At 38.6% G+C, this 111,867-nt stretch overlaps 1 protein-coding gene and 1 pseudogene across 3 annotated transcripts; both read left to right on the forward strand.

Annotated features, from left to right (window-relative positions):
- Positions 1–1,508: 1,508 nt before the first annotated feature.
- On the forward strand, positions 1,509–88,221 carry PRKG2 (protein kinase cGMP-dependent 2). Of its 2 annotated transcripts, XM_084882756.1 has the most exons (19): positions 1,509–1,903; positions 12,882–13,355; positions 29,275–29,441; positions 33,598–33,711; positions 35,109–35,214; positions 38,642–38,705; positions 47,716–47,793; positions 49,247–49,341; positions 52,113–52,181; positions 54,024–54,122; positions 55,470–55,623; positions 57,493–57,629; positions 60,988–61,077; positions 63,581–63,722; positions 71,177–71,340; positions 74,935–75,057; positions 79,671–79,733; positions 85,560–85,626; positions 87,431–88,221. In XM_084882756.1, the coding sequence occupies exons 2-19, from the start codon at positions 12,895–12,897 to the stop codon at positions 87,524–87,526; spliced, it is 2,289 nt and encodes a 762-aa protein (XP_084738882.1). In that variant the 5' UTR covers positions 1,509–1,903; positions 12,882–12,894; the 3' UTR covers positions 87,527–88,221. The 2 variants fall into 2 exon arrangements, with proteins under 2 accessions (XP_084738882.1, XP_084738883.1); XM_084882757.1 differs by lacking the exons at positions 1,509–1,903; positions 12,882–13,355; positions 29,275–29,441; ... (5 more) ...; positions 52,113–52,181; positions 54,024–54,122 and having other exon boundaries at positions 55,502–55,600.
- Positions 88,222–105,024: 16,803 nt separating this feature from the next.
- LOC311617478 (pre-B-cell leukemia transcription factor 2-like) lies at positions 105,025–107,467 on the forward strand (annotated as a pseudogene). Its single transcript has one exon. The product of its transcript is annotated as a pre-B-cell leukemia transcription factor 2-like (transcript).
- Positions 107,468–111,867: the final 4,400 nt, after the last annotated feature.

The following is a 111,867-nucleotide window of genomic DNA, read 5'->3' on the forward strand; positions in this document are numbered from 1 at the left end:
AGGAACAGTAAGAAAATACATATTCCATGGCTGACCCAGTACATACATATTTAACTAAAATGAAAGATTTATAGAGCATGCTCTTACTCTATGTGAAATGTACTCTGGTATTTTTATTTCACTTCATTAAAAAAAAAAAAAAGGAGCTTTGACCCAATATGTCAAATTTGGGGACCCATTCATTAGTAACCCACAGGTCTTTCTACCTCCTCCTCTCCAAAGAAACTGGACTAAATGAAATGGATGGACTTTGAAAAATCTCTGATTTTATCTTCTTTGCTGTTAAATTGTATATAAACATCTAGTTCGCTGACTTAAAAAGTCCATTGTCATAGTGACTTAACAATGACTTAACTAGTTTCCTGTGGACTTCTTCCCAGTTCCCATCTGTTCTGGTTGGGCTATTTTGAAGGCTTGTATAAAATGGCAAATGTTTATGAAAAGTACCTTGTTTCCTCCCCCCCCCCCCCCCCCCCCCCCCAGTTAGCACAAAAACAAACAGGACCACGTTCTTCCTCCTCTGAAATTTAATGAGCCAATTTGACATGTTTACGCAGGCCTCCTTTCTATATGTTTTTGTATGTACCAGTGCCAAGGGGAGTTACCTTAGCCCCACTGCCACCACGTGGCTTAACACCCAGGAGAGTTGGGTTCTAACATTCTCCCGCACAGGGGAGAATAGACCCTCACTGTACTCCCCTTTCCTCCGCACCAAACTGCCCTTGTCCTCCTGGATGTGCCAGTGACATTCCTGGGGAGGGAGGAGGAGGGGGTGCAAGAGGAAAGGGAGAAAGCCACACGAAGGTCTCACAGCTCCAGAGCACAGCAAATAATGCGGTGGAGTAGACATATATTTAGAAAACCTTAGTGCAAGCCTCTGGAAAAAAACATGTAATCAAAAGGCGACGCGGTGAGAGCTTGGGTGATCAAGAAAACTCCCTGCCAAAAACAAACAAAACAAAACAAAAAGGAAAGAAGGTATTCAGAAGGAAGGTACCATTGCATCACGTGAACTGGCGACCTGGATCAAGGTATGGCTTCAGAGTCAGGGAAGAGCGCCTTGCCCAGCTGCTGCTCCGGGGTCACATTATCTTGCAGAAGGGCGCTGGGGTGACAGAGGAGGGCACACCCCACACCCAGGATGGGATGTGTGTGACTGTTTGCGCTCTGGGAGGGCGAGGTGGGAGAGCTGCCTGCAGGGAAACCAGGCTGGAGGGGTGGGGTGGGAGGGAGGGGGGGTGCGGAAAGAGGTACACCTCCCAGAACTTTCCTCTCCCCTGGTCCCACACACTGGAAATAGAAATAATAACAACGGGGGGGGGGGGGGCGGGGGATGCTTACAACCGCGGTGGTGTTATCTCTGTACTCAAGTTGCCTCGCTCTGGAAGGGATAGGGTATAAAGTGCAGATTGCGGCGATCGCAGCCGGCCAGGCTCCGGAGGAGTGAAGGTCCAGGCTGGTGTGTGGGTACGCGTGCCTGCGTGCGTGCGTGCGAGTGACCCCACTTTCAGGGAGGCGGGCTCCCTGCTCTTCCACGGCCCAAGCCCAAAGCCCGGGCTGACCCCTGCCCCCTCCTTTTTCCCCCCTCCACTCCTCCCTCTTTCCCTTCCCTCCCTCCTGAGCCGGACTCCTCTGCACCGGCCCCCGCGGAGGCGCCTGGCGGCAGCACCGACGCCGCCGCAGCAGCTCCTGCCCGCAGCGCGCCCGCCCGCCCGCCCGCTGCCCCAGCTCCGAGGGGCCCCAGCGGCGGTGCCCGCAGCCCCGGGCCCGCGGGGCGCGTCCTGCCCCGGGATCGGGCGCGGGAGGCTGTCGGGGAGGGCGGCGTGGGAGAGGACACCGCCGAGACGCAGGGGCGGCCGCTCGGGGGACCAGCTGCGCACCTGGAAAGTTACCCGGCTGCCTGGTGAGGTTCGCGGGGTGGGGGTCCCGGGTTCGGAGGGGGGGAGGGGGCGCCGGGAGGGACCGGGTCGGGGACGCGCGCGGGTGGCTGCTGTGGGCGCCCCGCGCCTCCCTTCCACACCCAGCAGGTCTCGTACCCGTGCAGTTGGCGTGGGGACGCGTGCAGGCTCGGGGTGGCAGCCTTTGGCGCTGCGTTAGCTAAGGGTGGCAGCCTTTGGTGAGCTTCTGGAGGCAGGGAAGGCTGCTTCGTTTCAAGCAGCTCGGCTGGGGCGGGAGGGGAGAGCCCAGCCCTTGGGGGTTTCTCAGGTTTCTAGCAGTCAGCCCGGAGCAGCCCTGGCGTCCTGCCCTGGGCTGGGGGCTTGCGCTGCTGTCAAGGCGTGCGCTCCAGGCTGGGCGCAGCTTCTTGGAGCTCTGGGTAGCTGCTGGAGGACAGCACTCAGGCCAGGACTTTAGGAGTCCTTGCAAACTTGTGTGGGTGTCCTGGGGCACTCCCAGCACCATGAGGCGCTTTCACATTTCTTGCTCTGTATTTCCAGGTGATGAAGAAACAAGAGCAAACACATAAAGACAATAATAAACCAGCCACTTGGGAATGAGAGAGGACACAACAAGGGGCTTGATTTTGAAACACACACACACACACACACACACACACACACACGTACATGTGAGAATAGAAACAACGCAGGCAGCATTAACAGATAGGAAGGTCTGACAAATTTCTTGGTTTCCGTATTTTCATCTTGTCCCTGAAATTCCCAGAGATTTTTTTAAAGAGAACAACATACGCCTGCCCCTCTCCCACAGTTCCTTAGAGATTATTGTCTCTTTTTTGCAAGTTTCTTCTTTGCTAGGTGATCATCCCACATATATACAGCATCTGTTGCCTAATTTCCTACAGGAGGAGCTCATATGACTGGAGAGTTCTCTTTGGGGAACTGGAGGCCATCCTCTCCTTTGGAACATTGTGCACCTAAGAATAAAAGTCATAAAAAAGATAGTGCAAAGAGATCTTTCTCTTTTATGGGAAATACTCCACAGTTCTGAAGTCCTTACAAGTGAAGCTAATTCACCTCAGAGTGAAGGCATTTGCTGCCTGATGATTGCCCAACTCTTTTGAACCATATTGCCTTGCTTCCAGTTATTTTCAACCCCTGTGCCGCGAGGATATTTAAAACATGCAATATTTTTTTTAAAACAGTGTGTTTAGTCAGTTTTTTTTTTAAAACAGTGTGTTTACCTCTTTCCCATTAGATTGTAAAATTAAAAAAAAAAAACGACAACAGCAAACACAACAATAGCCATTTTTTTTTTTGCGAATGAATCACAATTATACTTATTTTTTGTCAGATCAGTAAAATATATAATACATTTTTGGGTGTGCTGCAGAATTTTAGTAATTAGTTTATGTTTGCCTTGGGATGAAAAAAGGTTGAGAATTGCTGATCTAGACCATTTTCCTATTAATTATCCCCTTTCCCCCTGTGTTTTCATTTTCTCTATCTTCACTGGTTCATTATTGTGGCCTTACAAAGAACTCTCGTTTTCACTGTCCGAAAAATTCCTACTCTGAGCACCTTCCCATGGTCCTTTGTCCTAACTCTTTCATGAAGGCTAAATTCATTGTTTTCCCCTCTTATCTCATTTTTTTTTTTTTTACATGTCTGTGGGGTATGAATTGCAGCCTGCTCACCTCTTGAAAATGTTATCCTCATTGGCTCCATGATACTACTTCCTAGATCTCTTAATTGTACAACCATACTTTCTCCATCTTTGTTGTTTCTCCTCCTTGTCCTATTTATCTATTGATAATTGTCTAAGTATGTGTCCATAACGATAGAAGTGTTCCTTTCTTCTCTCCCTGAGTCATCTCATTTTTTAATGGGACTTAAATTCTTACCTCTGTGAAGAGACCTCTTGCCTTGACCTTTCTTCTTGGTTACTATCTGTTAGACATTTTCACCCTCATGACTCAGACATAGGAAGATTCATTACTTTTTATAAATCATGCTCATTCCCTGGACTTTGGTCCATGTCACAGTACCTAGCCCATACATTGTACTCTATTCATTTTTTTAAATGAATGAATGAGTTCATAGTACTACCTTCCTCCGAGCCTTGTTAGTACTTGTTAAAACATTGGAATCATCTTTGACTCCTTATTGAATTACCACATTTAGAGATTCTGCCCCTGCAGTATTCCTCCCACCATTTTCATTCTTTCCTATTAATCCCTCCAGATCCTCTCTCACTTTTACCAAAATAATAGCTTCTCTCCCCCGCCCCCCCATCTGTAGTTTCTCTTTCAAACTTCATTTAGACCTAGACATTCTTCCTCTCCTTGTTGCCAATCTCCTGGGCACTTTCATCTACTTCTTCAGTCTCTACTTCGGTCTCACTTATTGCTACATATTTTCACTTCCCTTCTTCTCACTTTCTAGTCCTTATTTTCTTACTGTCTACTGAACTCCTCCATCCTGAAATTTCCACAGGTCCTTTAAACTGAGGGTGTCCAAAATTAAACTTACCCTTTATTTTTTTATTTTATTTTTAAAATGTATTTTATTGATTTTTTACTGAGAGGGATAGAGAGTTAGAAACATCGATGAGAGAGAATCATCAATCAGCTGCCTCTTGCATACCTCCCAGTAGGGGGATATGCCCACAACCAAGGTACATGCCCTTGACCGGAATCAAACCTGGGACCTTTCAGTTCACAGGCTGATGCTCTATCCACTGAGCCAAACCAGTTTCGGCTAAACTTACCCTTTAAAGTCTGCCCCTCACTTGAGTTAATGATATCACCTCTTACCCATTTGCCACAATGTAAACTTCCAAATCTTTATTGTTTCTTCTTATCACTCCTCAGATTCTATAAGCTACAATCTCCTGACCTACATATATAGAATTACACTTCTCCGTGTTTGCCCGTTTATCTGATACTGTATCACCAAAAAGTAGCTGAATAGCATGGCACCAAATTTGGCAGTGAGAATATAGGCTATGTGGCAGCTATAACATCCACTGTGAACATTCTGCTGGGGAAAGGGGCACTTCAAAAAGATAGTCAGCCTCTGGAGTAGCTGGAACTGGTTCAATGAGAAGCTAGTATGACTGCCTAACAAGAGAACATTTACTCTCCAAATCAGATGCCGTGGACAGAGAAAACATGCAGTAGATTCTAACCTGAGTCCCAGGTCAGTGGTCACAAGATCAGATAGACAGATGTTTTAATTGTGGCAGTGATAACGGAATTGCGTTATTTCACATAAGGAAATCTGTGCAGTTTGCTTTAGGGAGGAGAAGCAGGGGTTTATATATTCAATGATGGTTAATTATTTTCTAAAAGAACTCTGGTGAAACCAAGTTAAGGATAACACCAAATGTATGTTTTGTATGTTCTTAGGAGACTGTCTATAAAAGCCTGTATTATCACTCCTCTGCTTCCAGGCTACACTGCCCGTATCATGAAAAATAATCTATTCTACTTTTCATGATTTAGTGAAGGGAAGGAAATTTCAAAGTTATCTGTAGCCATAGCTTTTTACCAATGTCTTATGATAATGTTTTTTTCTCTTCTGGCCACCATGGAGATGATTCATTTTTTCTTTAGTTCAAAAAGTACCAAGCATTAGAATAAGATTGGAACTCTGGCCATAATCTGGTCCCATCACCTCCTACTTGGATTGGTGCAATAGCCTTTTACATTTTCTTCCTCTAAACTCTTTTCACTCCATTCCATATTTGTTGCCAAGAAAGTTATTTTTCTAAAGGCCAAATCTGAATATATCACTTGAAATAAACTTGACCTACAATAAAATCCTTATACCATAACATGGGATATGATGACATTTTTCAGTATCTTTTTCAGCTTTATTTCTTTTCTCTCTCTATGCCTGGTGTATTTCTGCCTTTTCCTGATTATGCTATTAACTTCCTTGCATTCACTCCTTAGTACGTGTGTGTGTGTGTGTGTATGTGTTTGTATGTATTTAATAATAGCCTTTAATTTTTAGAGCAGTTTTAAATTTATAGAAAAATTATGTAAAAAGTACAGAGAGTTCTCATATACTCCCCGTGTGCTGCCCTTTCCCCTATTCTTTTTTTTTTTTTTTTTAACATATTTTATTGATTTTTTTTACAGAGAGGAAAGGAGAGAGATAGAGAATTAGAAACATCGATGAGAGAGAATCATCGATCAGCTGCCTCTTGCACACCTCTTACTGGGGATGTGCCTGCAACCCAGGTACATGCCCTTGATTGGAATCGAACCTGGGACCTTTCAGTCCGCAGGCCGACGCTCTATCCACTGAGCCAAACCGGTTTCGGCTCCCCTATTCTTAACATCTTGTGGTACATTTGTTATAATCGATGAACCAATATTAATATATTATTATTCACTAAAGTACATATTTTACCACAGGATTCATTCTTTATGCTGTATATTCTATAGGTTTGGAAAAATGTATGAAGACATGTATCCACCATGACCACATCACACAGAATAGAGGCACTGCCCTACAATTGCCCTGTGCTCACCCATTCATTCCTTCCGTCCTCTCCCCAGGTTCTTGGCAACTGCTGCTCTTTTTACTGTCTTCAAGAATTTTCATTTCCAGAATGTCATATAGTTGTAATCATGCAGTACATAGGTTTCTCAGGTTGACTTCTTTCACTTAGTAATAGTCATGCAAAGTTCCTCCATGTCTTTTTATGGCTTGATAGTTATTGCTTTGCATACTGGATAGTATTTATTATTGTCTGGATCTACCAGTTTGCTTATCCATCTATCCATCTGAAGGACATATTGGTTGCTTCTAAGTTGTGGCGATGATGAAAAAGCTGCTATAAACATCCATGTACAGATTTTGGTGTGTTTTCATATCAGTTGCATAAATACCAAAGAACATGGTTGCTGGATTATATGATTATTTAACTTGGTGGGAATCTGCCAACTGTTTTCCCAAGTGGCTGTGTCATTTCACATTCCTATTAGCAATGAATAAGAATTCCTGCTGCTCCACAGCCTCTCAATTGTTAGGTGTTGTCAGTGTTCCTAATAGGTGTGTAGTGGTATCTCACTGTTGTTTTAATTTGAGATTATCTAACTACGTATGATGTTCAGTATCTTTTCATATCCTTATTTACCACATGTGTATCTTCTATGGCAGTGGTTCTCAACCTTTCTAATGCTGCGGCCCTTTAATACAGTTCCTCATGTTGTGGTGACCCCCAACCATAAAATTATTTTTGTTGCTACTTTGTAACTGTAATTTTGCTACTGTTATGAATTGTAATGTAAATATCTGTGTTTTCTGATGGTCTTAGGCTCTACAGCAGTGGTTCTCAACCTGTGGGTGGCCAGGGTTACCTGCTAGTGGGTTTTTTTTTTTAATTCACATTACAGTTCATTTACAGTAGCAAAATAATTTATCTTAGTAGAAAATCATATTGCAGGCTCGATCCCCAGTAGGGGGCATGTAGGAGGCAGCCAATCAATGATTCTCTCTCATCATTGATGTTTCTATCTCTCTCGCCCTCTCCCTTCCTCTCTAAATCAATAAAAACATATTTAAAAAATAAAAACTAAAAACAATATTAAAGCCAAGATTACTTAGATTTTCTTCTGTGTTTTATAGTTTTGTGTTTTATATTTAGGTCTTTGATCCATTTTGAGCTAATTTTTGTGAGAGATTTAAGGTCTGTGTCGAGAATCCTTTTTTTTTTTTTTTTTTACATGTAGGATGTCTAATAGTTTCAATACAACTTGATAAAAGAACTATCTTTTCTCTATTGAATTGCCTTTGTCAAAGGTCAGTTGACTGCATTTGTTTGAGTCCATTTTCAGGGTTCTCTATTTTGTTCCATTGTTCTATTTGTCTATTATTTCATCAATACCTCTGTCTTGATTATTGCAGCTTTATAGTAAGTCATGAAATCAGGTAGTACCAGCACTCTGACTTTGTTCTTTTATAATATTGCCTTGGCTTAGTACATATTTTTGAACAATATGATTTTCTACTAAGATGAATTATTTTGTTGGATAAATGATGTTATAATAATAATAGTAATATTTAATATTTATTAAACACATACTATATGTCAGGCACTGTGCTAAATTCTTATTATGGCTTATCTAAGTTAACCCTCTAACCGCTCTAAATAATACACTGAGTGGCCATATTATTATGATATCTGAATGCATAATAATCTGGCCATTGAGTGTATATATATTTATTAGAGGTCCAGTGCATGAATTCGTGTATGTGTGGGGTTTGGCCAACCTGGCCAGGGGGAGGGGACATGGGCGGTTGGCCAGCCTGCCTGCTGGTCAAACTCCTGGTTGAGGGGACAATTTTCATATTAGCCTTTTATTAGATAAGATTTACACTGAGTAGCCAGATTATTATACATTCAGAGATCATAATAATATGGTCATTCAGTGTATGCAACAATATTTTATCTGTCTATTGATCAATCTATGTGTTTTTCTCTCTCTTCTATTATTGACACTCAACCCTAAAATCATGCCCAAGGTCATATAAATATTAAGTGCAAGTGTTTGGATTGGGACTCTGGCTCTATAACCTTAGCCAGCATTATACCATGTCTCATATTTACAGATATGCAAAAATGTGTGTGTGTATTTTTATATCAGACTCCAGATGGGTAGAGCGAGAAATAGATCAAAGTCAAGATGTTGGTTTCAAGCTGCTTTAGGACAGGAGGAAAAACAGACAACAAATCCTGATTCCTCCCACATTGGCTGCCAGGTGTCAATCTGCCTGCAGGAAACTCACAAGAAAGTGTTGCTTTTTCCCTGAGTCTTTTCTAGTTACCTTTTATGCATGACATTTCCTAAATAGTAAAGTAATTTAATAATAGTGGAAAATTTTGTATAGTTTTCCTCTCTTCCTGCTAAATGCCACTTCTCATTTTGTTCCTCTCTCTTGTCCCAGACTGCAGAATACCGCTTTCACAGTGAACCATGTCTTTTTGTGTTGCCTTCAAAGATAATTAGGTGGTTCCCTTTGGAATAAAAGGCCCCACGAAGGCATTGCAAAGGAGGAATACCCTTGGACCTGCAACCTGGGCTAGGCAATTCCTGAAGCTTTCTGGTCTCCATCTTTTGGTGGGCTTCCCTTAACAGAGAAGGTTACTCAGGTATTTGCTTCAGAATGACTTCTTTTTCCTTTTTTAGAGAATTTTATTTGGAGTGAAAATGTAGAGCCCATCCCAATGATTTATTTTCTTAATGCAAAATATAATTCAGGCCGAGTAAGATTCCTCAAGAGAATAATTTGTATCTTTAAAGACCTCCTGTCTTGCCGAGACCGGTTTGGCTCAATGGATAGAGCCTCGGCTTGGGGACTGAAGGGTCCCGGGTTCGATTCCGGTCAAGGGCATGTACCTTGGTTGCGGGCATATCCCCGGTAGGGGGTGTGCAAGAGGCGGCTGGTCGATGACTCTCTCTCATTGATGTTTCTAACTCTCTATCTCTCTCCCTTCCTCTCTGTACAAAATCAATATAATATATTAAAAAAAAAAAAATAAAGACCTCCTATCTGAAAGATCTCTAGTTTACTAGACTATTGTCCCACCCAGTGGTGATCCTTTCTGGGCATTTCCTTAAAGGAGACACTAGGTGCCTTGTCTCTTCACTTAGCAGAAGAGCTGCCTAGTGCTTATTACATGTCAGATATTACTCCTCATGCCTTACTAACATACTCTTCAGAGTAACCCATACGAGATGGATATAACTATATGCATTTTCTAGATTAGAACACCAATAATTCTATCTAAGTAATTCATAGAAGGTTGCATAGCTGGAGAAGGCAAATTGTTTTCCTCTCCTGGATAGCCACCCTTCATTGCTCATCTTAGATCCTGGTCTTTATCTCCAAGCTCATTTCTTATTAGTTTAGGTGCTGCCTTCTGATTAGAATGACTCTAATAACCTATAGTTGCTAGATTGATGGAGCAACATCCTGTGGTTCATTTCTCTTGGTGGCTAGCAATACATATTTGAGAAGTAGCTTATCTGTCTTAGTGACTGATACAGGAAACAGAGTGAATCCAATTAGTTTTTATGAAGCCAGACACCTAAAGCCTTGGCTTGAGGGACAAAAAAAAAAAATTGAAATGGGTGAATTCACTAAGAAATCAGACAGAGTACTGAGCCATTTGGTAACTTACATATCCTAAATTAGTGATTTGAAAGATGAGTTGCTCTCATTTCACCCCTCTTTGGAATTGTAAATAACTTGAAAGATTTATACAGCTTTCAAACTTATTCCATTAAGACCAAATTATAGTTGATGTTTTGGGAGAATTTAACATCTTCTACTTAATCCTACTCCAGGTTTATAAAATTATTGTAGGATTGGACAGAATGTTTTGAATGCCATTAGCAAAAATAATTCTAAGTCTTTTCATATTTAGAATTATAGAATTGTTTTCAGTGTCAAATTCAAAGGCAAATTCATGGAACTATGCCCCTGATATAGTACATGACAGGTCTTAGGTAACAAAAAATTAGTTGTTAGTTTACTGTTAGATTTAAGAGTTTTTGTGTTCACTTCTGTTTTTGTTTCCTTTTTAAAGGGCAATTCCTTTTCCCCCAACTATTATACCTTCCTTCCTGTAAGGTTTGAGGTGCAGGAAATGAGTCAGAGACCACCAAGACATATTAAAGGAGGTGTATTCCCCAGTAATGAGCAGGACTCATTATGGAGGTAGAGAAATCAGAATTAAAGGAGGGGAGAGAGGAGAGAGGAGGGACCCAACCCAGCTGACTCCATAGGCAGAGAGAGAACAGCAGCACATGGAAGGAAGGGGTCAGGGGAGCCTTTTGAGGGGAGGAACAGGAAAGGGTGGGACCCAGGGAGGAACAGGAAGGGGTGGGCTCTAGGGCACTTAGGCATGCGCTGATTGGTGGTTCAATGTCTCTGGGATGTCTCTGTGGCAGATTCCAGTAATGTCATAACTCCACCCACCAGTTGGGGGGAGGGAGGATCTCACACTTCCATCCCACCTTGGTTTAGTAATGCTTGTCCATGTATCAGAAATGTGCATAGAGAAGAAGGCTCATAGCTGCATGCTAAAAACGTGCACACATTAATTTTGGATGCCTTTGGGAGCACCCTTCTCATGCCTGTTAGTCAGGATCTCATTCAAGGTTATTCTTAGTTCCCAGTCTGATGTCTTCTGAATTGCTTCTTCAGGAGACAAGGTTATCCAGGGCTACTTCTTTGAATTCTAGTAGTATCCTCTCTGAATTCTCATCTCCTCAACCTTTTTATGTATTCTGAATTACTAAGAACAGTAAATGCTGCCAAGTCAACAGATATTTAAAGGTTGCAATGTATATAGGCAATTCTCTGGAGACTAATATTCATTAATGACTGCTTGGAACTTGACTTCTATGAAGAATATTTAAGTACCACAAGATTACTTTTATAAGTACTTTTATTTTCTGTCTGTACCATCCATCGTAGGCAACCTACACTGGCCATTGGCTGCATCTGTTTGAAGCTTTAGAGGCTGTTTTACATCTTTATGTCTCTGTCTTTATTGTTGTGGCGGTCGTGATTATTCTAGTCAAGCCAGGGAAGTCAGTGTAAGAATTTCATTTCTCTCTGAATTTGAAATTTGGAGGGAGACGGGGGCAAGAATGTGTGGGTTATATAACTTCAAAATTTCATCTATTCTGATTAGATGATGAGAGGAAATTAAACTCAGTTTATAAGTGTTATAATGCTGCTTTGGTTATGGCTATCAAAAACTGCACCTGTGGAAGTGTGAAGTTTAAGTAGGTAGCCTAAAATGACTTAAAGGTATCCTAATTAATCAAAGCAGTATTTTCCCAATCTTACCCTTTAGAGTTCTTTTTGAGTTTGCTCTCTTGTGCTTATTATCTGCAGATGATTTATTTTCTGTTTTCACTGAATTGACTCAATAAGCCTGTTACCCAATTTAGCCTCCACTTAAGCAATGATATCAATGAGATCCCAACTTTGTGGTGCCCATCATCTGTATTTCTAATAATGTTAAAATAAGTGCATAGTTATTGACCTACAAAATATTTCTGAACCAACTAGCTTCATTCCTCATACTTCTGATCTGTTTTTCACTCACTGGATATGGGGCCACTTTGGGGCCTACACTGAGGATATTCTTAACAGGAAAAAAGGAGCCTTATACCATAGGTCATCATTTATAGACAACCTTGGCTTCAGAATAAAAAGTAAAGGATGTAGGATAATCTCCGAACCTCTCTTTTACCTTCTAGTAATCACAATCCAGAAGGTTTTGTTTCTCGTCCTCCTCCTTCTCTTCCTCCTCCTCCTCCTCTTGCTCCTCCTCCTACTCTTCTTCCTCCTCCTCCTCATCCTCCTCTTCATCCTCTTGTTCTTCTTCATGCAAAACTTAACAGGTACCCAGGGCAGGAGGAAAGTGCTAATAAAACCACATCAGCTCTGCCTCTTCCTGCCCTGGAATTCAGATGTGTTATCTTCTAAATGCAGGAAGGGTTCCTTAGTGTAGCCTCACAGGGAGCTGTGAGACTTGTGACATTTCCAAGCCCCTGCTGCTGTAGCTGCTCTTGTGTGTTTTATCTTTGCCATGCTTACATCCAAATCGCAGCTCTGTTGTGATGCTTTTGTGACAGCTGTCTGGAGAGAATGACCAAAGAGAACAGCAGGTAACAGAGGCCATTTGTGCAAAAGGCTCAGGTGTGATACTTGTGCCAGCAAAGGGACAGAGTACAATAAAACCAAATGCCCACTCCTCCTCCTGGAGGGATAAAAGGAATGGATCAATGACTTTCCGTCTGGAAGCATGGAGGGAATTTAGTGTTTATCAAACAACGATGACATCTATGCTTCTATTTATGAAACAGATGGGAATAAGAGGGAGTGGTGAGGGGGCTGTTAGGACGTGAAACTCCACTGGGTAACTCCCAATTCTGTGCCCTCTCTCAGGTCCTTGAGCAAAATGGGAAATGGTTCGGTGAAACCCAAACATCCCAAGCATCCAGATGGCCACTCCGGGAACCTCACCTACAATGCCCTGCGGAGCAAGGTGACAGAGCTGGAGAGAGAGCTGAGGAGGAAGGATGCTGAGATCCAGGAGCGGGAGTACCATTTGAAGGAACTGCGGGAGCAGCTGTCGAAGCAGACCGTGGCCATTGCGGAGCTCACGGAGGAGCTGCAGAACAAGTGCATCCAGCTGAACAAGCTGCACGATGTGGTGCACATCCAGGGTGGCAGCCTGCTTCAGGCCTCTCCAGAACCGGTGCCTCTGGAGGTGCACCGGAAGTCCTCGGGGCTGGTCTCTCTCCACAGCAGGAGGGGAGCAAAGGCTGGGGTGTCTGCCGAACCAACAACCCGAACCTATGACCTCAACAAACCCCCTGAATTTTCCTTTGAGAAAGCAAGAGTCAGAAAGGACTCCAGGTAAGAAGTTCCCACACTCCTGTGACTCAGATAGCCTTAATATTATGAAACACTAGAGTGTTATTCATTAAGCCTTGTCAGTGGTAAAAGAGCATTATTGCCCTTTCAGATTTGGGGATAAACATACTTCTAAAATGGTCTTGCTTTGCAATAGGGTCTCTCTTAAAGGAGGACTTTTCTTTAAAGAGTTGTGCTTGGACGTTGATTCGTGATATGTACAACCGAAAAACTGAGTTTATGGAACTCATTTCCACTATCTTGACAACCCTATGGGAGTGAAAAGGCAGTTCTCTCTTTCTATAGGAGTGGAACTTAAAAATGTACACAAATTACAATGCATTATGAATATGTATAGCAAACCCATTAACTAGCACTTAGTATGCAAATTTTGTGAAAATGGAATAAGCTGGAGCTTCAGAACTGGATGAATTCATTCATTCACCCGTAGTTCAGATTGAGCACTATGCTACTTTCATGCAGCCACTGTTAGATGCTAAATAGACATCAGTGAATAAATAGACACAGAGCTTTTCTCAGCAATAGATAGTATACATGGAAACAAGTAAACGCTGTCTAATGATTAATTGGGATAAGTGATATGAAGGTTATAGTCGGTGGTATCTGGGGTTCAAGGAAGAGAAGGGTAAAGGGGCAACAGAATTGGGATTGCCCTGGAGGCCTGGCTGAGGAGGTGACCTTTAACTGAGACCCGAAGGAGGAAAAGGAATATGATTGAGGTGGGAAGGATGTTTCAGGCATTGGGAACAATAAAAGCTAGAATTAATTATAAAGATAAGTTTTTTTTTTTAAAGGAACATGTAACTATGTACCACATCATTCTTGTATGTGTATTTTGTATGTGTATACATGTGTGTGTGTGTGTGTGTGTGTGTGTGTGTGTGTGTGTGTATACATTTCTTTTCTGGTTCAAGTTTGAGTTTCCTAACCAGGAAAGATTAACTAGAAACATCATGAATTAGGGTCTTCTTTCTGAATTATTTTTAAGTGAGTATTTATTAGTTGAAATTAGATCTTTTGCCTTGATAATGTCTTGGCTGAGCCTGGATCCCTCTTGAAAAATGCAAGATTTGTGATATTAAAACAAATTTTAATTTATTCACTGAAACAAGTAATATAAATCAAGATAAACCATCTGACTTAAATGAATAAATGATTAATTTTGACAACAGATATAAAGGCATGTTAAATTCATCAATTTGTTGACTCTACTTGACACATAGTGAATGACTGATAAAGTATTTTCTAATAAAACAAATCAAGCTGGAGTATTAGTTATATTATTCTGTGGCTGAAAGAAATCTGATAGTTCAGCAGAGTGTTTTTAAGCCAAGATTTTTAATTATAGTTAGTTTAGAAAGGTCTTATTTATTTCCTTTAATAATTACTTATTTTTAATGGTGCAAATTCAGAAATTATAAATTTTACAAACTTATGCTTGTTTTTCAAAAATTGAATATCATCCGGTATTCCCTTCTGATATGTCAGAGATATATGCACATTTGACAATATTAAATATTATTATTATTACTACATATATATATATATATATATACATATATATATATATATATAGTAGTACAGAAGCACAATATATAATTTACCCACACACAAAGAAATCTTTCAAATAGCAATGAGCTTGTGTATATGGGAAAAGTGTGGGAGAATTTGAAGTAATTTGTCTTCTTTCACCCTCTCCCTATATATACCACCAGATTTCTCCTCTTGAACAAAGATTATGCTCAATTATTTTGTTCCAAAGACTAATGTCCTTCTTGAAGCAAAACATCATTCTCCTGGTGTTAGGAAACTGAGCAATCTGGGATAAATATATTTCTTTGTTATAACCAGGCAAAGAAAATTAGCAATTATATACAGTCTTTTCCTGGGCCAAACCACCTGTCTAGTGAGTGGGATACAGAAGAGCGAAGACATTATACCTCTTAAATAAGGTTTAGCAATGATTCTCCTCATCATCAAAGCAAGCCAAGTGGGTATAAATCTATGTTGAGGTCATGATGAAGAAACAGGCTCATTGATTCCTTAATGATTAAGTCCTCAGGAAACCAAACTAGGTAATTCATGCCCTAATATTCCATAAGTGCTTTTATAGGGTCTTGTGGTTCTAAATTGGAAATTAATTAGACTATGAGAGCCACTCTTTTTTGTTGTTGAGTGCTTTGTATCTCATGTGTGAAGTTTGTGCCTCAGTTTTTCTTACAAAATCTCTCTCTCTCTTTACCTCTGTAATAACTGACTATACACAGGTGACATCATCAAATTTTCCATTTTTTTTAAAGTGCTCAATATTGAAATTCATTTTCCATTTTCAAACAGTTTCAGTTTTAGAGAAAAGCCATTAGTAAACTTTAGATATTTTTATATATCTTATATACATCCTATGAACTATTGTGTAAGAAACAATTTTCTAGAAGTTAGATCATTTAAAAAGATGGGCGCATCATTCACTGATAAAGGGATGATGTCAGTATCCATTGGTTTTGCTACGTGTCCCAGCAGTGCTGTTAGATAATAGAGTATTTAAGATATCCATCAAAATAGTTCCTTCATTTATTGTTAGGTTCACATGCTTTATTTGTTCAACTTTTATAAACTTTCTGGCTGAATTTATGACAAAATTCATTTCTATTAATATGTGTTCACTACATTTTAAAACTATATACATTTTTATTGATTTTAGAGAGGAAGGGAGAGGGGAGAGAGATAGCAACATCAATGATGAGAGAGAATCATTGATCGGCTGCCTCCTGCATGCCCAGCAGCCCGGGGGATAGAGCCTGAAACCCGGGCATGCGCCCTGACTGGGAACCATGTCTTCCTAGTTCATAATTTGATGCTCAGTCTCTGAGCCATGGCTGCCTGAGCTCCACTACATTTTGCATAAAGTCTCTTCTCCCATCTGCATCTGAAAGCTAGAGAGGCTTTCCAGTCTTTTTCTCAACAAGGATGTCTCTGACGAATACTTAACAGTGAGCAAGAGAGGGGAGACTCAGCCCTCCTGTAACCCACAGGAGTAGGGAGATAGGAAGTACTGACAGAAACCAGACAATAACCTTTGGGGAAATGGTAGATTTGCAATTTGAGAATTCAAATTCAATAATTCACCAGAAACCCTACAACCCATGACATGGCATTCTGTAAGACTGCTGAGCCCCTGATCAAATGTATTATAAATGGCCAGTCAATCTCACCAAGTGCCAGGCAGCCTCTCACGCCAGCTGTGTTGTCCTCTACCCATCCAGTGTACCTGTAGGTCCCGAAGGGCTCACTCAAACTGTATACATGGTTACTTCTCCTTGCTTTCTTTCTATCGAGGAACTTGTGTCCTCTACTGTCTCTTGCAAAATCCAAGGATCAAGTTTTTAAGAGCAGGTTCTAGAATTATTCAGTGTTGTCCAATAGAACTTTGGAAGTGCTGGAAATGTTCTGTAACCTCTATTGTCCAGTATGGAAGCCAATGGCTAAATGTGGCTGTTGAGCACTGGAAGTATGTGGCCAGTGTCACTGAGGAATTCAATTTTTAATTTTAATTTATTTAAAGATTACCAGTAAATAGCCTCATGTGTCTGATGGCTACTGTATTGGATATTGCAGTTTTATATTATGTGTTTTTGTTTGTTTGTTTGTTTGTTTGTTTTGTGTATATGTGTGGATTGTTTGTTTTACCATAACCACTATCCCCTGAGATCAAAACAATGATTTAGTGAAGTTTGGGAAAAGTTTACAGACAAAATAAGACCTATGTTTGGTTTTAGGACAAATCACAGAAAATGAGTGCTTGCCTGTCAGACTGAGGTGGGCACAAAGTGGAATCACTCTTAAGCTGCATTAAACCTTCAGTGTAGTATGATAGGAGTTTGTAGTGCTTTGGCATTGTTCCCGCTGACCATGGCAGATCTTCCAAAGGGTGCAACTATGTGGGCATGAGGCCCATTTCTATGACAGGTACTCCGCCCGCCTTCCCGAAGTATCATAAACCATGATGAGTCAGAGCACTACAATCTACCAGTGTGATCCCTGGTTGAAATTTATTGTGAACATAGGGGACTTCAGAGATAGAACCTTAGAGATTATTTCAGGCTACCCCACTTACGGGAGAGGGATGAAGCAGGTACAGGGGAATTGCAGAGCTAAGATTAGAATCCGAGATTTTGACTTTGAAACCAGTTCTTCCCCTTTACAATTCCGATGTTTTTAGACTGCCCACGAAGCTCTAAGGCCTGAAGTCAGGCCAGTCTGGGCACTAATCTGCTTTATTTTGACATGCTCTATGGATTGGTAGGAAGAATGATCATGCCTCCTGGCTTCTTCCAAGCAGAGCTGACCAAAGCTTACCTTAACCCTAACCCCAACCCTAACCCTAACAGTGCATCAATATTTGCCAAGTGTTGGGTCCTCAAAGCTCAGGATATTGTGAACAGAACACAGAGAATGGGTTTAATCCATCTGATAGCACACACTGGGATACATACGGAGGGTCTGAGGACTATCAATGGCAGAGGAAGGGGAGAAAGTTCAGATAGCATTTCTGTTCATGTCTGAGTCTGCCTTGAGGCCAAGAGAAGCCTGTTTCCAGCGGTCAGCCATTTTACTGAAATGACATTTTCTGTTTATGTAGACATCATTTAGCAAGCTCCACCACCAGCAGAGCAAAATTAGGAGCTTGTGCTGGAACACAGGCAAATTAATCAGAGACATCTGGCAAGTTGCTGGTCTGCCTTTCCCCTAAGAACGCTTGAATTATCATTTGAAACTATTGTTCTTTGGGAAAGGAAAGATAAAAGGAAGATTTGCCATCTGACTTCAGACACTGACTCTGTTTCAGAAGGGCAATGCTGTCCCTGTGTTGCTGCCACCCCAGGAACAGAATAGGTAAGAGCAGAAAATGCCAGTGAGTCATCTTTTTAAATAAGTCACAGAAGCAGAGTGTGTTTGTTACTATTTGTGCTTCCTTTCTGAAGTGGTGCTGAGCATTTGAATGTGCATTATAGAAATGTAGCTCCTTAATGGAAAAGGAGTGTTATGGAAAATGGTAGTAGTTATAATAATAATATTTACTTATCACTAGTTCTGTGCCAGGCACCACTCTGAACACTTCATAAATATTGGATCATAACCATCCTTACAACAAACCTATAAGGTAGATATTATTATCAACCCCATTTTATATGTGAGAAACTGAGGCATGCAGAATTGATTAACTTGCCTTAGGTGACACTTTGATATTTTGATATTTTTAATGTTGGAACCAGAATTAAAGCCTGCTATCTAAAGTCTCTTCTAACAACTCCTGTATACCACTTTTCCAAGATGAAAAGTAGAGAAATCTTTACATTTTAGCTGGAAAGTCTTGGAAAAATTAAATATATAATTGGAAATAGATACATTTGAAATTTTTTTATGGTATGATTACAAACATCTTCCTGCTGTTGTTATTTCTCCCTGAAAATTATGCTTCCAGAAAGTGCTGCCCTGGTATAAGTTTGCAATAGGGAAAACTTTCGCTGGGGGCTAGAGAGAAATAAACTTTTCTCCCCCCATGATATGGTGACTTAGATGTGGCTATCTGAGAGGTTCTAGATATAGATTTTACATAGTTAGATTAGTGAAAACTTTAAAAGTGCATAGACAAACACTTAATTATCAGTTGGACAGTTAAAAAATTCATACGTATGCTTATTGATGCTATTACCTTAACCTGAGTCTTCAGCAAAGCAAAGAAATGAAGATACATAAGGGAGGAAGAAGAGAAAAGTTCAATTGTGTGGTGATTCCATAGCCAGAAGCTGTGGGTGAAGGTAGCTGAGTGTCTGAGGGAAGTGGTCAGCGTGTTTGAAAATGGAAAGTTATGTTTCATAGCAATAATGTGTATGTAGACATCAAGGTCAGAACTATTGTAGCTAGCTACTTTGGAATGTGGTGAGAAAATCAAGTTCGGGGTTAACTGCTAGATGTCTGTTGTTTTCATTACATCATCTCATGGAGGCTGGGAACTGGCTCATTGTCTAATGAGGAGGGTGTTGCTTTTCTGTTGTACCAAAGGTGAAATGAAAGCTTACAGTCAAACAGCTTGCTCATGGTCATGCTGTGGTAGTTTCTTTTTCTTTTTTTTAAAAAAAATATATTTCTTTATTGATTTCGAAGAGGAAGGGAGAAGGAGAGAAAGACAGAAACATTAATGATGAGAGAGAATCATTGATCAGCTGCCTTCTGCACACCTACTGGGGATCAAGCCCGCAACCCAGGCATGTGCCCTTAGCCGGAATCGAACCCAGGACCCTTTAGTCTTCAGGTTGATGCTCTATCCACTTAGCCAAGCCGGATAGGGCTGTGGTAGTTTCCAATCTGAGTAGGCTGATGTCAAAGTGTGTTCTTTACCATAGTGTACACACTTTTATGGGTGGTGCTGCCTACAGTGTGACTAGCTCCCCCTTGGAGTTGGGCAGAGAGGTAGGGAGCAAGGAGAAGTTGAATAACCTGCCTGAAATTCAGTGGCAGCTGCCTTGACATCTTGAAGTGAAATAGGCTTTGTCTAGATTTTCTAAGTCCTCTCACTTCCCGCCCTGTCTTTTCTTCTTTCTCACTAGGACCCAAAGGCCCCTGGGCTCCCCTCATTCTGCACTCTCACCCTAGCCCCCTCTCAACCTCTCAAGTTATCTTCTGCTTGGTTTATAGCCATCCTTTGCTCCTCACTTTATCCTCAAATCTTTCAGCCTGCCAGTTGTCAGGTGTTAGGAAAATGTTTAATTTTTAAGCCTCAGAGAACCCTGGGGATTCGAAGACCTGTTGTTTTGAGAAACCAATAGTCTACATGCTCACAAGCATTTCATGCCAGTTCCCTGCTAGATTCCAGGAAAGAGTGCCGTCGAAACGGTGTAGTTCAGAAGACAGTGGCCTTTTCCTCTTTGCTTGTCCAATCAGAAGGAAGCATTGTCACTGACCTTTGCCTCCTAGTAAGTGGTGCAGTGTTTACAGGGGAGCCTCCCTTTTCTTTTCTGGAAGCCTAGGCAGCTCAGCTCATGTCCCCTGACTTTTATAGGTTTTAACCTGCAATACAATTTTCAAGAAGGGGGAAAAGATCTGAAGCCAGGAATAATGCTTTTCAGTTTTTAGATTCTGAAAGTGCCTCCTATGTGAAAGATACACTTCTTGAAATTTTTATCCTTTGGCCAAAGCTATTTCCTTTCTTTAAAGTCTCATCTATATAATAAAAGCCTAAGTGACCGTTAGGGCAGAACAACCAGAATGACTGGTCACTATGATGCACACTGACCACCAGGGAGCAGACGCTGAACTCAGGAGATGCCCCCTGGTGGTCAGTGCGCTCCCAAAGGGACAACACTGCTCAGCCAGAAGCCTGGCTCACAGTTGGCGAGCGCAGTGGCTGGGCTGTGGCAGGAGCCTCTTCCATCTCCACAGCATCACTATGGAGCTGTGAGCCCAGCGGTAAGGAGTAGGGAGCAGGTGGGCAGTAAGGAGTGAGGTATATCTGACTGCTGGCTTAGGCCCGATCCCAGTGGTGATCTCTCGAGGGGTCCCAGACTGTGAGAAGGCACAGGCCGAGCTGAGAGACCCCCTCTCCCAACTCCAGTGCATGAATTTTGTGCACCAGGCCTCTAGTTTTAAAATAATTTGTCTCCTCTCCTTTAAGCTGACTCCCCCCTTAGAAGTATTTGTTGTAGAACTTTCAGCATAGTTTTACTTGTCAGTTTTTTTGAGATCTACAACTGGGAATTATACATTTTATATATAATACATTCGAAAGTGTGAATGATAACTCCAAATTCCTTTTAATCCTTCTTGGAATATTTGTTTATCATGCCAAACTAATTTTAATTGGTAAATTTCAAGGATCAGTTTTGTTGGTCCTTTGGGGGTTTATAGATCAAGCTCAGGGAAACAAGAAAGAAAGATCTGCATAGCTTCCAGTTATTTCTCTTCAGATGAGACCCAGGTTAAGGCAATAGTATTTACAGTTCTTCAGAATAGAAATTCAGAAAAACCCAAGCATATTAGTTTTCCATTGCTCCATAACAAGTTACTACAAATTTAGCAGCTTACAATGATACATACTTGTTATCTCAGCATTCCCATGGGTCAAGAGTCTACGTATGGCTATTTAGGTAATCTGCTCAGGATTTCACTAGACTGCACTGAAGGTGTCAATTAACTGTGTTCCTTTCTAGAGCTTTCTAGAAGAGATTGTTCTCTAAGTTCACCTGATTGTTGGCAAAATTCAGTTCTTTGTGGTTGTAGGACTAAGGTCACCAGTTTCTTGCTGATTGTCAGCTGGGGCTACCCTTGGCTCCTAATGGCTGCTCAGTTTCCTACTCTGGTCCCTCTTGCAGGCCCTCTCACAATATGGTGCTTACTTCTTCACGGCCAGCTAGAGAATCTCTTTACAGTTGGCTAAGATGAAGTTTTATATAGCATACACTGAGTGAGCCTCCCAATATAATTTCTATATTCTGTTGATGAGAAGCAAGTCACATATTCCATCCCCACTCAAGGGAGGGAATGTTAGAAGAGCATGACCCAGAGGAGCTTTCTGAGAGTTCTGTACACTATGCCCTGTGGCTTCTCTGATGTGAGATTTCTGGCTAAGATTCTTGGTCATGCCATACATAAAAAGACCAGAGGCTTAAACACATATGTTTATAGCAGTGTCATTTACAATAACCACAAGGTGAAAGAATGGATGAACAAAATACAGTATATACATACAGTGAGATATTATTTAGCCTTAAAAAGGAAGGAAATTCCTTTCTGTTTCATGCTACAACATTAATAAGCTTTGAAGACATTATGCTAAGTGAAACAAGCCAGACTCAAAAAGACAAATATTGCACTTTTCCACTTACATGAGATACCCGGAACAGTCAAATATATAGACATATGAAGTAGAATGGAGGTTTCTAGGGGCTGGTAGGCAGAGGGGGGCAGGGAGTTATCATTTAACGGGTACAGACTTTTAGTTTGGGAAGATGAAGAAGTTTTGGAGATGGATGAGGGCAATGGTTGCAAAATGAGAAGATACTCAATGCCACTGGACCATGCACTTAAAAATGATTAAAATGATACAGTTTCTGGTATGTATATTTTACCACAATTAAAATAAAAGCCCAGAGTCCTGGGGCTGACTGGATGCACACCTCCAAGTGGGAGGAGAGAGAGGACAGTAATATTTTTCTCTTTTCTGTATTTATTAGTAATCTTCAAAGAAGAATGAGATATGACAGTCTTGTGACAAACATTGATTATTGTTAATTAATCTGTTATTCCTAATTACTTAATGGTAATTGATTTCTTGATGAGTCTTCAGTAGAGGTATGTTCCTTCCCAGTGCTGTGGAAATACAGAGAGAAAGGACAGCTTCAAACTCCCTCGTATTTTATTGTTTACAAAAAAAATTCTTTTTAAAAAATATATATTTTATTGATTTTTTACAACGAGGAAAGGAGAGGGATAGAGAGTTAAAAACATCGATCAGCTGTCTTCTGTACACCTCCTACTGAGGATGTGCCCGAAACCAAGGTACATGACCTTGACTGGAATTGAGCCAGGGACTCTTCAGTCCACAGGCCGACACTCTATCCACTGAGCCAAACCAGTCAGGGCAACAGCTGTAATTCTTAACCTCAAGTGGACACTATGGGCACCTGACCAGTATTAAAAAAAAAATACTGATTTTTGGGTCCAGCCCCCAGGGAGTCTGATTAATTTAGGTTGAGGTCAGGGCCCTGGACATCAGGATTTATAGAAGCCCTCTTGATGAGTCTAATGTACAGAGACCATTGAGAAGCATTTTGTTAGAGGAACAGGTTTTCCTGCGGTTGAATCCAGAAATATCCAGTTTGAGGGTTGGAGAGCAATATTCCTCACAGACATTTAAGGAAACTATTTGCCATTTCTGTCTAATTACCATACAGCACAATGATGGTTATGCATATCATTGTGTGTGTCAGATTAACTTCCTCGTATGTTTTGATGGCTTTCAGCATTTTATTATTAAACTCTGCTCATCGAAGCTCATGGGAATAGGATCATCTGCATACGTTTATGAAAGGGGAAGAGAAATGTTTGTTGTAAGCACGAAGGAACAGTAAACATGATTAAATTACAACCACACTTAATTAACGGGCAATAGGGCAAGAGAGTTGACAGGAGAATGTCATGCTCATTTTCTGATTACCCAGGGAATGACCTCATCTTTCTCATGCTAGTTTCTCAAATTATAAACTTGTGCATTCATTAGGTGTGTGTTTTTCTTGTTTGTTTACCACTCAACACGTTTTTTTTGGGAGAAGGAAATAGATGCTTATCCTGTTTATTATCTGTGCCTTGTTTCCTAGGTGACCGACAGTTCCACCTCCACTCTTGTCTCTGTACCCATGATTTTTAAACTAGGAGAAAAAATGTGCAGGTCCTTTAGCATTCATTTTGTTGAGTTCCTATTCCATGTCAGACAATTCTAGATTTTTGGTAATAAGAGGTGAAGAAAGCATTGTTATGCTCTTGAAGATCACAGGTTGTTGTTTTTTTTTTGGGGGGGGGGTAGGGGGATTAAAATTTATTGCAGTCTTGTGTGATGAATCTTCCAAGGTGTACAAAGGAAGGAGGAAGCTTCCTTGGTTTAGTCAGATCAGAGAAACCTCCATCGAAGAGATGACCTTGAGCTGGATTTTGAAGGAGGAATGGATGGCAGGGAGTCCAAGTAGCCTGGCACAGTTGTGAACCTGGGGTACCTTGGGCATGGAGGGGCGCTGGCTGGGCAGTGGGCTAGACTGTCAGGAGTTTTACCAACACTGTGAAGGAGTCTCCATAAATAAAGGCAGATGTCAAGAATAGGTTATTTTTCTTTTTTGTTAATCCTCACTAAGGATATTTTCCCACTGATGTTTAGCAAGAGTGGAAGAGAGAGGGAAAGTCAGAGAGAATCATCAATGAGAGTGAAACACATGGTTGCCTCTTGCACGAGCCCAGACCAGAGCCTGGCCCAGGGAGGAGCCTGCAACCAAGGTATGTGCCCCTGACTGAAATCAAACCCAGGACCCTTTGGTCCACAGGCTGGCGCTCTATCCACTGAACCAAACCGACTAGGGCAAGAATCGAATTTTTAGAGCTGTTCTAACTGGAAGGTTTTTAAATTGCTGGTAACTTGCTGACCTAAACAGGAATAGCTGTCCTTTATGTAACATATTTTACATACCAGGTGCCATTCTTAGTGCTTTATATTGTTCACTAATCTAATTCTCATAGAAATCCAGTGACTCATGAACTGTTGTTATCATTTTACAGCTGAGAAAACTCAAGATTAAGTGATTTGCACAGGGTCCCGCCATTAGTAATGGCAGAATGAGGAATCAGACTCTAGTAGTTCAGTTCCAGATGTTGTGCGCTTGACAAGTATGATTTACAATATGATTTCTGGGACATATGTAATAAAGCTATGAAATGTCACACAAGTCAAGTTGCCTTGGCCTCTGTGCTCACAAGAAATCCCAGATAGATAAGAGGTGTTGGACCCTGCTTTGCACTAAGCCTTATGCAAAGAAGTCTGCAAGCTGCATGCCATGACCCAACAAAAGCAAACAGTGAGAACATAGGCCTCTAACACACAGGGCCTGAGAAGGAAGATTGAGGGCCCAGCATAACAAGACCTGTCAGTGGACTTTGATAAATTAAACTTCCTGAAGCAATTTAGAGGACAAGAATTTATTGCTTCAAAGAATGTCGATTATGTACATTGTGGGTATAAAAGGATTGTAAAAGGATTACCTGTGCTTCCAGTAATGGGCACACATTGGAGATCCAGTCCTATTGGAGGAACTTTGAACTGAGCAGAGGGGCTTGACAGTTTGTTTCTCCATGGTTTCAGAACTTTTCCCATCCCACAGGAAAGTACTACTACCACCACCAACTATTATCACTGCCATTTATTAATTATTTACCGGCACCTTACCTTAGTTAATGTGCATAGTATTTCTATAATTATGATCACCATGCTCTATTCACATTGGAGAAATCTGAGATTCAGAAAGGTTAAGTGAGCCCTAGCTGGTTTTTCTCAGTGGATAGAGTCAAAATGTTTAGCAATTTGCTTATAAAGCTGAAGGGTCTCAGGTTTGATTTTATTCCAGTCAAGGGCATGTACCTCGGTTGCAGGCATGATCTTGACCCAGTCCGGGTGCCAGTTCGCCAGTCAATGTGTCTCTCTCACCTTAGTGTTTCTCTCTTTGTCTCTCTTCCTCCCATCCACTTTCTAAAAATCAAAAGAAAAATATCCTTTGGTAAGAATTAACAACCACAAAAAAGGAAGTTAAGTGACCTGACCAATATTACAGCGAAGAAGTGTGGGACAGCCAGCTGGGTTTCAACCTGGAACTTTCTGACTCCAAAGCCATACACATATTTTATTTTTTAGTGAAAGTTTTATTGAAGAACACAAATCATAAAGTGAATGTACCCATGTAGCCACCGACAGGTCAGGAAATAGAACATTGCCAGCTGTCAAAAGCCCATTTTGCTCCTTCTCAATCCTACCCATTATCTCCACAAGGCGAGTCACTATCTGTGCCAGTGTGATCAGAGATTACCTTTTGCCTATTTTAGAATCCTATTTTAATGGAACTAGGAAGTATGTGCTCTACAGAGTTTGGCTTCCGTTGTTTATGAGATTCACTTACATTTTGTACATAAGCAGTGGTTCATTAATTATCATCGTTATGTAGTGTATGTTTCATAACTATATCACAATTTATTAATTTACTATTGATGGGCATTTGGTTGTTTATCAGGTTTAGCAATTTTGAATAAGGCTGCCATGACCATTTTTGCAAAATGTCTTTTGGTACATTATTATGATTTATGATGGATATATACCTAGGGTGGAAATGGTGAGTGGTATACTTTATCTGAGTTCACATTTAATGTAAATTGGCAAATCGTTTTTCAAAAATGGCCAAACAAATATATACTATCACCAGCAATGTATGAGTATTAAGTTACTCTACATTCTTGCTGTCATTTGGCATTGTCAATCTTTCTCATTTTAGCCATTCTGGTGGGTATATTGTGGTATCTTATTTTGGCTTTGCTTTGCTTTTCCTTAATAATTAACAAGGGTGAGCACTTTTTAAAGTATATATTTTCTACTGATGTGTGCTTTTCCCCATATATATGTATATTTGGGTTTCTGAACTTTTTGTTCAGTTCCAAAAGTATTTTTGTCCAAACTTATGCTAAGAATATGTTCTTTTATTTTGATTAATAATTTTTGATATCTACTACTTTATATCTTCCAATTTTGTTATTGTTTTTCAAATTGTTATGACTGTTCTTGGGCATCCTTATAACTGTAAGAATTCTAGAATCAGCTTGTCAATTTTTATAAATTTAAAAAATATTGATTAGGCTATCATTGAACCTGATCAATTTGAATAGATTCATATCATAAAAAATTTAGCCTTCTCATTCATAATTGGAGCAGATTTTATTAATTAGATTAGAATTTAGTTAGATTTTATTAATATGTTCTACTTTCCTGTATAGAGATCTTACATATTTTGGTAGCTATAATATGATATAATTGATGTCTTTAGTACTTTATAAAATGATAGCCATTTCTAAAATTTCATTTTTAATTGTTTGATGCTGAGATATAGAAACACGATTGAATTTGCTTATTGACTTTGTATTTAGTGAGATGCTTAAAAATCACTTGAACAACACAGGTTAGGGGCACTGACTCCCCTACACAGTAATAAAACAGGATATAAAGTGTGACTCCCCCAAAACTTAACTACTAGGAGACTGGTGTTGATTGGAAGCCTTCCTGATAAGATAAACATATTTGGCATATGCATTACATCTGTATTATTGCTATAAAGTAAGCTAGAGAAAAGAAAATGTTATTAAGAAAAACCATAAGGAAGAGAAAATACATTTTAATGTTTATGGGGGGAAATCTGCATGTAAATGGACCCATACAGTTCAAACCCATGTTGTTCACAGGCCAACTCTACTTCCATGGTATGTTAATGGAAGTTAAGCACCCCCTCCAAAAAAGAAAAGAAAAGTAAGAAACATAAATAAAAAAGTCACTGAGCTTTGGGAAACATTAAACAGACTTGCTTACTGCAAGAGTTATTTGAACCTTTAAAGTCATGCATTATGAAATCCAAAATTTGTTTAAACTCAGCATACATTTGCTTATAAAGGACCAGTACTTCTTGGAACATATTTTGGGAAAGTGGGATATGTGAGCGTTGAGGAAACATTTGCTGAAATGGTACCCTGGCATGAAAGGCCCATGAAAGCTGGGGCTATGTGGGTATTTTCTCAGTGTTTATTAATTTAATGAATTGTTGGTTTTAGTGGATGAAGGAAGAATTAGATCAGGGTGAAGTCAGTTTTTTGGCAGGATTAATCTGATATCATGGTATAAGATGGACTGTAGGGGAATGAGGGTAAGAACTAAAATACCCAAAAAAGAAGTTTTTAAAGTTGTCCAGACCTAAGATTTATTTTTTTTTGTACTGTGGTGACATTCTTAAAAATAGAAACAAAAGTTGATAAAAGGGGTGTTTGTAAAGATAATTGACAAGATTTGGTGATAGATTAGAATAGATGAAGGAAGAAAGAACTTCTCAAGGTACTCAAGAGTTTGGATGGTTGATGATGGAGTAACTGTGGGGATAAAGCTATTTCTTATGTGTTTCCTTCAGGTAGCCTGCTGAGCTGATGGATGTAGTCATGAAGGAAGTGTCTAATTCCCTGACAATTTACCTTGTGTTTGAGAACTTTCAGTGTAGAAAATGATTACAAGTTTTTAAACAGTAAAATTAGTGATGGGAGAGAGTTTGAATGAAAAATACTTTTAAAAACCCCTCCCCTATTTAAGGTTGAGTGAGAACAAATGTTTTGTACAAAGATTCTGACTTAGTCCACAAGCCAACATTTTTTTTTTTGCTAGTTCATAAATTCTATGGTATCTATATATACATATAAAGTATGCTAATTAAAATATTTTAAATTTTGGTAATGATGGATAATTTATTTGTAGCTACTCTTTTCTAAAAGAAAGAGCATCCTAGGGTTATCGACTAGTGGGCCTTGGATTTTGGATATGAAAAGGCTGTGAGATTTAAAATGTAAGTTGTCTAGTCTAGACATGCTAAGAGGCAAAACTTAGGCAAACCCAGACTACTACCACCACCCTTTATGTCTGCTCAAACCTAACAAGTCCCAAGGGAGCTGACTTCTCCAGCTCACAAGAGGCAGTGGATGGGATGAAGTCAGCACAGACTTCAGACCCACAGACTTAGATTTAAAGCCTAAAAGGAATAAGTTGCTTCTTACCTCTTAGTCTACTTATTCATAAAATAGGTATAGTAATTATCTCACAGGATAGTAGTAAGGATTAAATAAGATGTAAAATAACTAGTACAAGAGGCAGTATGCATACGTATGCACAGTTCATCAATGAATGAACTACGTCATTGTATTTTAGATATACCATCTATCTACCAACCAGATTTACTTTCCATCCCAAAAGTCATGTGTCCATTAGTAGTGCATCTAGTGATCTGGAAAGATGCTACATTTGTGATGAAGATAATTAGGAGCGATAATAAATTTGATGTAATCACGATTACCAGAAAAATATTCAAAAACTATTCTTTACATGAAAAAATGTAAAAGATTTTCCATGTAAAGAATAGTAGTTATAAGGGTCAGGTGTTGGTGGGGCTAGAAAACAAATTTGTCCTGCTGGAAAAGTTTTAAGTACTTAGATAGTTATATCATTCAATTCAAAATGAAATGAATCTAAACAGTGGTTTTCCTTCATTGTAACTAACACCTCTTTTCCATTATACAGTGAGAAGAAGCTCATTACAGATGCTCTCAATAAAAATCAGTTTTTGAAGAGACTGGATCCTCAGCAGATCAAAGACATGGTGGAATGCATGTATGGAAGAAACTACCAGCAGGGGAGTTACATTATTAAGCAAGGAGAACCAGGAAACCACATCTTTGTGTTGGCAGGTGGGTTTCACAGATTTTTCCAGTTATTGTATAATAAATATTTTGCCTATTGTCTTTTGATTTTTGCAAACATTTATAAAAATACAAAAACAGTTTGCCGTGTTTGAAGGAAATGTAACAGATTGAGATCATGAAATAGTAACATTGTTGATCTATTGTGCTGATGATAAGAATATTTGCTGAATGCTTTCTATATGTCAAGCATCCTGTTGAGCACTGAGCAGAGAAACCTCATTCATCTTCTCATCAGTTCTGTTACTGGTTACTGATGTTGCCCGTATCTCCACGTTACTAATGTTGACTCTGTCACAGAGAGGTTAAGTAACTGATCCAAGGCCACACAGTTCCTAAGTGGTGGAGGTAGGATGCAAACTTAGGTGATCTGATTCAAGACCATATTTTACTCACAGTGTCACTCATTCAATAACTACAAAAAGCTGTTTCCATTAAAATACTATTGTTGACATTTTTTAGGTGTACCAGGAAAACACACAATTATTTTGTCAACAAATCAAATGGAATGCCTTGAAATTACAACTGGTAGTTTTAGAGCCATTTAATGGTTTCTTTCATATTTGGTTACTTGAACATTAAAGGGTTTATTTCTCAAATGCATATTAAATGTGTGTCTTATAGTGGTATACAAAAACGTCTTTTAGATATAGAAGCAAGAAATTATTGGAGTAGGGTTTATGGATATTAAACACTCTGTCAAATTCTGAATTGCCCTAACTTCTTCAGTTTTAGGGGGGAAGCTAAATTGGTTTACCCAGACAGAATGGTAACCTAGGATGTGCCCGTGGCCTTCTATTTTTCATTACAGTTCATGGCAATCCAAGCAATGCTCTTAAAATTTTCTTATTTTAAATTATTTTTATTATAAGCTCACTTAAACTTATATGAACATAATATAAGGTTATACAAACACAATATAAGCACATTTACACACATTTCAACAAAAATACCAGAATAAAAGTATAGGCTGAATATTAGCTAAAATTACAGACAAAATAAAATTGAGTTAATAGTAATGTGATGGATGATGTTTAGTTGACTAAGTCACTTTTCACAGTCTCTAAGTTTGGCATGTTCTAATGAACAAGTGCTAACTCAGTGATCTTGCTACTTTTTTGGCTATGCTTTTATAATTATTTACTTAGGGTCTTAAGTGTGGAGCAGATGTTGCCTATCCAAACAAATTAATAAACATGTATTATTCTATTTATAGTATGTGAAAGATTGGTTTCATATACTTTAATTCTTTAAACAACTCAGTCTCATAACTATTGATTTATTATTTGCCATCTATAATTTTGTAGGTAACCTTAAAATTCTACAGTCACTCCCAAGTCATTATTTTACCCAAGAAGTAAATTATAGTCTTAATTTATTCAGCCTTCATGTTTTGGGGGAGAGGTGATCCAGAGCAATTTTTCCCTCTTTCCATTTTTTTTCTTGGCCATTTTGCTTCTACTTTAGCAACACTAAAACATTCTGGAGAGAAAAATCAGGTCATTAAGTCAATAAGTATTTATGGAACCTGCTAGAAAAGGATGAGAAACTCCTGGCTGCCCATCTTGCTCCTTGCCAATAACTCTGATGAAAGGCTCGGGGAGAGAAGTGTTGGAACAGAAGGCAGCATCCATACAGCCATTCAAACCATGGAAATGAAAATGAAACAGTTTCTTCTTTGAATTAATTATGTGCTATCTAAGGACTGAATTGCCTGATTCAATTGATTGAGCAAATTAATTTGTTAATTAAAAATCTGCCCTTTATAAGTTACAGCATGAATAGCAAATAATAAATGATGTTTAGCTTAAACTTCTGATAGTCCATATATTGTCAGTATTGCTCAAGTCCAATGAGACATAACCTTAGTATAAAAATGAAATGTGTTAAAGTCCATGATACCAATTTGGCAGTACCATTAAGTGGTTTCAGTGGAATGGAATTTAGTTGTAATGAGAACTTATTAAATTTTTTATATCTAATTTATAGGCTTTGGAGCCTAAGCAGAGTTTGTTAGTAGAATATATGTTCTATCAGAGTCAGTTTATTTTCTGTTTTGTCCACTCTGTCTCTGGCACCTGGACCAGTTCCTGGTAGTACATAAGTGCCAACATAAGATTTGTTGAATGAGTAGATGAACAGAGACCACCAGATCTACTTAAGTGATGAATTAGGACAAGGGAATTCTTCAAGTAGAATAACCCCGTGAAGAATATAGGTTCTTTTGCATATTATTTTAGTTATGTTAGGTTTTATGTGCATTTCTTCAAAGGGAAAGGAGCGTAGAATTTCCAGGGTTAAAAAAAAATGGTAAGGAGGTACCTGAAGTGCTGCCTCTCCCTTCCTCCAACCTTTGTCTAAATAAAGATGAGTTTCACACACTTTTCTTCTACACTTTTTCTTTATAAGACGTCATTTTTAGAGTCATTTTCGTTTTATCACAAAATTGAGAGGAGATATTTCCCATATGTCCTCTGCCCCCACACATCCATAGTCTCCCCTATTATCCATATTACTAACCAGAGTGGTACATATTTTTAAAAATTATTTTTACTTTTTCCCCCAAGAATGGACCTATATTGACATATTTTAATCACCCAAGTTCATAGTTTACCTTAAGATTCATTCTTGTTGTTGTTCATTCTATGTGTTTAGATAAATGTATAATGGCATGTATTGTTCATTATAATATTGTAGAGAATATTTTCATCGCCTTAAGGATCTTCTGTTCTCTGCTCATTCATCTCCCCTCACTCAGCCCTGACATCCACTTATCTTCTCATTTTCTCCATAATTTTTCCTTTTCCAGAATGTAATACAGTTGGAATTGGTGGCTTTCACCTGGTAATATGCATTTAAGATTCCTCCATATTTTTTCGTGGCTTAATAGCTCATTTTGTTTTAGCACTGAATAACACACTATTGTCTGAATGCACCACAGTTCAGTCATTCATTCACCCGTGGAAGGGTATCTGGGTTGCTTCCAAGTTTTGGCAATTAAGAATAAAGGTGCCACGAAAATCTGTGTGCAGGTTTTTGTGTGGTCATAAGTTTTCAGTTCTTTTGGGTAAAAATATCAAGGAGCATGATTGTTGGATTGCATGGTAAAAGTATATCTAGATTTGTTAAGAAACCACCCACCTGTCTTCTGAAGGGGCTTAACCCTTTTGCATTCTTACCAACGATGAATGAGAGTTCCTGTTGCTCCACATCCTTGTCAGCATTTGGTGTTGTCATTTTTCTGGAATTTGGCCATTCTAATAGGTATGTAATGACACCTCATTGTTGTTTTAATTTACATTTCCCTGATAACACTTGATGTGGATCAGCTGTTCATATGCTTGTGTGCAATCTATACACCTTCTTTGGAGAGTGTCAAGGTCTTTGGCCCATTTTATGTGTTTTCTTAATGCTGAATTTTAAGTTCTTTCATATTTTTTACAATAGTCCTTTATAAGATGTGTCTTTTGCAAAAAAATATTCTTTTTTCAGCTTGTGATCTTTTTTCAAGCACTCTTCTTAGTGACTTCCATTTATTAATTCATTTCACTGAATGAGGGGCTAGACAACTCCTGAGGCATAGTAAAGTAACTTACTGAAGGACACAGCCGATGACTAGTCAGAGCCAGGTAGTCTGACTCTGGGGCCAGTGTACTTCTCACTTATGATAGTGTGGACAGCTGTGGTGTGTTTCCAAGACATACAGTAATTTGTGTTTCTTGTACAAGAGAAATTGCTTCATAGATTAGAGTGAATTTAAATAAAACACTTGCCATCCACTGCTTCAGAGAAAGAACATTGCAACAATGATAATATTCACAATAGCTAACACTCATATGGCATTTACTATATGCTAGCCTACCTACGTTAAGTTGTTTATATCTCAACAAGTATATGAAGTAAATATTATTTTTCCCATTATGGACAAGGAACCTCAAGGAAAGAGAGTAACTCTCTCAAGGTGAACAGTTAATGGTATGTGGCAGAGCTGGTTTCAGTCTACATTCTTAACCATTTTATTAAAATGAGAATCATAGATATAATAACTGTATGCTTTATGTACTTTATTTTGTTTTAATTTTTGGAATCCAGGCAGATTTTTATTACTTCTGGGTTTTGTTTTTGTTTTAATTCTGCTTGATAGAGGGCCGAGTAGAGGTGTTTCAAGGGGAGAAATTGATATCATGTATCCCTATGTGGACCACGTTCGGGGAACTAGCCATTCTATACAACTGTACAAGGACTGCCTCCGTGAAAGGTAATAATAGTTGGAATGCTGTAGTTTTGAATTGTTACACAATGTTAAAGTTAATCTGGTTGAGTCACTATTGCATCTGGTTTAGTCTTTTGCCTTCCATTGTGACCAATATGCTCTTATTAATAGAACTGCTATGCTCTTAAGAACATTTCTTTTGAAGCACTTGTCTCAATAGCTCATATTTAAAAGAACTTTCCCAGTAGGTACCTGTATGTAAAATATGAACACAGCTTTCAATATTTGCCACTTCACATTTTTTTTTTGCCTTGTAGACATCTGCCTTTGGCTCCTCCAGAATGTTTAATTTCAATTTTCTATGAGATTCTGACCATATTATAAACCAGAAAATTTAATTAAACTAATGAAAATGTGTGTGTGCGTGTGTGTGTGTGTGTGTGTGTGTGTGTGTGTGTATCAAAAAGGATGTCAATTAATTAATGAAACTTTCCATGAATGGAGATTATTTTAATTGCTTCTCTTTAAAGTTCTTGTTTTGAATGTATTCAATCTTGAGTTTTCTTCTGAATTACTTGGATGTGATGTTTCTCAGTGCTTGAGACTGGTTTACATGTCTCAACATTGCTGCAGTATTTGATAAAAATTCAGATTCAGGGCTTCGTTCCAAAAATGAATCAGAATTTCTCGCAATTCAGGCTTAGAATGTCAAGATGATTTTAAAGTTTAGGAAATCAGAGCTTTGGGGTTTGATCTATTTTGTAGACTCTCATTACTTGTTTTTAAAAAGATTTTGCAACCATAATTTCATATAGAATTTTTAGAGCTGGTATTTCTGTTCCTCTTTCTTTTTAGATTTTATTCTTGCTTTTAATGTCTTTCCTGTAAAAAAAAAAGTCTCAAAAACTATCTTCCATAATATCTTTAAAAATTATTTGTATACATTTTATGTAATAGTAACCATAGCAATCCTTAAAATATATTGGACTTTACCAACAATGTCTGAACACCATAAAAAGACATCAAAACACACTCCTACACCCGGAGATTTTAAACTTTCAATTAACTCATTGAAGTAGCTATAGACTGGCTGGCTTCTCTTCTATCACAACGCAAATCTGAAATACATCCTGATGATGCAGTGCTTAATTGGAAATTGCAAACTAATTTTAATATCATCCTAAGCAAAACACAATTAGAAAGGAAATCTTTTGCTACTCATTTCCAAACCTGGTTCACAAGAAAGCCAAAAATGATTTTAAAAAATTGCCCACTATTTATATCCCTGTCGCCTTCCATTTGCATGTTGAAATAATGCATTTTTTCAAGAAATACCATTTTATGAGAATATATAAAATATTTATTGATTAACATTTTGTAATGTTTCCTTAATATGGGGCTAAATGAATTTTTTATTACTTTCTTGATTTTTTTTTCTAAAGCTATTACCAATGTTAAAACTTGGGCACTAGATCGAGAGGTATTCCAGAATATAATGAGAAGGACAGCTCAAGCTAGAGATGAACAGTACAGAAACTTCCTCAGAAGGTAAGGCTAACAGGTGGAAAGAGCCAAAGACGGTGTCGCCATTTTGCGGGTCTGTTGATTTTACCACAATAATTATTTCACTGTAGATTCTCTTACTACTGTTTTCCACATGATGCAGCCAGAAGTATTCCTGTGCAGTAAAGGCCACTCTGTATATTTAATTCCCATTAAGCTCATGTGCTGACTTTTGATTTATTTCTCCTACTAATTTGCCCTTGTATATATATTGCCATTGTATATTGTATAGAAAACTGTGCAGAAAAATCCTAAAATATTCACCTGGGTTGCTCAGTTGATTTTGAAAGATATTCTATAATTTAGAAGAAAATAACAAATGATAATCTTTCTAATAATGGCATTGCTTAGAATAATCTTGAAATTAATATATTTTACTATTATTACTTGATTTACTAGAGACATTTAACAATACATTTTTTTTTTTTTTATTTCAGAGAGGAAGGGAGAGGGAGAGAAAGATAGAAACATCAGGGATGAGAGAGAATCATTGATCAGTTGCCTCCTACATGCCCCTACTGGAGATCAAGCCGGAAACCCTGGCTTGTGCCCTGGCCAAGAATCAAACCATGACCTCCTGGTTCATAGGTCTGACACTCAACCATTGAGCCATGCAGGCTGGGCTACTAGAGACTTTTTTTTTCTTCTCATTTGCATAGCCACACCATCTTCCAGATTACTATATTTGTAGCAAATTAACATGCCAAAATGTTACAATGCTTGCCATGATGGGATAGATCCTTGAAACACACTCATTTTGTGAGCTGTTCTATATGCCAAACTATTTGGATAGGTAAATTTATAGAGAAAGAAATCCTTCTGAGTCAGAAAAAAGTCACTTATACATTAAAATATGTTTTTGAAAGTGTAAGTCCCTCATTTAAACTATTTTTGTGTCTTTTGTGGGAGTTTTGACAGCCTCTGAATCTGCAATGCATACTGTAATGAATTGTTACCTGTGATAATTGGTCATTATAATAAAATGTCTGGTAGTTCCCCCAAAAAAGAAATACCAAGTTCTTTTTAAGTATGGTGCTTTTGCCTTATATAACTGGCCTGCAGAGTCAATGATTTTAGGGCTCTCCAGTGCCTCAAGTATAGTGAGAACTCAGTAAATATTGAATGAATGCATTGCTGATCAGTAGAACATTGCAGGCATTAAGGTTTCTTTTATAGAATCTTGCTGATTTACTCTCCCAGAGTCAATAATGACCCCTGGAAGAGAGCCGCAATAAGGACAAGTAGGTACCTTATCTTTAGGCCAGCCAATGCCTTAGTGTAGGTGACCTCAAAATTCAACAACTGACCGACACAGGTTAGCACTTTAAGTAATGAACCACACTTATGCAAGGGCAAAAAAAGGGGAGAATAAATAGATAAACCAGTGCTTGTGGGTTGCACTTGAATATCTAAGATAAAACCTGAACCAGTAGGCATAGCAGTTCATTCACTTGGAGTCTAGCAAGTTCTGGCCTAGTGAAAGGAGCATTGAGAATTTATTAGTACTTATTCCTTCCTTTTCTATTTTTTTCCTTCCTTCCTTCTGTTGTCTTATTAATGCATTCATTAAGCAAATACTTTTTGCTGAGCCCTAAACATGGTGGATTCAGTGGTGATCAAGGTAAACTTGATCTTTGCCTTTATTGAGGGGAGACAGACAACAGATTTCCTCACCTCTCACCAATGGTATTGGCTTTTAGGAGAGAATTTTCACTAACGCTGTAGATCCCAGTGTGGAGCAGAAGTAGAATTTTCACTATGGACATGAGTTAATCGATGTCATGTTTTTGTTACCCTTTTACCTTTTAATCAATAAGGAGACATTAGATAAATACGTTTATTTCATAATACACAGCAATCTCTTTTTTATTTATATATCTTAATTATGAAGTATAGGATGTATATAAAAGATACAAAGTATATATGTAATTTATAAAAAAAAATAACAAAATGAGCACCATAGCACCTTCTGACCCAAGAAGTACAAAGTTAGTCATGTTATTCTCATGTGCGCCACCATGTCATTTCTAGCTTCTCACACCCCCCTCTCCTTGGTGTAGTATATGTTCTGAAGTTTAGTACTAATCATCCCCTTGGCAGTCTTTATTAGTTTTCCTATAGATGATTTAGCCTATTTTTGAACTTCATAAAAATGATATTATTTTTGCAACTCAATTTTTTACTCAATACTTTTTAAAGATATAATTTTATTAATTTCAGAGAGAAAGGGAAAGGGAGAGAGAGACAGAAACATCAATGATGAGGGAGAAACACTGATTATCTGCCTCCTGCATGCCTCAAACTGGGTATCAAGCCCACAACCTGGGCATGTGCCCTGACCAGGAATCATCAACGCTCAACCACTGAGCCACGCAAGCTGGGTTACTCAATATTTTTTTCTAAGATTCATCCATTTGATTAGCTCAATTATTTCTCTTATAATAGAGTTTTGATATCTATTTCCACTGCAGTACACTGGTCTCTCCCATTGGGGGGTGTTCCAGTGTTTGGCAATTACAAATGATTTGATGCAAACATTCTTATACGTTCTCCTGGCTATGTGCCTCTCCCTGAACATGTGCAGGGTCAGTCTAGAGCTCTTTTTGGAAAAAAATCAGATCTAATCATGTACTTTTGAGTAGCATCATTTTTTTCTTAGGCGTGTCAAATTTTATATGGTAAGAAAGACATATTTATCTTGTAGAAATTTTATCAACAGTCCTGAGTAAAAATGGGTAAAGTAGAGAAGAAATTTCTCTAATAGAGCAATTTAATCATTTCAATTAGTTAACCACACTAGTGGATTTTCTTACTTTTTTCCCAAATAAGTTTCTGTATTCTATTTCACTTCCTGTATATTATTATTATTTGTAAAAATGTTTCTATTACATGCCTCTGGCTATCATGAATTTTAAGACAATATTATATAACTAATTAGAGATAATTTTCATGCTAATTCCAACCCCTTACCCCCTGGATTCAGTCTCTAGTAATTGCAAACATTTGGATTAAAATCTGATCCTCCTCTGGAAGCAGAGCTTCTCACGCATGCTAATAAAAGAGACTGAGATATGGAGAAACACACATTTTCAGAAGTGATTCACTTTGAAAACCAACAACACATGTAAAATATTGGTCTCCCCCACCCCTTCACCAGACAATATTTGATTTACCCCTTTATGGTATCTTATTTTTATTTGCCTGTGATAAATCTCTGTGATTATATGTATTTTATGTAATTTTAAAATATTTGAAATTTAGTTGTTTATCTGTGACATATTTGAAAGTTTACTTTGGAAAAATTAAGGTGCATTTTTAGATACAGGTAAAGATTTTTGATCTACATATAGGTGTAAATTTCTAATTTAATTTAGAAAGATGAAGAAATTAATGTCTCTTTTTAATTTTGAAGTGTATCCTTACTGAAGAACTTACCCGAAGACAAGTTAACCAAGATCATTGATTGCTTGGAAGTGGTAAGAAACTTTAAAGCAAAAAAATACATTTTATTAAGAGATTGTATAATGTAGTCCTTATTCGCACTATAAATTAATAAAAAGGAAAAGATGGTGGATGGGCAGTCTACAGTGACCAGGGGCCATTTTCTATTGTGAAAAACCATGAGGCCCATTCTCACTGAATTCTGGGTCTGGGATAGCTTTAGGTGACTCTTCTGAAATGTATAAAACATTGGACTTGAATGTGTAAAGCATATTTTAATCTTTTTAGTATATTTTATAAAACTAATCTGCATTACTCAATCAGTTAACTGCCACGTGTTCAAAATGGTGTCAAACCCAGAGATGTCACTAACAAGTCTGCTTTTAAAATTGGATGACCAGAATTGATAAGGGAGGTTTGTGGCTATAGATGTCCATGGCTTGTGGGAAGGTCCTCTGCTTGCATCTATAGACGCTTATGGCGTACAAAGGGTCAAGAGGCATTTGATTTTTAGCAGTTCACTTCACAGCCCGTTCAGAGTTTTCATGGTATAAAGGAGTTGGTGGTGCCAATTAGGAGGTAGTGCAGAGAAAGAGGGTACTGGGGTGTTTGGTGATAGCTCCTGGGTCAGACCACGAAACACTCCATGCTTGCACACTTTAAGCCAGGAAAATACTTTAGGAAAAAACTGCACTTATGAAGCACTTTATCTATGATATTTTAACATCTGGGGGCGGGCGGGGGGGGGAACATGGCATGTTGGAATTTGTTCAAACACTCATATTAAGCCTCACCCAGATGGTTGGTTCTAGTCCAAGACTAGCCAAGTCTTCGTGTGACTAATGCTTTTGTGACATGTACCTTGGAATCTAATGGTATGCATTATGTGAAAAAGTCTTCAGATTTCAGATGAAAATTCAAAGCAAATAATCTTTCCTTAACTGGGGAAGGAGAGTGGGGGTCAATTTCATTGAAACCAAAATGGTGTACTAGGAATTTAAAAGAAGGTAAGGAATAATTAAGGAGTTACACGCAGACTCTAAGCCAGTGGTTCTCAACCTTTCTAATGCCTCGACCCTTTAATACAGTTCCTCATGTTGTGGTGACCCCCAGCCATAAACTATTTTTGTTGCTACTTCTTAAGTGTAATTTTGCTACTGTTAATGAATCATAATGTAAATATCTGTGTTTTTCAATGGTCTTAGGCTCTACGGTTCCACAGGTTATAAACCACTAGCAGGTCGCCTAAGACCATCAGAAAACAGATAATTACATTATAATTTATTAACAGTAGCAAAATTACAGTGAAGAAGCAGCAATGAAAATAGTTTTATGATTGGGGGTCACCACAACATGAGGAACTGTATTAAAGGGTCGAGACATTAGAAAGGTTGAGAACCACTGCTCTAAGTGATTATAAAGCTGTTTTCAGTTGGAGACACAAACAAAACACAACCTGCAAGCCTGATTGTTGACAGATTCATGCCTCTGTCAATTGCAATACACAATGTAAACTAATATCTGCCGAGAAGGGAGCACTGATCATTGCATCCTTAAATGTAAGTGACACCAGTAATGTTTCCATTTGCAATTCATGGACCCCATCCAGCAGTTTATCAAGGACAGGCCATGATGACACAGTGCCCGGCCTTGTGTCCTCAGGGCGTTCAGTTATGAAGTCATTTTCGAGAGGACTGCTTGCCTTGTATCTTTTGGGATTTTCCAGTGTAACATAACCCAATCACAGATGTTACAAATTAATAATTCATCCTAATTTCTGAGAGTGTTGTGATGGTTTTTTTTTTTTTTTTTTTTTTTTTTTTTTAAGCTAGGGAGGCCCTATATATTTTTTGTTAACCCAGAAAAATCTGGTTTTAATATAATCCTAATAGAGTCGATTCACCAGAGGGGAATTCCATGCTGACAGCAAATATTAAAATTTAGCATCATTAAAAATAAATGGCAAATTAGACATATTTATAGCAGCCACAGGCAATAGTATAGAAATATATAGATGAGGGGCTCAAGTCCAGTCTTAATTAACCCACAGTTCGAGTTTGAACGGCTCATCTTTTGAAACACCCTAGAAAAGCTTTATTATTCTGTGTCAGCATTTGCAGACAGCAGCGTAGTTTATAAAGAGCTCTTTATTCATACCTGGCAAGCCAATGGGATCCTGTAGCATGTGAAAATTCCCAAATGCGAAAAGTGATTAACAAGGGGGCAGTGGGATCTATGTGGCTCTAAGAAAAGTACATTATTTTCCAGCACAGCCAACATAGGCGACAGCCGATCACTAAGGCATTGGTGTGATGACAGAGCACCCGCTGAGCTCTACGACCAGCTGTCCCACAAACAGTCCATAACCTTTGAGAGAGACAGGCTGACTCTGGCGTGCTGTTTAGGGGTTGATTTGGGAGTTTTTTACAGGGACCAGGAAGGAGCATCAGGACTTCCTGTCACCGAGCAGTTGATCTGATGTGTTTGTTGAGGCTTGGTTGAACTCCTGAACCAAATGGCCCCTGTTTTGTAATTCCAACAGCATCTTCTTGCGTCAGCTTAAATCACCCAGAACGTTCAGCCCCAGAGGTAGACAACACCTTTCAGCTTCTGATGGGAAAAGGAGAGTGGGAATAGTATCAGAATACTCACTGGTGTGCTCTAAGCATTAATTCACGGACATAGTAAAACACGATACAGATTCAGAAAGCAGTGTGACTGTTAATGGTAATAAAAGTGATAATGCACCTTCTGTGCCTCGCGGTTGTGCAGCACGGAAGATAAGAGCGGGATGAGCTTCTGCTCCCACACATGGTGATCAATCCAGAGAGCACGGGATGTGACCGTGGTTGATGGAAAAGTCAGCTATCACTTTGTTACAGACCTTTGGTATTTGATCCAGTGACCTTCTGTACTGTGACTCTGACATGCCATCTTTCAGGAAACTGGAGGTGTGGTGAGGGGTGGGGTGGGCTGGGGTATGAAGAATGTCCTAGTCCTTACTCAGATCACCCACGGCACTGCTTAAAAGACAGACCCCAAGGTACCAACTCAAACTTAATGAGTCAAAAATTCTGATGGAGTAAGGGCTCAGAAATCCACATTTCAACTATGCAAGTTTTATGCTTGTTTACTAGTATTAAGGTTTGAGAAGCACTAGCTTAGAATTATGAATAGAATACATGTATTTAGAGTTTGCCACAATCTGCCTCTTCAAGAATTTTCCTTTTTGTTTTCTAATCATTAAAAAAACAAACAAAAAACTCTTGTCTTCCTTATAGTTCCCGTTAGCACATGCATAAGCCAGAAGTTTTTCTCACTTTAATGATTACACCCAGAGCCATAAAAAAAAGTTGAGAAACTGGGTTTTGCCACAGTTTATGATCCAGTTAGTTAAGGGTGGGGCATCTAGGTGTTGTAGTAAGTTTACTAGTCCAAGGTCCTGAGATTAGGCTTTGTCATTAGCAGCTGTCAGTTCATCGTGGTGGGCTTCAGGGTCTTCTCATCTACAAAAGTAAGGTGGTGGGGACCACAAATCTACAGGCTCTGTCAGTCTTTTAATTACAGAATTCTATTCAATTGACTTACCCAAGTCAGAGGGATTTCTTTTGGTTTTCATTTTTTAGGCTCTGGTCCCCTGGAAGTAAGCAACCAGGTACTAATTTAGGATTGGTAGGGTCCACTGATCATGGTGTATTTGCTTTAAAATATCTCAGGTGTTTTAACTAGTGTCCTTGTGCAAATGAGAAATTGCTGGTAACAACCCAAACAACTGCATACAGTTTCTTAAGCAACCGACTTGGGTGCATAGTCACATGGTGCATGGAGGGTATGTGTGTGTGTGTGTGTTGTATGTGTGGGTGTGTGTCCTACATCTGGTTGTATATAATCAATTCTACACCCTAGTTTCTAGCCACACCCTAAAGATTCTAAGGAAATCATAGGCTTGCTTTTTTGTCATTGTCCTTTATCACCTTGGAGTTTTCTTCTGGTTTTATTTATTTATTTACAGGAGCTTAGGCATTTTGCTAGACTGTCATGAATGAGCTTTTTTTTTTTTTTTTTTTTTTTTTTTTTTACAGGGAAAAATATTTTTATCTTTTGCTGTTTATATAGTTTTCTTCTGACTTTGACCTCTCTGTCTGCCCTTGAATTATTTCCTTATTTTTTTCTCTTGTCATGCACTAAATAGGTACTCTCTGGATTTCTAGCATCTTCTTTTAAAGCATATTTTCTAGACTATGGGACACAGTAGGTCATAAAACCAATTTAGAAGAACATGTTTCATATCAGAGTAATGATTATAAATGCTGTTTTGAATAATATGTTTCAAGTTCATACAAATGTGTGTGTTCATGTAATTTCTTACTGTAGGTCAGAGTGAAAAAACGTTTGAAAACCATTGGTCCATAGGACAAGGTCTATGGCTTTTTGGTCCTTTATGGACCCCTTTCCAATGTAACCACAGGACAGTAACCACACTGTTTGCATTTCTCTTTTGGGTCTTGGTGACCACCCTGGCTAGACTGGCTGCTTTCCCGGCTTGACAAACACTGGCCAGTCTGGCATCATAGCCAGTACTTACTACCATACTAGTATATTTTTGGTCTGACCTACATCCACTACCTTTTCTGATCTATGAAGTTACTGTCATCACACTGGGAGGTATTATTTATCTTCCTCCCCTGGTTTTGGGTGACAAAGAACCAACCCCTGGGGAAAACACAAGAACAACAATGCTCTTTCTCAGTGATTCCTTTCCAGCTGCTCCCTTTTAACTAATGAGGCTGAAAGGAATTAAGTGGTGGATCCTCACATACCCAAACGTCTTATCATAATTGAAGAACAGCCCAACAGCACTTCAGAGATTCTCCTCGGTCCTCTGCTCTGTGTGGGTAAGAAGCCCGCCACATCGACCAGGACCCCAATAGGTTTAGTCAAGAGCACTGAACATCAACTATGTAATGAAGGTGTCGGGCTGCAGTGCTGGGTCCCTCCCTTAACCGCCAAGGGTCATAATCCTCTCCTCTCAACTGTGAAATCTAGCTCGAACGAAGAAGCTAGAATGAGAAAGATTAAAGAATTGGAGTAAGCAAACTGTGATGCCAAAAACTCAAAATACTATTTTTCCAACTAAACTAGAAGTTTGTTACTTGCGTACATAGCAGTCTAAGGATGATAATCTCTGTTGGAGCCAGAGAGAATTCAGGAACCCAAGCTGGTCTCTGCCAAGCTCTCTCCATGCCATGCCATTATGATTGAGGGGAAAGGATGAAGTCACATGCCTGGAATGGTTCTTGGGATTTAGAGAGGGGGCACAGTCACTTCTGTGAGGATGCTTTTAGCCACGGGTTAATCACATGCCCACAGCTGGGCAGTACAGTTCACTGTGAAAGATTTTGAGGATCAGCTCAGGGCCTTTTTCACAGGAATTAACAGTCATCAGGTGCCTGGCATGTACCCACTGTGCCACCAGGTGCTGTAGATACAACGTCTCACCTAGTTCTCAGACAGCATTAAGTGTGGTAAGTAATGGAATCTTAATTTTACAGAAAAGTAAACAGATCCAGAAGAATTAAGTAACAGCTCAACAAACCATTATCTTCCTCCTTAATATGGCAAACTTTGAGTTTTCACTACTCAGTTTCATTACTGAAGTTTCAGATGCTTTTAACACTTCATAATGAAAATATTGTCTTTAATTGGCTTATTGTGGTAGACAGGATGTACCCCAAACATGTCTAGACCTAGATCCTTGGAGCTTGGGAACATGTTATGATTCATGGTGAAAGGGATTTTGCTGTTGTAACTAAAGTTCTGGACCTTTAAATAGGAAGATTACCCTGGATTATCTAGATGGGCCAGGTATCCTTACATGAGCCCTTAAAAGCTGAGAACTTTCTCTGGCCAGAGTCAGAGAGGTGCAGCAGAAGTGGAAGTCAGGTTGCAGGTAGAAGAATCCCACGTGCTGTTGCTGGCTCTGAATTGTAGAGATTTTGTGCAAGGACTGGATGGAGAGAGGCCTCTGGGATGGCAGCCAGCATGGATGTGGGGACCTTATCCTGAAACCACAAGGAACTGAATTCTGCCAACAACCTGATTAAGCTTGAAAGCAGACTTTCCCCCAGGAGCCTCTAGAAAGGAATACAGCTCTGCTGACACCATGGTTCAGTCCTTTAAAAAAAAATGTATATTTATTGTTGAAAGTATTACCGATGGTTCATGGGCCTTGGATGGAGGAGGTATGCATCACTTCTGTGCAGATGCTTTTAGGCAGGGATTAATCACATGACCATAACTGGGAGGTTGAGAAGCAGCTTACTGTGGAAGACTTATTGATAACTCCCCTCCTCCCCACTCCCGACCCCTCCCTAAGCCTTTATCCCACTATTATCTGTGTCCATTGGTTATGCGTATATGCATGTAAGTTCTTTGATTGATCTCTTCCTGTCACCCCTTACCCTCTGAGGATGCTCAGTCTGTTACATGCTTCCATGTCACTGGACCTATTTTGTTTGTCAGTTTATTTTGTTCATTAGATTTCACATATAAGTGAGATCATGTGAGAAGCTTCTACACAGCAAAAGAAATTAATATCAAAATGAAAAGGGAACCCACTGTATGGGAGAACACATTTGCCAATGATGTATTTGATAAGGGCTTAATATCCAAAATATAGGCAGTACTCATACAACTCAAAAAAAGGAAAATAAACAACCCAATCAAAAAAATTTACAGAAGACCCAAAAAGACACTTCTCCAAAGAGGGCATACAATTGGCCAGCTCAACTTCACTAATCATCAAAGAAATGCAAATTAAAACAACAGTAAGGTACCACCTCACACTGCCAGAATGGCTATCATCAACAAATCAACAAAGGACAATTGCTGAGGAGGATGCAGAGAAAAAGGAACCCTCTTGCACTGCTGGTAGGAATGCAGACTGCTGTAGCCACTGTGGAGAACAGTGGGGAGTTTCCTCAAAAAATTAAAAATGGAACTGCCATTTGACCCACTTCTAGGAATATATCCTAAGAAGCCTGAAACACCAATCAGAAAGAGTATATGCACCCTATGTTCATAGAAGCACTATTTGCAATAGCTAAGATATGGAAACAGCCCAAGAGCCCATCAGTAGATGAGTGGATTAAAAAGCTGTGATACAATTACACCATGGAATACTATGCAGCAGTAACAAAAAAGAAGAATCCTTTACCTTTAGAGATAGCATGGAGAAACCTGGAGAGTATCATGCTAAGTGAAATAAGTCAATCGAGTTCAGTTTTGAGAGACACAATGCAGAGAAACCCAGTTGAACCACACTGTGCCTGAATCCTCTGACACAATAAATGGGTGTTGTTTGGTTGTTTCAGCAGCGATAGAAAACTAAGGTGTTTCTCTTTTCCAAATCTTTGAAGGTAAATGTTCTTATTTGAACTTTATGGATTGATGGAAATGAAATGCACAGCAGAGGTGGGATTTGAATCTGTTTGACTTCAAATACTGGCCCCCCCCCCCCCAAGATGTTATTCTTCCTCCTATGAGAGGTTGAAATATATTGTAAAATGTACATCCACACTAATAAAAGAAAAATATGCAAATTGACCATACCTTTGTGATGCCCACCAGCCAATCAGGGGTGAGCATGCAAATTAATCCAACAAAGATGTTGGGTTAATTTGCATATGCAGGCACCAAGTGGCCAGCGCGTGGTGGGATGCTTGCATCGTCACCATAGCAACAACACAGTTGTTCCGCACCACCCCAGCAGCTCCTGGCCTCTGGGCAGCGAAGGAGGTGGAAAAGCGGTTCCAGGCCAGAGTGAAGGCAGAAAGGTGGCTCCTGCCAGAGCAAAGGCATTGCCAGTAACCAGGGGAAGGAAGGCCCTTTCTTGCATGAATCTTCATGCATTGGGCCTCTAGTAGTAAATAAAAAGGAATGTTTATGGGTAGTAGGAGTGATATTGATTCTGTAACTGTAAATAGGTTTTAAGAGTAAATGACCAAGAAAGATATTGAAATACAGTAGATACAATAGTTTTGTTTGAATTTTAAATGAGAGACAGCTCTTATGTGGTTAATTATGCCTTTTTAAAAAATTAAACAAGCCCATTTATGCTTGTATAAATGATTAAGTGATCCATTTTAGTTCTCTGACTTTGAAACAAATCACATTAAAGCTAAGTATGGGTGGACAGTTTAATCCATCTTTAATCTTCTCTAAGAGACTAAATTGCTCTTTTTGTCTGGCAGGTGGATGAATTACTTTTCTCTGCCCAAGAACTCTTTGATTATATGCACATACAGGAGGGAAACAAAGATATAAGGGACAGTTAGATATTTCATGAGGATAACCTTCTTTGGAGAACAGAATTTACATGCAAAAAATTCTAATGTTGGTCTTTTATAATGATAAATCTGTGGAAAGAATTCATATGAAAGAGCTACATAATATGCATATAGAATTTTCCCAGCCTTTGCTCTTCAAAGAATTAGAAATGGAGATTGATAGTCCTAATATCCATTGGGAATAATATTTTCAATTTATTAGGTAATCATTTGTTCTTTTTCTAAATGCTAGACTGAGTTTCAGACTGTTGCAGATCACTAAACAGTGTATATTTAGATGACTTGGGTGAAAGCCACCTGTGTATCAGTGATTATTGTTCTGCTCTCATTTCTCTCCTAGTCTGCAGGCTCTGTGCCTGAAATTCAGTCCTCCTGGTGATTGTTTTCTGTGAAAGATAAGCATACATGCAAATAATATAGTGAAAATCTCCTTCTCCACAGTTTATTACTGCAATCTTTTTTAAAAAAAGATTTAGTTACAATAACAAAAATAAACAAAGAAACAGGTGTTTCTTAATTCTTAAATGCTCATTTGAATTTCTAATCAACCCTAATTACTATCTTGAATTGGAATAATTCTAATCACAACCAAAGCATATTATTCTCATTCTAAAGCCATTAGGAGTTCTATTTCATTTATGTCTTCATTGATACATCTCCCCTGGATCTAACCTGTGCTTTCCTCTCACCCCAATAGGAATACTATGACAAAGGAGATCACATTATTCGAGAAGGCGAGGAAGGAAGTACCTTTTTCATTTTAGCCAAAGGAACGGTAAATATTAATTATAGCTTACTTAAAGTAAATGAAAAAAGTCCCTTTAAATCAGTTTGCCACAAATGCAGCTCTGCCCTGCATTGCAATATAAGAAGCTATCTACTTTGAATGGGTAAAGGTGTTTTTCTGCTCAGTCCTGGGGGGCTCCATCCAAGTCCTGGGTTTGGGGGTACAGGAACTTGTGATTGTGATGTGTTCCAGCTAAGAGTAACTACCTGGTGACCTTGACACGGCACTTGATATTTTTGGACCTCATTTCATTGTGTATAAAATGAATGGATTTTTTCTAAGGTTCCTTCCAGCTATTGATGTGTGATTTTCCATCAGCTGAAGGGCCAAGAACAGGGCTGGAACAGTTTCCCTGACAAGCAGCAGGTAGTGAACTTAGCAATTGAGGAAGCTATGGTCAGAACTCAAGCTATAGAACAGTTTGGCTCAGGGCTTCATTCATACATAATAGTTTCAGTTCAATTTAGATGCTGATGAAAATTATATATAGTCTTTTGCTTTACCTATATATTGAGTGACTAACATATTACCAGTTGCTCCTATGTTGACTCTTTTCAATGGTCCTCACAGAAGGAAAGAAGAAAATCTTGAGGACCTGTTTCTATAAACTGTTGGATTTTTACAATTACTCTTTCTTTCATAGGAAAGGTTCATCATTAGATTCAGGAACTGCCCTTTGTAAATTGGTTTGTGATTGAACTTTGAACTGGGCCCCCGTGGAAAAAAAAAATAACAAAATTGTTTTAAACCTCAGAAACTCTTCAAAACTCAGAACCAATTTTGTCATTTCTCCCCAACTTGAACCCCATGCTTGGAAAGAATTCTGGCTAATAAACATTTCATTAAAAAAAAAAGTTTTTTAATTCGTGGTGATTTAGATAAATGCTCATTTGAATTTCTAACCAACCCTAATTACCATCTGGAATTGGAATAATTCTAATCACAACCAAAGCATATTGTTTTTTTAGACTCTGCCTTGGGGGTTCTTAAACTTGTCGGGACTACAGAACACAATGACAAATGAAAGATTACAGACTCTTCCCCACATCACATTTTTGTCCAGTTTTAGAGGTTCACAGTATTTAGCAAGTCTGTTATAAATACTTGATTAAGAACTCCTGATTCTCAGCCCTATTCTTGAGTAAATTGTCAACTCTATTTGGCATTTGAAACAACGTTCCCATGGAACCATTATTATTTGCTTTGATATCTTTAGGAAGGAGTCACTAGATTCACTTTGGCAGGTGGGGTTTGAATGGAGACTCTTGCTCTAACAGGGGGTGAAGGAGTGTTATCATGTTAAATCATGGGATTTCTCAGTCCACAAAAACTTCCTTGTTCTGTCAAGTTTATAGAGAACTGGATGGTCTGGTTGAGTAAATATGTCTTCAGATTATCCTTTCTTTCTTTTCTCTCTTTTTCATTGTTTGGCATAATTTAGGTAAAAGTCACCCAGAGTACAGAGGGCCATGATCAGCCACAAGTGATAAAAACACTGCAGAAAGGAGAATATTTTGGAGAAAAAGCTCTTATCAGGTGAATCCATGAATTTGTATACCATACTATAATAATTCTTTGATTGTTTCGTATGTGCAACTACATGTCAAATTGAGCTACCAAAATAATGGCAGCCAATGTCCAGGAATTAAAAATTTTAAAACACTTTTTTGTCCAGGAAATAGGTTAGAAAGTTATGTTTGCTAGTGAAAACAAGGCTTTCCATTAGAATTTGTAATTTAAAAAGGACTCAGAGAAAGCGATTAAAGAAGTCAAAATTATAATTTTCTTTTAATAACAAGTTTTATATTTCCTGGGTTTGAAATATTGCTGTTTCTCTCTTTTAAAAAATTAGACAATGACTTTACATATTTTGTGTACTTTTTTTTTATTGATTAAGGTATTACATATGTGTCCTTATTCCCCTTTGATTTTCCTCCCCCCGCCCATTTTGTGTGCTTTTTAATCATCATGACAAAAGCTCTATATTTGTAAGAATTTTTATCAGCTTATTTTGCAAGTTTTAGAAACAACATCAAATAGAGTATTTGGAATTTCTACCTAAACCTGAGGCCTTTGAAATATAAATTCATTGGGTCGATCTAATTTATGGAAGAAATGTTTGTAAAGGTTAATCAAGTGGGTCAGGGGATACTTTGTACTTCCTGGAACCCAGAAAACAACTTCAAGTCTGAAGAACTGCATTTCTGTAAATGTGAATCCCATATAATAAAAGCCTAGCGACTGGATTGCATAACAACCAGAATGACCAAACAGTCACTGTAAAGTGCACTGACCACCATGACACAGACGCGCAATGCAGGAGCTTCCCCCTGGTGATCAGTGCACTCCCACAATGGGAACACTGCTTGACTGACCAGGATGATGGCTGCTCGCTCGGCTGACCAGGATGAGCAGTGCTCCCACAGGCCATGCCCCCCACCAGTGCGCGAATCTCATGCATCAGGCATCTAGTGTTTCAATAATAGGGAAATAGTTCATTTCGTTTATTTGTGACAGAATAGAATGCTCTCATGCAAATAATTATGTAATGTCACAATCCAAGATTTAAATCTCTTAGTTCTTAAGATTCTTATTCTTCTCACACCTCAAACCAGAACAATTATATTTTGAAAGTGCAGAGAACTTCATAAATGTACTAGAGTCAAAAGGAAATATGCTGCTTTTGTTTTGCTGGACCTGAAATAATTTATGCTGAATGTTGCCACTATCCAATTACAGTGTTTTTCCATGAGAAACATGGGACTTTATATTTAATATAAACCTCCAACTCCCCAACGCATTTGAAACTATAAAGCTAAAATCAATGAGGAGAGTTGGATACAATTTTTTTTTTGTTTACATTTTTATGCTGTCCCTTCTTAGGGCCACTGACTGTGACACAACATTCCTTACATTGTGTGTATTTCCATAACTCAACACTAAGTAGTCCTAGGAGGTCTTTCAGAATTTTATGTGCAAAAATTAAGCCATGGCACTTACACAGTTACTGTGAGAGAATCGTGTATTTACAAACATCTGATACTTACAAAGAGTTTGCAGAGAGTTTCTAGTCAAACGATGACACTGACAAGTGAAATAGATGCCATACCTCTTCTTTTTTTTGAACTCACAAATCAAGTAGTTGGCCCACATCCAGAGTCTACATATCTCCAGATATGTACATGCAAGTTGAGTACCAACTCTCCAGCTCCCAATCCAAAAGCTAAATGAGCTGCTTTCACTGATGTCTTCTAGCAAGGACCCTGTAAACTTGGAAGGGACTATGGGTCATGTCAGAAAATCTCTTGATGTGAGCTATCCAGGTAGTGGGTTTCTTTGGAATGTACAGTAGAAATGGGATGCCACGCTTCTGTCCCACCATTAAAGGAAGATGAAAGAACTATGCTTCATGTGATGCCCCTTTTAATGAAGTCGCTTAGAGCAGTCTCAGTATACTTGCTACTCCAGGCTACTTTAATGATTTGCAGAGCACTGGGTGCCATATGGGTGTGCCTTGTCTTCCCTGTCTTTAGCTTATAACTAATAGAGGGAGGGAACTAATCAAATAAAAGTCTCTAAATACGTAACCCAATGCTTGACCCATTGATCTTCATTAGGTAGCTAAATTTACCCTCATTAGATTACATGCCGGTAATTCATTGTATTTAAGCTATCAATTATAAGATGCACCGTTATATATTATACACTTCTAAGAAAGAAAGACCTTGCTGTTAATTACAGTATGACTCATCATTAATTGTAAGACATACTCCAGTTTTAGAGATATTAATGGAAGGTGAACATAATAGATTCTATAAGATGAAAAAGTATTTTGGTATTATTTAATTCATTGGACAATTGCATTAAAACACTTCCTTTGGGTTTTATTATTGGTTTGTTTTATGTTAATTACTTAAATGTTTTTCCAATACATTTCTCCAATCAGTCAATTTTGGTTTCGCCTGTATATTTGCAGCAGTTCCCATCTGATCAGAGAAGAGTTTTTTATTTGGCAGACATGAGAGCAAAGTAATATTCTATACCTAGTTGTTGTCACTGATTCCTCTGTGCACCCCCTGTAGTTATTGTTTTGTCACCTGAATTTCTTGTATACGTAACCTCTACTGGAATATATTTCTAACCTTTTTTTTTTTTTTTTAAAGTATAGAGTATAGCTGATGATGTTAAAAAATAAAAAAAGCATAGTCTTTGGAAGGTTTAAGTAATGGTGTTTTATACAAAGTGACAGATTCTCTAATAAAAACAGGCTTTTAATTTCTAACTGCCTTTCCTGTTTTTGTCTGTAGTGAAGATGTCAGATCGGCGAACATTGTTGCTGAGGAAAATGATGTCGCATGCCTGGTTATAGATCGAGAGTGAGTATACTGGTTGGAGAAGGCAGGCTACTGTCACCTTTGAAGACGTGGCCTTCTGTTACTTCAAGGGCCTGTCTGTCTTCTCTTTTATCATCCCTTGGAAATGCTGGCCAATCTTCAGCTACAAGTACATTCTATTAAAATTCATGGGAAGGAATGTGCCTTCTGATCTGAATCTGTCTGTGGCGGTGGCAGATGCTGGAAGACCAAATATTTTGTGTGCAAAGTTTTTACATAAATATCAGCAATAGATTTAAATTCTGCATCTTCCAGAGAAATAAGTTCATTAGTGCTCATGGAATTTTCTCCACATCACATAGTAAACAACTTCATAATCTATTTCTATAACGCTCTAAAGAGCTAAAAATATTTTAAGCAAAATGTATCTCAGACAGAATATAAAATATTCATTAGCTATATATGCATTTCCAGATAAGTTTCTTTAACAATTGTAGTAATTTGCAAGTGATGTGTGTCAATATTAATCTCTAAATGTCTTAGGTTATTTTTCAGAAGGAGTCTCATTTTATGTCCTTAATTCCCTTCAAATCATATTTGAATCTGGCCCCTTGTGCCTCATTAATCAGTTGAAGATTTATTATTTAGTTATAATAAAGGAAATTCAAACATACCAAAGCTAGGTCATTCTGTAAGAAAAGTCACAGTGTAGTCAAAGAAATAGAGAATACTCATATGCAATATCAACAAAAATAGTAAAATAACAAGAGGTATCACAAGGGAATATGTTGTAATTGATTGCTAATCAAATACAACATTTATTGAACATAAAATGTTAGAGATTTAGAACTGGAAAGAACTTTGAGACATTTTAAAAAACAGACAAAATGGTATTATGAACCTCATAATACAAGTTCAACAATGATTTATTAATGCTTTATTTATACCTCTTCACCACCCTTCCCTGCTTCCTCCATACTGTTTTCAAGCAAATTACACACATACTGTTATTTTACCTGTAAATTTAGTAGCATCTCTAAGAACTAAATATTATTTATCAATATAATGCATGACCACAATAACATTAGCATGCCTAAACTGTTAACAATACTAATTTTTATTATTTTTAATTGACATATCATTGGCATATTAAGATTACATTAGTTTCAGATATACAACATAATTTTCAATATGTCTATATTGCATAATGACATATACTGCAATATAGACATATATTAACATCCACATATAGAACAGTTTCACCCTTACAGATAGGAAAGGTGAGTCCCAGATCAGTTGAAGAATTACCCCAACAGTGCCATCTGTGATGGAGTTGGGACTCCTGCCCACATCTCCCCATTTCTTTCAGCCTTCTTTACACCATGCCCAAAACTACACAAAGTGGAAAACTACAAACATATTTTCTCTTCTCAAGGATAAGTTCTTTGCTTTAAAAACTCAAAGGATCTTCTATACAACTTCTAATAATTATTCTTCATATTATGGTGACACTACCCTACGTTAATTACTGAAAAACAATTTACAAAACCTTGAATAACCACAGAAACAGTCTTTTTAAAAAATATATTTTATTGATTTTTTTACAGAGAGGAAGGGAGAGGGATAATTAGAAACATCGATGAGAGAGAAACATCGATCAGCTGCTTCTTGCACACCCCCCTACTGGGGATGTGCCCACAACCAAGATACATGCCCTTGACCAGAATCGAACCGGGTACCTTTCAGTCTGCAGGCTGATGCTCTATCCACTGAGCCAAACCAGTTTCGGCAGAAACAGTTTTTTATGAGCTTAAGAAGAATGTCAAGTTGCAATGGTAACTAGCAACACAGGTTTTAATTCAATTTAACTTAATTTTCATTTAGAACATTCAACCAAACAGTTGGGACTTTTGAAGAACTTCAAAAATACCTTGAAGGGTATGTGGCAAACCTGAACCGTGATGATGAAAAAAGACATGCGAAGTAAGTGGAGGACTATTTTCCTAAGCAGGATATGGCTATAGCAGTTAAAGGGACAAAAGGGTGTGTTTGCTATTGTAGTAACTTTTAGTGTGCCTTCACTAGAAAATTTGGGGGGATTCTTTTAAGTTGTCTTCCACAAAGAGGATACCACTTACCAATGGTATGATTATTTTAATCTATAAGTTGCTTCTTATTTGGGATGATGAGTAGTAGTGATGGGGAGAAATTTCCTGATGGGGGCCTTGGAAAAAAGATTCTTTACATTATCTGGTGACTTAACTCAAAGGTCTTAATTCAGAATCAATGCCTCTGTTGCCCATTGAGATGAAGCAGGAATACCAAAGCAACCAGCCCTTTGTGATTGCAGGTTAAAAACTAACAGAATACTCAGAATTAGTTCAAAATACAAGGGAGCTATTGCCTCGGGGTGTGTGTGTGTGTGTGTGTGTGTGTGTGTGTGTGTGCAGGAAGGAATAGGGTAGGGCTCTAAATGTGGCAATACTGGTGGGGAATTTTCTGTTTATTAGGAAAATCTACTTTGTAAAACTACATTTATTTGAAAACTTTTAGCTAAAACATTTTGTGGAATGAATACTTAAGTACATATTCACCAGATAGTAAAATTGAAGCAGAGGGTCAACAGTTGTAGAAAACTGACATTTGAGTTAAATCAGAGCATTCAGTCAGGGCCTCATAAGGTTTTGTATATTTTTTGTTTGTTTATTTGTTTTGGGGCAAGAGATGTATTTGCAACTTTTATGCCAAAGACCTTTTATAGTAACAATAATTTATGAATATTTAATCAAGAGCAGTAAACCTTAAATAAAAGAAAAAAAATGAGTATTCCAAGTCAAAATAGATATAAAGTAGGAAACACACTTTCTATGTTTTACAAAGTAGTTATTCTTGTTCAGTCATAGAAAGCTTTCAGATCTGACAAAAATAGCAAAACATGTAGTGATTCTCAGTGTGACATTCTCTGGTGTGTATGCAACAAAGAAAATGGCTCTCGGGTTTTATTTCCTCTGACACTTCTCTTTTTAACAGCTTCATTGACATACATTTTAAATACCACACAATTCACTCATTTTTACCTCTCATTGATCCAGTTTGATAGTTGTCTATTTTTTATTGTGTTTATGTGTGTTAGTTTTTGTTTGCATATTCTGTTGTCTCCCCTCACCCCCCTGTGATAGAATCTGATCCCTATAGAAGTTGGAATAGCCTTTGTGGCACCTGTAGGCAGGAATGACTCAGACATGAGACTGTGTGGTAGTGCAAGTTCAGTGTGGCAGGACCCCTGCTGGCCCAAGGCGGTGTGTGTAACATGTCACTTCTCTTGTGCAGGCGATCCATGTCTCACCGGAACCTGTCCAAAACGCTCTCTCTGGAAATGATTCAGCTGAAGGAGAAGGTGGCCCGATTTTCCTCATCGTCCCCCTTCCAGAACCTTGAGATTATCGCAACACTGGGCGTTGGTGGGTTCGGAAGAGTTGAGCTTGTAAGGGGTTTACGTTTCAAGCATCTGAGAGAAAAGCCTTTGACTTTTTGTTCTGTTTTATATTCCAGTGTATCTTGGAGGAATGATTAAATTGTTACTGCTCTCTTACCTATTGCTTTGAATTGAGAAAGTACACTTTTCAGTCTGTATGTTGTATAGTAGCAGGTCCATGCTAGTAAGTAACTTAAGAGCCGCTATTTCAAGCTTCCTACATCACATCCTTTTGTGAATTTTTTTTGATGATGGTAGTTATTGGAGAATGTACCAAGTAAGCATTTCCAAAGGTTATAAAACCTTAAAAAGTATATTTCCTAACAGGAAAATGTGTGTGTGTATACACTCATGATACATGTACTGTGTATACACTAAAGAAAAGACGAATGTCTCCTGAGTAAGTGCCAGAGAAACAAATTCATGGTTATAGTTCTGCCCCTTAAACAACTTCACTACCATGTCTGTCTTTGGCCTTTATTATTTTATTTTTTGTTTGCTCAAACTTTTTTATCAGAAAAAAAAGAAAAGAAGAATTGCAAGGGGGTGCTTGAAGAGCAGCCTTCTGTAGTGTTGATCAGGATGGCTGGGAACCCATGACCTGATTTTGGCTGCATCTTCCACATCACCACCTCTCCACGCTTCCAAGCAGTAGCAGAGTGGTACTGTCATGTCACGTGCTCTGAGGAAACTGTAGAATGGAGATCTGAGGCCGTATTAGATGCATATGGCTGTGAACTCTTGGCAATTACCAAGCCCTTCTCTGCCCAGCAGCTTTTTAACCATTCTCTGTACATTAGCCTCCAGGAACTATGCTGACACATCCGTCTGCTGGATAGCCCTGGGCACGAGCAGATCTGCAGTGCTGCCAGGAGACTGGATAGCACACTTCACACCCAGTCAGTACTTCACCTCTGATGGGTGAGGAGAGAGAAACAATCTCCTAATAGACCAAAGAATATTTGTAGCGTTCCTCTGCCATATGGAGTGAGGAGGGCCATTCCCATCTGCAGTGATAATGTTCGCCAAAGACCTTGGCAAGGGGATTGCATTAACAGCCCTGAGATCCGTCTTTCCTATAGTTAGATAATTATAATTGAAACAATATTTCCACTATTGATTTTAAATCATAGGCAGTACTAATGGCAAATGCCAGAACAATATGGGTAGCAACTATTTCTTTACAATTTTATTACATGTCAAATAGAGTCAGTCTGTTTATGGAGTTTTAAGCTCATCTAAAAAAATACCTATTAAATTTTTTAATATTTCCTTTTGAGGGAAAATGCTATTTGTCCATGTAGAGCAGTGCTCTGCACTAGAGCTCAGTGTGCTGATGGAGATGTTCTGTATCTGTGCTGCCCCGTAGGGCAGCCACTAGCTACGGTGGCTGCTGAGCTTTTACAATGGGCTAGTGCAACCGAGGAACTGAATTTTGATTTTTAATGAATTAACCTCATGTTACCAGAGGTTGTTAAATTGGACAGTGCAAATTAGATCTTGATTCAATATGTTTTGTTTTGAAAAAAAATCAAAGAACACTTCTCATGAAAGATTTTCATGAAAAGACTTCTAAACATTAAAAATTCAAAATTGAATAGATTTCTAAACATTAAATCTAACTGCAGTTTTTCTTTTCTTGTTTCAATACAAACATTTTAGAGCCATGTTCCAGCTATGTGAACTCTTGTGGAAATTACAACGAAGGGGAAGTGTGTACCCCTGAATAAACTCAGTTCCCAGAGGGCTAAGTGGCTACAACTGCCATGCTGTTTTTTCATAGACTGAGAATTTTAACTCTCCTTACTTAACATGTTTTATGTAGATGTTGTCAATCTTTCCTAATAAGTATTGAGCGATCTTTCTCTTCTTATGAAGGTTAAAGTGAAAAATGAGGATGTTGCTTTTGCTATGAAGTGCATAAGGAAGAAGCACATAGTGGATACTAAGCAGCAGGAGCATGTGTACTCTGAGAAGAAGATCCTGGAGGAGCTATGTTCCCCCTTCGTTGTGAAGTAAGTTGGCATTCGGCTCCCAGAACAGAGGGTGGAAGGCCCTTTCCGTGAGTGTTTCTGTGTAGGAGGGTGGACAGAGGAGAAAGCGAAGGCCCCACTCTGAATTCTACATCCCAGTCTCAACAACAATACATAAAATGTTTCAAGTTTGAGATCTGGAGTCAAACACCCGGGTTCTTTTATTCTTGAGTAAGTGTCAGGAAAATGTGGTGTGGTGTGTGTGTGTGTGTGTGTGTGTGTGTGTGTGTGTGTGTGTGAAATTAAGTGAAATGATTTGAATTGATTATTTAGGCCAGACCTACTTCAGAATTTGCTTCCCTCAGGGAGCGTGCTGCTGTTGAATTTCTGCTAGAAGTGGCATTTGTCTAGGCTGCCAAGGAGCAACAGACCGTGGCTCTCAGGATGCCTAGATGCCGAAAGTTCCACCTCCTGATAGTTACTGTTTTATCAGTAGCTATCACCAGAGCTTGAAAGAGAAATGTGTTATTCTAGGCCATGGCCATTTTTACTTGTGAAATCATGGGTTATTGGTATAAGCCAGTTTGTCTTTTCATGTATGGCTTTAGTGTAGCTTTGGTGATTTCTGGGTGATATAAAGTGCCCCTTCAAGAATAGAATTTATACTTTTTGATCAAATGCCTTGCAAGAATCTTCCTGCCAATCCATATCCCCTCCTTTTATTTCAGTATTAAAAAAGAAAAATGACACCAAGCAATGCCGGTAATAGGGTCATCCAATTATATTTATATTAACTATTGGGTCGGCAACTAAGTAAGTGCGGATTTTTTAAAGAAAATCGAAGACAATTTTTTCATGGAACTAAATAACTTTATTCTGTAATGTATTGCCCATTTTGATCAATGACCTTTTGCCATCTTTCAGGCAGCATCATAATCCCACGTTCAAAAAACTTCTGGTTTTTATTAGCAAAAAACTTAATCAGGTACGATTTGACATCATCATCATTATTGAAATTTTTACCATTCAAGGAGTTTTGTAAAGATCGAAACAAAAAGTAATCAGATGGTGCAAGGTCAGGACTATATGGTGGATGTGGCAAAACATCCCAACCAAGCTCCATTAATTTTTGCCGAGTGACCAAAGATGTGTGTGGCCTTGCATTGTCATGATGGAATACAACACCTTTTCGATTTGTCAATTCGGGCCGCTTTTCTTCAACTGCATTGTTTAATTTCGTTAGTTGTTCAATGTAGACATCAGAATTGATCGTTCGGTTGGGTGGTAAGAGTTCAAAGTAGACAATTCCTTTGTAATCCCACCAAACTGATAACAAAACCTTCTTTTGATGAATATCAGCTTTTGATGTTGTTTGAGTTGGTTCACCTGGCCTGCTCCACGATCTTTTCCGCTTGATATTGTTGTAAACAACCCATTTTTCATCGCCAGTTATCAGTCGTTTTAAAAATGGATTATTTTCATTACGTTTCTTTAGCAAATCGCAGCTGCTAATGCGTTGCGTTAACTGTGATTCTTTCAGTTTGTGAGGAACCCATGTATCGAGTTTTTGAACATAGCCAAGTTGTTTTAAGTGATTTTCAATGCATGTATGTGATACATGAAGCTTCTCTGCAATCTCACGTGTTGTACTGTGACAGTCTGAATTGATTATTGCTTTGATTAGGGCGTCATCAACTTCAACTGGACAACCAGAGCGTTTTTCATCTTTGAGTGAAAAATCACCAGAACGAAATTTGGCAAACCAATTTTGACACTGCCGTTCTTTTAAGGCTTCGTCACCATAAACAGCACATAACTTTTTATGAGCTTGCGATGCGTTTTTCCCTTTGCGGAAATAAAAAAGCAAAATATGACTAAAATGTTCCTTTTGATTTTCCATTTTTCAACGAACGCCAAACGAAAACTACAAAACAGATCAAAAAACTTTTTTTACTGATTAACAGCTGAATAGCCAACTATCAAATAACAAAATGTGTTTTACATTTGTACTACGTCTGCAAACCTAAAAATTCAACTGAAGCCATATATGTGTGAAACCCGCAATTACTTAGTTGCCGACCCAATATCTTCCCAAAATGCATCCCCCTTTTTTTCTTAACCAATAATTGATTAATAAACTATGATGAACAGCTATATTGCATAGAGTAGGTTTTATTATTTACTCATTTCCAGCTCTTTATGAAGTTCTTGGCATGCAGTAGGATAGTAATGTTATTAAGAATAAATATTAATGACATTTATTGAAAATTAACATGTCAGGCACTCTTCAAAGCAATATATATTTAATATACATATGAAATGAAACATTTAAAAAGTTATATTTTTATATACAATATATAGACATAAATATATATTGAATTAATATGTGATCAATAATATCTAATCAATATATAATCAAATAAATACATATTCATTTGATCATCATAATAGAACAATGAGATACATGTTATGATTGTCCTTATTGAAGAAGAATAAGAAAAGTGAGATTGCATAGCTATTAAATGGCTGATTAGGGATTCAAGCCTAGGCAGCTGGTTGCAGAGCCCACACTGAACCCCTGTACCAGATTGTTTTTGCTGTCTATGCTGTACTATCTGCTGTAGCCTGGGCATGATGCTAGGGAGAAAAGGGGGTCTTTTGATTAAGACCCAGAAACTACTTTCACTAATATGGAAATACAGTTACCTGCTTGGGTCTCACATCAGGATTGAGGCTGTCATTCCCTCACATTCTGAGGACTGTGGCTCAGCTCCTCTCTGGCAATTGCTCTAGGCAAAGAGAACCCTCTTGCCCATGATCATACTCTTTTTCCAGGTATAGCCTGTGTCTGCGATGGCAGATCTTGAAGCTAGAACTTTTGTTTATTTCTTCCTTCCTGAAGGTACTGTTCCCAAGTATACTCCCACTAAACTTGCAAACCTCTATCTCAGAGACTATTTCCCAAGACCAACTAGAGGATGTAAGACATGAGTATGAATGAGTTTTATGCAATACAGATCTTAAAGAAGGAATATGCAGAGGTCTTCGGGTGAGGAAGAAGAAGCCATATTTTGTAGGTGGGATAATGAGCTGCTTTATGAGTAAGATGGCCTCTGAGCTTGACCTTGAGGAATGGATAATACCTTTACAGTGAAATTGAGATTAAGAAGTTGTCTGTATTGAGATTAAGAAGAGGACAGTCTACGTAAAGGGGCCAACATGAGCAAAAACAAGGCAGCAGGAAAGACTTCGGAGTACTCAAGTAGAAAGCCAGGGTAGCTGTAGGACACTTGGAAGGAGAAGAGGACCATTGTTCAAACTGTTACTGATTTTACCCTTAAGCAACTTGAGAAAGATTTAAAACCAGATTTCTAATAACCATGTTTTTATGTCTTCACAGATTGTATCGTACTTTCAAGGACAATAAGTATGTATACATGCTTTTGGAAGCCTGCTTAGGTGGCGAGCTATGGAGTTTATTAAGGGACAGGTAATGAACAAAGATTTTATAAATAGTAACTCTTGTCTACTCAAAAAATGCTCTAAAGGATGTTACATTCATGATCATTTAAAGAGACATGAAGAAATTAGTTATATAATTCTAAGAAAATAGTATCACTTGTTAAAATAAGGTACTAATAGTGATATTTTCTCAGTCAATATTATAATCGTGTCATAGGAACCCTGTAAAGTTGTTATTGTCATTCCCACGTTAGAGATGAAATTGTCCCAGGCTTGGGGACAGTGTGAACTATCCCTAGTGACATGTTTAGTATGAGACAGAGTAGATACAAGCCCAGAGGCTTCTGACTGCGAATCTCTAGAATGGAAATAAAGGAAGGAAGGCAGTGGTGAAGCTTTTTCAGAAAAACAGAGTCAGATATCTGCAAAGAGCAGCTTTATAAAAGGGATAGTTTTCATATAGTCAAAACCACCATTTTTTTTTTCTGAGCCTCGCCTGATTTTCTAGACAATGCAGACTTTCCTAACCAAAAGAGTAGAAAGTGTAAACTTTGCCTCCAATGAGTTCTGTGTTTATTGGGGAACATAGTATATAAAATTTAAAAATATTTTGTTGTGTGTGAAAACTAAATATGACAAAGAAGTTGGCAGTTTCTAATCGAAGGCAAGTTCGGTATGATAGACAGTAAGCTTAGAGAAGAGGAGAGAGAGAAAAACATGATGGTAAAAGAAGGACTTGAACCAAATTCTGAAGATCACCAAATGTGGAAAGGCAGAGAGGAAAGGTGATTAATGTAAGATACAGCAGGGGCATTGGGATAGGATTGGATCTCTTTCTGGATGGTGAACAGCAGACTTTGAGTAAAAAACAAGGGCAGCAGCAGAGGAGATGGGTGGTAGGTTTTTACTATGTTAGGTTTGAGGAGGGAGGGTTTAATGCCAGGCATTTTGAGAATTACCTGGCCAGTGGTTCTCAACCCTGACTACACATTACAGTCATATGGGGATCGTTTTCAGAGTAAAATGCTGGGCCCTAACACCAAAGACTAGGATTCAGTTCATATGGGATAGGGTTCAATAAGGCTAAGCATCACCCCTAGGTAATAGACCATTTGAGCACCTGAGTAGAAGAACATGTTGTATTAGGAATATATTGTTGGATGGATCTGAATGTGGAGAATCTGGTAGTATGAGGAGGCTTGCAAAATGCCTGCAAAAGCATTTGCATCTTCCACCCTTGTTTTAACAGGCAATTGATTTAGAAAATCTAAATCTATTTTTTTAAAAAAAGGGAATTTCTACCTCCTATTAGGCACTGCACCTGATCTTCAAAACAACACTGTTAAGTAAGTAGTAAACCCATTTTATAGGATAGGGACCTGAGGATCAGAACAGCTAAACAACTTGCATAAGGACACAGTGAGTGGAAACAGCAGGAGTCAAAGACAGTCTCCTTCACCCCAAAGACACATCCTTCTATTAACCATGCAGCAAATCACCACCACATTTTAACAATTCAGTATGTAAACATACACACACAGTGCTGGCAGTGGGCAGCTCAAATATCATCAAGGTGCCCCAAATAGGAAGAAGTTGTGGTTACATGCTTTACAAACAGAAAATGAACATGATCAACTGAGTCATTTTTTTTAGTCAAGCAATCAATTACAGACGTCTGGTTCAAGTTGACAGTTGCATTTTCTCCAGTGTTGCATTTCTCCTTAAATGTAAAACAAACAAACAAAAAAAAACACCTTTTGAAAATTTTTAATTTTATATGTTCATATGTAATTACCAGAAACAATTATTTGGATATGGATGTTTTTGATTTTAGTGAAGCAGTCCTTATTTGCATTTATTATAGTATCATCCTACATTTCTTTATGATCAGCAGTCTAATTCATTGGCAGTGAAAGTACTTTTTAAAACGTATTTTATTGATTTTTTACACAGAGGGAGGGAGAGGGATAGAGAGTTAGAAACATTGATGATAGAGAACCATCCATTAGCTTCCTCCTGCACACTCCCTACTGGGGATGTACCTGCAACCAAGATACATGCCCTTGACCTGAATTGAACTTGGGACTCCAGTCCAACAGAGCTGATGCTCAATCTATTGAGCCAAACAGGTTAGGGTGTGAAAGTACTTTTGTTTTGTTAATCCTCTCCTGAGGACATTTTCCCACTGATTCTCAAAGAGAGTAGAAAGGAGAGAGAGAGATAGAGACATCAGTTAGTTGCCTCCCACATTGATTGGTTGCCTCCCACAAGTTCCCCAATTATGGCCTGGGATGGAGACTGCAACCAAGGCATGTGCCCTTGACCAGAATGGTACCTGGGACCCTTCATTCTACAGGCCAATGCTCTATCCACTGATCCAAACCAGCTAAGGCAGTGTAAAGTACTTTTCAGTTTTGCTGTCCTACAAAGCATTTATGTTGCATCAATTTACCAAAACAGTAATCGATGCCTAGAACAGACAACAGAGATGTATTTCGGGATCATTAAGAAGGAATATGATTTCATTGCAGAGGCAGCTTTGATGAACCCACCTCCAAGTTCTGTGTGGCTTGTGTGACTGAAGCATTTGATTACCTGCATCGACTAGGTATTATCTACAGAGACCTGAAGCCAGAAAACTTAATTCTGGATGCCGAGGGCTATCTGAAATTGGTAAGACAAATTATCTGACTTACAGTATCATGCTAGTATTTTCAAACACAGAGTTGTGCGATAATTGCAATTTCCCTTTAATGTTAATACACCTGTTGTTTTCACTTTGGTGGATTGGACCTTTGAAACCTTGGGAGCAGTGTTACAAGCACACTCTTTATGGCCTAGGAATTAATGTTTCAATCTATATATATATAAATATTTTAATTTTTTCTTTGTTGATTAAGGTATTACATATATGCCCTTATCCCCCCATTGTCCCCACCCCCAAACCCCCACTCATGTCCGCTCTCCCCTGGTGTCTGTGTCCATTGGTTAGGCTTATATGTGTGCATACAAGTACTTTGTTTGATCTCTCCCACTTACCCCCACCCTTGACTCCTCCTAGGGATTCACATTACAGAATGCCTTTAAAATTGGATTTTGTTAGTATTTTTAAAAAATAATTATATCTAACTTTTAATAGATTCTTGCTATATACAGGGTGTGGCTATAAAAGATAAGGAAAGAAAATAGACAGGATCCTGTCCTAGGATATCCACTGACTGTATAGGGAGAAAAGATACTACAAGTATGAATATGGGTAGTTTTTTGTTTGTTTTGTTTTTTAATCTTTCTAAATGATTTTAAAGTACACCCAGGGTTGAGGATCACGGCATTATATGATGGCTCCTTGGGGACAGAGACTTTTCTTGCTATCCATCTTTGTAATCCTCTAATGCCTATCATAAATTCCTTTGCATGTCACATTAAAGAAGAAAATGCTACAGTCACATAAACTGTTTGCAGTAAGAAACTATATTAAAACTGGGCATTCATAATTTAAGAGAAGTCAAGGCACTTTGTGCCTTAGGAGGTGACCTTGTCAAGATGAGAGACCCAGGCTGAGTTTTCCTGAGTCCATTTTGTCAGTTCCACAAGGACATGAAATCATTTCTGAAGTTAGCACTTACAGAATATTAAAAGTTTCTCACATCAGAACTCTTACATATGGGCACTATTATTTAATGAGTAGTGACTATGTATAAAGCTACTGTGTGCCAAACATTTTGCAATTAATATATTTAACACTTGATGGCATAGGTTTTCTCATCTACATATTGCAGTGTATAATTTAGTCTTAGGGATTACATTTGTTATCTGTAATTGCTAAGCAATTTCTCTCTCTAGTAAAGGAGTAAAACAAAAGTTCTTTCATGTGAAATCTGGCTGCCTTCCAAAAAACATTTTGATCCATTCAAGGTTTATCTTATCCATGAAAGACAGCTTTGAGAATTGGTGAGGTTCTCAATCATTCCTCTTCCTCACAATGCCTTCATTGGCTATGTCTCTCACAGCTCTTTAGGGTAATCCTTTGGGATATTCTAGAAGTAAAACTACCATGAGGGATGCAGATATCTGTTCAATTCATTTTTTTTCCATAGCTCTTTTTATTTTTTTGGGGGGGATATTTTTTTTTTATATACTTCTTTATTGATTTTAGAGAGGAAAGGAGAAGGAAAGAGAGAGAGAGAAAAAATCAATGATGAGAGAGAATCATTGATCAGCTGCCTCCTGCACACCCCCTACTGGCATTAAAGCCTGCAACCCAGGCATGTGCCCTTGGTCAGAATCAAACCTGGGACCCTTCAGTTCGCAGGTTGACGCTCTATCCACTGAGCCAAGCCAGCTAGGGGGCCATAGCTATTTTAAAAATATTAGATAGCATTGCAGTATTTGCAGTCATAAAGATCAATAAATATCTCTCATGGTGGCCATTGTTATCCATTCTGCTAACTCATTTGCCAACCAGCTAAATGTAGATTAATAACTAAAGCCTTTAGAGATTAAAAAGTATATGTTGGACATTTCCAACATATATATCAAACTAGATTTCCAGCTATATATCACACTAGATATCCTGAAATCCTCTCACTACAAAATGTCTAAAATTACTGGGTGAAATATGAAAAGCAGTACTACATGCATGGCTGTTCATGAGACAGCACCGGGGTTCTCCTGAGGCTGGGAGCCAAGCTTGAACAGTGGCATAAGATAGAGCTCAAACATTGAAGCTGCTATCTTGTGGGCCCCCACCAATCCTAGGTGGCCTGGAGGTTTGATTTTATTAGCTTCACCCTCTGGGAACAGGAGACCAAGCTTTGTGCCTGAGCAGTGTGAGGAGTTGAAACAGAACTTTGCACAGAGTCGAGAATCATACAAATTACACCCTCAGGGGAATAAAAAACAAGAAAAAAAAATCTGATGTATAAAGACACAATCAATGCAAGAAAACATACTTTTCTTGTTATTGGGCCTTTGGTAGAGGAATAGAAGAATCTTTTCTAAGAAATCTTGGCCACATGGCTGTTGGGTGCCTAGTCTTCAAGGATAGAAAAACCCAAGCAAGAATAAGTGAAACTTGATCCATGTTGGTAGCATGCCCAAGTTTCCAAGAATCAATGTATATTCTTCCTAGAAGAATATACTGTCAGCTCAGGACACAAAGAACTTTTAGAGATAAATTTCTAGAGAACATGAGTTCACATCTACACTAATAAAAGAGACACATGCAAATTAACCATCACTCAGTGGGGCCCCCAATCACCCTGCTGTTTGTCCCACAGATCATCCCTGATCGCCAGCCAGGCCTAGGGACCCTACCTGTGCATGAATTTTGTGCACCGGGCCTCTAGTTCAATGATAAAAGCTTATTAAATCAAGCTTTTCCAACCAAAGTGTTTAACATATGTTGGTTCTTTTCCCTTAAATATCTTCTATCTCATCATCAATTCACTTATTATGGGAATGTTCCCTTTGAAACCTGTTCTGGTGTCACCACAGATACCCATGACCTTCCTAAATTTTAATTTTCTCTTTAATAAGAGGATAATAGTTCCTAGCTCACAAAATTGTAACACTGTTTTTTAAGAGTATAAATATATTATTTAAACTGATGTTAATAGCAATCTTTTTATTCATATTTTCTTCACCAAACATGTGTTGAACATCTGCTGTGTTACAGGCTCTGTAGGGGGTACAAAACGAGTAAGATATAATGCCTCTTCTCAAGGAAGAAGCTGGTCACGCAACCAGAGGATGCTGCCCTAAGGGTGTGATTGTGGGATATAAACAGTGTTAAAGAACCTCATGGGAGAAAGAAATTGGTTCTATAAATATTGCTCAAAGATGTGGTGGTATATCAGATGAGCCTCCGATTCCTCTCTCTCCCCGCCCCCCCAGTTTGTTCATGTGCATGCCAAGTTTCTCTTCATCTTGCCCACATTCTACTAAACACTCCAAGTATTTCAGATGAGTCACCATGCCCCCACACCGATTCCTGAAGGATTCACCTATCCCATCTCTTAGCCTCCCTCGCTCTCACTTCCATCCAGGGGAAGCCATCCACTGTTACCTGTTGGCGGGCGGGATGAACAGATTCCATTATACCCTTGTCTAGACTTGGGCAAAGTAAGTGCCCTCAAAATGCCACATAAATATATATATTTTGGAATGTTATGTCTCCATCAATCAAATATATTTTTTTGGAATGCTATGTCTCCATGAATCATCGGGCTTTATTAGACTGGTCATTTTGATTCCATTTTTTTTAAAGTGACCAGGAGAACCAATATCTGACAAATTTACTGACCCAGAGAGAAACTTCTGGGAAGAAGCTAATACTGGACACCAGCTCCAGGAAGCCACATGCTAATTTTTCTATTTCGGAAGGATGCAGTCATCATTGTAGATTTAGAAACATCTTAATACCTAGTTTCTTAAAATCTTTGGCGACTTCATGTTTTTCCAGCATACTATAAACTACCTTTAATAATGGGGATTTAATAGAGACAAGAAAAACACCTGTGTGCAGCTTCTCCGGACATTCTTCCTGAGAGCTCAGTTTTGCTAGTAGAATTTTTCAAAGGGGTATGGTTTTTCTTGTCTTCTGGAATGATTCCTTTAAAACATTAGCCCTGCCTTTCACACCCCTTCTCTTAATACTGTAATGGCCTCCTAGGGAAAATAACCTAAAGCTCTTCCTGTGGCTTACCAGTTTACTACGTATGGCCCAGCCACACTTGTCTTATCTGTCCTCAAACTTGCCATGGGTGTTCCCAAAGGCTAGGGGCTGTGCGCTAGCTCTTCCTCTGGCAGAATCACTCTTGCTCAGATTTTCACTGAGCTCTTTCCTAGTTCTCTCATATTCCTGCTCCAGTCTACTCAAAGCTACCTCCTCAGAGAAGTATTTCCTGATCACCCTATTTAAAGTACAATCCAGATTGCTTTCTGTAGCTAACACTGCTATAGGTTTCTTCATAGCATATGTCACTACTATCTGATGTTATTATGTATGGTGTTACATTTTTATGTTTGTTCTCTTTCTCTTCAATGTATGCTCAAGGTGGACTGGGGCCTTGTGTATATACTGACGCTTGCTACATAGTGGTATTCAATAAATGTTTGTTGAATGAATAAAGTAGAGATCTTACATTTCTGTTGCCCAGAAGGGGGAGGTTTAAATAAAAAGACTGAAGCTTTGTGGTGGTATCTTTGGTTGTACAAGCAGAGGTAGTGTGAATTTTTACGATCAACCGAAGGACTTGTATGAGTGCATATAAACAACCAATGGATATAAGACATGGGGAGGGCGGAGGCAGGTGAAGGCATATGTGGGGGGTTGGGGAGGCTGGGAGGACGTCAAGGGGGGAAGGAGACATATATACTACTATTTGCAATGCTTCAAACAATAAAAAAATAAAAACAAAACAAAACAACAACAAAAAAGAAACTATACAGAACTGGACATCAGAAGATCTGGGCATATTAGGCAAATCCAATATAAATAGGTCTGCATGTCAGTTTCCTCTGACTAAATATATTAAAGTTGATAAGCTCAAAGGATATAAAAAAAAGAGGTAACTTTTCATAACTCTTTGAATCTTCTTTAAAATATATTTTTATTGATTTCAGAGGGGAAGGGAGAGGAGCTGGGAGAGAGAGAAACATCAAAGATGAGAGAGAATCATTGATCGGCTGCCTCCTGCACATCTCACACTGGGGATAGAGCCTGCAACTCAGGCATGTGCCCTTGACCAGGAATCGAATCATGACCTTCTGATTCTTAGGTTGATGTTCAACCACTGAGCCATGACGGCCAGGCAAGTCTTTTTATTTTTTATTTTTTTTAAATATACTTTATTGATTTTTTTTTTTTTTTTTTTTTTTTTTTAGAGAGGAAGAGAGAGGGATAGAGAATTAGAAACATCAATGAGAGAGAATCATCAATCAGCTGCCTCTTGCACACCCCCTACTGGGGATGTGCCCACAACCAAGGTATATGACCTTGACCGGAATCGAACTCAGGACCCTTCAGTCCACAAGCCAAGGTTCTATCCATTAAGCCAAACCAGCTAGGGCAAGCCTTTAAATCTTAATGGAATTATTGCCATCACTTTGGGCCAACATGCAGATATTACAAAAGCAAAACCAGCTGTTCAAATTAAAATATACAACTTTTAGAGCTAGAAAAATTCTCCTAAATATCTAATAAACTTCCAATCTCCATAAAAGGGGAAAAAATAGCAATGAGGAAATGAGTTGAAAAGCTGTTACAAAAAAATAATGTAATATTTCCACATAGGCATACATTAAAAATGCAATTATAAGCATTACATTCTTGGCTCTTAAGGTTGAGTCTTTATAAAATTACCTAGGATTTTCATAATGGCTCTTCCTCTGAGGAATAAGTAGATATGCTAATCTCAGCTGGTTACAAATTTTAATTTCATAATATCCCCAGCCATCTCTTACAATCCTGTGAATCACTCTATGTAGCTGAAGAAAACAGCAAAAGCCCACTTCTAATTAGGTTGTTTAAATTCCCTTTTTCTAATAAGAAAATCCTTGCTATTGTGTGACAAATACTAAAAAGTGTTAGTAAAAAGGTAAATTTCTAAGATTTATGTAAGGTAAGATTTTAAATGTTGCTATTTGGATGAATAAACGAGGGCTGAATTTTATAGTTCACTGACTCAGACTTTTCTAAGGGAGGACCTATTTTGATATGCTGACCTTATTTATATAGGTTCTTAGCCAAGGTTACTGCCATACTATTGAGATAGTGTGGGTAATGAAGCTATTAAAATGTGCATCTTGAAGCACAGGTATAATTTGGGTGACTGTTTACTTGAGGGAGGTGGAGGGCAGTTTTATTAAAATAATATCTGTACGTATTGGAGATGAAAAGTATGTGCTAAATAACCCCTGTGGGAGGAAACCGACTGTTTGCTTTGCAGGGCAGGGTGTCAGTCGTGGACACTGCCCTGATTCAGTGAGTGGGGCTTCTGTCGCCCCAGCTTCCTTTCCTGTCTCTGTTCTGTGCACAAAATCCATTGAATAGAGTCTCAGAGAAGTGGAGGGGCCTATTCTGAAAAGGCAGAGGAGGGCAGCAGCCATTCATTAGCCTGGGAAAGTTTCTAATCATCAGTCAGGGCCAAGCTCCGGTGCCACCTCCTGGCATCTTCCCCAACCTTCTGCCTCATGCTCCAGATATATGATCTTTGAGCTCTCTTGTGTTTGTATAATCTTCTACTATAGCATGTATTACACGGTATAATATTAATCACATATGGGTAAGTATTCCCAACACACTGAGCTTCTCCTAGGCAACTCTGTATCTGTATGCCTATTCAAGAGCCTGTCCTATAGTGGGTGCTGGCTAAATTAATATTATATTCAGAATAAATAAGTTAATGCAGGTGCTACTCACCAGCACCACTGAAAGGGTACAGAATCCAGCCAAAGGCCAGATGGGATGATTCTGGCTTTTTCTTTCGATTGTCAAAATTGAGAGGGTACAGATATTGTGCATAATGGTTTTTAAAGACTGTCAAGAATTTTTGTGGGGAAAAAAGAATTTTAAATCCCCCTTTTTATCAACATTAATCCTTTCCCAAACTCTCGATTCTGCTATTATTTTTTCCTCTCTGATGGACTTTCAAGTCAATGGCTTCCCCCTTCTTTCCTCTTTCCAATGAATGCCACCATTGGTTTGAAAATGACTTGAGTCCTGCTTGCTCTGAGCTGTACACATGTTGTTCTGATCTCTCCTTGCTAAAGCTTTCCTCTAGGGACTACGAGTGCAGATGTGTGTGTATGAAATGCAGTCCAGTGTAATTAGATTTACACTTGGCCCTATAAAAGAATAAACAGCAGGGTCTGTGTGTGTGTGTGTGTGTGTGTGTGTGTGTGTGTGTGTGTGTGTAGGGAAGAATGAGAGAGAAAGAGGAGAGAGAGAGAGAGAGAGAGAGAGAGAGAGAGAGAGAGAGAGAGAGAGAGAGAGAGAGAGAGAGAGAATGTGTGTGTGTGTATAGGGAAGGATGAGAGTGTAGAAGATTGGGGAAGTTAAGGGGAGTCTTAAAAGGAATGTGAGTTTTATGGTCTCTGAAAATTTCCTTGACATTCTTTTCTAGGTTGACTTTGGATTTGCTAAGAAAATAGGATCTGGACAGAAAACATGGACATTCTGTGGGACCCCAGAGTATGTAGCCCCTGAAGTCATTCTCAACAAAGGCCACGACTTCAGTGTGGATTTCTGGTCCCTGGGAATCCTAGTGTATGAGCTCCTGACTGGCAAGTAAGTCCTTTCAAGTTGTGTCTGCCTCTTCTGCAAAGAAGTGCCAAAATAACTAATGATTTAAGAGCTTAACATTTTGGAATGTGATGCCTTTTCGTCTCTACATTATTTCACACATGGTATGCTTGCTAGTTTATAATATAGAGACAAGATGCAGGAAGGTAAAAAAAAAAAAAAAAGGAACACAGAATGCTATGGTTTATCTAGAACGGCAAGCCCTGTTAGTATAGATAACATATTAAATGTGTGAAGGTTTTGATAATTCAGCATAAGATTAAGAAAAGGAATTGAAGTTGTAGGCTATATTATTGTTTCATGTTGTATATTTTTGTAATTGATAAAATAGTAATCATGTTTCAATTGAATTCATTGATCAATTAAACCAAATTTAGCCATGTTCTTCTATCTTACCAATAAATTATTAACCAGAAATGCTAAGAGAAAGCTACATTGCTGGAATTAAATTTCATTCCCCTTGTCATCTGCTTTCTAGAGGTGCTAATTAACAAAGACATGACAGAGCAGGGGTCTTAGCAGTTAAAATTGAATTGTCATTCCCAAAGAGATTAAGGGGGTATATTAATGAATCCAAGATTCCAAATATTCAACATGCACACACACATATTTATATGTACACATGCGCACCCACATACATATATAGGCTATATGTAATATCAACTCATATTTGTAAAATAATTTAGTTTACAGAGCACTTACCTGTGTGAAAACTTGCATGGAAGGTAAAGCAGGACTCTTTATCACCATTTTACAATTTAAATTTTGATTATTTTATGATTTAGATATTATAGATTAGAACACCAGGGCAGTGAGCTATCTGCCTAAGATTGGGGATTTCATCCCAGATCTTCTGACTAAATGTGATGCATTTTTCATTACATACATGTCATGCAGTATCCTGCATGGACATACCTACCAGATTTGGATCAGTTATCTTTCTAATTCTGTACCTCCACTGTTCATTTACTGATTTGATCATCCTTATAAACATTTATAAGCAAATATTCTCAGCCTTAATTTCAGGGAGGATTTGCATGTGGAATGTCATAAGAAAATACCAGAATGATGGGAGTTCGTCTCAACACATATTTTACAAAAAGAGTTTTACAGAATTTTCTTGAACTTTTTACATTACAAATTTTAATGTCCAGTTACCTATGACTATATTCTATATCCTTGTCAACATGCATTGAGCAAACGGATATGAAAGATTATATTATCTGTAATAAATTTCAAATATTAATTGCTTAAAATTTTGAAGGAAAGAAGGGAAGAATATTCAGATAGTCATTCAGAGAGAAAGTTGCTTAAGGTCTTGAAAAACAAGTAATTCTATTTCATGAATTTGTTTTCTCATCCATGAAAAATTTGTTAGCTGCATTTCTAAGAGACACATGATATTTCCCTTACGTCACTGAAGAATAAACATTTCAATCTTCACAAACTGGGATAAATTGTTAAAGGTGAAGGAAAATAAAATGAGGGAATAAAGAAGAGGGGAGGAAATCCCAGTAATTTGGAGTTGCTAAAGTGCCTTGAGCTGTCATAAAAAAAAGTTGGTAAATGTTTTCAGGGTAGAGCACAAGAAAAATTAATTTTATATGCCCTGAATTCTAGAGTCAGGAGGTAAATGAAAAAAATCCAATATATTATAGTTGTAAATATATAAACGAGTTGAAAATATTATAGCCATGTTTTTGCTTCCTACCTCCTTTTCTTTTCCTTTCTTTTTAAAAATAATATATTTTATTGATTTTTTTTTACAAGAGAGGAAGAGAGAGGGACAGAGAGTTAGAAACATCAATGAGAGAGAATCATCAATCAGCTGCCTCTTGCACATCCCCTTCTGGGGATGTGCCTGCAACCAAGGTACATGCCCTTGACTGGAATTGAACCTGGGACCTTTCAGTCCGCAGGCCGACGCTCTATCCACTGAGCCAAACCGGTTTTGGCACCTACTTTTCTTTATGAGTGAAACAGATTGTTAAAAATTAGCACACTGACCTTATTACAAGTTTATTACACAGAGTGGAGACTCTCAACATCAAAGAGTTCTCAAGCATGACTGAGAAACAGCAAGCAGTTCATGAACATCATCTTTCTTTTTCAAATATTAAAGGGCACAGTAGAATAGATTATGAAGTGTTTATTAAAGAAAAGTGTATGCATTAAAATGGTATTCAAATTCAATTCCCAGTTCTTTCTTTCTCATCTTAGCAACTCTTCCTTTGAAATACTCTCCTCACAGGACCTCTCTCTCTCCCATTTCTTTCCCATACTTGTGGCTCCATCTCAGTTTCGTTACTGGGTCCCCTTCATCATCCTGACTTCTAAGTATTGGGCCACCTCTCGTTTTGATCTCTCTTCCATCTGGGTGATCACCAAGCTCCACAATTCTAAATACTGAATGGTAACTTCTCAGAATCATACCTCCAGCTCTAACCTCTTCCATGAATGTCAGACTCAGAAATTTAGCTGCCTGCTTAGCATCTCTATTTTATGTCGAAACATAACTCTTCATTCCTCCTAATGTGCTCTGCACCCCTACACACTATCCCAATCATTCTTTTCTGAGTCAATATAGCTTCATTCCATAGGTCAAAACACTTGGCCATCATTCCCAAATCCTTTCTTTCTATCTTACACCATATTCACCTATCAGCCAATCCTGTTTGCTTTGCTGTCTAAATAAATCCAGAATCCAGCCACATCTCATCACCTTCACCACTACCATCCTAGTCCAGGCGGCCAGGCCTGCCTTCCTCCACCACTATCACCATCACAGTTTATACTCCACACATGAAAGAAAGAAAGAAAGAAAGAAAGAAAGAAAGAAAGAAAGAAAGAAAGAAAGAAAGAAAGAAAGAAAGAAAGAAAGAAAGAAAGAGAAAGCAAGCTTACCATGGCTGCTGTAAATTAGATCATTTGACTCACAACATATCCCAGGTCCTTATCATAGCCCAGTAGACCTATATAACATTGTGACAGTCTCCTAAATTCCTTTCTCCTGCTTATTCTCTCCACTGGCAACACTGCCCTCCTCATGGCTCCAAGAACAACCCATACCCATCCTGACTCATGGCCTTTGTATTGCTGTCTTGGAATTTTCTGACCACTGCTAAAGGTGTAGTTCATTCACTCCTTCTCTTCATTCATACTTCTGCTCCACTGTCACACTGTCAACTTATGAGACACTTCTCTGTCGTCCCCCACTTTTTCTTTTTAGTGACTATCAACAGGTGAGCAATTACTTGTATGTGTAATTTGTTAAGTGATGTGAAATTGATGAAATTATTTTCTACCATTTCTCCAGACTTGTCATAGAGCAACTATTGCAAGAGAAAGTAGGAAGAAGGAAAGGAGGGAGGGAGAGAAGAAGGGAGGGAGAGAGGGAAGGAAGGAGGGAGGGAGGGGGGGAGGGAGGGAGGGAGGGAGGGAGGGAGAAAATGGAAGGAGGGAGGAAAGGATAGAGGGTTAAGGGAGGGAGGGAATAGTGAAGGGTGGGATTGAAGAAAGTCTTGGTTGTACATGTATCTCAGAACCTGGTCCTAGTGTCCTATTTTGTCTTTTCTCTAGCCCACCATTTTCTGGGACTGACCAAATGATGACCTACAATTTGATCCTCAAAGGAATTGAAAAAATGGATTTTTCCAGAAAAATAACTAGAAAACCTGAGGATTTGATTAGGAGGCTTTGCAGGTGAGAATGACACTAGTAGAAACCTCTTATTCCTGGGAAAGTGTGAAGATTTCTTATTTTTGTCTCTGCACATTTTAAGTTAGGTATATGTTTACTTTCTGTACATTTCTTTGTAGTTAAATCATAATTAAGGAAAATTCAGTGTTGCAGTCTATACTGGAAGTTTAAATTTACCTTATGTTAAAGAATCACAGAGATTTAAAATTTTCAGGTTACTTCAGGAGTCATTCTTATCTGTTAGAGCAAAATGGAACCACTAACCTTAGATAATAAAAGAGTAATCCTATATAATAAAAAGGTAATATGCAAATTGACTAACACTCCAATACACAAGATGGCTGCCCCACGTGGTCAAAGATGGCTGCCCCATCTGGACACAAGATGGCCACCACAAGATGGGCAGCAGGGGAAGGCAGTTGTATGCGATCAGGCCAGCAGCAGAGGGCAGTTGGGAGGGGCCAGGCCTGTAAGGGAGGGCAGATGGTGGTGAAGAGGTCTGCAGGAGAGGACAGTTAAGGGTGACCGGGCTGGCAGAGGAAAGCAGTTGGGGGTGACCGGGCCTGTAGGGAAAGATAATTTGGGGAGACCCATGCCTGCATGGGAAAGCAGTTGGGGACAACCAGGCCTGCAGGGGAGGGCACTTGGGGGTGACCAGGTTGGCAGGGGACCAGTTAGGCATTAATCAGGCTGGCAGGGGGATGGTTAGGGGTGATCAGGCTGGTAGGCAGAAGTGGTTAGGGAAAATCAGGCAGGCAGGCAGATTAGCAGTTGAGAGCCAGCAGTCCTGGATTGTGAGAGGGATGTCTGACTGCCTGTTTAGGCCCAATCCTGGGATTGGGCCTAAAAGGGGAGTCGGGCATCACTTGAGGGATTCCAGATTGGAGAAGGTGCATACTAGGCTGAGGGACAGCCCCCTCCCCCCCAACACCCGTGCGTGAATTTTGTGTATCGGGCTTCTAGCTAATTTATAATATTGTTATTTTGAGAGAAAAACCAATGGTAATTTTTAAGGGTTACTATATGCGCTCTTTTAATTTTTATTTTTTTTTACAAAGCACTCTTCTAGCCTTATTTTATTATTATTTTTATTGAGATATAATGGGCATATAATATTATATTGGTTTTTCATGTACAATGTAATGACTTGATATTCATAAACATTGCAGAATGATTATCATAGTAAGTTTAGTTATCATCTGTCACCATACAGTTATAAAAAAAAAATTTTCTCTCTTGGAATGAGAACTTTTAAGATTTACTCTCTTGACAACTTTTAAATATTGGCTACAATATTATTAACCATAATCACCATGGTGTAAATTATATCATCATAACTTATTTATTTTATAACTGGAAATTTGGACTTGATCTCATTCACCCATTTTGTCCACCTCTACCCCACTCTCCACTGGCAACTTCTATTTTGTTCTCTAAATCTATGAATTTTGTTTTGTTGGTTTATTTGTTTTATTTTTAGATTCCACATATTAGTTATGTCCTACAGTACTTATTTCACTTAGCATAATACCTTCAAGGTTCATCCATGTTGTAAATGGCAAGATTTCTTTTTTTTCTTTTTTTTTCTGCCTAAGTAGTATTCCATTATATATATCTTCTCTATCCGCTATCCATTGATGAACATCACATTTTCTTTGTCTACTCATCCACTGATGGACTCTTAGGTTGATTTTATAACTTGGTTATTATCTATATGAATGAAAGGCTATGTGACCGTCCATAGATCCATCCGACCGATGGGTACATATGGTGTGCATTAGCAATTTAAAAATAAATGTTGAATTGTGCATGTGTGATGCATATAAAGTTCTCACTGGTGCCAATTGCACGTGTTTTACTTTTATAATACTATATTATATATACTATTTTGACATGTAATATTTTGCAATAATGTAATTTTTGCATGAATCTTTCTTCTAATTAATTTCCTTTCAATGTGCACAAATCTATGCACCGGGACATTAGTAAATAATATTACTGTATAGTGAACATAGGAGGCATCTGTGATTTTGAATGAGTGTTTTTATTTTCTTTGGATAAATACCTAGAAGTAGAATTGTTGGATCATATTATTATTCTATTTTTAATTTTTGAGGAACCACCATACTGTTCTCCATAGTGGTTATACCAATTTATATTTCTAACAGCAATGTGCAAGGGTTCTCTTATCTCTATTTCCTTGCCAACACGTTATTTGTAGACTTTTTGATAATAGGCATTCTATCAGGTATAAATGAAATTTCACTGTGGTTTTGATTTGCATATCTCTGATGGGTAATTATGTTGAACACCTTTTTTAGGTACCAGTTGGCCATCTGTAGGTCTTTATTTGAAAAACATCTATTTAGATTTTCTGCCCATTTTTAGTTGCTTTTTCTTTTGCTATCAAGTTGTATGATTACTTTATACATTTTGGATATTAACTCCTGATTTTTAAATAATTTCTTTCATTCTGTAGGTTGTATTTTCATTTTGTTGATGGTTTCCTTTGCTATGTAAACACTTTTTATTTTTATGTAGTTCCATTTATTTATTTTTGGTTTTGTTGCCTTTGCTTTCAGAGTCAGATCCAAAAAATCATTACCAAGAGATTACTGCCTACTGTGTTTTTTAAAGGAGTTTTAGGATTACAGCTTTTATATTCAAATCTTTAATCCATTTAGAGATATCTCTCTGTGTGTTTGTGTGTGGTGAAAGATAGTATTCTTTTGCATGTGGCTGTCGAGTTTTCCCAACATCATTATTAAAGAGACTATCTTTTCACCATAGTATATTCTTGCCTCCTTTGTCATAAATTAATTGTTCATATGTACATGTGCCTATTTCTTGGCTCTCTATTCTGTTCCGTTGATCTATGTGTCTGTTTTTATGCCACTATCACACTGTTTTGATTAATGTAGCTTTGCAATATAGTTTGGTGGAGTTATTAGGGTTTTCTACACATAAAATAATGTCATCTGTGAATAATAACTGTTTGACTTCTCCCTTACCAGTGTGGAGGTCTTTTGTTTTTCTTTTCTAATCACTCTAGTACTTCTAATGCTATCCTATATAATTAAAGAGTAATATGTAAATTAGCCATCACTCCATGACAAAAATGGCAGTGCTCATACCAGATGCTGGCAGCATTGCCCCGGCAATGGGAACCCAACATATGCTTCTTGGCGGAGGAGGGAGAGGTGGGGTCTGGCCAGAGGACTGGGAGCTGGACTCTGAGCTTGCACACCAGTGGCAGCGCGAGCTCTATGTCAAAGCCATGGCCGCGAGGCAGGAGGAAAGGGGCCTCTGGGGTTAGAGCAGAGTCTGCATGCCCAGAAACCACATCCTGGCCTGCCTTGCAGCGGGAGGCAAGGGTCCTGTGGAGCCCCCGAGCTCAGCATCCCTGCGGCGAGAAGGGGGGAGGGGAGTGGGGGGCCCAGGAAAATGGATCTTTCCAATTCCTGATGCTGACAGAGTCCTGTGGATACCGGGGTCCTCCACCTGCAGTCTCCAGTCACAGACTGGAAGCCCTCTGCCAGCAGTCTAGACAAGACTAGCATGGCGCCTCCGGGGGGCGGGGGGAGGATTGTCCAGTGGGCCCACTATAGACATTAAATCACTGCCTCTGATGCTGCTCCCCCACCCCACACACACTCGCAAGTAGTATGGTCCAAAGGGGTGACTTCTGAGGCATGGCTCCCATGGCAGCTGATGCTCACCATGCCAGGTGAGGAAGGCAGACCTGAAAGCCCAAGTCCCTGAGTACCCGAGCTGCAGGGTGTCCTGGGCCGGGGCCCTGAGGAGGCCCCAGGACAAGCATCTTCCCAGAGGTTGTGTGGAAGGAGGGGAAGAACCTCTGGCTAGGTGAGGCCGGGGTGAGGAACTGTTCAGCTAGCTTTTAGGTCTTTTTCAGGGAGAATTGTTCCATATGTAGATAGTTGTAGATTCGGTGAGTTCATGGGAAGAGTTGAGTTTAGTGCAGAAGTTCTTCCTGCACCACCAACTTGGACTGCGGCCCTGGCCTTATTTTCAGTTACTCCCAAATTTCTATCTACCATTAAAAATAATCTATTGGGGAACAGAAGAGTTATATAATTTTGTTTGAATTTTACTTTGTTGCTGTTTCCCCCCTCCACCCCTGCACAGTTGAACTTAAAAAGCATGAAAATTTAATAAATACAGAACATGAAATCTAGCTGTGGGTTGCCAACAGAAATTTCTGCATGCTTCCAGCTGAGGTGTAAATGATTCTCTAAAGCTTTATCTGATTTTCTCAGCAGAGTTGGTAAAATAGCCCCCTCCTGTTCTTTTACATATTCATTTATAGTGCATTTAAAGCACTAGTAGATCTATATAGATAGAAATATAGATATGTACATAAAGATATAAGGATAGATATATGTTTATGTTATTATTATAGGTATAGATGTAGATATATTCCTAACTCTAACTTGACAGTAGCTCCCCTAGAGTATGTGCCTCTTTCCCCCCTCTACCCAGATGCCTCGTCTATGAATATTGTTGAATGCGTTAATGAAATAATAAAGAAATGTTAAATTTTAAAATTTACTCAATCATAACTTTTATTAACCATCTTTTAACAATTATTATTTTAGGCAAAATCCAACAGAAAGGCTTGGAAATCTGAAGAATGGAATCAATGACATTAAGAAACACAGGTACATAGTTACTTCTTTGCTCAGAAAAAAATATAGAAATTTATAGAAAACTGTGCTAATCTTGAAGCTTCTCTCAGTAAGCTACAAGGGTTCCTTTACATACTCTCAGTTTTTCTTTTTTGGCACTTTAATTGTGTTTTACTAGATGCAGTCACAATAATCACTCTCAAAATGATTTCTCTAATGCTGGAAATTTATATCATAAGCTTAAAACAAGATATAAAATCACATCCTCAAGTTATAGCAACTTAGTTTTTTATCTACTGCAATCTTTATTTTAATTTTAAAATCAGCTTAGATTCTGTAAATGAATTATTCTAATTTTCACATTTGATTTGTAATTAAAATAAAATATAGTTATTGTGGATATTCAAGAGAATGGGTCAGCTAAATTAACCATTAAGCAATACTGCATTTCAGTTTTATTAATTTTATACATTTATTTTAAATGTCATTTTCCTTTGACCATCTTTCCAAATTTTGAAGCCTCATGTTGTGTTTTACTTTTTGGGTAAAGTACATTGATTTCCCAAAAACAATATTTTGACCTTATGTAGTAATCTCACATGGACCTTTTCAGTTCTGTGAATTTCGAAATCTCTCCTTTAGAACCATAGCCGAAGCCGGTTTGGCTCAGTGGTAGACCGTCAGTCTGCGGACTGAAAGGTCCCAGGTTCGATTCCGGTCAGGGGCATGTACCTTGGTTGCGGGCACATCCCCGGTGGGGGGTGTGCAGGAGGCAGCTGGTCGATGTTTCTCTCTCAGCGACGTTTCTAGCTCTCTATCTCTCTCCCTTCCTCTCTGTAAAAAATCAATAAAATATATTTAAAAAAAAAAAAAAAAAAAAGAACCATAGAGAACTTCCATGAGATAGCCTTTCTTAACTGGTTATATATGTGGAAGATCAAGCCTTTCAGATTTTTGTTTCAAATCCATGCCTTGCTAAATTCTCTAGTCCTCAAGATGTTTTAATTTTGCTTATGATTTACAGATATAATACATCACCTATTGCTAGTACAAAAAATAAATATGAGAATTTCATTATTGAAAACCTTTGAACACACTGATGTGTTCACTTTCAGAAATGAAAAAACCTCTCAATATTACATTCCTCTCTGGATATTCTTACTGAATAATTAGGGCATATCAACACTGTGTGAAAATAAAGGGGAAATGCTGCTGGATAAAAACACTATTCATTTTTCTAACATTGATGATGCAGCTGCCAACTCTGCTCTATCTATTCATGAACTTTCTTGAAAAAATGCCATGTATTCAACATTGTAAAGAGGGAGGGAGGAAGGGAGAGAAGGAGGGGAGGGAGGGAGGGAAGGAGGGAGGGAGGGAGGGAGGAACATTTGTGGATTTTATAGACATTAAAATGTTTAGAGTATTTTGTTGTTCTTTAGATTACCTTTGGATTACCTTCAGTGTAATGTTTATTACTTGTCTTAGATTCCAATGTACCATTTTCATACAAGCTATTACCACAACTTTCTATCGCATTATAACATGACACATGGAACACATCATTCATATGGAACAAACAAATGTTCTGCCAATTAAAGTTTTCCTTTCAATATATTTCCCCTAGTTATTTGATTAAAAAAGCATCTTCATGTTTTTCTTTTTTTCTTTGGGATAATTGGGGAACAGAGTGATAGAATTGTTAATAGATTTCAGGGTTTTTGTTTGTTTGTTTGTTTGTTTGTTTTTTAATTTACCTGAGGCTCATTTAAATGTAGCGTCAAATTGTGATTGAACACACATGCTAATTGATGCCAGAGCATTTTCTCACCTTAGCATAGTAATGAAGAGTTTTCAATTTTTTCATTGTATGGATTAATTTGCTCTCTTTTTAAGAGGCAGAATTTTTTTTTTTTTTTTTTTTTTTTTTTTTTTTGCCACATATCTGTATAGTCAGAGAACAATGTGTAGGGTAGAGTGCACTAGTAAGATGTATCAGATTTACACAGTGCCTTATGGTAAGCCCAGAGGGGCAAAAGAAACCACAAAAAAACCACATACACACCCCACCTTATTTTATTCTACTTTCATAGTGTGTGTGTGTTTTTTAAGATATAAAGTTGGGGGAGGGAGTCCTGAAAAATAGATCTCTCTCTGCCTTCAAATAGCAGTAGTAGTCTAAAATCTTCCACAAGTCCCCAAAGTATATAGCTTCTCTACCCAGTTTATTATTCTCAATATTTAAAAAAAAAAACTTTCTAAAATTTGCCATCAGATTTTTCCATTCTTCTCCAAAGTAAAACTTTTATCATTTTCTTGGAGAACTATTCATTTTCAATTTGTATTTAAAAACAATGCAGTATGTTTGCCCATTGTCTTTAATCATCTTTCTTAAAAATAAAGTTTCTCCCTTCCCTGTTTATGAGCTAACCCATTAAACTAGGCACCAATTATGCCTCCCGACACTTCTCTGAGAAAAGAGATAATATACTTGTAGGGTACAATTAAATCTTTCCCGTTGGTAGAGGAATAATTTGTTTTGAGTGTCTTCTCATTACCTTTATTATGTCTAGTCTTTAAAATTACTCTCAAGAATAGCTTCAACAAGTCTTCTAAAAATGAAGAAGCAATTTCTGTGCTGTTGCTGCTAATATTTCTTTGGTGAATATTTTTCACACATGAGTACATGCTGGCATTTGCACTACTTAAAATTTGGTTAGTGTCAAAAGGCCAAGTGTTAACTGAATAGCCACTCATGTCAAATAAATAATGCCATAAGTCAAATTGTAACAAGTACTCAGCAAGAAATGCATAGGCTCTTTGATACAGTAGAGTTAACAGTAATGATTTTTGTTAATATTTATTGAGTAGCTTCTGGGAAGAGAGCATTGTAAAGTATGTTAAAAGGAATTGCGTCAGTGTTTAGTGTCAAATGAAAAGAATCTGCAGAATGGGAAGCCTGGAAATCCTTAAAATGGACCATTAGTCTGTGCAAAGAAGCTGATGGGTGGATCAAGGAGAGGACTTCTGTGGTTTGGTAGCGAGAACAAGGGAAGCTGTACAGCAGGGATTGCTGCCTGACTCCCACTCTTTGACTAGTGTCTCAGTAGCTTGTTCCAAAATGGCACTTTGGGGTAAGAAGGACACCTGAAATGGAAAGTTCTAGAACCTGTCCTCTCTGGTGTTTTTTCTACTTTTTTCTTCCTAAGTTTAGACATGCAGTGGGAAATCCAGTCAAGGATTGAACCAAAACCCACTCCAGGGATGAGAGAGATTGAAACGGGTAAAAGAGTATAATTTCTGGTGTGGCCAATAGGCAGAGAAATGTGACAGCTCCTGAAGCCTCACACCCCCACAACCCCAGTCCCATGCTCTCCCCCGTGGCCACTCTCCACATAGTGGTCAGAATTATTTTTTGAAAATACATCTAGATTGTATCATTTACTTAGAACTTTTTATTGGCTTCCTGTTATGCATAAAACTCTAGTTCCTTACTGTGTCCTACAAGGCCTTACATAGTTTGGCCTTTAGCCATTTTTCAGACATAATTTTTTCCTAGTTTTCCCTGAATTCACCACACTGAAGCTCATTCCATCCACTTGGAAGACTCTGGCCACAGATCTTCCTATGGCTTCCCTCTTCTTTTCATTTTGGCCTTATTTCAAATATCCTTTCTTCAAATACCACTCTCACTAAAACAGCCTCCTCTAACCCATCCCCATCCTCATCCCTGTCATTATCACTATTTTCTCTTTAATTTTCCTAGTATTATTAGTATCTAAAATTCACTCAAGTATTTATATTGTTTCCGTGTGTGTGTGTGTGTGTGTGTGTGTGTGTGTGTGTGTGTGTGTTTCTTTCACCTTTCACCAAAATCAAAACATCTTAAAAGCAGGGCCTTTGTTTTTCTTTCTTTGTTTGACATCTTGGAGCAAACTGACTTTTCATTAACATTTTGGTTCATAACTGATGCCTGACCTGACATCGGTGTCCCAATAGAAAAGATCAGTGGATCTAGAACAATATTATTCCAAGTTCCTTATAAGATTCCAAGAGACCAAGTACATTGTGTCTGAGTGCTGTGTTTCTAGCCCACAATGCTTTACATGTGTCCTGAAGACTCAATCAGCCTTTTTAGATTAGTGATGTGGAGGCAATAAATTAAAAAAACTTCATCTGGCTATCAGCTTGATTCCATTACAGATTACTGTAAAGTACTTTTTAATCTTGAAGCCTCTTAGATCCATGTGATTAGGAGTATTGCCACCAAAGTGTGACATCACAAGACACTATAGTAAGAAGTCCTGTGTAAGTATATTCTCTTGTAGAGTGATTCAATTATTCAAAAGACATATTGAGGTCCTGTTCTGTGTCAGTTGTTAGGGACACAGAAGAAAAGAAACAGACAAAAACCACTGCCTCCTGGAGCTTGCATTCTAGTGAGAAAGACAGAAAATGAATAATATAATTAAACTAGAGGCCCAGTGCACAAAATTAGTGCACTAAATGAGTCCATCAGCCTGGCCTATGCCCTCTTGCAATCCTAGAGCCCTTGGGGGGTGTCCAACTGATGGCTTAAGCCTGGCTTTTGGCTGAGTCGAGCTCCCCCAGTGGGAATGCACTGACCACCAGAGGACAGCTCCTGTGTTGAGTGGGATCGGGCCAAAACAGGCTCTACAACAATCCCCAAGGGGGTCCTGAATTGTGAGAGGGTGCAGGCCAGGCCGAGGGACCCCACTGGTGCTTCATCCAGGCCAGAGAGGGATACAGGAGGTTGGCCAGCTGGAGAGGAACCAAGAGAGGGCTCCAGGACATGTCTGGCCCATCTCGCTCAGTCCCGATTGGCCAGACCCAAGCAGCAAGCTGTCCTACCAGTTGGAGCATCTTCCCTCTGGTGGTCAGTGTACATCATAGTGAGCAATTGAGTAGCCTTAGCATATCATTAGCATATTAGGCTTTGATTGGTTGAATGGATGACTAGATAACCAGACACTTAGCATATTAGGCTATTATTATATAAGATAGTGTATAGCAGATCATTAGATAGCAGTAAGTGCTATGGAGGAGGAATAAAGCAGAGAAAGGGGATAAAAAGTGTGTGGAGGTTGAAATAGGGAAAGGCTTGCAATATTAGACTTATGGCTAAAAAAGATATTGCTAAGAAGATGATCTCTGAGAAAAGACCTGAAGGTGTTGAGGGAACAAACCATGTGGAAAATTTTGGAAAAAGGCAATCTAGTCATAGGGTCTTAAGTGCAAGGGTTAAAGTAGGAGCATCCTTAGCTTATTGAAACAATGGTGAATAAATAAATGAGCAAGGAAGAGAGAAGAGAAGTACAGGACAGTCGTAAGGCGAGAGACAGGTGGTGGTGGAAAGAATGGTTTTGTAAGGCCTTATGGCTTATAGCAAAGGCATTGTAAAGACTTGGCCTTTCACACTAGACTGATTACGGGGCAGCATTAACTGCTCTTTGGGGTTAGTGGGCATGGATTTAATGCAGGGGTAGGGAACCTTTTTCTTCTGTGGGCCATTTGGATATTTATAATATCATTCACTTAATATAATTTACTTAATATAAATTTATGTTGCTATGAAAAAAAGCTCCTAGATTAATTGAATTTTGAGTTTTGCCTGTGGTTGCCTTGGCAATCTCAGACCAGATGATTTTGCAGAACAATATGGCCCAGGGGTCAGATGTTCCCCACCCTGATTTAATGTGAGACCAGACAACCAGCATGGTCCAGTATTTCCCTCCGACCACATTGCTGGCAGGGAACAGACAATGAAATGGCTTGATAGATAACTGACATGCTAGTCGTTTTCAGGCAAGTAATATTTGTACTTTTCTCATTTCTCAGGTGGTTAAGTGGTTTTAATTGGGAGGGACTAAAAGCACGGAACCTGCCATCACCTTTACGAAGAGAGGTATGGTATCCACTGCATTGTTCTCATAATTTTTTGTAGGCATTTGATTTTGTAAACAAATTTTAGGTGCATGTGTTTAACAGATTTTAGATTTTTTTTTTAATATTTTTTAAAATTTAAGTTGAAATGTTGTAACTGTTGTGATTGAGGGACTAGATAGTATTACCTATTTGATAACATTATCTCAGCTCTCAGGAATCAATTGCATATAAATCTAGGACCCAAGTTATCAGTGTTAGACTGACAGATGGCTCTAGAAATAAAGTATGACTCATATAAGTGATTTGAAATCTTTGAATAGCCACATTAAAAGAGGTAAAAATAATGTTACATTAATTTAAATTAATATTTAAATGATCACTTTAATGTATAATCAGCATAAAATATCAATGAGATGTTACAGTTATTTTTTTTTTCATACTAAGTTTTTGTAATCCCAAGTGTATTTTACACTTTCAACACATGTCAATTCGGACTAGCTATATTTCAAGTGCTCAGTCACTACAGGTGACTGATTGGACAGCTTAGCTCTAGAAAAAGCAGGACATTTGCTAACTTGGGGGAAACAATGCCTCAAAAATGACCTGGATCAGCACCCTACAAACGGTGTTCTCTCTGGGGAATTTTGGAGATCTACGTCTCCCCCTGTATATTTTTAGATTGACATCTGAATTTTGTATTGTATATTTAAATTATTATGGAGAATATAATTTTTAGTATGTTGAAAACATTGACATTTTAAAATATAGCTCTACTGTTACTGTATCCCTTTAAATATATCTACTATCATTGAGATTTGATACCAGTCATTACAAAATACAGACAGAAATATTATTCTCTCTGAATTCATATTTCCACATTTCCATTTAAGTTTCCTTTCAAAATTTTATTCTAAGGTAAAATAGTTTTATGCTTGCCAACCTTTAATCAGTCATTTTTTAATGACTTTCCATTATAGTTTTATAAATTTTAAAGTTCCTGTGAGCACCAAAATTTCTGTAACAACACAGATATTTCTTCTGGATTCTGTTATTACATTTTTATAGCATGCAGTATCAAACAACATAAATATATTATAAAAATTAAAATGATTACTAACCTATTTTGATAAAGAAAATATTTAATGTGCCTATGGTTACATTTTATTTATTTAAAAAATGGACTCAGACTCCACATCAATTTTATTCCTTTTTACAATTATGTAGATGCAAATGCTAAGAGTTGTGTTCCCATAAATGCATGACACCCTCTCCAAAGCACATTATGCTCTATTATAAATAGTATTTTTAATGCTCTATCAGCTGATAATTCAATTAGGTTCTTACATTTGTTAGAAAGCAAAGAATTGGAAACCACCTAATTTGCAAAAAAAGTCATTTCTTTTTTTCAATGGGATCAATAATATTTTAATTGTTTCTTTGTTTGGCATTCTGGAAATGTTTTATGGCCAGTTAACCATATAAAAATTCAAAGTTGATGAGAATCTTTAAAAAGTAGAAAGATTTTGATTTTTTTAAAGTCTCTGATTTTAAGATATTTTTTTATTTTGGAAAAAAAATAACATCATTTCTGTCACTTTTTCTGTTGGTAATAACTCATCAGGACAGTTAGCTTCCATTGAATATGTAGTCCAGTGAGCAGATCCATTTGGTGCAAAGGGGAGATCTCAAGACTGAGATCTTACATATAGCTTACCAGTACTTGCAGTTTAAAATCTGTATTCAGGTATGAAAGCATGATTCATATGTAAATGTATACTTAGTCAACATCACCCTCATCTTTGCTCTAATCCTTTCTCCTTTAGCTCAGTGGACCAACCGATCACAGCTACTTTGACAAGTATCCACCTGAAAAGGGAGTGCCTCCAGATGAGCTGTCAGGCTGGGATAAAGACTTCTGAAAGAAAAACAAAGAAAACAAAAAACAAATGATTACTGCCTATCTACTAAGAAGAGAACTATAAGCACCAACAATCCAATGCTGATTATTTTTCTCTTTGGGGTATTATATCTTTTGGAAGACCATGGGGGAACAGAAATCCCTGCCCACCTTAGGGATTGTGGGTGAATGCTAGTGGGTATGGAGGTGGTTCTGTATTATAATGTCTTATTTAGATGCTGTGAATTGATCATGTATTCTATTCTTTGCTTTTCTCAAATGTTGTAGACTATCCTGTTCTCTCCACAGTCAGAACCATTTTTGTTGAAGGGGCATAGTGTTCTCTGCAATCTATTGCTACATCATGATCCATACTCATCTCCTTTGAGTCCTAATAAGGTTTAAAAAGTGTCTTGCCTTTGAGCAAGTAAGGCATCCAAATAGCATCAAGAACAAGGGTGAATTTTGGAAGATTTCCCCTGCTCTCAACAGCTCCATGTAAGCATTATGGCATCTTAAAGTGGCAGTTTACAGGAATCTTGGTAGTCAAAAAAGGCTCTTGACTTCTACTTGTGTTCAACCTAGAAATATATCAAGGTGCTTCTGATATTAGTCTAGGGAAAAGCAAGTTTGAGTATTTAGTCAGTGGTATCGCACCCTAAAATAAATGAGTTAATTAATCCAACAAGGTAATTATATTTCATTGGGGAAACTTAGGGGGGAAAAAAAGTCAAAAATATTTTCCATTCTCCTGTGACCAGCTGTGATACCTCAGAGACTTTTCAAAACCTTGCTAAAGCTGGTTTTAATGTGCAGTTAAGTGATGGATTTTTGGAAATGTTTTTATCTTACAGACTAAGGTGGGGGTTTTTTGTTTGTTTTTTGTGGGTTTTTTGTGTTTTTTTTTTAATAATCAAAGTAGAAATCATGCAGGAAAAAAGGCTTTTCCTTCCCATTAAATATGGAGGAGAATAAAGTCTGATAGGTAAGGTTGCTGACTCTTTGAAACTCTGAGATATTTTAGGCAGTTCTATGATTGTTGCTATTAATAAACCAAGAGTATAGACTAACCAGAGTTAATTTTTAATGAAGATGCCATTAGTAAATGTTGATGCACTGTAATCATTGCTGTGTTAACTCTTTGTAAAGACGTCTGAGTCATGATGTGTTTATAATTTTAGATTATTAAGGCAGGCAGACTGCTGAGGAAGTGATGGGACTTGTAAAAGCAGGAGCGTAATCTAGTTTCTGCCCTCCTCTTGCCTCCTCCATGCAGTCTTCCAAATAGTAGTTTCAATAGCATTAGACGCCAGTACCTAAGTTTTTCACTAGTAAAAGTGTCTTTGTATCAACTATGATCACTTCCTCACCCTCCTTCCAAAATGGATAGGAAGCAGACTGTCTCTGCATCTTTTTTATCTGGCAGAGCAAAAATACGGGCTAAGTTATTGTATTATTCAAGCTTCTGATTGTATTTTTATATGCAAATATCCTAAGAGAAAAGCAGCCTCTACCCACATCCCACCCATATTTTCTTCATTCAAAGAAAGTCAGCTACATGCTTCCTGAAGAAATAAACCAGATAAGAGAGGTCCAATCCAGGAAGGTGCATTCTTAATAAATAGAATTTCCACATTTAGAATCCTTTTGCTGAACCAAAGAAGTTTTGTTTCCTGGAATAGTATTTTTAAAAACTATGTATTGTACATAGAAAAACCATTTTTAATAGGATTGACATAATCTGCTTAAATAAATTTCTAAGATTTTTAAAAGATTTTTATTTGCATTTGGTTTGTAAGTACTGTATGTTTTACTGTGTATATATTTTTAAATTACCCACCTAAATGTAGGTAATTTATGTAATGGGTGGATATTAGAGTTGTACAGTTATAATAGCAATGATATTCTCAAAGGAGATAAAGAGTTGTAATTCAATAAAGACCTACATATATACAAATAAAAACGGACTTAGACTACTACAGGTATTTTTCCTGTGACTGGTCATGTCAATATGTAATATTCATGTGTGATTTTATTGTGTTTTAGAAAGATGAAGAAATGAGAGATTGAACCATCATATAATCCCAATTCCACTATTTCCTTGCTGGGCATCCTTGGGGGAAAATGACTTCATTTCTTTGAGTACTAGCTTTCTAACCTGTAGAAAAAGGCACAGTAAAATAATACCTACACTTGAGACTTGTTTGGGGGATTAAATAAAATATCTAGAGAGTGCTTTGCTGATACATATGAAATAATCAATGCTACATAGATGGGAGCTACTGATACTATTTACTATCTCTAATAGAATTAAAGGGGTCTTAATCATTTAGTCCTGGACCTTAGATATCACATTTATCTTTGTAAGCAATTATATTAATTAAATCCAATATCACCCTTTTCTTTTTCTTTTAAAGCATGAAGTAAAGGTGGATGATCAAACATGAAGAGTTAACCTTTACTCAAATGAAGTGCTTAATTAAGGGCTTGCTAAATATTTAAGTTTTATTTGTTTATGAATTAAGGATATATATTTCTTTTTTTTCTCCTTAGGACATTTAGAAAATGATCCTTATATATACAACTCATTATATTCCTAATGGTTAAATCACTCTTAATCTCTCTTTTCTAGGTGCAAAGTTAATTTTTTATTCTTAAGCTTCTCCTCTGTAGGGTCAGTTTTTCATAATTTTATCTATATTTAAAATGTCTAGAGGGAGGAGAATGTAGTGGTGAAAAGTAAGAGATCGGTATCAAAAGGACCTGAGTTTGAATTCTAGCTTTATTCAGACTTTGAAAAGCAAACCACATCTTTAGTCATCTGTAACTTGAAGATGTACATGGAAAGCTTTGAAACATTGGCCAGCATCTACATACTTATAGGTCATTAAAAATAACCGTTTAGAGATAAATATATTTAATTTTTGGCATAATAATAAATCCATGTATTTTATTGCCAGGCATTGTACTAAGAATATTATCTATTATCTCATTTGCATAAAATTCTAAAATAATTATAAACACACTGACTATTGACTATTCTCAAAGGTAAAAATAGACCTCAAATATGCATTTTATTCACACGTGAGCTGTGATGCTTTTACATGGCTCCATTCCAGTCACTATGGCTATGTAGCAAATTACCCCACAACTTAGTCACCTAGAACAATTATTTAATTATTATTCTAGATTCTCTGGGTCAGAAATTTGGACAGCACATGGTAAGGGTGGGTTATCTCTGTGCCAGAGTAATAGGGTAGAAATTACTCAAAGAGTAATCTGATGGCTGGGAGCTAGAATCACGTGAAGGCTTGTTTACCTATATATCTGGGACCCAGGCTAGGACTAGTAAAAGCCTAGAACAGCTGACCAGGGTGCCTATACATATTCTCTCTATGGCTAACGTTCCTCACAGCATGCTGTCCTTAAATTAGACTCCTTTTGTGGTAGCTTAGAGCTCCAAGAGCCAAGTATTCAAACCATAAAAGGAAGAAGCTGTATTATCCTTTATGACTCAGTCTTGGAGTCGCCTAACATCACACCTGTCATATTCTGTTGTGGAAACACAAGCCCTCCTCCCCCACTCCAGGTTTAAGGGAAGGGAACAGAGACTCCACTTGTTAATGAGGAGAATTTCAAAGAATTAGCAAGCAAGCCCCACTTTCTGGCCACCAATTATTTGTATTACTGCCATATGCAAAATAAATTCATTTCTTCCATAGAGCCTCCTTAAAAATATCTCATTATACATCGGGGTCCAGGAACTTGTCATATAAGTCCATTTAGGTGTGGATGAGGCTTCAAAGTTATAATTCCCTGAGTACATTCTTTTAGACCTGAAAGGCTGCGAACTAGGTAAAGTCATCTAATTCACACAACAGTGAATGGGGAGGCAATCAAAGGATAGCCACAACAAATCCTTGCATTTGTGAAGGGGAAGATGAGAGGCACAAAGTGGTCATTGGTCCATAGAATTCTAAAATTTGGTCTGATACATGTTACCATTTCTCGCTTAGGACTCAGTCCTATACCTTGTGAGTTATTCTCCAAAGCTCTGAACTCCACCTTGTAGAATATTGGTTCTGCCCTCTGGGTCATTGTTACTTTTTTAAAAAATAAGACATATAGGTGGTATTTATAATTGAATAGATCTCTTAGCCTGTTTTTTGCTTGTAAATATTTGGTGGTAGAGATGCCTTTTCTAATTCTATCCCTAACTCCAAGCTGATACATTTTCTTTAAAAACTTTGTGAGTTTCCTGTGTATGAATTCATGATTTACTTCATTAATAAAAAACAATACTCACAAATCTTTTCTGTGAAGATGCTGTGGGAAAAACAATTATTAGTTGCTTTAATTTTTTTTAAAGGATATCCATAGCACATGCTTAAGATACTCAAGAAGGGCTTTGCCTGTTTGAAAGGATGTGATAGGCTTCCACAATCCCTGCTTATGGTATTCATGCCCTTTTATAATCTCCTCTCCTTGAGTGTTGACTGAACCTAATGACTACCCTCGAAGAAACCTATTATAATAAAAGCATAATATGCTAATTAGACTGGACAGCCGAATGACCTTCATTCCGGACATAATTCCAGATGTCCTTCTGGATGAAGCTGTGGCAGCAGGGGCCGAGGCAGAGGTAGTTAGGGGCGATCAGGCAGGCAAGTGAGCAGTTAGGAGTGATCAGGTAGGTAGAGTGGTTAGGGGCATCAGGCAGGCAGGGAAAGTAGTTAGGGGCAATCAGGCAGGCAGGCAGAGTATTTAGGGATAATCAGGCAGGCAGGCAGGCAAGCTGTTAAGAGCCATCAGTCCCGGACTACAAGAGGGTACAGGCCAGGCTGAGGGTCACCCCCCATCTATGCACACATTTTGTGCACCAGGCCTCTAGTGGAACATAAAAATGAACGGATATCACTGCTGAAACTAGGTTCTGTCCTACTGCTTCTGTCCTACTTACCCTCTCTTGGTCTCTCATTTGCTTGCTCTGATGGAAGCCAGTTGCCATCATGTGACTTTTCTATGGAGAGGCCCATGTAGCAAATATCTGAGGGAACCTCTGGCCGACAGCCAGTGAGGAACTGAGGCCCTCTGTCCCATAACACATGATGAGCTGAATCCTGCCAACAACCACAGGAGGGAGCTTCAATCCTCCACCAGGTGGGCCTCCAGATAAAATTGGAGCCCTGGCCAACACCTTGCGAGAGGCCATGAGCCAGAGGAGCCAGATAAACAACTTCCAAGCTCCTGACTCACAAAACCTGTGAGATAATAAATCTTTGTTGTCACCCAGTTGGGAAGGAAAGGCAGACATGAAGTGGGGGAAGCAAGGGTCAAGTGGACACAAGAGGACAAACTGGAATTCTTGAAGAAAATCAGGTTTGTTATTGCAAACCAGAACCCATGAGGACAAACTGGAGCCTAGGTCTGCCTACCTTGGTTTCCAACCTTAGCCAGATGGGCAGCTTGCGGAATAAGTTCGCACCTTTCACATATTCCTAGCTTCGGATTTGTAGATGCTGAAAGAGCAATCTGGCTGGAGCTGGAGGAACCGCAGACCCGGCTGCTGCCCTTCACCAGCAAGATGACCCAGCAGATCAGCAACCACATGCATGAGCTGTAATAGTGCTTGGTCTTTCACTTGACCTCCAGACTATAATTATGGCTGCTCCTCTCTTCTGCATTTCAGGTCAAACTTCTGTGTAGCAAAGCCGAACTCAGAACCATACAGAGAAGGGAATTCTAGGAGACTTATTTCTGGCTTAGCTAAGTTGGCACAGTACAAAGTCACTCAATTTCAAAATTACTAAAACATGTAGTTATTCTTATGTAATTTATTTAGTTTTGATTTTTAAGTAATGAGATTTGCTTCTTTTCTTTCTACCCAAAACTTATCAATGTGTACACAGAGCACAAGCTATGTGACTCAGTTGAAAGTAGCATAACAATCTGTCTCAAGTGATTTATAGGCCGGTTCTAAATTGAATTAGAGCTGAAGTATTTTCAATTTTGGAAGATATAAAACCAAGGTACTTCTGTTTAATTGTTGATTACTAAATTAGAAATGGTATAATGGAAAGTAACATGCAGTTTGTTTTAATAAGTATAAACTTTTCAGTGAGGACAAAACAAATAGACATACACTGAGAACAACAACAAAAAAAGCGGGGGGAAAAAATGATGTGAGAAAAGAGAAATAGCAGCTACCCATTCCTGCTAATTTAAAATTCAGGAGGATACTCAGATTGCTAAATGGATATAATAGTAAGAAGAGTGATCTGGAAAGTTGCCCTCTTCTATATTCTGCTTGGTTAGCTCCTTTTAAAGTCTGTGTTCAGTTTTGCATTTAGGAAGGATAGTCAAAAATTAAAGTATATCCAAGAAATACTTACCAATTCAGACCATCAATCAAGAAAGTATGATAAAACTTTTAAAATATATATATTTTTTTATTTTTGAGGCTCCCTAAGGATCAAAGGGAGGAGAATACTCTTATTCTAGAGGATAGTGAATGTGAAGAAAAATATTTAATACACATCTTAATTGATTCATTCAATAATTATTTATTGAGCACTGTTCCTGGCACTATTGTATATGTTGAGGGTCCAGCAAAGGAACAGAGATCAGAGTCCTAAATATACCCGTGTTTATTAGGCAATCAGGTTAACAGTGATGATCTCTGGGGTGTATGATCACGGATGCTATCATTTGTCTACATTTTCTAAGATTTAGACATTGGATTTATATTTCATAATAAAGGACAAAATTTACTTTAAGAAATAAATCTGAATCAGAGAGATAAACTATATGCCAGAAAGATCATTAACAAATTTAATTCTATCAAATCACTTTATAGGCAGCAGACTGACAACTCTGAGGCCTCTCCAACATTAAGCCAATGGACTTAACTCCTTGAGTCAAACTTTAAGAGATTCTCTTTGTTCCTTCCCTCTCAATTCTGATGTATTTTCGCATGATCAAAGGAAGCCTTCTACTTGATAGCAATAGGCAATTTACTTCTTTAGGTATTTTTCGCTGTTTCTGAAAAACGTTTAGTTCTGCTTTTGCCAGACATCCATCACTTTTTCCATCCCTCTGTCCCCTTTTCCTTCACCCCAGGCCAATGCAGAGTATCTCCAGACACCAAATTATCTCTGCTATATGATTATGCATAATTGATTAATTAATGTTTGAATGATTCTCTCAATAAATATCTATGCAACTCCTTGTGCCAGGCATTGTTGTTCAGCAATGAACAACAAAGATGAGATCCCAATCATGAAGCATATAGTATACAGTTAACCCTTGAGTAATGTGGATTTGAACTAAGTGAATCCACTTATTCTCAAATTTTTAAAATAAATAAATAAATAAATAAATTTAATTTTTAATTTTCCATTGGGAGTCCATGGATGTAGAAGGCCAACTGTATGCTTTGGTCAAATTTTGTTATTAATGGGGATCCTGGAACCAAGTCCCTGCCAATAGCAAAGGTTTTGAGGGAGCCAAAAGTTATTTGGGAATCTTTAAGCTGTACGGAAGTCAGTACCCCTAACCTACCACTGTTCAAAGGTCAACTATAATTGCAAGACAATGTCTATAGTAGCTAAATGAAGAGCATAATAAAAATCACAAAATAAAATGTGGCTCTAGCTGATTTTGCTCATTGGGTAGAGAATCGGCCTGCAGACTGAAGAGTCCCATGTTCAATTCTGGTCAAGGGCATATGCCAGGGTTGCAGGATCAATCCCCATGCAGGAGACAACCAATCAGTTTTTCTCTATCATCATTGATGTTTCTATCTCTCTCTCCCTCTCCATTCCTCTCTGAAATCAATAAAAATACATTAAAAAATAAAATAAGGATATGCATAGAAAAATATATTTAAAAAAAAAAACTATCTGTAGCTTATCTCTTCTCCTTTGAGCTTTTACTTACTGGATAGTGAGGCAGAGAATTAAGTCTCATCCAATTTAAGCTTAATCCAATCAAATGATTTAAATAGCCTAAGGCAGGGTTCTCAAATTTTGGTGCTCTCAAAATTTATATCCATCTCTTCATCCCATTTTGAGGAGCTTGGGTTGCTGTGGGCTTTATTAGCTCCCCAGGAGGTTCTGATAAGCAGCAAGTGTGAGAACCATTGTGGTATAAAACATTTAGTCTCCCTTCGATAAACCTGCTCTGATTTTCATTTCACTTCTCTTCTGATTACACCCCGGAACAAGATGGAGGACGAGCCAAGTCTCCAAAGCCAGGTATTTACCTAGTACTTAGTTGCTGTTTGTTGGCCTAATGTTTATGGCAGAAGTTTATGACCAGAGAAGCTTGCCATCAGTCCTCTGTGAGGCTGAGACAGGCCCCAGACCACCCTGGATTACTCTGCTTCCTTGATGATTACTACATATAGGCTTTCATGGTCTGACTATGGTCCCTTCCAGCTATAGCTGAGACCTGCTTTGCAGGACTTACTACAAAGTCACCTGTTCCCTACTAAAGGAACCACCACTGGTAAACTTCCTAGCCAGACCTTTAGGGAGTTATAGATCCTTTTGTTGTTTAATTTATCTTTATTGTTGAAAGTATTACAGTTGTCTTTTCCTACCCCCCATTGACCCCTTCCAACCTCTTCTCCAACCTATCCCCACTGCCTATGCACTGTCTGGCACTATTGTCTGTGCCCATGTGTCCATGGTTTATGCTCATATGCATATAAATCCTTTGGTTAATATCTTCCCACCCCATTTCCTGTTTTTACAATGAGGAAGCCAGGGATTCAGGATTAGGATAGCTCAGGGCTTCAACTGGGGTCTGTGCTGTGCCCCATGGCTACTGTGCTACTTTGTTCCAGGGCAGTGGTCTGCAAACTCATTAGTCAACAGAGCCAACTATTAACAGTAAAATGATTGACATTTCTTTTGAGAACCAAATTTTTTTAATTTAAACTTCTTCTAATGCCACTTCAAAATAGACTGGCCCAGGCTGTGGTATTTTGTGGAAGAGCCACACTCAAGGGGCCAAAGAGCCGCACTTGGCTTGCGAGCCTCGGTTTGCTGACCATGGCTCCAGGGCAGCCTGTGATGAATCCCAAACATGGGAAGCAGGGTCTTTACCACTTCCCTCTCTTCCCACAGATTCCTGAAGGTAGAAAAAAGGTCTGGCTTCCTTCTTTTTCTCTTCTATCTGGACTCCCCTTACACACCTTAAGTTCTCTGGTCTCTTCCACAAAGCCTGTTCCTTTATAAGTTAAAGGAGATAGAAGAATTTAGATAATCCTTTCTCTGGACCAAAGCTTGGCTTTTGAATTTCAAAGCTTAAGGTTACCGAAGACTTTCTCAGTACAACCCTACTGGAACTAATCCTAATCAGCAGGTGGATGATTCTAGAAAAGAACCAAGATATTCTTTTCAGGAAGGCAAAAAAAAATCAGATCATATTAATAATGTAAAAGGATTAATTTCCACTTGCATAAATAAGTAAACAAGAAGTTTTCATCACAGTGACAAACTCTTTTCATGCAATTAAACAGGATATGTTTGGGAATGGGGCTGAGGAATAAATGGCAAGTACTTTCCTGTCCTTGAGATTTGAGCTGAGACCTGAATGGCGAGATGGAAACAGCTCTGAGACAGTCTATGAAAAAATGTTCCAGGCAGAGAAATCAAATGCAAGAGCTGTAGGATATTAATGAATTTGGCATGTTTGAGAAAAAGAAGTCTTGTAGGTTTCCAAAAAAATGTGAGAGCTCAGAGAGAAAGTGGGGCCAGATGACAAAAACCTCATAGACTATGGTAAAGTGCTTGGCTTTTATCTTAAATAAAATATGAAGCCATTTAATTTTTTTTGTTTGTTTTATTTTGCTTTTGGAGCTGGGAAGTGATTTGATCTGATTTATATTTTCAAAAGATCACTCTGGTGCCTGAGCTATCTGCAATGGTGCATAAACCAGGGGGGAAAAAAGTAAGTAGACTGATGAATCTCAGAGGGAAGATGGGGGTGGGGGGTGAGGTGGGAAGAGATTAACCAAAGAATGTATATGAATATTTGTATAATCCTTGACACAGAAAAGAATGTGGTGAGAGCCAGCAAGGAAGGGGGTTGAATATTCAGGATGGAAGGACTCAATGGGGAGATAGAAGGGGACATCAGTAATACTTTCAACAATAATGATAACATTTTTAAAAAAGAAAGAAAGCAGTTACATTATTTAATTCAGGGGAAAACTAATGGGAGTTGACTCAGACTAGAATGTCAAATGGGTCTAGGAGTGATGAGTAAACTGGGACTGTTTTGAAGAGGTAACACGAGTGAAACAAAGAGAGGAAGCAAGCAAGGATGGTTCTTGGGGTTTTCAACAATCTATGGGAGCAAAAATATATATACGGGTGTATGTGTGGGTATATATGTACATGTGTACATATTTAATTTAAAAATATATTTTCTTCCTCTAATAACTGTGATCTGAGCTATTTTTCAGGGAGTATTGCCAGATAGTGGTGATTACAATGCACAAGGTAAAAAAAAAAAATAGGAAAGAGACCAACATTTTAAGCACTTACATGCTAAGTACAGGCAGTGTGCTAAGTACTTTACAAATGTTATCCCACTTGAAATTTATGCTTCTGAAGTTCTTGTATCTATTATTTAATAGATGAGGACACTTGACCCTGAAAGGAAAAATAAGTAACACGCTTAAAATATTTATCCAACCAAAATATAAATCCAACCAGGTTTTAAAGGACCTGCTAAATGCATTATATTCATAGTTGATGGTCCACATAGGTAACAGTATTACTAGTATCAAGACTCTTTACTGGGGGTAAAACAAGAGTTTCAAATCTTCCTTGTGATGGGGTATATTTTCTGGATGTAAAACTAGTTCAAATGAAAGAACTTGCATTTCATGCACTAACTGTGATCAAACATTTTCTCAATCAGACACTGTACCAGGGTGTCAGTCAAAATACGTATTTGTCTACATGTAATATTAAAATGGTTTTAGATGGTGGAGTGTGACAAGGATGAGAATGTTTTAAACTTAATGTTTATTTTCTCCATGTTAAGTTCAACTTCTACTACCTTTTTAGTTTTCATTGAAACAAAGCAGAATTGGGGATACCAGCTTTTTTATGCAACTACTTTTACACTAGTCTTCAGTTGCTAATTACATTATCTACACATGGGAGTCTAGAGCAGTGTTTTTCAACCTTTTTTGGGCAAAGGCACACTTGTTTCATGAAAAAAATCACGAGGCACACCACCATTAGAAAATGTTAAAAAATTTAACTCTGTGCCTACATTGACTATATATAAAGTAATTCTCTTGAATAGGAATCAAATAAACACAAAGAAAGTATTTTATAATTACTTTATTATGAAATATTAAGTAAACAAAATAGTGAAAAATTATAAAATTCTTGTCTTGTCTGCACCTACGGCACACCAGGCAACATCTAGCGGCACACTAGTGTGCCGCGGAACAGCGGTTGAAAAACGCTGGTCTAGAGTACTCTTCCATGGAATAGACCCAATCCACAGACTCCAATGTAGTTTTCATAATCCTCCTTGGTTAGCCTTTCTGCACTTTTATTTTTTTTTTCCAAACTCAACCTCAAGAACCTTCTAATTTTGACATAGGACTTACTGACTCTTTTGCTTCTATGGCTTGTATTCATGGTGTACAAGAATGAAAATAAATGAACAAATTATTTTTAATGTAAGAAGGATAATAAGTATATATTCAAAAGATTGTTGGCTACTTAGGGAAGTCACCGACAGAATCATGTAATGAAACAATTTATTCTTTACTCTAACTTCTCTCTAGATGAAAAGGGCAGCCTAACATTATATGGGAATAAATAATAAATCCATACAAGCCAAGTCAGAAAATATAGACTAGTAGGAATAGTAAGTGATTATTTTTGGTTCAAAATAATGTGTTGCTATCAAGAAAAAAGTATAACTTTTTTGGTAAACTGGGTAGATGTCAAAATTGTGAAGCAAGTGTGTAGCTTCCCAAGGAGATTACTGTAGGCATGAGGACATTAGAAGAGTAAGTTCAAAGCATAGAAAAGGATGCAACTATGAAGTTTGTCATGTCTCCTTTGAAACTGTCACAATAAGCACTCCTGAGTATTATTTTCTGAAGAAAAAATTAATTGAACATGAGATCAAAGAAGAATTTCATTCTAGAGTCATTCGGCATTCAATCCTTTAGATTAATTTAAGGTGAAAATATTTCTTGACCAATCTCCCCTTCCCCCCCCCCCCTTTTTTTTTTTTCCAGTGTAGCAACATTCTCTCACCAGAATCTAACAGCTCAGAATGCTTTTTGAACAGGACTGTCAGACTAAGGACAGGGGTGCCCAGAATACCCTTTGTCTTTAAAAACAATCATGATAAAAGAGAGAGGGGTGGTGTGTGGCAGAGGGAGGGGTAACCGAGAAACACCTAGATGCAATTTTAAAGTTCCACTGAAGAGCCTCATAATAGATAATGAGTTTACAGAAGAGAGAAAGACAGACCCTTGGATCTCCAGCCTTATCTAGTACCATCTCTATTGGAAACAGGGTTAACTGGAGGTCACTGGGTGCATGTGGAAGCTAGGATTCACTTACAGCTGCAGCCCTGTCTCTTCAGGCTAGTAACTGGACTCCACCTAGTGGTCAGAATAGCAAACTGGGGTCTGGCTTCTTACATAGAAGCTTTAAATCAAAGCAAGTAGACCAGTACTCTTCTTGAGATTTGACTGCTGCTGTTAGAAAGTCTGCAGATGGCCAAGACCGTTTTGGCTCAATGGATAGAGCGTTGGCTTGGGGACTGAAAGGTCCCGGGTTCGATTCCGGTCAAGGGCATGTACCTTGGTTGCGGGCATATCCCCAGTGGGGGGTGTGCAAGAGGCAGCTGATTGATGACTCTCATCGATGTTTCTAGCTCTCTATCTCTCTCCCTTCCTCTCTGTACAAAATCAATAAAATATATTAAAAAAAAAGAAAGTCTGCAGATGACTAAACAAATTAACAACAAAACAGAGCAAAACAGAGCCCCCAGGTCCTTGGTTAAGCAATTAGTTCTAATCACTATTTAATTACTATTCAATTAACTAAAATGAATTGTTAAATACAATAAATTAAAATTGTCTTGGTAGAGCAGCAAAGTTTAAAAAGGTTGATAATCACCAGTAAGAATGGGCCATACAGAAAATGGGCTTTTATACACTGCTAAGGGGAGTGTATATTGCTACTCTATCTGAATAAACCTTGGCAATATGAGCTAAAATGGAAAAGATTCTGTTTTAATGGGTATATCTAAAAGAAACAACTGGATGGACAACTACACAGCAATCTATTTGTAATAATCTTCATTGAAGTATTTTAATATATTTTATTGATTTTTTAGAGAGAGGAAGGGAGAGAGATAGAGAGCTAGAAATGTCGATGAGAGAGAAACATCGACCAGCTGCCTCTTGCACACCCCCTACTGGGGATGTGCCCGCAACCAATGCACATGCCCTTGACTGGAATCGAACCCGGGACCTTTCAGTCCGCAGACCGACGCTCTACCACTGAGCCAAACCGGTTTCAGCTTTATTGAAGTATTTTATGTAATAGCAAAAGAAACAGCAAAAGACAACAAACCACCAACTCTTAATGTTTTGCTATTTGGGAGTTGTGAAATAATTGGAGTATAGCCATGTAAGAGGCTATTATACTCTAATGAAAAATTGTATAGATCCCCATTTCTCCCATAAACATATTTATGTTAAGGTGAAAATAGCTTGCAAAGGCATATATAGAGTATGCCACAATTTTATTAAAACAGTAAATTGTGTATACATAAATTACCATGGAAAAATACCCAGAAAGATATCAATTAAAACATTACTAATGGTTGTCTCTTGGTGATGAAATCACAGACAATTTGCACTTGCTTTTTATACTTCTCTCTGTTGTTTGTATTTTCCAATAAATCAACTAAGCAATTTTTATTAATGATGGAAATAAAGCCTGAGCAACTGGGGTAAATTTCCATGAAAATCTCGAACCACCCCTTCCACAGTGTTTCCTAATCTGAAAGTATAATTTCCTGCTTCAGTTTATAGTACTGCAGAGGTAAATAAAGGGGCTAACAAAAGAGATGTATCTTTTTACAAACCGTAAAAGTTCCATTTCACTGGTGAAAAGTTCTCTCTTCTCCTATCCCTTAGGCACCATATTAAGGCTCCATATGGAAGCAGGTAAAAAGGAACCTTGCAAAGGCACAGCCTCTGAAGGAGGTAGGCCAATGCATCCTTTTTTTTGTTCGTATTACTTCCCCCTCAACCCAACCCCCACATGCTGTGGTCAGAATAGGGTGTCAGAGCTAAAGAAATAATCACTGAGGCTAAGCGCAGACAAGAAAAGAGAGAGTGAGCAGGCTGAGAAGATATAGGCCTTTCATGGGCTAAGTGATGACCACAAACCTCTGTCTCTACACTTATGGTGCAGGTTCTGATTATCTTCTACAGAGCAATTAGTGCACTGTCTGCAGCTTTCTCTGAGGATAGTCTCCTTTAGTCAAACGTACTTCAACTGCTGCTCCAAGGAACCAGAAGCACGTGTTGGAAGCCCAGCATTACCACTTAATATCTATGTAATTGTTGGACAAGGAACTGAATTCTCTAAATTTTTGATTTCCTCATCTGCAGAACAGGGATTATACTATTCTCATGAAGAGTGAGGTGGCATAAGCAGAGTGCCTAGCACTATGCTTGGCACATAGCATTCCAGAATTAAAAATTAAGCCATTCCCTGTATATTAAAGCAAAGCAGGTATTATCCTCCACTGAACATAAGTTGGTTGACCATATAATTTACCAATAAATGAGATCGCTTTTGAGAGTGAAGGCAGGGATCTGGGGGTGAGAGGGTGGGGAGGACCTTTATATATGCAGATGCAAGATATAATCTGGGAACTGACCTGGGCAAATTGAGATGGATGATTGTTCTGGTTTTCAGGCTCTTAATTTGATCCTCTTGCACTGTACAATGTTCACAATGGTTAATCCTTTTCTATCAGCACTGGATCTGGATAACTTTCCAATGGAAAATGGGTTGGGAGAATCTGACCATTCTCTGAATACACATCCATAATGTACGGATGTGGCATTACTATTATTTGCTTGCATGTCAGTGTTCCCCTGTGTGTATGTGACTTTACATCCCTGGTGCCTTGCATATTGTACATGCTCTATAAATGTTTATTGAATTTATGAGCAGATGCCCTGGAGCTATTAGTCTCAGATGCCAGGAAATGGCTCCTGCACTTTCAGGGTGGTTCCTGGCAGTGAGCCCAGCTTTCGAGTAGTTGGATAATTGCACTCGGATGGTCAGCCCAAGGCAGCAACAACCATCTCTACTGCCTGTTGGGTAAAGAATACAGGTTGCTGACTGCTGTTCCCCACAGGGTGTACTGGTGGGTAGGATACTACTTGGCCTTCTGAGCATCCTGTTGTATCACTCTTCTTTGCCACCAGATCACGTGTTGTCTGCCAGATCCTGAGCTCTTTGAGAGAAAGCACCAACCAACCTTATCTATGTTTGTATTCCCAGCTCTTACAGAACTGTGCCCAGCACAGAGCTCATTCAGTATCTGTGGGCTGAATAAATAAAAATGGTAATAAAATATTTTAAAAGGATCAAAATAAATGGAAAGAGTATTGTAACTTGCCATATGACTTTAGAAAATTCACTTATCATCTTTGGGCTTCATTTTCACTATCTATAGGATGGGAATAATAATGCCTCATAGTGCGGCATCATGTATGTCAATCATCATAATAAAGTTGTGAGCACTCTTAGTAGAGTAAGTCTGTCATTTATAGTGAATATGCTATTGACTTTGGATACAGATGAATCAGAGTTTAAATGGAGTCTACCTAACTTTTATTAGCTGTTAGATATGGAACATCTGCTTAGCTTCTATAAGTCTGCTATGAAGATTAAGCTAGCAGTTATGAAAATAAGTTGGTATTGTCTATTGTCTAATGAATAAAAGATATTATTATTATTCACTTCTCATTTTTAGAATTTTATGATTTTGTTCCTATTATCTAAAAAACCCTGTAAAATAAGAGTACTTCAAACATTTGTATTCTCCATTAGAAAACTAGGAAAATTTATTAGGTTTTGATTAGTGGGAATTGAGGATGAATTGATAGATACTGTGCATAGAAACCAATAATATCTAAGGGTTGTGTAATGCTTTATGGTGCACAAAGTACTTCTACAACCACAAGATTCACAATGATGGAATAAACTATGGGCTGTTGGTAGGTTTCCATGCGTTGCTATGGATTGCATTTATTCCTCACCATATTACTTGGGAGTTCCCATGAACACGCAAAGCCATGTGTAACTCATTTACCTGGCTGATTTAAGAGGAGTTTGATAGCTTCCAAAAGTTTCCACTCTCTTTCCTAGCCAGAAAATCAAAATGCAGGTGCATTAGAGAGATTGGAGGGAGTTTAATGTAGATTTGTTGGGTGGGGGAGAATATTTGGAGAAACACTTGCTATAAATCTGTGTGTGTGTGTGTGTGTGTGTGTGTGCACGAGTGAGTACACAGGCATCTCTGTCTACTCTGTCTATATACCAAACATGAGGAAAGTGCTTCCTGAATTCAGTGAGAGAGAAACTGACAAAGTGAAGCATGACCATTTATTTTGAGCCATGGAAGAATTTCAAAGCAAGTGCTTCAAACTGTTTTTTTTCTCCAGTCTTTAAAAGTCTCTTATTTGCTAAGTCTACTAAGTAAATAGGTCCACCTATTCTCAATCAGAATTTATAAACCCTTCTCAACCATAACACTTTATATGTCCATATGCTACTGTATTATGACCTTGATTACTTTTCTTAGCTCACAGTTTCTATTTAAAAAATCTCACTCTAATTATTCAGTGTTTACTCAGAACTGGTCTTTAAGCATGAATAAATAATTCAGGGCTCATTTTCATGTATCCATTCATCTATGTAGATGGGATAGTGAGAAAAAATTCTAGAGCTACATACACATTTTGAAAACAGAAGTAAGCTATATTTCACACTCATAATCCCATTCTTAGTCCAGAGGCACGAACACTTCCAGTCAGCTGACACACACTTTTGTAACCTAGAAAGTTAAAAAAAAAATGTTAAGGGTTTTAGAGGGACAGAAGTCTTTCAGAAAGCAAGTAAGTATATTATCTGGATTATAGAGATTGAAGATTTCCCCCCTGAAACTGTGGCTTTTCTGGGCAAATGTTCAACATCACACGGTGAAGCAACTGGAAAGTCTGCAGTTTGCAGCTCGTGTCTAGTTTATACCCACAACTTTCTATTTTACCCTTGAAAATAGCTACCTTTCTGACACAATTATCTCTTAAGCATTTATGACTTATTTTGAAAGCATTCTATCTCAGAAGAAGGACCGATGAGAAGTTTGGAAAACATTGTATCTTTTTATAAGGTATAATTATGTAATTGTAATAATATTGTGATATTTGCATAACATATGATTGTAACTAATGCATTTGTCAAACCATCCACTTGTAGAAAAAATAATGAACAATTATTGTCAAATAGGAATTGAAATGACTGTTGGTGAGAAACAGGATAAAATGGTTTATCAGTATTTAACTCTATCTATCATCTATCTATCTACCTACCTACCTACCTGTCATCTACTATTTCCAAATGTTCAGAAAGACCAAAAGGCCCTTTTCTTGCAAGGATGGACTGAATGACTTAGGAATAATGTGGACAATTTACTCTTATCCCACACAGTTATTTAGGCTGAAAGGAAAGGTGTTGGGGGCTTTCTGCACCATGTAATATAGTGCTGGAAAGGGTAACACAGCTAGCTTTGGTGATTAACACCTGTACTATAAGTAGCAAGTGAGTAAAACTTGGACCCAGTGCCAGGAGAAATGACCTGAGGCAGCTTTAGGTTAGAGAGTAATTAACATAATCCTTATAATAAGAGAGGAATATGCTAATTATCCATCATGCCCATAACATCACTATTGGATCAGCAGGCTGAGTCCCCGCCCTCTGCTCAGGCAGCTGCAAGGCCCAGGGTAGGATAGGATGCAATAGGAAGGGATAAGGAAGGAGAGAGAGAGGAAGGCAGGCCTGCATGCAGACAGGCCTAGAGGAGAAACAGAAATACAGAAAGGGAACAAGTGGGGGAGGGACAGGACGCAGATGGACGGTCCCAGGCCCTTCAAGCGGAAGCGCTCCTGCTTTGCAGCAGCAGTGCCAGGGCTGTGCTGGCATTGGCCACCCTAGCTTGGCCGGGTGTCCCGGGCAGGGAATAGGAGTAGGACAGTGGTGTGTATGTGTGTAGGGAGGGGGGGGGGAGGGGCAGCAAACACCTGGACGAGAAACACCCCCAAAACGCCACTAATGAAGCCAGCCTTCTTGAGCATCCTGTATGAGATCAAGGAGCAGAAAGGCCTCAGCATCCGAAACTCCTGGGAGGAGGAGCCGTGGACCCCCAGCTTATGTGCTTGGACAACATGCTTCTGGCAGAAGGTGTGGCTGGGCCTGAGAAAGAGGAGGTTGGGGGGACGGCATGTCCCTGACAACTCCATGGAACAGGCAGAGGATCGCAGCACACTTGCCCAGATCCGCTACATCCAGTACTCGGAGCTGGAGAGGTATGAGCAGGCATGGAACGAGTTCACAACCCACAACCTGCTGAGGGAGCAGAGCCGCAGGAGGCCCGTGGCACCTAAGAAAGGCGAGCATCATCCACCATAAGTCTAGCTTGCCGATGCAGCTCAAGCAGAGCACCTGCGCTCCCGGTTCCTGGATGCCAGACAGAAATGCCGGAGCTTCAGCAAACAGGCCACCGAGGTCCTAAAGGAGTATTTCTATTCCCACATGAGTAACCCGCCTCCCAGGGAGGAGGCTAAGAAGGAGCTGGCCAAAAAGTGTGGCATCACCGTCTCTCACGTCTCCAACTGGTTTGGCAACAAGGGGATTCACTATAAGAAAAATATTGGAAAGTTCAAGAGGAGGCAAACATCTGTGCCATCAAAACCACCATGTCTGTCACCCAGGGGGGCCACAGCCGCACCAGCTCCCCGGCACCCCCTTCCTCCGCAGGCTCCGGCAGCTCTTTCAGTCTCTCAGGATCCAGAGACATGTTTCTAGGGATGCCCGGGCTCAACGGAGATTCCTACCCTACTTCCCAGGTGGAATCCCTCTGACACTCAATGGCCCAGGGGCTACAGAGATAACCTCAGGGGAGGCCAGATGTGCAGCCCTAGGGAAATGAGGGCAAACAACCAGGAGGCTGTGGCCGCAACAGTGACATCCTTAATAGAAGGACCAGGGAACATTCATCCTCACACTTCTAACTGATCTCAGGCCTCAGGTCACAGGGTGGGGACTTACAAGGTGACTCGTGATGGAGAAGAAAGGCATCCAGAGGACAAGCCCCAGGCACAGGAGAAGCACAAGATGGAGAAGGGCAAATGGGGCTGCTCTACCCCAGCCGACTCAGTGGTAGCTGACTACATGACAAAGAGAAAGGGGTCTCATAAGGGGAAGGTAGGGTCTGTCTCTCCTTTTTATCCTTCTTTTCAATCTTTTTCTCTCCCCATTTCTTACACAGAAACACACCCAGAATGCTATCTTCCAATTCCCCTCTCTCTCTCATAGACATATACACAACTATTCTGTTTCTCTCTCTCATAGACACATAGACAACTATTGTTTTTCTATAGACAAATATACATTCTCTCAGATACATATACAACTTCTGTTTCTCTCTCTCTGGTTTCACCCATTCTCTCTCCCTCACCCCTTATCTGCTCTGGGATCTGTGGAGACATCAGCCTTGCCCTACCTACCAGAGATGCCAAAAATGGGGACACAACTTCTGGACAAATGACCTGGCCATGCCCCTGGGTCTCCCCCTCCTTCCCCCTCCAGACAGCTTTATTAACTCATTTTCAGGTCATTGTAAACCAATAGAATTTCTTGGTGGAAAAAAAAGGGAAGGAGAGAGGGAAGAACTTTATAAAGGAGTCAGTACACAGCAGAGTTAAAGAAGGAAAACGGATGTATGAGTGAACTGTAGGAGCTATAATGAAAATCAAGTATAGTTTTATACTGGAGACATATTTTAAAAGTAAGAGTCAGAAAAAAAGATAAATGATAGTGAATAATTAGGCATTTAGATAGATAGATATTAAAACAGTGACAGTAAGAGAAGAATCTATGGGAAAGAAAGGATGAGAGAGAAAGAAGGAGGGAAGAAAAGTTTTAAAGGGGAGCTGGTAGAGCTTAAAAGGAGAATGGGAAGAAGGAAGAAATGGGGGAAGGAGCAAAGCAGGTCTGAGGGAGGAAGTGAAGAAAAAAATTTAGGTGAGAAGGAAGGAAAAGAATAGGGGGGCAGGGGTAAAGAGATAAAGGGAAAAAAAAGAATGTGAAGAGGGAGGGAAGGTAGGAGAAAGATGGGAAGAAGGATGATGGAACAGAAGTAGGAAATAAGGAGGAAAGAAAAGTTTATAAATGATGAGTCAGACCGAAACTGGTTTGGCTCAGTGGTAGAGTGTGTCAGTCTGCAGACTGAAAGGTCCCGGGTTCGAGTCTGGTCAGGGGCATGTACGTTGGTTGCGGCACATCCCCGGTGGGCGGGGAGGGGGGGGGGGAGTGCAGGAGGCGGCTGGTCGATGTTTCTCTCTCATCAACATTTCTGGCTCTCTATCTCTCTCCCTTCCTCTCTGTAAAAAAAAAAAAAAAAATCAATAAAATATATATTTTTTAAAATGATGAAAAAGATAGATATAAAGACAGTAAAGCAACAAGCAGACTGTCATATTACAGCGGGGAGGGTAGGGAAATCTGGGGGAGATAAGAGATCAACCGAAGGACTTGTATACATGCATATAAGTACAACCAATGGACACAAAACTCTGGGGAAGGAGGGTATGTATGGGAGGGGGGGGGCAATGTTAAAATATGTACACAGATAATAATTTAATTTAAAAAAAAATAAAAGTACTTGGACAAAGAAAAAAACTGATGAATCAGTAGGAAAAAATGTTACATAAAGGAAAGAGAAAAATTGTGTGTGAGAGAGAAGCCAATAAGGAAGTCAAATACAATTGTGTGTGAAGGGGATAGGATTAAAAAAGAAAGTTAATAGGGTGACCAGGCTGGCAGGGGAGAACAATAAGGGGGATCAGTAGGGCAGGCAGAATGGTTAGGGCAGGCAGGCAGGTGAGCAGTTAGGAGTCAGAGGTCCAGGATTGTGAGAGGAATGTCCAACTGCCGGTTGAACATCCCCCAAGGACTCCTGGATTGGAGACGAATCCCATGCATTGAGCCTCTAGTCCCATGTAATAAAAGAGTAATATGCAAACTAATAATCACTATGCCACATCCACAAGCCATGCCCACCAGCCAATCAGGAGCGAGTATGCAAATTAGCTCAACCACGAAGGCTGCCACCACGGAGTGAGCAAAAGACTTGGGTTTCCCTGGCAATGGAGGAAGCCAAGCTTTCCACACACCCAGGCCTCCACTCAATGCTACGAAGGTTCAATGATAGAAGATAAATAAATCCCAACAAACATGGTGGCAGCCATGGAGCTGGAGAGAGCAGGAGGCTTGGGTTGCCTCCAGTGATGGAGGGAGCCAAGCTCCTACAGCCCTGGCCTGTCTTGGCCTCCACTACAAAATTTCAATTATAAAAGATAAATAAATCCCAACAAAAATTGCTGTGGCCATGGAGCAAGCAGGAGGTTTGGCTCTGCTCAAGGCTACAAAGTTTCAATTATAGAAGAAAAATAAATCCCAGATACTTCGGCCTCCACTTGAGTCACCAGTGGGGCGTGGCTGGCCTGCAAACCACCATAAGCCTCTCACCCAGGCAGCCCCACACACCAAGGGATCCTCAAAACCTGATCCGGGACACCCTTCAGGGCAAACCAGCTGGCCCCCACCCGTGCACCAGGCTTCTATCCTATCTAATAAAAGAATGATATGCAAATTGAGCATCCCTCCAACACACAAGATGGCTGCCCCCATGTGGTCAAAGATGACTGCTCCCATGTGAACACAAGATGGACAGCAGGAGAGGGCAGCTGGGATAGACCAGGCCTGCAAGGGAGAGCAGTTTGGGGTGACTGGCCCTGCAAGGAAGGGTAGTTAGAGGAAAAAAGGCTGGCAAGGGAGGGGTTAGGGGGCGATCAGGCTGGTAGGCAGAAACAGTTAGGGGCAGTCAAGAAGGCAGGCAGGCAAGAGTTGGGAGCCAGCAGTCCTGGATTATGAGAGGGATGTTCGACTGCCCATTTAGGCCCAACCCTCCCCGCCCCCTCGAGGGGTCCCAGATTGGAGAGGGTGCAGGTTGGCCTGAGGGACACATACCCCCATGCACAAATTTCATGCAGCAGACTTCTGGTCTTAAATAATATAGGTTATAAATGATATACGTAATAGTTTTTCAATTTTAGTCTGCCATGAAGGTGCAGCATCTTTTACCACTTTCCAGAGCCTGCTGTTGACCAGAGATCTCTCCTTTGATAGTGCACAGTTCAGGTGAGGGACATAAAACAGGCAAGCTTTTTCTTCAGAGTCAAAGTGAAACTACTTCCTATTAATCCTCTATGTCAGCTTTGTCCAAGAGAACTATCTGCGACGATGGAAATGTTTCTTATCTGTGTTGTTCAGCAAAGTAGCCTCTAGCCACGTGTGGCTACTGAGCACTTGAAATATGGTCTCATGGACTGAGGAACAGAATTTTCATCTTATTCCATTTTAATTTAAAGCTGAATAGCCACATATGGCTAGTGGCTATGGCGTTTGTGCAGCCTTGGGTTCAAGCTCTTAACTTTCTCCTCTGAGGATATTTTTCTGAATGTTTTAGGATTATCAGGTGCCAGACCTTTAAAGCCTAAGCCAGTACTAAAACCCATGCTCCTGTCACTCAAATACTGAAGAACCTTTTACTTAGGGTCCCTCCACTTTTGTCCACTACTGTTTATGTTGATTAATAAATAAATTACTATTCAGGACCTCTTATCTCTAATGCTGGTCATAATAACACTTCAAATTCCCAATAGTTCAAAAACATTTTTCTCCCTTTATTTCTCTCTCTCTCTTTATTTTTTGAGTAAGAGTCTTTATAATCAAGTTCATTATTTTTCATCAGTTAGAAGTGCCTAGGACGTGGCTTTGTCATTTCCCCCCATAAATTAAATAAACTTTAAAAAGTCAATTTAATAAGTAAGTGCTCAATGTATAGATTTAATTGTTCTACTCTCCACTTATTTTTCCTTTGTATCCTACTTCGGGTTTGTAGACCATATGTACCTGATAACCACTCTCAAGGCCACTGAGCCTTCTTACAAATTCAGATTTTATTCCAGAGAGCTTCAAGAAAACCGAGAAAATATAGTAACAAGATGCCAGATTCTTTAAGATGTTTAAATATAAATAAAATATGAAATTTGAATTTGAATTAATATGCTCATGTCCAGGTGATTTCTCCCTTGTTCTCAAAGCATGGGGTTATTTTCTCATCTCTTATAGGTACTTCAAAGCAGAATGCAGAAAAGGAGTCTGCTTGCTCTAAGACAGAGATGTCTCATCTTTATAGTGAATTCTAAATCTCAATTCTGTAATTAGTTGGGGTGGGTAAAATTTTAAAACAACCACTATAACACCCTGCTGGAGGAAATGATGGCATAAGAGGCAACTGTAATTTTAAAAGGTTCTCAGCCCAACCAATCAAACCTGAAACTTTTCTTTGTAATATGTTGTTATCCCTTGGAAGTGTTACAAAGAGAGCTTCAGATCAAAGGAAGTAGAAAGCACAGCTCCAAACTCAGGTATTTCTTGATGCGGGTGTATGCCCTCTAGCCAGGCCAGCCATCTACCTCTGTGTTATTAAATCACGCCAACATTACTAATAGTTCAGAGTTTCCTAGTTCATGTTATTGATGCCAGGGTATGGACTCCAGCTTCCATAGAGCATTTGTCTATGTGAATATTTTAACTGCCAACATTTTGATATTGAATCATTAATTTTTCCCATTTCTAACAAATAAGATGACCTAATGAAATTACATATGCTGGATCCAATATGAAAAGTCCACTTATGTTCATGTGTATGTATATCGGTGTTTATAGTGATGGAAAATATCCAGAAAGCTGGGCTGAAATCCTATAAACACCAAAATGTTTCTCTTAAATAAGTCCAATTTGGGAAAAGCTCTGTCACATGGTTCTTACACATAATAACCTCTGGACTGCTGCATTCACATCTGGCTTGAGCCCCCATGAGGTGGGGACTGGTTTTTACTGTAACCTGATGGCAATTTGCCCATGTTTT

Source organism: Pipistrellus hanaki (assembly GCF_964339955.1).
Source record: "Pipistrellus hanaki genome assembly, chromosome: 1".
Lineage (NCBI taxonomy): Eukaryota > Metazoa > Chordata > Mammalia > Chiroptera > Vespertilionidae > Pipistrellus > Pipistrellus hanaki.

Coding starts and splice junctions, on each gene's coding strand:
- PRKG2 (XM_084882756.1), top strand. CDS start 12,895: ATGGGAAATGGTTCGGTGAAACCCAAACATCCCAAGCATCCAGATGGC. Junction 52,182..54,023: donor TGCCTGGTTATAGATCGAGA/GTGAGTATACTG, acceptor ATTTTCATTTAG/AACATTCAACCAAACAGTTG. Junction 71,341..74,934: donor TATGAGCTCCTGACTGGCAA/GTAAGTCCTTTC, acceptor TCTTTTCTCTAG/CCCACCATTTTCTGGGACTG.